Genomic DNA, 144,179 nt, shown 5'->3' on the forward strand with positions numbered 1-144,179 from the left:
GCTTAGCTGTGTGCTCCTGGGCAAGTCACTTAATTTCTCTGACTCTGAGTTTCCTTATCTATAAAACAGAAATCATCTTATCTGTAGTACCTACCATTTGAGATGACTGGGAGGATCAAATGCATATATAAGCAGTCATCTTACAGTCTTAAAACACTGTATAAATGCCAGCTACTGTTTTATTAATGAGAGACTGCAAAGTGTCACATAAAAGTAAGCTATTGTTATCAGCAAAATACTAGACTGTGGAGTGCTATATAACAGTGAGCTATTGTTATTATCATGAGCCTATCTTTTATTTTTTCGAGGTTTTCTCCTTTTATTGATGGCACTATTGAACTAAGATGTCTATTACGAAATGAGTAGCCAAGAGGAGAATGAAAGAAATTGCTATAAAAAGTACATTGGTGCTGGCAAGCGCGTATGCGCAGATTGGAGTCTTTTGTACTTGAAAATGATCCTGACAGGAACAGAGACGGCCTTAAGTGAAAGAGTCACAGGAGGAGCTCTTGTCCAGGTGTTGATTGGGCCAAATGACCTTCCAGTTTTGAGATTATATGATTTCCTCTTTGAAAATTACGTAAATATAAACTCAAATTGCTTTATAATTTACAAAATTCCTTCCTCAGGACAAACTCTGTGATGTCCAAGTGTGATTCTTCCCCATTTTAACAAATGAGAAAAATGAGGCAGTGGGAGAGTCAGGCACTTGCTGCAAGCTGCGTAGCTGATAAGTATTAGAACCAAGTTTCAAACTTTGGATGGGACTCTTATAGAGAGGCAAAGTGGCCCAGTACCAAAAGCCCCAGATTTGGAGTCATGAGGCCTGGGTTCAAATCACTGCTCTGCCATTTACTACTTGTGTGAACTGGAACAAATCATTTGAACCTCTTTACCCTTCAGTTGTTTTCAGTGGTGTCCGACTCTTTGTGACCCCATTTGGAGTTTTCTTGGCAGAGATACTGGAGTGGTTTGCCATTTCCTTCCCCAGCTCATTTTACAGATGAGGAAGCTGAGGCATACAGGGCTAAGTGACTTGCTCAGGGCCACACAGCTAGTAAGTCTGAGGCCAGATTTGAACTCAGAAAGATGAGTCTTCCTGACTCCAGGCCTGGCACTCCATGCACTATGGCGCCACCTAGCTGCCCCTCCTTTGTACTTCAGTGCTCTCTAAAATGGAGTCATTAGATGAGGGGACCGCTAAAGTCCCTTCAAGCTATAAGTCTTTGACTTGATCCCTGGATTATTGCTTTAGACGCTAATTCTATACCTTCTAGGAGGCGATCAGACATACTGATGTAGACAGTCTTAGACAATGTGTCCTCCCCCCCCCCCATTGCCAAGCCCGAGCATGCTGCACAGAAGCAGATCTCTACCAACAAGGCAGCATACAGCAAATGTGTACCTTCCCCTACCCCTTGCTCACCTCTATACGCTGCTACACAGTGCTAGAAGGCAGACATGAGTCACATCCTGAAGTCCTATCCTGGGCCTTGATTATTATTTCTGTGTATGTAACTGTGCCTGGAAAGATGGAATTCTCATTCACATTGTCCACACATAAAAACAAACAAACAAACAAACAAACAAACAAACAACAACAACCAAAAAAAAAAACATTCTCTGGTTTTCCCCCACAGGCATGAACTGTTTTTGACTCTACTTTTTTTCCCCTAACATTCTGGCCCCCACCTTTGCCCTAGTTTAAGTGCCATAAGAAATTTAAAATATATTCAAAAACTTCTCACCCTGAAAAATCAAATGACAATGTCTCTCTGGCTGTCACCAGGCTGGTTCATGTTGCTAAGAGAGAATCCTGAAATGCAGAACTGACATCCTCTCCAAAAAGCTTCTGACTCTCCTTCCTTATCACAATTGGGAAGGATTTTCCTAGAGCTATGATGCTCCTGTGTTTGATTTTTTTCCCTTCCCCATACTAAAACTATTGCTAAATCCTCCGCTCATTCTTCATTTTGCTTTTTAAAACTCTTCATGTCATGTTATCTTTCTAAAATGCAATTCTTTTTGTTCGGTTTGAATATTGTAACCTTGGCCTCTCTAACCTCATACCTTCTTGCCCCTCTCTTCTATTTTTATAGAAACATTTTTTTTAATCATCCTTAAATGCTTCCTAAAAGTCTTTGATTTATCATTAAAACTAATTTTTAATTTCAAAGGTCTCTACCTCCTGAACCTACCTATATCATTCCCAGTGTTTAACACGGTGCCTGGCACATAGTATGCACTATTGGGAGACATGGGAGACACTGGCACAGGACCACGCAGCATGGTGTGCTCGCATCAAAGAAAGTGCTGTGCTCTATGAACAAGACAGAATTTCAGTAGCTCCAAAGAAATGTGAGATGTGCAAATCTAGAGACATCTCCACTACAAATGTTCATATAGACTATTTGTGCCTGACTTGTGGTAGAGTCTTCCAAGCTCCAAGCTCAGTCATAGTTGGACACACTGTACCTTGACCCTGATATTGTGATGTCATTTTGGTCCCTCTGAGTATGAAGGACAACAGAAACAATAAATGTTTATTGATTATTGATTGATTATATTGTACTTCGAATTGACTATAATTTTACTTTAAATTGCCTGTATCTCTGTCTTTTTTCCCCTACAAGACTAGAAGCTCTTTGAGGCAAAGGCGATGTCTTATGTATGTCTGTTACTTCTTCCCAGCATTTAGTGCAGGGCATTGTACATAGTAGGTGCTTTATAAATATTTGTTGACATTGAATAAATGTTGAGTTTCTTTTCTTAAGGCATGCCTACCTAACTGCTACCTTTTTTCCTCTCACATTTCTATCATTCTTTTCTCTTGCTCCTTTGTACTCAAAACTTCTCTTAAACTTCTTATGATTTTTTACAAATGCACCATATCAGTAAGCATGCACAGCAAAGAGTTGGGGAGGGTCACAGAGGGAGTAGGCAATTGTCAGGGTAGGATACAGGCAATCATACTGCAGAGGATCATTTGGTTGCCAGAGTTCAGAGCAATATAGGTTTTAGGAAGCTAAGGAGTTCTGACCAAGACCTGGAAGAATTCAGTTTTCAATAGATAGGCACAAGTCTGGGGTTTGAAGCTAGGAAGTCAGTCAGACTAAGGAGAAAAAGGTTACCATAAATCTAGACTCCAGGTGGTCAGACAGTTTAAAAAGAGCTGGACCAATGGTCAGAATACAGAAGTTAATATGATCCTGAGAAAGGGAGAGTTTGCTCTGACAGAGGCAAGAATTCTCAGAGTTAGTCATATAGGCAAGGAAATGAACTGAGAAGAAATGGAGAGAGAGAAAACCGCTTATATGCATTCAGAAGCCTGGGGACCATAGAGATGTTTAGAAATTCATAGGAGACAAAAATCTAAGAAAGAAAGTAAAAATAAAACTGAGGGCCTCAGACACATACACAAAAAAAAAAATTGGGGCAGCCTGCAAGATAAACCAGAAATTCTAAAGCAAGAGAGCAAATATAGCCCATAAGTATCACTAAGACTTCGTGGAACAAGACTCATGTGTGAAATATAGATCTGGAAGAGGATCCTTTATTCAAGAGATGCAAGATTGGTAAAGGGAGTGGAAAGGAAATCGTATTGTATATTTAGAGCATATACTTATATGAGAAATTCCAGGAACCAGAGTGTAGAAGAAGAGTAGAAAGGTGTGGGTAAAGATCGTTTGAGGAAGAAAGACAAAATTTTGTCTTCAGACTATGCTATGGGCCACCAGGACAGAAAGAAGAAATAGGTGAGGTGTTTGGGGATCAGAATACAACCTTGGCACAGAGATATGACATAGTAATCCTAGAGGACTTTAATCAGAAATCTTTTTGGAACTCTCTGCCAAAAGTAGAGCAGTTAATAATTTAGACTTATCTTAATAATTATTTCAGCCTTCAAATGTCAAAGGAAGCATCTTCTGTCCTGGATCTCATTCTCACTAACAAAGAGGAACTGGATGCTGGGGTAGTAATGATGGTGACCTTATGAAAGTCAGACATAGTGTGAAATTCACTCACAACCTGGGGAAAACAGATTTCAAATGGGCTTAGGGAAAAGATAGGTAGGAGGACCCTGTAGCTTTAAAATTCTAAAGGAAAAGTCATCACAGGAGGAATGAGGGGAATCTCTCAAGAACGAAATTCTGAAGACACAGAAGCAATGCTAATGAGGATAAAAAAGAAAGAATTATCTAAAAACACCAGTGTGGATGCTGGAGGGACTCATCAAACTAATATTGTAAAAGGACAATAATAACTAACATTTATAGAGCACTTATTATATGTCAAGTACTGTGCTAAGTGTTTTATAATTATCTCATTTGACCCTCACAACAATCCTGGGAGGTAGATATGATTATTATCTCCATTTTACAGATGAGAAAACTGAGACACAGTTGCCTTAAGTTACTTGCCCAAGGTCACACAGCCAGTGAATATCTGAGCCTGCATCTTCATGATCAGTACTTAGAACTTCATGACTCCAGGACTGGAGCACTATCCACTACACCACCTCTACCAAACATGGGAACAAGGGCAGACAATAGAGGATGAATACAAAAGCATGGCAGACTCCTGTAAATAGGTGTCAGCTAATGCACACAGAAAAAACTGAGGCTGATGAAAAGCACTAAGGATAACAAGAACATGGCATTGAGGGGGTAGGAGAAGGCCTGGAGGAGGATCAAAGAGAGAGGCTTGTTGCTCACAAAGAAAAAGACAATGATAATGGAAACCACTGATAAGAAAAAGCTGCAAAATTTTTAGTTTGCTACTCTTTTCTCTTCAAAGAAAAATGATGTTTACATGGGAAAGAACAGAACAAAAATGTGTGAGAGTTGATATTCTCTGTTAGATAAGTAGGATGATAATAACAGAGTCCCTAACTGCCTTTGATGTTTTAAAGTCAACAGGATGAACTATACTGAGAGCTTTGGCAGATGTGATTACTCAGTCCTGCCAGGGATGTCTAAAAGATTAAAAGGGGCAAAAGGTACTACAGGATTGGAGAAGGACAAATACTGGAGAGAGAAGGAGAGAGAGAGAGAGAGAGAGGAAAGGAGAAGAAAGAAGGAGAGAAGGAGGGAAGGAAGGAGGGAGGGAGAGGAGGGAAGGAAGGAAAGGGGGAGGGAGGAAAGTAGGAAGGAAGGGAGGAAGAAAGAAAGAGGGAAGGAAGGAAGGGAGTGAGGGAGGAAAGGGAAAAAAAGGAAGGAAGGAAGAAGAGGAAGAAAGCAAAAAAGGGGAGGGAAAGAAAGAAGGAAGATATTCCCTGAAGATATGGTTAACTCAGAAAGAGATTAGCATTTGGTTCCACTAAAATTTGCTCTATTTCATAAAATGCAGGAAGGTCTTATTTACACCGCAATGCTGTAGAGGGAGATATTTCACATGATCAAATTTCCAAATAGCTTTTTATTTATGAGTTGGGTCATCATTATGCGCTAACAATGGTCAAAGATCTGACCATATCACTCCTTTACTCAAAAATTCTAGTGACTCCTTCTTGCCTCTAGGATAAAATACGGATGCTTCTATTTGGCATTGAAAGCCTATAAAAAAAAAAAATCTGGATCCGGCTCATTTTTCCAAGCTGATTGTGCATGATCTTCTTTCATTCGTTCTACATTCTAGTTAGACTGACTTCTGTTGCTGCTTCCTATATAGAACATTCCATCTTTTGCCTTTGCCTGGGCTGTCCCCCTTGCTGAATGAATTCCTTCCTCATCTCTAACTCTTAGAATCCCTGGCTTCCCAGTTTGGAACTATGCCCAGAAAGTTACCCAACTCTGCTACCCTTTGACCCAATGACACCATTAATAGGTTTAGACCCTAAATCAATCAATGATAGTAGGATAGGATCTATATGTAGAAGGGTGTTTCTAGTGGTTCTTTTCAAAATAGCCAAAAATTGGCCACAGGAGATATCCTCCTGTTGGGAAATGACTAAATACATTGTGGTATATGAATGTAATAGAACATTATTGTGCCATGGGAAATGATTAAACAGACACTTTCAGAGGAAACTGGTAAGATCTCTATGAACTAAGGCAAAGTAAAGTGAGGAAAACCATGAGAACAATTTATACAATGATAACATTTTAGGGATAAACAACTTGGAAATATTTTAGAATACTGATCAACTCAATGATAAACCATGAGATCAAAAGCGTCAAGGTGAACCATGGCACTCACCTCCTGAACAGAGATATGACAAACTTAAAATTCAGAAGGAGACATATTTTTAGAGGTGGCTAATTTGTTTTTCCTCTGCAATGATGTACTGACAGCTTTAATTTTCAGGGCTTTTTTTTTAAAAATTTGCTCATGGTGGGGGGAGGGTGGAGGTAGAGGGAGAAGTAGACAACACAGTTTAATTAAAATTTATTTTAATCAAAAAAATAAAAATATTAAACTTTCAAAAAAATAATTCTGAGCTTCCTTCAAGGCTCAGCTCAAGTATAGTCTCTTACACACTATTTTGATTTTCCCTTAATTGCTAAATACTCTCCAAAGGGTATATTGGCAAATGTTTAACAACCAGTTCTCTGAAGAAAAAAAAATTGTATCCAGCTTTAAAATGAGGATCATAACAGCACCTACCACCCAAGGTTGTTGCAAGGATTAAATGAGATAGTATTTGTCAAAAGTGCTTAGCACAGTGCCTGGCATGTAGTAAGCATTATATAAATGTTAGTTATAATTATTATTATTATGTAGGCAACTAGGTGGCATAGTGGATAGAGCACTGGGCTTGGGACCAGGAAGATTCATCTTCCTGAGTTCAGTTTGACCTCAGACACTAGCTATGTGACCCTGTCACTTAGTCACTTAATCCTGTTCGCCTCAGTTCCTTATCTGTAAAATGAGCTGGAGAAGAAAATGGCAAACTACTCCAGTATCTTTGTCAAGAAAACCCCAAATGGGGTCACAAAGAGTCTGAAACAACTCAACAACAACATTATTATTATTATAAGTGCTGATTCCCTTCCCTTCTCCCCTTGTTAAAACTACTCATTAGAAAAACAACTAACATTTATGAAGCTCTTTAAAGTGATAAAAGTATTTCCTCGCAGTAACCCTCTGAAGCAGACAATGTAAATATAATTACTCCTTCTCTACAGATGAAGAAACTGAGTATCAGAGAGGTTAATTGACTTGCCTGAAGTTGCACAGCTAGAATCAGTATTAGAAATCAAGCCCACATCTTCTGAATCCAAGTCTAGCAATCTTATTATTCAAAAGATGATAAGCAGTCCCTTGCCCATTTGAAACAGCTCTCATATCACTTACACTGTTTGCTATATGAAGGAGGAGAACCCATCCCTTGATATCTTAGTGATCTTTATAGGGTATTAAGGTCATAGATCCTTGTAGATGGAGGGGAGCTTACAGATCTTTTTATTCAAAACTCTTATCCTGCAGAAGAGGAAAGCAAACGACTAGTTAAACACCTATCATGTCACAAATCATGGAGAGCTAGTAGAAGGCCTGGGTCTAGAACCCAGGGCCAGCTGCTTCCCAGTCCCAAAGCTCTTTCCACTGCATCATACCAACAACCCATGACATGCTGCTACTTTGGGGAGAGTTTACTTTAGATAGGTCATTAGAAGAAGAGGATATTTCTGCAAACATAATAGCAAGATAAGTTGCCCCACCCTTCACCCACGTTTCCCCCCACGCTCCTCCCCCTGCTCTGATGAATATGGTAACACAAGCAGAATTCCAAGCCCAAGCAACATTAAGAATGGTCTATTTAAAGTTACGATGAGATAGAAAGTCTGGAGTACCTGTATAATGGTTTAACTTGTTCATGAAATAACTGGTCTACAATTTGTATCAATGAAGTAAACGATTACATTGACTGGTCTCTTAACAACCCTGGCCCAAGGACTGCTTTCTAGTTACAAACTACCTCCTATAAAAGCTTACAGGTCCAAGTATTTTAGCATACATGGAGAAGTCCTAGTTAAAGCAAGGGACTTAAAAAAATTGAACAAGGGGAAACCCAAGATTTAAAAACAATGCCACAAAGTAGTTTCAAGATATCTGTTTCTAATTATGTGGTATAGTACCACAAAGTGCTGGATTTGGAGTCAGGAAGACCTAAACTCAAATCCAGCCTTGGAGATTTACCAGCTGTGTGATCCCGGGCAAGTTGCTGAACAGTTCTGTGCCTCAGACTCCTCATCTGTTAAGTGAGGATAAATTATAGCACCAACCTCCCAGGGTTGTTGTTAGGAGCAAATGAGATAACATGTGTAAAATGCTTAGTAGATCTTAAAACACTATGAATGCAGGTTATTTTAATCATCAACATTTTCATTTGCCTTAGGACTTGTAGATGTCATCAGGCTTTGGGCATAGATCACATCCCTGTGTCTTGGGCATTTCACTCAAGAATTGTTACCTCACAGGAATACCCCTTGTCCCGCAGCAATTTGTTTCCTAGTTCAGCTCCAGAAAAAGAAGAAAGAAATGATGGAAAAGATGCCTGCTGAGTACAAGCTTAAAACCTAAACCCAAAAACCAAACAAACAAAACCCAACATCATCTGAGGTTCGTCAGTCTGTGACAACTCTCTGGTCCATAAAAGTTTTTTCTATGACAATGCCAAATTTTCCTCTCAGCAGAAGACCATTCAAGTACCCCCTGTCCACCATTTCCCCTCACCAAGTCACCATGGTATCCAGATGTTCCTTTTGCCAGATAGAAAAGTGCTTGCAAAAAAATGACTCCCTCTCTTTTTAATTTTCCTCCCTCTAAAATCCTCAGTTTGGGAATTTAGTAACCCCACCCCCAGTAGTTTATATCACATTATTCAAACTCTCTTTAGGATGGGAGTGGAGGAGAAATACAAAGAAAGCTATTCTCATTCAGCCCTACTCTATAAGGTTCAATCTGAGTTAAGGCTCACTCTAGATGACTACACAATGATATAGGTCAGTTCTAGAGGCTATCCACATCAATCTCTTCTTTGGAGACCTTGGAAAATCTGGACTACTACTAATTTGCTTTTATATATAGCACTGACATAAGCACATTATGAATATCTCGTCTGACCTTCACAGCAAACCTGCGAGGTAGGTACTATTATGCTCCCCATTTAGCAGTTGGAGAAACTGAGACAAACAGATGTTAAATGACTTGCCTAGGGTTACCCAGCTAGTAAGTGTGTGAGAGTAGATTTGAACTCTGAATTTCCAGACTCCAGGTCCAGCAGTGTATCCACTGCATTACTTAGCTACCTCCAGGTTTCTAAGAAGAGATAGAATTTAGAATATTGTCCTCTTCCCCACCAAAAACAAAAAAAGGAGCTGGACCCAGAAGGTCCCTACAACTGTACTACGAACCTATAATTCTATCCATTCAAGTATTCTGTGACCTAGGATTTAACCTGTGATAGACCCTCCGTTAGGGACCCAGGGGCACCACGCCCCGGGGCCTCTGGCTCAGCTTCCCCTAAAGGCTGTTGCAACATCCTGGGTGAGATCCTCAAGGGTGGGGTGCAACATCCTGTTCTGTAAATAACCTGATCTGTCTTCCCGGCACCCCACCGGACCCTGTTCTCTTCCCGGCACCCCACCGGACCCTGTTTTGTAACCGGACAGTATAAATATTTCAGATACAACCCTCGGTGGCGCGGCCCCTGGGATGCAAGCCTGGGGTCCGTCGCCGGCCGGCTCAAATAAACGCGCTCACAATTCATGTCAATCGGGTGCTGTGCTCTGATTTCTCTCGGTCGTCCAGTTCAAACCCAAAGCAGAAATAAACCATACTCACCCTTCACAAGATGACTCATAACATAATAGTTTCAGAAACTAGAAGAGAACCATTATTTAACCAGAAGCCCTTACTAGGATTACCAACCTTCACCACCCCCTAAAAATAATTATAACTCAATACATCAGTAAAACTGCTGCCACCACCTTTTTCTGCGATAAAATACTAACCAAGATAATCAAATAGCAGCTTGTTGGCAACCCTTCCTCTTGTATTCTACCAGCCAAAGCCCCCCCCCCCCCCCCCCAGCAGTAATAGGTGGGGAGAGAGGGGCATAAAATGTTTTGTCTTGCCTTCAAACTCAGGAGAAGCTTAACTAGATGTCCTCTAGGACACTAAGTAGAGCTAAAAACGTCCTTTTAGTGATAAAATCCAGGATGGCCTTTTACCAGGCAGCTCTAAGTGATAAATACATTAGAGGAGAATATAAATTAAACTGAGGCAATTGAAATTTTATGTCGCTTAATTTTACTAGGAAGGATACTACCCTGTAAATGACATTTTAAAATAGTTGGCATACACTGTTAAATGTGCACACATTCAGCATTGAGTTTGATATTGCTTCAACATCATTTAATCTGGTCCTGTTTAATGGATAGAGAAAAGGTTTTTTTTTTCTCCCCACCCCCAATGGCTACTAAAGCAGGCAGGGCTGGGAGCTCTAGAGATCTGAGAACAATTAGACCTCCATCCATATGATTCTGGGTGAATTCACGTGACTTCTTTGCCCAGACTTTTATAACTACAAACCACCTGGGATGGTGCAGTTGCCCATTGTTACGCTTCCATGATAATGGGAATGGAGATTAAAATCTAGTAATAAACCAAAGAAAGGCAGTGTGGTGCAGTGGATAGCTTACTAGGCTTACAGTCAAGAAAATCTGGTTTCAAGCCCTGCCTCTGACGCTAGTCAAGGGAGTCACTTAGCCTCTATTGGCTTATGCAATTCCCTACCACGTGTTGTTAACCTGAAGTCCATAAACTTTTAAAAATATATAAATTTGAGTACTTTTTAAAATTTTAACTGGTTTCCTTTGTAATCTTATGTATTTTATAACATGTATTTGGAAAAAAAAAAACACATGAGAAAGGGTCCAGAAGCTGTAACAGACTGCTAGAGGGATCCATGACTCAAAAAGAGCAGACCCCTAGCTCCCTTACATATGTGATTGAATTGGTTCAAGCTGCTGTTGGTGAAGGAAGGTCCCTATGCTGATGAAATACCAAATCTTTGGTTTGCCCAGGATCACACAGCTCGTAAGTATCGGAGACAGAATTTGAACTCAGGTCTTCCTAACTCCTGGTCCAGGGTTCTATATGCTGTGCTACCTGAAGGGGAAAAGACATTTTTTGTGTGTGTAAAGAGCTACTCAGTTCTTCACCCTGAAAGCTTTAGGACTCACCTGGGGACATTCTTGTCAGGTAACTCAGGAGAGGTACAAAGGATGGAAGAACTCTGGTTCTGGAGGACTTGAACGTGGACACGGTCATGTAAAAATTGACTTGGCTACTACAAATAGTAAAAGACAGAAGGAACACTAGTACATCAAATACAAGTGGTGGTTACCTAGGCAGAGTGTCGGGGATCCATGGGGGCTACAACGACATTTGTAGATGCATGGGTCATTATGGAAAACAAAACAAAACAAAAATTTCCTTTTTCTCTATTACTTTGACAAGATTTAAATGGGGTTTGGGAGCATTTTTATTAGGTCTAAGAGTTGAATATTGCCTAATTACCCCAAAGAGTGATTAGGAAAATGCTTCCAACAACAGAAATTAAGACCTAGAAGAACCATAGCTAATTATTTAGACCAGAGTGAATATTTGCTTTTCTGCAGTTTACCTTTTTATCTCATTAAAGATTGCTATTAAAATTCACATGGTAAAAAAATAATAAAAACAAACAAACAAACAAATAAACAACTCTGCTAGGCTGAGGCCGTTCAGGGAAAGGGACACTGCCTGCCAGGGTGTTCTGCTACCAAGCTTGTGGGAGAAGGGATGTCCTGACAGCTGAGGGCCTCCCACTCCTCTCTGAAGCTCAGTGCAGTTTCAAGCTGGCATTTCAAATCCCCACAGGCTACAGGGAAGGAGACATAGCTGGAGGCAATAGTCTCTTGTCAATCCACCCTGTGGTTTGCAATTGACTGATCTTTATCCACCAGCTGAAGAACCTGATTTAAGGAAAGAAAGATTAGAGGGTCAAGTAGCACAGCTCAGACAGGCCCAGCCTCCAGAGAGTTTCATTCCTTCCAATCTCTCATTCAAGGAAGGCGCAACCCACATCCTTTACCTCAGGCAGACGTAGCTTTTTAAATTTTTTAAATCTTTCATCATCATCATCAAAGAATGCATTTATGTAGAGTTCAAAAGTTTACCGAGTGTGATGGTGGAACACTGGAGAGACCCCTGGTTATGGAGTCACAGGGGTCCCATCTCCACTTTTTACTCCCTGTTTGGCTCTGGACAAGTCACTTCCCTTCTCTGAGACTCACTTTCCTCATACTGAACTAGAGGGCTTCTGAGTTCCCTTCTAACTCTAAAAATCTGTGATCTATTTTCCTTGAAATAACTCTTGTGAGGCAAGGCAAGTATTATTGCTCCCATTTTGCAGATGAGAAAACTGAGGTTCTGAGAAGTTGAGAGACGTTTTTATTATTATATGGCTAAGGTCAGAACCAGGACCATGTTCTCTGCTATAGTATACTCTCCACTATACCATATTATCTCAGAAGAAATAGTCATCTATCTCTCTGGCCAAGATATGCATTTTCTCTCAAACAATCCAGGGAACCCTTTGAATTAAAATGTAGTCTAAAATAACGTAAATGTCCAAAAGCAAATCGCAGAATGCATTAGTGGAGAGACCAGTCTCTCCCATCCCAACTTGCCCATTTACTCTATCCATCCTCCTCGCTCAAATCTTCTTTTCCTTAACCCCCAGACTTCTTTTCAAAGAAGTGTTTTTCAAATGGCCTGAAAGGGATTTTTAACTGTTCATCTTATACCGTACAAAAGGCTTAGGTTGTGTGAACAGTGCCTGCTCCTCTTTTATTCAAAGAATCAGTAGGAATCTTGAACACCCTGATTTTTCATCTGACTTCCTGTCCAAGCACAGCAGGAGAGCCAAAGACACAAGGAGATAATTTTCCAGGATATCGAACCAAAGCCACACTACAACTTCAAGTTGATAGCATGTAATGTTCTAGCTGACTATAAATTACCTTAAACATAGGTTTTTTTTTTTGTTGTTGTTATTATGAGCTGCAAGGCCAGCAGGGGGGAAATTTCTTCTGATTCAGTCGGAAGCTCTTCAAGAACATTATTACTACTCAGAGATGAAAAGAAAAAAAAAACCAGGATACACGCAGGATGCATTGGGGATTGGAAGAATATGAAGAAATAGTCACTATCCCCATTCATCCATCACCTGTTTTTGTGAGTGAGAATATCCACATGAATAAGACCCATCATTTGTACTTTCTTCCTTACTGTTGAATACCAAAGGTATGCAATAGTGTCTAAGTAGCAGTTAAGAGAATTATGGGTTGTTGTTTTTTTTTTTCCTAAACTTTTTGAAGGTGTGCAGAAGTTCTCTTGAAATTAACAAGTCTCTATTGGAAGATCTAACTTGGCAAAAATTAGCCCTTTCTCCCTACTGCTGTTTTAAAATGCAAATGATCCTGGGAGAGTCAATACCTGAAGTCATTCACTTCCTAGTGTGAATAAAAAGTATCAGCTCACTTTCTATCTGATGGTAGAAACCCAGGGAAAGAAAACATTGAGGGCTCAGAAAGTGGGGCAAACAGTGCAGAACAGGAAAATGGGGGAAGCTAGGGACATCCTCTGCCTAATTTGCAGATTTGTATGGGGCTTGCCCCGGCTCCAACCTGCCCCCATCCTGCTCCACATTCCTTTTGGGGCTAAACTTGCTTCCTTTTTAGACAGTTACTAGACTAGAATCAAGAAAACTCTGTAGACATATTTTATATACATTTTAGTAAAAATCATTTGACAAAGCGACTCATATTCTTCTTACAAACAAGATAGTGAGATGTGGCCTAGATAACAATACAGTTGGGAGGACTGGGAACTCACTGGCCAGACCCAAAGAGCAGTCATTAATTAATTACCTTTTGTCACTGGATAGAAATGGATTGTCCCAGGAATCTCTGTTTGGCTTTTTGCTGCTTTTTTAGCTTTGTTTTTTGTTTTATAAAAGACTTAAATAAAGGTATAAATTGTATATCAAATGTACAGCTAATAGAAACCTAGAAGGAATAGCTAACATAATAGATGTTTTAAAAAACATCACAAAAAAAAATTATGACAAAGTAGAACATTGGCCCATGTCTAATAAAATGAAATTCAATAAAAGTAAATGTAAAGTCCTGTGCTTGGATTCAAAAAGTCAACTTAATTACAAGATGATAAAGGCAGATCTATTAAATTCAACCCAGTTAAGATATTAGCGCATTTGTAAATGAGCTAAAGGTTTTATGGGGCTGAAATCTCAACATGAATCAAAAGTATGATGAGGCAAATAATAAAATTAAATGAGCAAGAGATATGAAAACTGACTTCAAATTTGGAGGGTTGTCAAGAGGAAGAAGGATCACATTTGTCCATCTTGGCCCCAAAAGGAATAACTAGACACAGAGTATAGAAGGTACAAAGAGGCAGACTTAGGCTTGATACAAGGAAAAACTTCCTAATAAATATAGAATCACAGAATTGTGAAGTTGCCAGGGATCCTAGCAGCCATCCAGTCTAATCCATAGCTGAAAAGAAATCTTTCCCTTTCTACATCTAAATAAGGCTTGTGTCACTCAGCCTCCACTCAAGGACATCAGTTGAAGGGGAGCCTACTGCCTCTGGAGGTAACCCAATCTGCTCCCTTCCCTACCCATCATTCCCCAGGATATGTCACCTCCTCTTATTGGAAGTTCCTTGAGGACAGGGACTGTCTTACTTATGTATTTATATCCCTAGCACTTAGCACATCTTAAATTATTGGGAAGTTTTCCCTAATAATTTAGTTTGCATCTTTCTGATGTCATGAATTTTTTTTTATTTTTTATTTCCTTTTATTAATTTCTATTATTTGGGGCTCAGGGTTAGTCTTTCTTCAACTTTTGGTTATCTGAAGGCCTGTCTTTTGTTAACATTAACCTCACCTGACCAAAACTTAGTCCATGGGATGTGGAAATTTCCTTAAGGCCTTAAACATTCCTTACATAAGAAGCCAGAGGAAGAATCTCAACTATCCCTGACTCCTTGGTGACATAAAAATCTCTTCCCTAAATCAGCCTATTTGTGAACCCTCTAAATTGTAGCTTAATTTGTAAGCTGACTTAATTTACCTATAGAGTCTGTTTTAACTAGGTTTGTTTCTTTAAGGGGTTATGATATTATGAGTTTGCTTAACAAAATGTGTGCAATTGTATGGCATTGGAGGAAACACGGGATCATGAATCTGTCTTTTATTTAACTCGGCCTAAGCAAAATGTAAAAAACTGCAATATGTAAAAGAATGATGTCCCTGTCATTCTGATGTAATTTTGTCTGTGAGAGGCCTTGTTAGAATGCTAATCAGCATTCCGGTTTATTTTTTTTGTCTGAGATCTGACCTTATACATAAGCATAACAATAAAACCTAGCTTTTTTCTTACCTCTATAATTTCTGCATTGTGATATATTTATTTCAGCAGCAGTTACCTCCCACATGAACTCAAAGAGGAGCTATTCCCCATAACACAGATTTCCATCCATTGCCATTGCTCCTGGTTTGGCTCTTTTTGATCAAGCAGAATAACTTTAATTAAAGAGATTCAAAAAGGGAATATTGCTGTATGGGACAGTAGTGACCATTCCCTCTTTGGAGGGGTCAGGAAGAGGTTGAATGGTCAGTTCTCAGGTTTGTTGTAGAGGGGATGCTCAGTCAGGCATGGATATTGGACAAGATGTCCTTCAAGGAACCATTGAACTCCAAGATTCTGTGATTCTACTCTTACTTGGGTATATGTGTAGAGATTGTAACTCCCTGAAGAACCCCTGTGCTTAAATATGGAGAAAGGAATCATCCTCTTACCCACCTTCATGCAGTCCCAGTACACATTTACTTTGGCCTATGTTTTCCATTCCCCCTCCCCCACCAGCCAACTCTCCTATGCACACAGAAAGGAGGAGAGGGATTACTTGTAAAAAAAAAAAAATCAAGCACTGATGTAATACATCTATTGGAATAGCATTGATTTCAAATATTCCATTTTTAGTTTTTAAATAGTTGGTTTCTGTCATTACTTTTTGGAAATTTATTCAGACTTCACCAAATAATCCCCTAAAACCCAGTCATTCATTCTCAGTATTATTTCCTTGATCTCATAATACCATCAGCAATTACATAGAGAGCCCTTGATGAATACGTGTACATCTTGCTATCCTCCGAGGGGAATACATGATGATATTTTCCACGCTCCAATGTGAATAGACATCTATAATAAGAAGTTGAGGGTATTTTGCACTCTAGAGAAATAAATCTTCTGTCTACTCAAGATTCTCTGCTGGAGGAATGAGCTCAGATAACAAATCACTTTTACAAAATGATTTAGTTCCAGGCCTGCTTATCAGATCATTAGAAGTCAGTTGTGTCATTTAGGAGTCATTAGAAATGTTTGATTACTTTCCTAAAACACTCAAATACTTTGTTTTCTTTCCTCAGAATACAAATTAGGGGCCATAAGATTCAACACTAGGGATAAGAATGACTCTTGTTACTTTACAGATGAAGCAGGGACTTCATAAAATCCCTGAGTAGTCTTAAAGTATTTCCCACTTGAACTTTAATGACAGACTGGGGAGATAGGCAATAGGAACTACATGTAAATGGCATTTAAAGGTAAATCATTGTCTTGTTACATCTGACTTAGACTTCAATTCCTTTGCCACAAGACATCACTTCTCCCCTTTTGAAGCCATTTATCGTACTATATCTAACTGCCCCTAGATGGGCCTCTTTCACCCAGTCATTTTCGGATCTTTGGCCACACTTGTGTGCCACCATCCCTTTTACCTCTTGTTCTGGGGATTGTAATTAATGGATGTCATCATTGATTCTAGAAAGGGAGTATCAGTTGACTGCCCTATTGATCCATTCACTATCCCAGAGACTTTCTAGTCCACGCTCTCTTCCGTGACTACTGTTCCTCTCGATACGTTGTCTCCATCTATTAGAATGTAAGCTCCTTGAGAGTGGGTACTACCTCACTTCTGCATTTGTATGCTTAGCCCAGCGCCTGGCAAATTGGAAACACGTAATAAATGCTCATTCCTTTGTTATGGGAGAAATATCTCCTTTTTGAGTTCATGCTGCAGGTAATTGCTGCTGAAAGGGGTCTACCCCAACACAGAAATTATAGAGGTAAAAACCTAGGATTTATTATAATTAAGCACAAGTTCACAGGGGTAGAAAAACAACCCCAGACCAACAATTAAAATTCTAGTAAAGCTTCTGATAGGCAAAATTACATCAGAGTAACAGAGAACTAATTCTTTTACATATTACAATCTCATACATTCTCTAAGGTCATAAAAGATTTTTTTTTTTTTGTAAAAAAGAGAGATGCATAGTTCCATGCTTTCTTCAATGTCATAAAAGTTGAACATAGTTAAAAAGTTAATATAGTTAAAAAGAATCATAGCTAAAAACATAGTTAAAAAGAATCATAATCTCATATGTCCCCTAAGGAAACAAGCCTAGTTAAACAGACTCTGTAGGTAAACTGAGTTAGGTAATACACTGAGTGTATAAAATCCTATACTTACAAAACTACAAGGATACATTTTTTGTTTTGTTTTGTTTTTTGGTTAGGCAATGGAGTTAAGTGACTTGTCCAGGGTCACACAGCTAGTAAGTGTTATATGTCTGAGTCCAGATTTGAACTCAAGGTCCTCCTGAATCCAGGGCCAGTGCTCTATCCACTGCGCCACCTACCTGCCCCAAAGATACATTTTTTTGAAGTCACCATGAGAAGAAGAGATTTACATGTCACAAAGATGACATCAGGAAAATTCTTCCACAAATAAAGCATTTGTGGGAGGTTTTAAAGATGTATAGTCCCTTTTTCCTCCCATTTGGTTTCTTATCTCAGGAATGTCAAAAGCCTTCCCTTAACACTATTATTCCATGAGTCAGGTTTTGGTCAGGTTAATGGAAGTTTTGTTAAATTTGGAGATTAGTATTAACAGAAGATAGGCTTTTAGTTAACCAAAAACCACAGGAGAATTGGCCCTGAGTCACAAACAGTAACAATTAATAAAATGAAATCAAAGAAAAGAAATTATCACATCTTCATTTCAAAGCAGAATGAAAAAGAATTTAATACATATAACTTTGCCATGTAATTGGTGCTAAATTCTAAGAACTGTACTTTGAAATATAGGCTAGGCAGTTAGGTGGTACAGTGGATAGAGCACTGAGCCTAGATCAGCAATGCGGAACTTGTGGTCTCAAAGCCACATGTGGTGAAGTTTGGATTCAGTCAAAGGGCCGAACTTGAGGACCTAGAGGGCCACATGTGGCCTCAAGGCCACAGGTTCCCCACCCCTAGCTAGGCTGAGGTAGACCCAAGTTCAAATACAGCCTCAGATGCTTACTAGCTGTGGGACCCTGGACAAGTCACTTAACCTCTGTTTGCAGCAATTTCTTCACCTATAAAATGAGGATAGTAATAGTAACTAATCCCCAAAGTTGTTATGAACTTCAAGCGGGTTAATTATTGTAATGCACTTAGTATAGAACCTGGCATACAGTAAGGGCTGTATAAATGCTAGCTATTATTATCACATATAGAACCTAAGTTAGAGTTTAAGGGGATTCAAGAGTTTTGTGAACATCTGATATAAAAACAGATTTATATTATAGTAACCATAACAATATAAAACTACTAACATCAATGAAAAACTAAGTCAATTATGAAAAACAAACTAGATCCTTTTGATTAAATTAAACTGAAAAACTATTGCATGAATAAAATTAAAGTAACTAAGACAGGAGGGAAAGTAGTCAATGGAGAAAAAAAATCTTTGTATCAAATATCTCTGATAAGGTTTTGTTATCCAAGATATACAGACAACTAATAGAAATGTACAAGACCAAGATCTATTCCCCAATGGATTAGTGGTCAAAAGATATAAGCAATAATAATGGTAACAGCTAGCATTGCTTGAAGATTTAGAAAGTGCTATACAAATATTATCTCTTTTTATCCTTCTAATTAGCCTTAGAGGTACGCAGTATTATTATTGCCTCTTTTACTGATGAGGAAACTGAGATAGATAGAAGTTAAGTGACTTGCTTAGGGTTACACAGAGGGGAGGGAAAAAGAACAGGCATTTATTAAGTGCTTACTATATTCTGGGTACCATGCTAAGTGCTTTAAAATACCTCACTTGATCATTATCACCCTATGAAGTAAGTGTTACTATTATCCCCATTGTACAGTTGAGGGAATTGAGGTAGATAGAGTTTTAAGCTCCTGGCCCAAGATCACAGGGCTAGTGGGAGTCTGAAGTGGATTTGAACTCAGGTCTTTCTAACTTTAAGTCCAACACTCTAGGCACTATACCACTTAGCTACCTCAAAAATGTCTCAAAATAATTGCAAACTATTAGCAACCATATGAAGAAAACCTTCCAGATCACTAGTAGCAAGCAAAATGAAAGTGAAAAACAAATCTGAGGTTTTCCCAGAAAGTTGGCAAAGATGACAAAAGAAGGGAAATCAATGCTGGAGGTATTGTTGAAAGAGGGCAACAGTAATGCATTGTTGTTGGAACCATAAATTGACCCAATTGGCCCAGAGAGCAACTGGGAGTTATAGAAAGAAAGTGACTAAAAATGTCCATATTCCTTGACCCAAAGATTTCACTGCAATGCATCTACTCCCGAGGGGATCAGCAGCAAAAAGAAAAGCTCCATATACACCACGATGTTTTTATCAGCACTTTTTGAGAGAGCAAACAACTGGTAACAGAATAGATGCCTATCCGCTGGGGAATTGCTAAATGACATAATGAATATGAAGAGGCATTGAAAGATTTGCATGGAGTGATACACAATGAAATAAACCCAGGAAAGCAATACACCTAATGATTGCAATTGTGTAAATGAATAGAACAATTATAACAACAAAATAATAACCAAAAAATAAATGCTGCAAAATTATATTGACCAAGCTCGGGCCCCAAAGACATATAAGAAGATAAAACCTCTCACTTCTTAGATGTGGGAACTGCATGTAACCTCAGATTTTTTTGACATGATTAGTTTTGTAGAACTTTTTCTTCCTTTTTATGCTTTATTATAAAGAGTGGCTTTCTGAGAGGGAATGGCAGAGGACTGTCATAAAAATAAGTAATATAAAATATATCCACACAAATTTATATTTAATTTTTTAAATTTAAAATGAGCTTTATTTATTCTGTTGGTGGGGATGGCAAGCACAGGTCCTGCTTATATGAGAGGAAAGGTAGGTAGCTTCTAAGCTATCCTACCAGATTAATCATAGCAAGTAGAGAAGCATCATGGAAGAGAGGAAGATAGAGCACTAGACTTGGGAGTCTAAAAGATCTGAGTTCTAATCCATTTCCAAACAATTTATATGGGTGCTGGATGGTAAGCAGGAGCTGAATGACCATGGGTCTTGATTTCCTTACCTGTAAAATGGAGGTGATCATATTTGACTTCAGAGAATCATAGTTAGGCCCTAATGGGATTATGGATGTATAACACTGTGCAAACTTTAAAGTGATACATGCATGTCAGTTATTATCATCCCTTCTTTAAAAAAAAAATCAATGGTTCCCCCTTTGAAGAATAAATTCAATAGCCTAGTACCCTTAAAGCCCTCTACAATTTGACTTCTACCTATTTTTCCAGTAATAACCTCCATTATCCCTCAACACAGGGTGTCCCAAAAGTCTTAGTGCAGCTCTAAGCTTTAATGGCAATTGTAAGCCATTAAAGCTTAAAACTGCCCTAAGATTTTTGGACACCCTATATAGTCAGTCAGTCGTCTTTAACCTAACTGGTGTTCTCACTGATTTTTAAACATATCATTCCCTTAAACTGGGATGCCTTCTTTCCTCCTCTCCATCTATCCAAATCCTACCTAGACGTCTGGATTAAGGTCAAGTGCCACTTCAGGGAATCTTTCCCTAAATTTCAACCTAGAGTGACCTCTCCCTCCCTTTGATCTTTTCTAGAATTTAGTGTTTGTTTCATTTATTTGACCTTATTCCTCAGTTAGCTAAAGTAACTAGTAGTAACTGGGAGAATGTGGTACCTTAGGCTAAGTGGATTGAGAGCTGGACTCAGAACAAGGCCAGTAGAGCCTATTTATCAATTTGTCTTTGAACCTGCTTACCTTCGTTTGATCAGAAACAATACATTTGTTCCAAAACTCTATTAACTTAAAGTCAGGGAGCAGCTAAGTGATGCTGTGGATAGAGCACCATCCCTGGAGTCAGAAGGACCTGAGTTCAAATTTGGCCTCAGACAAAGTAACAGTCTGGTATAATGGGGAAAATGCTGAGTTTGGAGTCAGAAGAGCAAGATCCCAGGCCTGTTTTTGATGCTCGATAGCTGTGTGACCCAAAGCAAAGTATTGTGTGCCCCAATTTTCTCATCCATAAAACAAAAATAATATTTTCTCCACCTAACTCATAAGAAGATTATGAGGAAAGCACTTTGTAAATCTTAATGAACTGTATATGTGGGTTTAACAGGCTTCTTTCGGGCAGTATCTACACAAATAAGACAGGAAATTTTGAACAAAAGATTGAGATTGAGGCATTGCTTCCCCATGGCTCTACCTGGGGCTATGTTCTTGTTCTGGCCTTCTCTGCTTCCCTTTCATTTTCATGGGAGATCAGGAAATCTTGCTATGTGGGGAAAGAGGAAGTTTGAGAAAATATCAGGATCTTAGATCTGGATGGTTTCTTTCAAGGCAGCCACTGCAAATCATTTTAAATGGGTGCTGGATGGCAATCTGGAGTTGGTAGCAGTTGAAGAGAACTTTCCAACTTGAAGAGATTTTTTTCCCTCTGCTTTGGAGGCGATCGAGGTTAAGTGACTTGTCCAGGGTCGCACAACTAGTAAGTGTCTGAGGCCAAATTTGAACTCATGTCCTTCTGACTCCAGGGATGGTGCTCTATCCATAGCATCACTTAGCTGCCCCCTGACTTTAAGTTAATAGAGGTTTGGAACGGATATTTTGTTTCTGGTTAACAAAGGTAAACAAGTTTAAAGATAAATTGATAAATAGGCCCTATTAGGGGCAGCTAGGTGGTGCAGTAGATAGAGCACCGGCCCTGAAGTCAGGAGGACCTGAGTTCAAATGTGGCCTCAGACCAAGTACTTGCCACTTACTAGCTATGTGATCCTGGGCAAGTCACTTAACCCCAACTGCCTAAAAAAAAAAAAAAAAAAGGCTCTATTGGCCTCATTCTGAGTCCAAGTCTCAATCCCATTACCGTAAGGTACCACATTCTCCCACCATGCTACTTTTCTTACTATCCTATTTTATTTAGTGCCTTTGTTTTTAAATAACTAAGTCCTCTGGCTGACTAGTAAATATAAACACACTGTTTTGTAAAAGAATTTGAGCCCTACAGGCAAGACTTTCCACCTGGACAGAAAAGCCACATGCATACGTATATATAACTCTAGGGAAACTGGCAGATTCCTTTCCTTATAGACAAAAAGGTTTCTTCTAGTCTAATGATGGAACATAGAAAAGCCTGGCTCTTACTAAAAGAGCTAAATCTTAAGTCTCTGGGCACCAAGCTAAAAGAGAAATGGCAGAATCCAGTCCTCCTCTTAAGGGGAAGAGAAAGCATTTCAGCAGAAGACTCAGCTGAATCCACAAGCTAGTAGCAGAGAAAAGATTGACAAGCGTGTGCCCAACAGAACAACCCCTAGCAGCAGCCATGAGACCCTTGGAGCCATGTATAGCAACGACTGTACTACCCTCCAGTAACTACAGATGAGGCAAGACCAGCAAACAGCAGGCCACGGGGGGAGCAGTGCAATGATCTCAGCAGAAGACATCAGGGCCCCTGCAGCACCAGAGAGGCAATTTGTCCTTCCACATTTGTGCTCTGGCCACATGTTATTTATGTACATACCGTACCACAAATGTTTCCCAGCTATGGCTGCTCTTTGGGACTGTCTGCCTTTCTTTGTTTCTCCATGTTTAGCACTGCCTCTAGCACATAGCTTAATAAATATTTATTGACTGGCTAATTTACATATTTGTGGGACAGTATGTTCCAGGTTCATGAAGGAATATTCTATCGCTACTTTTGTTTCTTGGACAATCCGTACAATTTTATTGATAGAGGAAATTTCTTCTACTAAAGCAGGTCTTCTCTGAAACTTTGTAGTCTTAGAAAATTACCTAAATTGCTAAAAGGATGAGTGACTTTTCTGAGGGTCACATAATCAGTATGGATCAGAGGTGGGATATGGACCCGGGTCTTCCTTATTCTGAGTCCAGCTCTCAATTCACTTACCCTAAGGTACCACATTCTTCCACCATGCTATTTTTCTTACTATTCTATTTTATTAAGTGCCTTTGTTTTTAAATAACTAAGTCCTCTGGCTGATTAGTAAATATAATCATTCTGATGTGGGCCTGTGAGCTATAGTGATGTTTGAGAGAATAATGACCCATATAGTACCTCAAATTTGGAATATCCTTTCTAGGGGCCTCTTTTCAAGAAGAGAATGGCCCATATACTACATATAAATGTGAACTATTATTATGAAAGAGGTACCATGGTAAGGTGGAACCCATCTATATTTGGGGTCAGGAGACCTGGATTTACATCACAGTTTTGACATTTATTAGCTATATGACCTTGGGCAATCAATCAATCAAAAAGCATTCATTAAGTGGCAAGGTATGAGATATTAAGGGTAAGATATGAAGTTCTTTGAACCTCAGTTTCTTTATCTGGAGAAGTAGAGATGTTAATTAAAATACCTGCCTCATAGGGTTGTTGTAGATAAAACACTTTGCAAAACTTAAAGAGCAATACATATAAATTATACTAGCTCTTCTGTTAGATTGTAAAGCAGTGACCATGCCGTTTACTTCTTGGTATTTTCCAATAAGTAGTAGTACAGTTTGTAAATGTTTGTTGAATGACTACATGAGTTTTTTTTTCAGGTTTTACATGTGTAGTTATGCAAAACCCTTCCATAGTAGTCATGTTGTAAAAAACTATGTTTCTCTTAATCCTATCCCACCCCCATTTGTTCTATTCTCTCTTTTGACCCTGTTCCTCCTCAGAGGTGTTTGCTTTTGATTACCCCCTCCCCCAAACTGCCCTCTCCTCTATCATCCTCCTGCTCTCTTGTCCGTTTTCCCCCTATTTCTCTGTAGGGTAAGATAGATTTCCATACTCAATTGAGTGTGTATGTTATGCCCTCCTTAAGCCAAATCCTATGAGAATAAGATTCACTCATTCCCTCTCACCTCCCCCCACTTCCCCTCCACTGTAAAAGCCTTTTCTAGTCTGTTTCATGTGAGATAATTAACCCATTCTACCTCTCCCTTTCTCCTTCTCCCAGTATAATCCTCTCTCACCCCTTAATATTATTCTCCAGATTATCACCCCTTCATCTTCAACTCACCCTGTGCCCTCTATCTGTCTATCTTTCTACATACATATAATTTTTTCCCTCCAACTACCCCAACATTGACAAAGATCTCATGAGTTACAAATATTATCTTTCCATGCAGGAATGTAAACAGTTCAACCTTAATAAGTCTCTTATGATTTCTCTTTCCTGTGGACTTCTTCATGTTTCACTTGAATCTTGTATTTGAAAGTCAAATTTTCTATTCAGCTCTGATCTTTTCTTCAAGAATGCTTGAAAGTCCTCTATTTCACTGAATGTCCATTTTTTTCCCATGAAGGATTATACTCAGTTTTGCTGGGTAGGTGATTCGTGGTTGTAATCCTATCTCCTTTGCCCTCTGGAATATCATACTCCATGCTCTGTGGTCCCTTAATGTAGAAGCTGCTAAATCTTGTGTTATCCTGATTATGTTTCCACAATACTTGAATTGTTTCTTTCTGGCTGCTTGCAATATTTTCTTCTTGACCTGGGAACTCTGGAATTTGGCTACAATATTCCTAGGAGTTTTCCTTTGGGGATCTCTTTCAGGAGGTGATTGGTGGCTTTTTTCAATTCTATTTTACCCTGTAGTTCTAGAATATCAGGGCAGCTTTCCTTGATAATTTCTTGAAAGATGGTGTCTACGCTATTTTTTTGATCATGGCTTTCAGATAGTCCAATAGTTTTTAAATTCTCTCTCCTGGATCTATTTTCCAGGTCAGTAGTTTTTCCAATGAGATATTTCACATTGTTTTCTATTTTTTCATTCTTTTGGATTTGTTTTACAGTGTCTTGATTTCTTATGAAGTCACTAGCTTCCAATTGCTCCATTCTAATTTTTAATGAAATATTTTCTTCAGTAAGCTTTTGGACTTCCTTTTCCATTTGGCCAATTTTGCTTTTTAAGGCATTCTTCTCCTCATTGGCTTTTTGGACCTCTTTTGCCATTTGGGTTAGGCTACTTTTTAAGGTGTTATTTTCTTCAGTATTTTTTTGGGTCTCCTTTAGCAAGCTGTTGACTTGTTTTTCATGATTTTCTTGCACTACTCTCATTTCTCTTCCCAGTTTTTCCTCTACTTCTCTTACTTGCTTCTCAAAATCCTTTTTGAGCTCTGAATTCCCAGGTCAAGGAGAAAATATTGCAAAGCAGCCAGAAAGAAAGAATTCAAGTATTGTGGAAACACAATCAGGATAACACAAGATTTAGCAGCTTCTACATTAAGGGACCACAGGGCATGGAGTGTGATATTCCAGAGGGCAAAGGAGATAGGATTACAACCAAGAATCACCTACAAAGCAAAACTGAATATAATCCTTCAGTGTAAAAAATGGTCATTCAACGAAATAGGGGACTTTCAAACATTCCTGAGGAAAAGACCAGAGCTGAATAGAAAATGTGACCTTTAAATACAAGACTCAAGTGAAACATGGAAGAGATAAACAGGAAAGAGAAATCATAAGAAACTTATTAAGGTTGAACTGTTTACATTCTTGCATGGAAAGATGATATTTGTAACTCATGAGTCCTTTGTCACTATTAGGGTAGTGGGAGGGGAAAATTACATGTATGTATGTATGTATGTATGTATGGATAGATAGAAAGCACAGGGTGAGTTGAAGATGAAGGGGTGATATCTGGAGAATAAAATTAAGGGGTGAGACAAGATTGTACTGGGAGAAGGAGAAAGGGAGAAGTAGAATGGGGTAAATTATCTCACATGAAATGGACAAGAAAAGGCTTTTACAGTGAAGGGGGAAATGGGGAAAAGTGAGAGGGAATGAGTGAACCTTTTTCTCATAGGATTTGACTTAAGGAGGGAATAACATACACATTGGGGTATGGAAATCTATCTTACCCTACAGGAAAATAAGGGAGAAAGGGGACAAGAGAGCAGGGAGTTGATAGAGGGGAGGGCAGATTTGGGGAGGGGATAATCAGAAGCAAACACTTCTGAGGAGAACCAGGGTCAAAAGAGAGAATAGAATAAATGGGGGGTAGGATAGGATGAAGGGAAATACATTTAGTTTTTCACAACGGGACTACTATGGAAGTATTTTGCATGACTGAACATCTATAACCTGTGTCGAGATGCTTGCCTTTTCAATGAGGGTGGGTGGGGAGGTAGGAAGGGAGAAAATTTGTAAACCAAAGTTTTAAAAACACATGTTAAAAAAAATTAAATAAAATGAAGAATTTTAAAAAAAGTAGAATTTACTCTAAAGATAATTTAGTCCAATGGTCTCATCTTAGAAGTGAAGCAATTAAGGTATAAGCATAAGGTAAAGTGACTGTTCAAAGTCACATAGATAGTAACAAAACCAGGGTGAGAGCTGATTCTCAGAAAATCAAAGTATCCTAGATTATTGGACCTAGAAGAGAACATAGGGGTTATCTAGTCTCATTTTACAAAGACGGAAACAGGGCTAGGAATATTAAGTGACTTTCTACAGTCACACAGATGTTAAGTTGGATTCCAAAACAGGTTTTTTGAGTCTTTTGACGCCAAAAGAATACTCAACACCAGACATATTTCCAATGCTCTTTCAACTAGATAACATTTAATGTTTGGGACAAGTATTTAGTATTCAATCCTACACCGTGGAGTTAGTTAGGAAATAAAAAATGGAGACAAAATCTATTTTTTTTTTTTTTTTTTGCAATTAACAAATGATATTAGCTTACATCCATGCAAAGCACTTTTCTCACAACAATCCTAAGAGATAATAATACACCGTTAATATCCTCCACTTTATAGATGAGGAAACTAAGTCCTAAAGTGATTATAATTGGTCCACAGTAACATGGCTTGAGGTAAATGATAAAACCAAATGCTTGAACCCAGATTTCTTCATACCATGCTGCTGAAGGGCCCTTTTCTTGGTGGTCCCAAATTTAAACTTTTATCGCTACCAAAAAAAGCCATGTTCAAATTAATAAATCTTTGTGGAAAAGTGTGGAATCTTGTACAATACCAATGCATTTTAAAGAACATCAGCATACCATTGATTATAAGGAAGCACTCTTATTAATATCTTATTGGGTTGGAAATAATTAGGATGTTATGAATGTTAATATTATGACAAAAAGTCCAGGTTGGCAATTCTTACTACTAATATTCACATTAGTAGGTGTATAATTAGAATTAAAAGCACGTGTGTCCCTTAAAGCACCTTGCCTCATTATTGCAATGAAATTAATTATTTCCATAAAAGATATTCGTAAGATTCTACTTGAAGCTAATCAAATCGGATAAATCCAGAATGAGATGGTGTGATAATGCAAATTATATCTGTCTCCTTAGAAGACTGTCTAAAGCGAGGCTCTCCAACTTGTGACTGATGAGGAGATATTTAGGGCTTGACAGAGAAGAGGACACTATTTATTTCCTTTCTTGATATGAGGAACTCCATTTTAGAATGCCTCCATTTCAGGATAATTGTATTCCCTTATCCTAGTTATTGTGCAAAAATAAGACATAACCTTTCTTTTTCAGCTTCCTCAATGGGGGAAGAGCATCTTAAACCTTAAAGTGTTATGCAAATATGAGTTTTTCTTATCTGATAATTATTATGCTTTCTTTTATTCCAACTGTTTTGTACTTAATTAAACAAGCCCTAGAAAAGAGAAATTCATATTTAGATAACTGTTGTACAAATAAATTTGGGATATAAATGTAAAACATGCAATTTGGGTTTGAGACTAATCATACAAGCTAAAGGCAGGTTTCCAATTCAAAAGAGACTGTCCCTGCAAGTACCAAATCTCTCAAGTGAGTAGTTACATATGTTAGAAAAAAGCTTTATTCAGAATATGTCTACATGAAAGAATTAGAAAATAATAGTTTATCAGTCTATGTCTTATAACATTTTACATCAAATTCTCACCTTGATGGTATGGCACAAGATCTTGACTTTTTTGTTGTTCTGTTGCTTTCAGTGGTATCTGATTCTTCAAGACCCCATTTGGGGTTTTGTTGGCAAAGATACTGGAGTGGTTTGCCACTTCCTTCTCCAGCTCATTTTATAAATGAAGAAACTGAGGCAACCAGGGTTAAGTGACTTGCCCAGGATCACACAGCTAGTAAATGCCTCAGGCCAGATTTGAACTTGGGAAGAGGAGTCTTCCTGACTCTATTCCCAGTGTTCTCTCCACTGTGCCACCTGACTCCCAAGCTCTTGTCTAGACTACATGAATAAAATGCAGAACTATTTTAATTGTATGCACTACAACAAGAATATTTGGCAGAATATAGTTGCTCAGGAAATGTCAAGACCCCAGTTTCTAACCATCCATGAATGGAGGAAGAGAAAGGAAAGAGTGACAAGTGTCTAAAAGTTTTTATTTCTTCAGAAGGCTACCTTCTCATAGATAATAGCTGAGCAAAACTTTGACTTGCAGTAGGGTGTTAACAGGGAGCTAATAAATGAATATCAAACCTACCTGAGCAAGCAATCCTAGATAATGAGAGACAAGGCTGGAAAGCCCTAGACTATGAGTCTCAAGGAAGAGCAATTCTGCATAGTCATTCATTCCATCAATAAACATTTATTAAGCACCTACTATGTGCTGGGCACAGTGCTAAGTAGAAATGCAAATCCAAAGAAGAAAGAGTCCCTACCCACAAGGAGATTACAATAGTAGTCACATAGTAGGCACTTAATAAATATTTATTGAACAAACTAAAAAAAAAAGGAAGACAATGCACAAAAGGAAGCCGACGAAGGGGAGAGGGGGAAAGGTACCTTACACAGGGCATGATGGAAAAGCCAGAGCAGGCTCAAGGTAGTTTACCCAGTTGGGAAGTGAAGAGGTGTCTGGATTGAGGCTCCTCCTTAAATAAAGGTTTGGGAATTCACACCTCCACCATCAGAGGAGTAGAGGGTAGTGCTGAGGTAGAAGTACCAGGGCTTTTTCAATCTTGCAGGATGATGAGGCTTAAAGGTTCCTGGAGCATGATGGAGAAATCAGAGAAGTCTCGAAGTAGTTCAACCAGGTGGGAAATCAGGAGATGGAGTGAGGGTAAAAGAGCTATTTGAAGCTACCAGCTGTTACTCAGGTTCTTTTCGATTGCAACAAGGCATATCCTCAATGCCTTGGGGATTTGATGCAATGGTATTTGTTTCTACTCTTGCCTTCACCTCCCCATCCCCCAACCACTGTGACCCTGCCTCAACCCTCTTCCTACTTCCTCTGATATGCACTCCAGGGCCCACTCCCTAGCCCAGTCTGGAAGAGTGGAACTTCACCCTCTGCCTGGAAGCCACAGAGATTAGTAAATTGAAAGATTTTAGTACTTTTATCCCATCTCTCTGCCATGTTCTCTCTTAGTCAATAGGAAGAAGGCCTTGGCCAGCTTCTCAATCATCTCATTCTCCATCTTCCATTGGAAGTCTCAGGACCTATGGATCTTTGAGGCTTATGTTGGGGGAGGACAAGACCTAGATCAGAATCTTTGCTTTTGCTTTCATTCTTCATCTCTTGCTTCTTATCATTGCCTACCAGCTCAGTTTCCTCATCTGTAAAATGAGGATAATAATAGCACTGACCTCTCAGGGTTCTTGTGAGGACCGAATTAGATAACATGTAAAATGCTTTGCAAATCTTGAAGTGTTATATAAATTCTAGTGATTGTTATCATTATGACTGTTATGATTCTGGGTAGCTGGTGTTTCTGAGACCTAAGAACTTGGTTACCCTTCAGGAGTTTCTTCCACCAGAGACAGGAGATCCATTCTCCTTTCAGGAGCCAGCAGAATGGACCCCAGGGCATGGGACTGCTTCTACTCACTAGTACCTTTCTCTACAAGGTCTGCAACCTTGTCTTTAGCTTGCTCTGTCTTTAACTCTCCTCCTCTGGTTGACCAAAGAAGTTGCTCATGGACAATTTAGTGGCAACTGGGTCCACTAAGAGTCTTCTTCTCCACATCAGTCTAGTAGTTTTGAGAATTATGTAGACTTTCATGAAAGACATCAACCCTGTCTCCAACAGGTTTCAGCCCCTGGACAATGTAGGATCCACAAATCAAGTTTGTCTGCCAGAACTTCTCACCCTGAAACATCCCCCTGCCATCCCAGCTTCCTTCTTCCACTGGTGAGTTCCTTCCAAGGACCTCCATTTTGTGGAGTGGCCCAGAACAGCTATGCTTCATTCCCCTCCTGGTTATGCTTCTGACTCTCTGGACTTTATCACCATGCCCCTCTGAAGGTACTTTTCTCCCTTTTCAATTGCCTTTTCTATGCTGTCTTCCCTCATTAAAATGTAGGCTCCTCAAGGACAAGGCCTGCATTTTTTCCTTTCTTTTATCTTCACCACTTAACACATTCCCTGGAACACAGTCAGCATTTGATAAATGGTGTATCAGTCTCCCTGCCTGTATCAGAGGGTCCCAGCCCCTCTTCCACATCTCCCACTGTTGGAGTACTTCCAGCTCTGCCACACCCATACCCAACCACCAAGCCGAGTGAGCTCGCCCTCCGTTGTTCACACTCTTCTCTTAATCAGGGTCAGCTGGGGCTTGGAAACTGTTTCTAACTAGCTGAAGAATTTGCTCAATTAGCAGTTATCTCCTTCCTGATTTTCTTCCTAGCCTAAAGACCCCAAGGGATATCCTCACTGGTAAAGCCTGATAGCCCCAGAGAGTGGTTTTTCCTGGCCATGCTGGATGAGAGTGGGCAGAAGGTCACCTTACAGGATTTAGGCTGCCCTCATTGCTGCTGCACATCCCATGTCTTATCCTTATGCTTCAGGTAACAGAATAAATCCTTCATGCTCTCTAAGCAATCTGACCCCATGAGGAAAGGGTCTCTTTCAAAGTACCCAAAGGGGACACATATGGAGAAAAGTTCACAGTTCATTATATAAAAGTCCATGAATTGTGAGGTCAGCAAGTAGAGAGATGAGGCTGGCTAACAAAGAACCAAAAGAGATAAGGGGGTCCCATCACTGCAAGTTTTCCTGCCCCCAGGAAGCTGGCTTCCTCAACCTCTCTCTGCTCTACCCTGCCACTGCAATAAGAGGGTTTTAAATTGGAAATAGAGAAGAAGGAAGAAAAGTGCCTGTATACAAACATTAAGCCAGATTCCACATGATGCAGCAGGTTGTAACGCAGCGAACAATAACAGTGAGTGTAGCTGCACAGAGAAACGTGGGAGACAATGTTTTAGAAATTCAGATACTCAAATGGGTTTCTGATGCCTTTCAATGATGTGGATTACAGCCCTCCATGCCCACCTTTCCTCTTCAACTGTTGTCCATGACCTCCCATACATTTGACCCATGACCCAACATGCCAGGAAAGCAGTGGATCCCACAAGCAGTCTAGGGATTATCCCTTGATCTTACCACACAATCAATCCATCTTTTTTGTTGCTCATAAATCTCCTAGATGATCTTCCTTATTCTGCTGCTGCTTCATAATTGTTTGTATGTAAAATATCATCTACTTAAACTACCATATGCCTCTCAATTGCCCATTAGGTAATTTTCAATTTCAGTTCTTTGGAGACTATACGGTTCTATGACTTATAGCCATATAGCACCAGTATGATATTATTTTTTAAAAGATAAGCTATAAATGTTGGAGAGGATGTGGGAAAATTGGGACACTAATGCACTGTTGGTAGAGTTGTGAACTGTTCCAACCATTCTGAAGAGCAATTTGAAACTATGCCCAAAGGGCAACCAAATTGTGCATACTCTTTGATCTAGCAAAACCATTACTATGTCTGTTTCCCAAAGACATCATAAAAAAGGGGAAAGGACCTATATGTGCAAAAATATTTATAGCAGCCCTTTTCATGGTGGCAAAATATTAGAAATTGAGGGGATGCCCGTCAACTGGAGAATGGCTGAACAAGCTGTGGTATACAAATATAATGGAAGACTATCATGCAATAAGAAATGGGTGAACAGGCACATTTCAGAAAAACCTGGAAAGACTTGTATAAAGTAAAATGACAGAACCAGGAAAACATTGCACACAATATCAGCAACATTGTCCAATGATCAGCTATGAATGACTGAGTTCTTCTCAGCAACACAATGATCCAAGACAAATACAAAGGACTCATGAAGGAAAATGCTATCCATATCCAGATAAAGGACTGATGGACTCTGAATGCAGACCAAGGCATATTTTTTTTTCATTTACTTTATTCTTTCTCATTTTTTTTCTTGTGATTTTTCTTTCACAACTGTGGCTAATATGAAAATATTTTTACACGATAACATATGTATAAACTATAACAAACTACCTACCATTTTCAGAAGTGGGGGGGAGGGAGGGAGAAAAAAAGGGAACTCAAAATCTTGTAAAAATGAATGCTAAAACTTTTCTTGACCTGTAACTGGGGGAAAAATAAAATACTATTAAAAATGAAAAAAAAAAGAGCTATTATTTCAGGGAGGGCGGAGAGCTTCAAATTTACTTTCCAGTTTCCCAAAGGCAATCCAGCCCTCTCCCTTACTCTTGTTGGGACATTACCCTCTCCTGGTTCTCCTCCTACCAATCTGACCACCCCTCTGTCTCTTTTGCTGGATCCTCCTCCAGATCCCACTCTCTAATCATAGGTGTCCCATGGGTTTCTGTTCTGGGCCCTCTTCTCTTCACTTGTTGATCTCATCAGTTCCCGTTGATTGAATTACCATCTCAATGCTGATAATTCTCAACTCTACCTACCTTACCCCACTCTCTCTGCTGACTTCCAATCTTACATCTCCAACTGCCTTTCAGACCTGCCAAGGCCTTCTTAATTTCATGTTTGCAATATTTCTTGAATATGCCCCCTTCTTTCCTCTGACACTGCCACCATCACCTCACGCCTGTACTATTGCAATAGCCTATTGATGGATCTGTTTGCCTCAAACCTCTCCCAGCTCCAATTCATCCTCTATTCAGTCAACAAAGTGATTTGCCTAAAGTGACTATGTCCAACTCTGTCATCCCCCTACTCAATAAACTCCAGTGTCTCCCTATCTTCTCCAGGATCAAATAATAATAGTTATTAATAGTTAACATTTATATAGCTTACTGTGTGCCAGGCACTATGCTAAGCACTTTACAATTATTATCTCATTTTATTCTCACAACAACCCTGGGAGTCAGGTACTATTATTATCTAAAATTTACAGTTAAGGAAACTGAGACAGGCAGAATTTAAGTGACTTGCCCTGGGTCATTCAGCTAGGAAGAATCAGAGGGCAGATTTGAACTCAGCTTTCTGACTCCCGTCCCAGCTCATCACCTAGCTGTTAATTGACAAATACAAAAATGCAAAATTCTCTGGCATTCAAATGGCATTCAAAGCCTTTCATAATCTAGCAGCCTCCTCTTACCCCTTCAATTTTTTTACATCTTGCTCACCTCTGCATACTCTTGAATCCAAGGCATTGGCCCCCTTGATGTTCCATCAACAAGACACGCCACATCTTGGCTTCAAGTATTTTTTCTGGTTCTTTCCCATGCCAGAATGTTCTCTTTCCTCATCTCCACCTGCTTTCTTCCTTGGTTTTTTTTAAGTCCCAACTAATATCTCACCTTGTACAGGAAGCTTTCCCAATCTCTCTTAATTCTACTGACTTCCCCCTTTTAATTATTCCCTATTTATCCTGTATATACCTTGCTTTGTATGTAATTTTTGTCTCCTCTATTAGATTGCAAGCTCCCATAGGGCAGGAACTGTTTTTTGCCTAACTTTGTATCTCCATCACTCAGCACAGTGCCTCGCACGTAGTGGTCACTTAATAAATATTTCTGACTTACTGATTCTTCATTCTAGGCCCAAATCAATGTCCTTTGGGAATGTTTGTCCAAGATCTATATTACAGTAACAGATGATATTGGGGCATTTGTGGGGATAGCAGGTCTCAGTGCCTGAAACTCTGTTGAAGACCCAGTTAGCTTCACAATGTAAGGAGGCCAGGGATCTTAGAAACAGACAACAAGGCTTTTTTGTGATGCTTGTACACAGGAGAAGCTAAGTAGTATATAGAAGGCTGCTGGTGCTAGTCAGGAGGTGTGGGTATAAATCTTGGCTCTGAGTGTGACCTTTAATAGATAAATGGGTCAGTATTATTGATGTCCTCTAAGTCAATTTTCTTTTTTAAATATGGTATAACTTAGGAATCAATCTCTCAGTGCTCTCAAAATTGAGTCACCTCTAGCATAAATTTTCCCCTGCATAGACTTAGTCTAGTCCAGCTAATTTTCTCATATTTATTCTATTCAGTTCTTCTGTGATCCTATCTGGAACTGTTTCATTAAAATCTAAGTGATGTTCTCACTGCCCTGGGTGGGGAAAAGAATTTGTCATAAAAATATTTTCAGATCTTTTCCACATTTAATGTGTTTATCCATCCATTTTCATCCTCAAATACTTTCCCAAATACATTGATTTTATAAGAATAATTTATAAACACATCAATGGAATCTGTGATAAAGATATTAGAAGGGAGCTGAAAAGCTTTTACAAATAATATTCTACAATAGACCACATTTTTACCATTGCACAACTGACTGAAATAGGTAGGAAATACAAGATTCAACCATGCATATTGTTTGCTGACTTTTAAAAATCAATTGATTCAGAAAAGGGAAATGCAAACTTAAAAGATTTTCTTCCAATATGATGTCTTCCATGAATATGCAAAATTATATATTTTGCTTGAATATATATCATTCCTTGAAAGACACACTAATAGATAAAATCTTGTTCAATGACCCTGTAACCATTAATATCAGTCAAGGCATAGAAGAGGAATATGTATGCTCACCAAAAGTGTTCACTATTGTCATGGTAGAGGTACAGTTTACAATCCAAGTTGAAAAGAAATTCTCTAAGGATGGTGATGTCTTCCAGATACTCTTGTCTGCAGATGTCATTGTATTGATTGTATTAATTCTTGAAACACTATAGTCTCCTATATGAGCTCCCTAATCATTCAAAAGAGTTTGGCCTAACCATTCAAATAGGAAAAGTCAAGTGGATGAAGAATGCCTATTATTCCCAGATTATGGTATACAATGTCAGAAGCAATATTTGAACCCAGGTCTTCCTAATTCCAAATCCAGCACTGTAGTCTATATTACATGTTACCATAATATCATCAATTAGCTTATTTTAACCAGCATAGTGATTAATTTAGATCCAAATGTGCAGCAATAAACCATTAATTTGACTGAAAAAGGACCAAATTGACCATTGAACAGTCAATTCAGTGGCCTTATATATGGTAACTTCCTTATGATTAATTTATGACATAATTTTACCAATAAATGAAATAAACTACTTAAAAATTCTATTCTAAAAATTCTTTAAAAATAGAATAGCAAATAAATGTGGCTTCCCATAGCACATTTAACTTAAATTACTTAAATAACTTAAATTAAATTACACAATTGCCTTAAATAACACTGGGTTTAAGAGTTCTCGACTCAGTTCCATTCAGCCATTTATTAACTGTGTGATATTAGGCAAGAAATTTCCCATCTCTTAGCCTCAGTGTCCTCACATAAAATAAAAAGTTTGGATTGGGTAGTCCAAAGTTCTCCTATTCTATGAATAACATTAATTTTCACCTAGGAGAATGGCTTACCATTTATACTTGATATTTACCTATTACCTATTATGCCTGATATAACACAGAAATTTTGCATATCATTATATACTGGTAAGGCTCTCTCTGCCAATATTTCCACCTGAAGAGATACTGTAGGTGAAAAGGATAAAAGCAAAAACTTGGCTATGATTCACCTGCAGTCCTTTGGGTTGTCAAATTGCTGAACCAGTCCGTATCTCAAAAGGTTTATGAAGCTTACCAAAGTTACCAATACAAGAGTGACAGGACAAGATACGTGATGAAAAGGCAATAAACATTATTTAGGGTGTAGTAAATCATTTCTTACAGTTTCATAGTGGGAGGCAGTGAATAAATCAAGAGCACAATAATTAAGATAGCCATTTTTAAAACCACATTCCTGGGGATGATGCCAAGTACTAGAGTCAAAGAAAACTGGATGCATCTGAAAGGAGAGAGCAATAATTTGAAATCCATTTTTCTGCCAAGTTATAAACACTGTCATCCCTCTACATTGTTGGGGGGTTAGGGGCAAATGTGAAAAATCATAAATAACTCTAAGCTCCAGACCAAACCTTTATTTCTTAATAATTCTGATCATATTTATTTAATAAACAAAACAAGTAAAATAACACACTGCATCCATAAAAAAGCTGTGGTTTCTACAGAAGAGAGATTTGTATTTAGTACACTATGCAGAGCCTTCCCAGCCACCTGTGTAGTTGCAACAACTGCTTCATGATTTCCTTCTCCTATGAAAAGTGCAAGGTACAACCCTGCGGGAGAAAATGAAGTGACTGAGTATGGATGGTAGAGAGACAGAGAAGAGGCATTCTCAAAGAGAGAACATAGCCTGTAGTTCTTTAGCACACTTAAACTTTTAACAAAATTTAACTCTTTATAATAAATATATGTATGTAAACTTATGATAGTAAATGATAAAATTAATAATATGCAACATTTGTGCATTTATGAATTACTTATTTTTTAAAGTTTTCTTTACATACACACTGTCTGTGATTTTCTGCAGTATGTCCCAAATGCCCCCAAATTCCCATTTAATTATCAATGGCCAACCCATGAATAACCAAAACCCAAATGTGAAACCTGAATGTTGAGGGATGACTAGAGTATTTTGAGTAAGGGCGTGGGGGAATGAATGGAAGTGGACAACATACATACCTTTGCCTCACAGAATTCCAAAAAATTAGACTTACTTAGAATATCAACTTAATAAAATAAGAACTTATTAACAATTCAGAGTTGTTCAAAAATGGAATGGACTTCCTTGGGGCAAGTGAATTTCCCGTCCCTAGAGGTCTTCAAAAGGGCATTCATTGAGAGTGTGGTAGAAGGGCTCCATGATTTGGGAGAGGTTGGAGCAGATAACCTCTCTGGTCCCTTTTCAAGTATGGGGCTCTAGAAAAAAACTATGAGAGAATTGAGCTTAAGTTATTCTGGGGAATAAGATGATTTTATGTTGTTTGTAATAGATAAGTTCCAGCCTGATCCCATTTCTCTGAGCTCCATTTCATGGTAGCTGCCACTAATGGAAGCTTATGCCATAGCTTCAGCTCTCATATATCACATCCTATATGTCTAATCAGGTTTGTAGGAACTCACCCAAAAACACAGGAGCAAGAATTACAAAGGTTAAGACACAGAGAACAATAGAAGTAAAGAGAAAGGAATGGTTGCTGTGGCCAGAGTATTTTGTAAGCTTCATTGCTAGCCAAGGTCTTATAGTTGTTGATATTTTCCCATTTCTGCTAAAACAATAGATTAGCCAATGAGAGAATTCCATTTCATCTCTGATGCTCCTTCATCAGATGGTGGGGCAGGAAAGAATAGATACAAAAGAGACAGATGCAACAGCAAGGCTATGTGCCCATGGCTTTATGTTTACCCAAAGAGAGTGAATAGGCTACTAGCACTTACTACCTTTTCTTCCTGCCCAAAAGGTTTACAGCAGTTATTCCCTCTCTCACCAATAATAGGAGAGTGGGCACGTAGACCCTATAGGAATCTTTTGCACATCCACTCAGTTCTAGTTTAGCAGCCAAGCAAAAGGTTAAACACAGGAAAGAATTACAGAACACCTGCATAAGCTCCCAAATGAAGAGCCAGGTGTCTCCATTCCATGTTATCAGGCACTTCTAAAAGCAGGCTTGAATGTGCCTCTTCTCCAGACTGAGTCTTTATTTACCAGTCCCTCATGACATTCCCAAAGATAGAAAGAAGGACATATTGGTGAGGCTTTTCTCATTTCTACCACTTCTGGACCTGAGGACTCAATGCTGTTATGTAGCAGTTGAGACCCTCAACCTTCATGTGGGATACATCAAATTGCAGGATCTTAGGTGACTTACTTGTCCAGTGGCAAGTAACACTGCCAGCCCAGGCATCACACCTACACCATTCAGTCCATAGACTAAAAATGGCTCTAATATAGCCAGCCATTGGACTGGAACGCCATAAATCATAGGCTTAGTAACCTGAAGGTTGGGAACAGGGGGCGTGGAAGAATACAGTTGGTGATGATAATTGTATTTGCTGTGTTTTTTGCTTCCTTGATATCAATGCTTTCTATTTTAAGTAAATTATTCTTGTTCTCACCATTTCCAGATCCTCTATCTACCACCATTATTCAGCAAACTGTCTTCCTTTGAGGTTCATAATATTCAAATTTATCAACCAATCCAAATTTTGGTAGCCATGATCTATTGACCCCTAGAACATTTTCCGTCTTTCCTCCATGAGTTAAGTGGCTGGATAATAGTCTTTTTTTCTCCTTCCCAACTCCTGCCCTCATATTGGGAGACTTCAACATACACATTGATACTCCCTCAAATATCCTAATTTCCTAATTCCTACATCTACTCAGTTCTCATGATGTATGCCTCTATTCTATCTCTGCTACAAACAGAAATAGTCATATCCTTGATCTTACTATCATCCAGGTATGTTCCATGTCTATGTTCATGAATTTTGAAATTCCTTTATGTGATCCTAAACTTTTGTCATTCCTCCTTCTCTATGACATGACCATTAGCCCCGTTCTTTTAGCCTCACCATGAGCTCTAATCCCTCTGTCCCTCAGTTCTTTCCCAGGTCATCTCCCCACATTGACTGAACTCTCCTCCCTCTCTATTTCAATAGGTTGGTGAATCGATTGACTTCTACACTATCCTCTACACCTGAATTCCTTGTCCCCTTGTCATGCTTTTCCAAACCCCAACTGTGAATTATTCCCATTATTTCCTCTTTGCTCCTATTCATGTTCTACTGAACAGAGCTGGAGAAAGTCATTAAATTATGCCAACTATAAATTTATATTACATAATTTCAACTGGGCTGTCACTTCAGTGTCAATATTTTAAAGAGGAAGCCAAAACATAAAGGAGTTACTGCAAAGGGGGAAGGGTGGAGCTATATGGCAATGGCATGGTTGGGAACTGGTAGGACAGAGTCTAAGATTATTTGGAGATGTTATCTGGGAAAAGAGGTAGAGACCTGGTTCTGGGAAAGATAATGAATTTATTACAAGTATTAGTTTGGCCAAAGAAGTGAGATCATTTCAAAAAATAGAGAAATTAAGGTTGATCAAAGGCAGCTAGGTGGCACAGTAGATAGAGAGCCAGATCTGGAGTCAAGAAGACTCCTCTTCCTGAATTCAAATCTGGCCTCAGACAGTAGCTGTGTGACCCTGGGCAATTCATTTAACCCTGTTTGCCTCAGTTTCCTCATCTGTAAAATGAGCTAGAAAAGGAAATGGCAAATCACTGAAGTATCTTTGTCAAGAAAACCCCAAAATGGGGTAATGAAGAGTCAGATACAACTAAAAAATGACTGAACAACAAGGTTGATGAAAGGAGGCCTTTTTTCTTTTGAGATTGGGTTATTCTATTTCACTTGGACCAGAAGTGGAATGGTCACTCATGGACTCCATCCCAATGCTGATCAGTAAAGAAACTTTAACCTGCTCTGTTTTTCTGGCCTGGTCCAGAGGGCAAGAGGCCCTCTATTCCCAGGGGTTCACAGTTCACCATATTGGTGCTGTAAATCCATTTATTTTAGCCCACCTGCAGCTCAGAATCCCCAAATCCAAGTAATCCATCAGCCTCAGCCTCTTTTATTAGCAGAGATCATAGGTATATCCCAACACCTAGACAGGAATGCCATTTTGTGATAAGCCACAAGTTTAGAGAACTAGTAGGGAAATGTCAAAGCTCTGTAGCAGCAAATAAGGAGGATAAACAAAGACTATACTGGACTATAGTGCCTGTAGGAAGTTGATGTGGGTACAGTCTGCCAATTCATGGGTGGGTCCAGTAAAAGATGTATAGACCCAGAAGGAGGTGAGATACTGAGAGATCCAGCACAAGTGGTCCAGAGGAGTCAGGAAATTTAGAGAAGCAGATATGACTGGGTGGAAAAAGGGAATAGGAAAAATAGGTGGAAAAGCCAGGAATTAAAAGCCACAGAGAATCTAGAAATGAATTTTTAGTTGTACTGGGAAAAAAAGTGCCTTGATGAAGAAGTGGAAAGGTCCGAGAGACAGCTAGATGGTACAGTAGATAGAGCAATGATCCTGGAGTCTCAGAAACCTGAGTTCAAATTTGACCTTAGACACTTAATAGCCAGGTAAGTCTAGGTGCTTAACACAGTGGCAGGCACTTAATGAATGCTTATTTCTTCCAAAGAGTTCATTGCAATGGTGGTCCCACCTGACAAGTATGCCTGACTGATTCCTCAAGGACGCACCACCATTTCACATGTGGAATGGGCTCCTGCTTCACAGTCACATCTTAGAATTACTAGTTTCCTTCAAAACTAGGTTTGTTCAAGCACCATTTTCTTCATGAAATCTCTTGAAAACTTTCAGCCAAAATGGGAGAAGGGAAGGGTTAGAAGAGAGTGAGGAGAGGAGAAAAAGAGGAGGTACTCAGTGCAGCTTTTTCAAGGACTTTATCTAGGAAGGGGAGGAGAGACTTCAGCTGACATCTAACAGGGGATGGTAGAATCAAGAGAAACAGCAGCAGTGAGAAGGGGAGAAGTTAGAGGGAAGTCAGCATTCTATGAATAGTCATTGAAGCAATTAGAGAGAATCAGCTTTTGGAGAAGAAAGAGCAAAGTAAAAGGCCCAAGGAAAGAAATTCCAGTGAAGACAGAAGGAGAACAATGATTATGGTGTCAACTCTGTGGGTCCCCAGTGCCTGCCAAGTCAGGTAAAAACTCTTTATCCTGGCATTCAAGGTCTTCACCACTGGCTGTAACCAGGCTAGAGATGGCCTTGCCATCCTTATCTCATACTCTTTCCCTTTACATACTCCAAGTTCTAGCCTAATTAGACTCCTCTCTATCCACACAATCTTTTCCTGACCTCTCCTATCTCTGTACCTTTTGCTGCTGTGCCAACCTCCCTTCCAGAAATAGTCTCCATTCTTCTTCTCCTCCTTATCCCCATTTATTTAAGTTTCATACCTTCAGAAGTGTTGGTGCTACTACCTAGGAGCAGCTAGGTGGCACAATGGATAGAGTGGTGGACCTGGACTCAGGAAGATCTGAGTTCCAATTTAGCCTCAGACACTTACAAGATGGGTGAACCTGAGCAAATCACTTTAAAAAAAAAACAAACAAAAACAAACTTCTGTTTGCCTCAGTTTCCCCAGCTGTAAAATGGGGGTTAATAATAGCGTCCACCTCCCAGGATTGGTGTGAGAATCAAATGAGATACATTTGTAAAGTGCTTAGCACAATGCCTGGCATATACTAAGGGCTTTATAAATATTAGCAATACAAAGTTACACAAAGACAAGGTAAAATCCAATTTGATTCAACAAGTATTTATTAAGCACAGGGTTAGGCACTGTGCTCACTATTGGAGATAGAAACAACACAGTCCCTGCTTTCAAGTAGCATGCATTCTTTTGGAGAAAAACAACAAGTACATAAGAATTAAATACAAAATGTATACAAAGTAACTGCAGGAGGGTGCTAGCAACTGAAAGAGAGAGTAGGATTGGGTCAGGATAGCTGTCCCGAAAAAGATAGCACTTAACCTGAAGGAACCTAGGGATTCTATGAGGCTGAAGAAAAAAGTGGGACCTCAGGGGCAGCTGGGTGGCACAGTAGATAGAGCACCTATCAGGAGGACCTGAGTTCAAATTGGGCCTCAGACATTTGACACTTACTAGCTGTGTGACCCTGGGCAAGTCACTTAACCCCATTTCCTAGCTGAAAAAAGAAAAGTGGGACCTCTTTTATTTCCAGGCATAGGGAGAAGCCTGTGCAAAGACATAGAGGGAAGAGATAGAATGTCAGGGATACAGTTTGGTAAATACACATGTGAATATGTGTAATATGCAATAAACTTGAAAGGGAGACTGGAGCAGAACGGTTTTGGAAGACTGAAAGGAGGAATGTGTTTTGTCAGACAGGCAAGAACTTCTCAGGCAGGGGATTGGCATGGTCAGACCTTTGTTTTAGAAATAGGAATTTGAGAAGCTGCCTGGAGAATAGGTTGGAGTGAGAAGAGACTGGAGGCAGAAGATAACTTGCAGGTGAGGTGGCTGGTGGAAGAAGTGCTGGGCCTGGAGGGACGAAGAGCTAATTCAGCCTCTGACATTTACTAGCTAAGTGACCCTAGGCAAGTCACTTAGTTTCAGTTTCCTCAACTGTAAAATAGAGATAATAACAGTACCTACTATATGAATGCTTATCTCTACCTGTTGGGTTTATTTTTCTCTCTATTGCAGTAGATCTGGTGATAAAGTCTGGAACTAGATATGTGACCTGTCTTGCTTCCCCCCATCCCTTGCATCCAAGTTCTGTGTTCTTGACTCCAAGATGTTGGGCTTTTTTTTTTTGCAAGTTACCTTCTGTTCAGAGAGCTACACACAGTGTAGCAGAGAGGCAGGCGTATTGAAGCAGATGGTTATCGGGCACTTAACTGTCTATATAGTAATTTTTTTTAAAAAAAGAATGACAATAAATAAAATAGAGTCGTGCTATTTTAGTGCCTAAGAGATTGGATATTTGGCTAGCTGCTCAAGAGAGTTTTGCATCAACACTGTAACTGACTCCCATTGGGAAACCCAGCACATAGGAGCACTTAAAAAAGGCAATTTAATGATGGTAATGATGATTCTCATACCACGATCACCTAATCCAGCTAGCCAAAGGACACGGGGGAAATCCTAATAAAAGGGCAACATGACCAAGGTCAATACTAAATAGTTATTTGTACATTTTGCTGTTGGGGAAATCGCATTCCTCACCCTCCCCATCCTTGCCGAAATGGTCTTTCTGCAGCAATTTGGGGAAAGGAATGGGTACCCAGATTCACTTGGAACTAGGATTCTTCATCCAGGCAACATGAACCTTCAGTTCCAGAGCGACCAGAATATGAGCAGCTTTCTTCTCTCATCCTGATTGTTGGGAGTAGGGGGGCTGAAGGGGGGGAACCAGGCTCAACTCCATGGTATGACACTGTAAATCTCTGACACCGGCGAAGGTCAGTGTGGGTCAGGAAGCTGAGCATTTCAGCAGGAGTCTGCTACCCTAGGGCTGTGCGGTCGGAGAGAGTGTGGGAGTTGGGGAGCGATCTAGGTCCTAGCGGCGCGTCCCCGCCGAGCTCTCAGCCCACAAAGCCCAGGGATATGTGTTAACTGGTTGGCGATTGCCGCTCCCCGCCGCATCCTCAACCTCCACCACCACCACCCCCATCTGTGAGCCAAGGGCGGGCGTGAAAGAGGGAGGGCAAGTGGGGGGTGCGCACGTGTGTGCGTGGTGCACGCCTGTGTGTGTGTGTAGGGGGGGAGGATTGTGTGTCCATGACAGGCGCACGCAGCGGATCCTTTACCAAACCTCAAGACGCCGGAGTGTAGCACAAGCGCAGAATATTTTTTTTTACCTGCTGCAGTCAGTGTCTCTGCTGTTGCCACTGCTGCTGCTGCCGCTACTGCCTCCTCCTCTTCTTCCTCCTCCTCCTCCTTCTCCCTCCCTCCCCCTTCCTTTCTTCCGCCCCCTCCTTCTGCACTCCCAGCAAACTCCAGAGCCGGAAAACAGATTTCTATCCGTCTTGCATTCGGGGAGAAGAACATGCCAGAGGAAACCTGCTCTATTTAGGAAGAAGCCGAGGACTCTCCATCAGGAGAAGTCAAGGTGACTACCTTGCTATCCCTCCTCCCCTAACCTCCTCCCCCCCCAACCACTGCTCAATGTCTGCTGTGTGGTGCTCTCTGTATATGTGATCCCACTGTCTGTATCCTATCACTGGGCTGAGGTTGGGAAAGGGGCCACTCAATGCATGAGCATCTCTATATTTTCACACTTTCGTTCTGCCTTTTGTTGCCATCCTAGGATTTAGGAATAGCTGCTACCCCGCGTTTCCTGTTGAATGAAGATTTGGGGTTGCCCCCAATCTGTGGATGAGGGGGGACGTTTTGGGGAAAGAGGCAAGGGTTGAATAGAAAAGCCCTATTTTTGAAGGCTATGTAGGAAAAATGGCATGACACTCTTTGCTTACATGACTTGTAGGCTGTCCTGCGGGACTCTGCATCAGCCCCAGAATTCAAACAGTTGTTCATTTTCAGAATGTAAGATGTGCTTTTGAATATTTGCATTCCCAACAGCTCTGTAATGATTGCAGATCGTTCCATGTGCAAATCCATCATTCTCACTGTTTTCATTCCCATATGCTCGCCTGTATTTTTCCCACCGATGGATGGAATTTAAGGGGGAGAGAGAGAGAGAGAGAGAGAGAGAGAAGTATCTTTTGACTTTTTCTTTGGCATTATTTTAAGATTTGTAGCCCCTGATATGTGTGATAAATACCTGCAGAGTCAGAACTATAGTGTTTGGCTTGGAGAGGTTTTGTTTGTTTGTTTGGGGGGAGCAATTACCAGGTGGGGTTTTTTGGTGGTTGTTTCTTGCATGATCTTAAATTTCCATCTTGCTATACTTGAACATTAAAAACCATGTCTTTTTATTGAAGAAGACAGGGGTTAAAATGAATGAAGACCTGAAGGTTAATTTAAGCTGGCTGCCTCAGAATCATTTAGATGCCAGTTCTCCGGAGAATGTCTCAGCTGCAGTTTCCTCCCAGATTCCCGTCATAGAACCAGAGCCAGAGCTCATAGTAAACCCCTGGGACATTGTTTTATGTACTTCAGGAACCCTCATCTCCTGTGAAAATGCCATTGTGGTCCTTATAATTTTCCATAATCCCAGCCTGCGTGCACCCATGTTTCTCCTGATAGGCAGCCTGGCACTCGCAGACCTATTGGCAGGGATTGGATTGATCATCAATTTTATTTTTGCCTACCTGCTTCAGTCAGAAGCCACCAAGCTGGTCACGATAGGACTGATTGTCGCCTCTTTCTCAGCCTCTGTCTGCAGCTTGCTGGCTATCACTGTTGATCGTTACCTCTCGCTGTATTATGCTTTGACTTACAATTCCGAAAGGACTGTCACATTTACCTATATCATGCTTATAATGCTCTGGGGAGCTTCTATCTGTCTCGGACTGCTGCCTGTCATGGGCTGGAACTGCCTCAAAGATGAATCCACTTGCAGTGTGATCAGACCTCTCACTAAGAATAATGCCGCTATCCTCTCTGTCTCCTTCCTGCTCATGTTTGCTCTCATGCTCCAGCTATACATCCAGATCTGTAAGATTGTAATGAGGCACGCCCATCAGATTGCCTTGCAGCACCATTTCCTGGCCACATCGCATTATGTGACCACCCGGAAAGGAGTCTCTACTCTGGCTATCATTTTGGGGACCTTTGCTGCTTGCTGGATGCCTTTCACCCTCTATTCTTTGATAGCTGATTACACCTATCCCTCTATATACACTTATGCTACCCTTCTTCCAGCTACCTACAATTCCATCATCAACCCTGTGATATATGCCTTCCGAAATCAAGAAATACAGAAAGCTCTCTGGCTTATTTGCTGCGGCTGCATCCCTTCCAACCTCTCCCAGAGAGCCAGGTCGCCCAGTGATGTGTGATGATACACAGCTTAGGAGAATGCTGGCTGCTTAACGCTGTCTAGCTCACCCTCTAGCTGTTGGTTAGATGCTCTTATTAAATTCTGTATGTTGGATTCAGCTTAGCCCACAGGAAGCACTTAACATTTGTCAAAAAAAAAAAAAAAAACCTCATTAATCTAGAGCAGTTAAGTGACTGGAGAAAGTGGGTTTCAAAATAATCAGTGTTTTTATTCACCTTTCTTGTCATGTTCAGGATTTTGTACTTTGCTCAGGATTTTTGTTTGGTTTCTGTGAAGGGAGTGGAAAAGGAAGGGTAGATACCATGATCTACTCTAAGCTAATGTAAACTAATATCTCAGTTTTCACCTCATCTTTAAATGACCTTTATCAAAAGAGAAAAGGAGAAAAAGAGAGACTTAAAGATCTTTTCTAGAATTGTTTATATGATCAAAATAAATTCTCAATCCTGTATGAGTGAAAAGGGGAAAAATCTTTTAAACCAACAAGAGGAGGAAAGAGAAGTATATATCATTGTGACCTGATTTCATTATCATAAACCCAATTATAAACTACCAGACTACATTTTAAAACCATGGACCAGTTTTAAAAAAATCTTAATCTTGGTATCTACCATCCACTGAGAATTAACTTTAAATTAATGTATTACAGAAACATCGGCATGGTTGTCATTGTTAGACCCCTCTATCCAGATATTACCACTTAAGTATAGATGATAATCCAGAACAGAGTATAGTTTGACAATTTTCTTCTAAAATTAAATGTGAGTACACTTTGGGCTTGTAGTTGATACAAGATTGATTTGATCCAGCTATTTTAGTAGTCAGATTTTTCCCCTTGTGGTTTGGAAATGACAATGTGAGAAAATCAACTAATGGAAATAGAAAAAAATTATCATATGAAGATAAGGACATTGATGTGAAAGGCATTGTGAGACATATCTATAGTAATTTTCTTTTCTGTATACAGCTATAAATGTACCAACAGTCATTTCCAGTTTTAAAATTTTTGTTAGAATTTTGAATACTCTAGATTGAATGTTTCTGGTTCATAGTTCCATGCAAAAATGCATTTGAACTGTGGTCTTCTGTCTTAATGGTTGATTCAATTTATGAATGCATATACAAATCAGGTTGTGTGTTCCATAGGATGGGAATTTCCAAACCATTATGTGACCCTTCATAAAAGGTAAAGTGTAAATAGTTTTCTATCCATATACTAAAAAGAACATTAAAAATGCAATAAAACTAGGATATTTATTTTCAGAGAACAAGATTTTTATCAGAGTAATTTGATGAGGAAAGCAATATGAATTGTATCATGACTTAGTGGTGGGTTTGTGAGCATCATTTCCATGAATGTTGACAAATATCAAGTGAAGAAATCCCCAGGCAGAGCAGTGAAATTTTGGCTCTGTCTATACCCACAACAGCAGAACTTTGAGACAACCAATTGGGTCAGGCCATCTATATGGTGGCCTGATTGGAAGAGCCAATCCTTTGAGGTCTCTGCTGATTGCATGGCCCTGAAGCTGGATCTGTTTAACTACAAGTCACACTCAACATGGTTCTCACAACCCTGCTGCAATTCTATAGAATACTGTAGAAGTAGTCAATATAGCTAGTGCCAGTGCTATTTGCTTTGGGCAAACCAGTATTAATAACCTGGCTACTTGAATCAATATCTGTTGTCATGGGCCAATTATGGAATCCAGTAACAGTTAAGTTCTTTGTACCGCACATCACTGTGTGACTTTCAACACCATTTGGTGGTGGAGCTGGGGACTGTCCCATGCATGGAAAAAACTAAATGTTTGTATGAGTTGGTAATTTGAATGTGATGGATGTCTTTTCAATTAAGTAGCATTCATTATAATCTGAATAAGTGAATGATGAAAGTGAGATGCCTTTATAGATAGCCTAGGATGAATCCTTCTGGACCAAGTTTTAATGGCAACAATGTGTGCTTTGATGGAAAACTCCACCACTTAAATACTTCATCTGTGTACTTTAAATGACATTTCAAGGATCTTGGTTGTATGGTATGAATGCACCCTCCACAGATACATATGGCAACTCCTCCATGCTTCATGAGTTGCTTTGACTAAAACCAAAACCAAAACAAATCAAAACAAAAAACTTCTCATCCCTTGGTGGCCAACCTGATGATCATAGTTTTCTCTGAAACTAATTGGTCTGGTCCTGTAATGACAGAGACCTATAATCAATTCATGGCTTGTACCCAAAGCTTTTCTAGCTTGGTAAAACCTTTCAGGGCTTCTGCTTCCCATAGATTTCAAGGAACCAGGTCACCACAAACCATGATGAGGTAGGATTTCAGTGCAGATTGCATTTATTAGTTGCTTAAATTTGGGTGTAGAGTGATAAAATCATCTGACTTTTTCAGAATTTTCACCTAAGATATTATAAGTGATATTAGTTGTAAATTTTAAAAGTGCTTAAAAAAATCACAATTTTCCATTTACCTATCTAAATATCCTCTTGTGTCACATCCTATTCTGAGAATATGTAGAAACTGTTTTTTTGTCCACCAATTGCAAACTAGCATAAGGAAAGACATGTTTCATAAAAAAATTCTGTAACTAAAAATGTCAGCATTCCTTTTTGAAATTATATAGTGCAGAAACGCTGAAATGGGCATTATTTGATACTTGACCCACTCTTTCCTCTTAGCCCCAAGCATATCTGTATGAATACTGTTACAGTTTAATATCAGTTTTGACTGAGTGAAAATACTTTTGTACCTGCAGCTTTCCCTTCATCTGTTTATTTAACTTCATGTTAATGTAGACTCAGCAGTATTCAGTGGTTGTCATATTGTTTATTTGGACCCATTTTAACAGTAGCAGTAGTAGTAGCGGTAGTAGCAGTAGTAGTAGTAATAGTAGTAATAGTCATACTAGTAGTAGTAGTAGTAGTAGACTGGTTTTAGATATCCAGATCCTGTTTTTCAAATCAAACACATTAACTGTGATGTTTATTTTAATCATTGATGATTTCAAAGTGCTGAGTATATGTAATTTCTTTATATGTATGTGAATGTGTGTGTGTCAACAGTTTGCCCAATAGTTCTAACTATCCATCATGACTAAATACATCATAGAAGATAAATTATACTACAATGTCTCCGAAAGTAAAAGATCATTTTTGTCTGCTATGCCATCCCAATTTCTAACTATTAAGTAAGGACCTTATATGTGTTTCTAATACTAACAGTCCACCCCACCAGCGATTACTATTACCTTAGCCCAATCTTTATTTAATTGCCTGCTGATTACTTCTCTTTTTCTTTTGGCTCCTGGTTTTATTTGTTTGTATGGTTTTTTAATCATTTATTTTCATACTTTCAGCAGTACTATGGGCCAGGGAAACAAATGAAAATGAAAATCAACCCAGCAAATTGAAGTCTTGTGAACAGCTTCAGTAAAATACTGTGGGAAAGGAAAAATTATGTGCTGAGAGAGAGAGAGAGAGAGAGAGAGAGGGAGAGAGGGATTGAATTTATCCATAGTCTGCCCTTTTGACCCCAATGAAGTGTGCTTCTGTTTTGTGGTGGGGGTTTTTAAAGCAAATATGAAAATATGGACATTTATAGTACTTGGTATTCTAGTAGCTGTGTGGTCTATTGCAAGCAACTTATCTACACAACAAACTATATTGAATTCAGTATTTTAATACATCTAGCCTTAAAGTTCCTTTAGATTAAATTTTCCTAACATTTAAAGTGTTAAGATCCACACAAAATACTCCTTTTGTAAAAGCAATACAATCCCATCTAGTGGAAACTGCACAGTAGAATTAGAACAATAGAGAGAGAGCACAATAATAGACTTGAGAAAACATTCATGTGGGAATTCAAGGTGTATATAAAGGATTTTGACAGATCTGTCTTTCTTTGATGTTAGGCATGAGTGACATTACAAACTGTAAATGAACTGAAACAACTTTCTAGTATCCTTGTTATTTTGAACATTTATTGAAACATAAATACTGTGTGTGTGTATACACATGAGGAATTCAAAACTCCTCCCTCCAAAATGCAGGCAGTTGGTCTAGAGATTCTATTAGCACAAAACTGATTAAAGAGGAACTTTCCATTAATATTCATGATTCCTATATTGAACTCAGAGCTTGTTTCTGTAAAATGTTTTGATTAGGCATATGATTATACATAGATGGAATTTAGCTGTTTGGGGCTGGTATAAAACACTTCCTGAAACCTCCGCACAATGCAGCACCACAGTCAGCAGTCTGAATTAAGTATGCACCTCTGAGAAATGTTCATGGAGGTCAGAAGTGGAGCTGCGGGGAGCTTCAGCGATAGGACTGATACTGCTCTTGGCTCTATCTGATGAGAATCAGAATCATTTCACTTTTCTCAGGACCACATATTTAAATGGGAGAAAAAAGGAAAGGAGTAATTGAAAACCAGAGGTATTTAAAAAAAAAAACACTTTAATTTATGTCCTCAAAGGCAACACGAAAAGGTAGATTGAAGCAGTTATCTGGAGTCTAGCCCCCCAAACCTGCTATTGTTTGTTGTTTGTTTAATGAGCTTTTGTCCAAAGATATTCAGACTATCTACATTGGTATGGTACTTACTGAACCTGGTTCTCCTGGTTTCTTTCCCCAGGGAGAAAAACAGTACTCTTTTGGCAGTAGGGGCTTGGGATGGGGAAAGGATATCTTCTTCAGGATCTCCTCATGTGTACAAGTAGCACAGGGACAGTACCACCAAGTTTGTCTCTTGGACAGATCTCCTGGCCTTCCCTGGAGAGAGCCTGTCCACATATTATAAATCATCACGTGGGGAAGGCATTTCTTGGCCACCATGCTCTTAGAGCAAAGCAGTAACTGAGAGATTTTCCAGGAGTGACTGGGCTCCCATCCAGATATCCCAGAAAAGCTTAGAAAGTAGAAAGCATGGTTTGTCATCTTTCTGAGATAGTGGCTTCTTTTGGAGAACTGAGCTTTCCACCTTAATTTGCATACAGATATGCAACTTTTAGATTTTCCCAGAATTATCTTTCAGACACCTAATTTGGAAACATGAAGTTTAAGAGACTTCTTAATGCAAAGAAATGTAGCATGCCAAACAAAGCTTTGCAACATTTGGAGGGTTTTTTTTTTTTAATTTGAAGTGCTGACCCTTTTTATTTATTTATTTTTTTTAGGCAATTGGGGTTAAGTGACTTGCCCAGGGTCACACAGCTTGTAAATGTTAAGTGTTTGGTCTGAGGCTGGATTTGGACTCAGGTCCTCCTGACTTCAGGGCTGGTGCTCTATCCACTACTGCCCCCTCCCCCCCACCCCGATCCATTTTTAAAACAGTGAATTAATATATTCCATGAGAACCCTTAGGACAAGAGAGGCAATACGGGAGAGTTGGTTTTGAATTCAAGAAGACCTTAATTCACATTTTGCCACTGACATGTACTAGCTGCTGTGTGACCATGGCTCTAGGCAACTTTCAAAGACTCTGCCTTAGTTATCAATCTGAACTGGTGAAGGCAGTTTCCACACTGGGAATTTCCTACAGGTGACATCCTGAGTCTAGACCAAAACAAAAGCACCTCCCCCCCCAAAAAAACCCTTTATATCATAGAAGAGGACAATGAATTTACCACTAAAATTTTTAAATTATTTAATTTAATATTTAAATTGCTGAACGATTAGTTTGGTTTTGTTTAGAGAGTTTTAAATGTAGCACCTTTGACCTTAGTGTTTGATGTCGAAATCCAACAACTTGAATTGGCCCAGCCCTAGCTCCTGAAAACTCACACACACACACACACACACACACACACACACACAACCCCACCACCACCACCACCACCATCATCACTACCACCACAGCAACAACACAATTTTCATGTCTGTTTGCTATGCTTGGGCCCTCTAAAATTATCAAATTTCTAGGCCAGACTTAACCAGGAGGGCTAATTCAGGATTTGAACTACCAAAAGTCCTTCTGTTGTTTGAAGCTACCTGGCAAACAGCCTTTGATGGAAAATTAATCATAATTTACTTGGTCAAGCCCTTAGGCTTCCTTCAGGCATAATTTACAATCTAGCACAAAAGTGTTTACTTTTGTCAGAAAGTCAATAAACAAATATTCTGCACTTGAAGAATATGATGATCATGTACTGTAGGCTTCCCGAGAGTAAAATGTGGAGCTCAAGGGACTAAGTGACGTTGGGCTGTTTCTATTAATATATTACCTGATTTTTTTTTTATATGACTTTGGAGCTCTACTATTTCCAATGTGACTAAATTAAGCACACTTAGGCTAAAAAGGTTAGTAAGTCCTGAACTTACACATGTATTTCTCTTGACAGGCCAGTGATTTCTATTTCACATGGTAAAATTTCAAAGTAAGTGATCTTAAGGAAAGAAAGTTTGGAATTTTTTTTTTATTTTGGAGCAAAATATCTCTGGCTAGTATCACCTTTATCATATTCTATTAGCCTCAATGATTGTAGAAAATACTCTATGAATGAAAGCTATACAAGAAAGCCTCAGACTTTATTTCAGAAGATTTTATTTGCTTCCCTCCTACCCTGAAAATCTCAGCATCAATTGTAAAGCAATGATCTAAAGGGTTTATTTTCTCATTTAAATTTAATTAAAACTACGATTATCTTAAAGTTCTCTGAAATTTTGAAATGTATATATATATGTATGTATACACATGTGTGTGTGTATATACATATATCAATATGTGTGTGTGTGTGTGTGTGTGTCGGCAAAGCAATGGATGTAGACTCAGAGGACCTAGGTTTAAGGCCTAGCTTAACTATTTTCTACCTGTGTAACCTTGGGCAAATCACTTAATCTCTCTGGGTCTCAATTTCCTTCTTTGTGAAAATGGATCTCTCAATCCAACTCTAAATTGAGCATGCTAATCCATGTATTTACTGGACAAATGTAAATGTTCTTGAGCAAACTGTGACTTGGCTTTTTCCTTTGCATTCGTGGTTGGACTGGATAGCCTAAATCAACCATTTACTTCTGTCCATAGTTACACGAGATGGCAGATAGGCTTGGCAGTGAATAGAGAATTGGCCTAGAGTCAGGAAGACTCATCTTCCAGAGTTCAAATCTGTTATCAGACATTTACCAGCTGTGGGACCCTGGGCAAGTCACTTAACCCTGTTTGCCTCAGTTTCCTCATCTGTAAAATGAGCTGAAAAATGAAATGGTATCTTTGCCAAGAAAACCCAAGATAGAGTTATAAAGAGTTAGATATGACTGACAAATGACTGAACAACAATAGTTACATAAATCTATTAACTACTTTTTGATCATCCTTGGCTTGCCCATCTAACTCTTAGAAATTGTGAAAAAAAGTTTGCCTCTGTTTTGAATTGTTGCAATAACACCTTATGGAAGGAATGCACACATCTGCCTAGGGTGGTACTATCTAGCCCCTAAGGGCCATTCCATCTTCGAGTTTCTATAATTCTATGTATTTCCTTCCTCCTCACCTCTCCATACAATAATATTAATCATGACAACTCTGATGCTGATAATTTGGGGGGGGGGGCGGTGAAAGAATGAGCAGGAAAGGGTTGTTCTTGAATGAGGACAGGAGAAGAGCCTGCTGCATGAAGAGAGGCAGTGAGCATTGTTAAGAGAGCACTGAACCTGGGTGTAAGTCCCATCAATGAAGTTCATTACCTGTGTGATCTTAGGCAAGTCATTTAACTTCTCTGAGCCTCAATTTTCTTCATCCATAAAATCTGCATAATAATATTTGTGTTACCTTGGAATTTAAGCACTATATAAAATATGAGTTTTATTACAAAATAAAATTCATCAGGTCATTGATTTATAATGCAAAGTAAGGCTTTGAGATATTAGTAGAGAAACATTTAAAAGTGTTATTTATTACTTATTTTGGAGTAATGACTTCTATAACTGTGTTAATTGGTTGAAACAAACATCTTCACAAGAGATTTGAGCCCATGCAATTTAAGTAACATCCTTCAAGGCTGGTGAGTCCTGGTTTCCTCTACCATTGTCCTTGTACCTATTTACTGAAATTTGTGTAGGTCAAATGTTTATAACTCCATTATTTAGTTGTTAAGCAGAGAGATGAGGGAATTATACAGATGACTTAGAGAAAAAAAAGCCATAAATAAAAAGTAATTCAAGCTTAAATGGAGCTTAAATGCCTAATTACAAGCAGTATGTTATATAGAAAAGGGACCTGAACCCAGAGTGGAAGAACTAAGTTCTGGTCCTGATTTTGTCAATAATGAGCTAGATAAATCACACTTCTCCAGGCCTTAGTTCCCTCATCTATAAAATGAGAGAATTGGAGGAGAGGGTCAATCCTTAAGGTTGACTCAATGTCTCCATCATGAGTTATTTTTTTCCCAAAAACAAATAGTCTTCAAACTATATTTTTTTCCTAATCCTAAGAAATAAAAACATCAGCTAAGATCAGTGGACATACCCCAGTGGTAAACTAGCTTTCTTGTGCAGTGAAGAGAAAATGTGTCCCTTAGAAGCAGATTTTCCTGTGAATTAATTGTTTGAATGAGCCATCACAAGTAGAATATTTTAAAAAAATAGAAATGGACTTTAATGTAATTCTTTAAAGGGCATAATTTTGTTGTCCTTACAAAGATTTCATAGATCAGGAGATTTTGACTTGGTTCTGTAAAAAGACTAATAGCCACAGGCTGGAAACCCATTAGAACAGATAGAATCGGAGAGCTGGAATGGATTTTTTACAGTCATTTGCACTAAACCTACCTCGCTGAAGACTTATGGTTCTCTAACCAAATATCTCTGACAACCAAGATTCCACACATACCATCGATGTCAAGAAATATTTCTTATACCTAGTCCAAATATCTCTTGTTACAGTGGAATTCTGGAGTCAGGAGACTCATCTTCCTGAGTTCAAATCAGGCCTCAGACATTTTCTAGCTATCTGACTTAAGTGACTTGATCTTGGGCAAGTCATTTAATCTTGTTTGCCTCAGTTTCCTCATCTGTAACATGAACTGGAGAAGGAAATGGCAAACCACTTCAGAGTCAGACATGACCCAAAACAACTGAACACCAATAACCTCCTTAAATATGGAGCAGAATTGGCTCACTTTTTCCCCATAGCAATTATTAATATACTTGAATATTTTTTTAAAATTGTACCTTATTTTTCCCTTCTTCAGACTAAATAATCCCAACTGCTTCAATCTTTTTCTGATGGGTTCCACCTTTATATTTTTTTCATCACTTTTCAGATCTTCTACAAACCTATGATTTCCCCCCTTCAAATATGGACAGGAAAGCTAAGTATAGTAATCCAGTAAATGCAATGCAGTAAGGTCATTTCTTATATTCTACATCTTTCTTTTGATAGATCCTATATATCTCTAACCATACACTGGACCACGATACATCTCTCTGCCCAGACACATCCCAGTACAGAGGCCTCCCCTATTTATCAGACTCATATTGAAGATGGACATTCTATTGTTACCTTCGCCATCCTTCTTTCTTCTCTCCAGAGACACTATCGCCTTGATCTGTTGGCCCAGGTCAAAGAATAGCAGACAAGGATAAGGACACCCAAGACTGTAGAACACAACAAGATGTTCTCATGACACATTAGTGTTATTGGGGACAGGCTGGTAGAAAAATAAGTGTTTTACACACACGCATACACACGCACATAAACCTAGATTATTGTATTTTCCATTTTTCATCTGGTTGTTGTGGGCTTATAGAAGCAGAGTCTTAGTGAGTATATTACTACTCTTTAATAGAAAATTAATAAAAATATTAAAATTATTTCAGATTTGAGATTATTCCTGGGAAATAGAAGTGAATAGATCACTCTGGTCTGACATAGTTATAGCATTATCATATTAATTATTATGCTTTAATACTTCCTTGATTACATTAGCAGACAGTTTTCATGCGTTGTGTTGACTATGGCAGGCATCATTGCCTGCTGGCTCATCTCCAAACTGGTGATGAGTCTTTCCATACTTAGCCAGCCTGATTCTTAGATGAGAGATAGTCAATCATGGGACCTGCACCTAATACGTTCCTATTTGGTAGGAGGATCCTACCAAATCATAGATTTAGAGATAGAAGGCACTTGAGAGGACATAAAGCCCGACCTCCATGTTTTATAAGTGAAGCGACTGAGGCCCAAAAAGGATAAAGGGCTGGACTAGGAGTTAGGAAAATCCGAGTTCAAATCTTGCCTCATTCACTTGCTGAGTGACCTTGAGCAAGTCACTTAACTTTTCTCAATCTGAGTTTCCTCCTTTATAAATTAGTGATAAATAATAGCACCTTTCTCACAGATAACTTGCGTGAAGTGCTCTGCAAACTTTAGACTGCTATACAAATGAAAGCTATTGTCCAAGGTCATACAGCTGATGGAGGCAAGTTTTGAATTCAGGTCCTATGACTTCCTTTGTGCCACTCATTCTATTAGACCTTCCCTGGCATAGATTTTGAGAATCTAGTCACCTCCATGTAATTGTGAGACATAAGTATAGGATAATAGTAGAAGGAAACTAAGTATGAACTTATGTAGTTTATCATCTGATGGATGGGGTAGGGGAAAAGTGGAAATTATCAACAAGTTACTCATTAGACTTATTGATCAGGCAGTGTGGTATGGTGGAAAGAAGATCAAATGTGGTGGTCCAAATCTGGGTCCCGTTATTAGACTACCTGTGCACCCTAGAGATGACCAATTTCTATTCTCTGTGTGTCACTTTTCTCAGCTGCCAAGTGAAAGGATTGAATTAGATTATCACTAAGATCCCTTCCAATGGTGACTCTGATTCTATGTTTCTCTTGTGGCCCTCAGGCCCCAAGAATTCTGCTGAGAACAGTCACATAAATGATGCTTAACAAGATTTCTTTTTCAGAAGAGCTTTTATCCTCCCAAGTGGCCTGGTTGATTTGGATAATTTAAAATTAAAGTATTATCCTAAACCAAGATTTAAAAACACAAACAAATATTTCTTCCTTTCTTAACTTGAGGGCAGGGACTCTCTTGCTCTTTTTATTCCCAGCACTTAGCACAGTGCCTGGCACATTGTAAGTGATTAATAAATGCTTTTCCACTAATCTTTCCCTCCTTCCTTCCTTCTTTCCTTCCTTTCTTTTTCTTTCTTTCTTTCTTTCTTTCTTCTTTCTTTCTTTCTTTCTTTCTTCTTTCTTTCTCTTCCTTTCTTCCTTCCTCTATATCTTTCCCTTTTTTTCTTTCACTTGAAAAGACATCCTACTTTTAAGAAAAGAATCCTATTTTTAAGGGGGCAAACCTAGACATATAGGAAGTATTTATGGATATGATTAAAATGGAAGTCAGGGAATAGAAACTAAATCCAAAGCTCCTTTGGAATTATCACAATATTTTGCCTCCACAATAGACTTTGAGGCAAGTGTAGCCAGTACAATGAGTCAAGTGAATGGGTATGCTTCCATCAGATGTAGATGCAGAGTCCTTTGAAATATTGTGATGTTATTTTCAAGAGGGAAAAACTGTTTTTCCTGAGATGTCTCAATCCATAGGCCACATCTACATAGACTGAAAAGGGGGAGAAAAAGATTAAGATGTAGCCTATGCTTTATAGATGTCTTAGGAGCTAAATCTAATTAATGGCCATTGGGTCAGACTGGCCAGCTGCCACAAAAATGATTGTACAAGCAGACAGAGATGCCAAATGGAAACCTGCCTAGCCAATTTAAAATTTTGTCCTATGAATGTGACCACAATGAAGATGAAGCAGAATAATTTGAATTATTTGTACTGTTAGGATCTGTCCTTTTTAACTAGCAGGCTTAGTTTACACAAACCATCCACTTGTTGTCAAAGAGAAATTTTCTTTAAGGATTTGTAGGCATGGACTTTTTAAAGAGGATTCTGCTTTAAAAAAAAAAACTTCATCAAGCTGAAGGAAATTGTTTTCTTTTCTATGAACAATTAGCTGTCAATTATGTAAACAATTATTTATCATATTCACGTTTCTAAACATAACAGTTGATAGGGATGATTATATTAAGAAATTTGAATGTACCTGAGCAGCTATGTGTCTGGTCTGAGAAAAAAACTTTATTTTTTGTCTTAAAAGCATTTTTGTAAAGCTTACTAGGTAGCTCTTCCTGGCATGCTCCAGAACATGGGGAACGTTTAGGGACACAAAAACCACAAGTAGGACCCTGAGGGAATGATATGTAGTAGCTTCAGGTCCAGCTTCTTCCCAAAGAGGGCCAAACCACTCTTACAATAAGGCACCACATAGCCAACCAGTTGCCTCCCCTACTAGGCAGATAAACTCTGTCTAGAATTCTGAGAAAATAAAAGTACCATTATTGATCAATGAATTTATGTGCAAAGAAAGAAAATATTTTCTTCTATTGTAAAGGAAAGAAAATTAAGTGAAAAATGTTATAGCATCATCCCTCAATTCTAATGGCAAATGGTCTAGTTGGGGAAGTAGCTAGTTGAGTCACATCGCATATTAGAAAGAACCTTGGGTTCGAATGCGCTCTGCCACTTACAACTGGTGAGAACTTAGATGATTCACTTAGACCCTCAGTATCTTTATCTATGAAATGAGAACATTGGATGTCCAGGTTGCTTCCAGCTCTAGAGCCATAATAACTACAAAGATAAATACAAGGTATTATACATTAAGTGCTAAATGCTTGGATGGTAGAGAAAATAAATGCTGTAGGTCAAAGCACTGGGTCATGACTATGGGCTGGGACTGTCAGGGAAGACTTTATTCAAAGACCTTCTTTAAAATGAGCCTTGGAGGGAAGGGTGACTTGGATAAGGGGAAGGGAAGAAAATCTAGGAATAAGAAAGGGAATATGGAGAGGCATAAAGATATGAATGTGTATTGTGTGTTCAGAAACAAAGAGGAAACTAGTTACACTCCTGTAAGTGGGGCTGAAATAATTTACTTTTTATTTAAATAGATGTTTTAGAGCAGTGGTGTCAAAGTCAAATAGAAACAGGGCCTCTAATCCATACCTAAGAATCCCTGATGGCTACATATTGACAGTTTAAAAGTGTAATGTTCTCTATGTTTCATTTTATTTTTGTGTATTTTGTTAAATATTTCCCAATTGCATTTTAATCTAGTTGGGGCAGCACTCCGCTGCTGTGGACTGCATGTGGGTCATGTGTTTGACACCTCTGTCTTAGAGAACTTATTTAAGAAAAAAAATCCTGAAAACTGTATTTTAATGAACTCCTTAGTAAACTCAAAAATCAACTTTTTCCTAGACATTTTTCCACATTTGTTCAAATCTACCTATATATTATCTAAGAAATGAACATTAAAAAAAATATGATTTTGCATGGACAAAATATGTTTATTCTTTAGAAATTTCCAGTAAAAATATAGCTAAATAGACATACACCTATGCATAGACTTTTCCAAGCAACATATACTGCTGCTCTTAAAGTAATAGTAATAATTATTGCGTCTTCTGTCTTTGTCTTAATAGTTGGTGATTTTTTTGAGTATAATTTAAATATAATGTCATAAAGAGAAGTTTATTTTTCTCACTCTTACTAATCCTTCTGATTGAACCCTGGAGCTCCAGGTAACAAACAGACAGGGGAAATAGATCCTTGCCAATTTGATGAACTTTAAATCAAAGGGAAAAGGAAATCAATGAAGATATTCTCTTTTCAGTAGAATGTAATTTCCTTGAGAACAGAGACTTCTACAGTTTGTCTTCGTATCCACCTAAGCAAAGAGTAGTCATAGGATCATAGATTTAAAGCTGGTAGGGTTCACTAAGTCTAGTCAACTTGTTTTACAGATGAAGAAACAGAGTAAATTATTTGCCCAGGGTCATACAACTAGTAAATATCTCGTTTGAACTTTGATCTTGTGGATTCCAAACACAGCTCTTTATCCACTATAGCATGCTTTTCCAGGCAGTATGAAAAGACTCAGAGGAAGAAAACTAATGCCCAGCCTCTCTCTACTTTCCCCCCTAAAAAAACCCTCCAAAACCCTCAAAAAAACAAAAAACCACCTTTGTAACAAAAGAATATTTTTACAGGCAGACTATTGACTTCCTCAATGCTATTGAATGGAGATAAAGCATAGACCACCTATTTCCCTTTGGCCAAATTTTTACCTATTTTTTTTTAGAAATGATATGTACTCTATATTTGATATCAATATCAATTGATCTTTTTATTTGCTTAATTTTTAAATTCTTTTATTTGCTTAACTCATTTTAGCAAAGTTCAGGTTGAAAAACTCACCTAATGAGTAAAGCCTGGCAGGATTTCTTTGTTTGTTCTTTACCTTACTTATAAGGAGATTTCTGGACTTTGCTGCAGACAAGGTCAGGTAAAATGAACTTTTAGTCAATATACTCCAGTCGTCTGTATATTTATGTGTGTGTACATGTGTGTGTGTGTGAATTTACTGTATTTGCACTTTGTTTTAGGGTTGTACACAAAAATCTGTCTTAGGGACATTATAAAATTAGTAATGATGCATATTTGTTTCTCCCTGCATGAGAGGGGATCTGTAATCTTAAACTTGGAAATAAAATGATGGGAGAGTTTTATATATAAATAATTTTTATGGTCAATAATGTGGGAGGGAGGGAAATTGATCTAACTGAGGAAACATTCTCAGATTTCCTATTAAATTGTTTTTTAAGTCAACAGGCCGAGTCAATTGAACAGGCCTTTATTAAATGATTACTCTGCTAGGTACTATACTAAGTACTGGGTATACAAAGAAAGGACAAAATGAATCCCTACCCTCAAGAAGCTTACATTCTAATACAGAAAACAACATGTAAATAATTAGGCACAAATAAGATATATACAGAGTAGATGGAAGGTAATATGGGAGAAGACATAAACACATATTAAATAATCCCACAATAAACGTTTCTATTTTTTAAATAGCGTTCTTACATGAGTTTAGAAATGTACATTTTGAGTTGGTAATTGTAGTTGAATATAACATAAAAAAAAACTATTGTTTTTTTCTAACTTTTAAAAACTCATCTTTTGGAAGATCCTACCCATAACATTTAAGTAGCTAAGTAGCTCAGAAAAGCAAAAATAAATCATTTTTGAAAGTTATATAAGTTCAAATTTTATTTTTAGAATAAAAGGAACAAGTCACCATCAATATTCTTCCTGCCTTTTGAGACTCTCTACTGCACAACCAACTTTAACTTATTAGGGAATGCCTTTCTTTAAGAAAATTTGATGTATGGAAATCCGAATTTAAAAGACATACGGACAAGGAATATTTATTTATTTTTCAAAAAGACTCTTCCCCCAAAGAAAATTCTAATGAATCCTTTTTGTGAATGATGAGCTCCCTTCAACCACTTAAAATTCTCAGTTTACAAAAAAACAATTAGCACAACTTTGTAGGAATGTAGATCTGCTGTATAAAACAACGGAGAGACGTCAGCTTCCTCTGTGGAAAGTTGCAGTCTCAGCAGAGCGCAGATTGGAGGATGAGGTGTGGGGAAGATGGGAGTGTCGGGGAGATGTACCCAGCCCCACATTGCCTGCCAGCTGGATGGCACAAGTATTTCTGTCAGCAGATTTGAAGCACAACGCAGTGTCCATCTCACATGGGGTCACCTCATTCCTCCCAGCCTCAGAGAGCCAGAAGGAATGGGAATAATGGACTGACTTAATCTCTGGTCATGCTTCAGGAGGCCAAACCACAAGACTGAGGCAGCTCATCCTTCTGGCTTGGTCCCTTGAGATAGATACCCTAGATCTTTTCTCTACTCTATTCCTTTCATTCTTCATCATGTCAAACAGGAAAAGCTCACACAAATCGTCCATATGTTCATCCTTGACTACATTCCTAAATCTGGTTCTGCCTTCACAAATGGAATGAGGCTTTTGCTTCATGGCTTCCTGAGGCCAAATCAGAACAAAACAAGAACTTGGACTAGCAGCCTTGTTTTCCTGTCTAAAACTAGCTTCTGGCAAGAGTAACTTCAAACCACCAATGGACCATCAGCAATCGTTACCACTTCAAGTGTTTGGGGATTTTTTTGCCCTTAAAGTGGCAGTGATTTTCCTAAGAGTTGGGAGGGAGGGTAGGGATCTGTCTTGGTTTACACTAATCTTTTTAGCGTGACAAGTAGACAAGTTTCCATGAAGCTGGTTTAGAAGTGAAAAACTGTGGCTCTAACCTCAAAGCTTCTGTTTTATTGCAGGCTTGCCAAGAAGATCTAGTCTAAGACAAAAACAAAAAAATCCAAGCCAGATTTGGGGCATCAACATAGCAGATGAACAAAGCATTGTTTTTAAAACCTAAGTCCAGGTCAGCCTAGAATTCATTGACATTAAGTAAAAATACAAGTGTGTGAATTTATTTTGCAGTGGAATAACTTTATCCTTGGGAATTTGCGATGGCATACTCCCTCCTCCCACTTCTAAAATGAACTGGGGAGAAGGAGACATAAATCTTAATATTATTTACTGGTGCTCATTAGAGGACCTTAATGCACAGTAGGTGAATTCAGCCTACCTTAAGCACAGTAGGTCAATTCAGTGAGGCTTACATATTCTGCAGTGGTTAAGCAAGCACAGCTTCATGGAGAGCTTTTCTAACCATACATCTTTGTAAAAATGACATTGTTTTAGTCCTTTAATTTGCTTTTCTATATGTACCTACTATAAGATACTGCTGCTCACATACACAAAAATCAGCCTTTGATTTATTTTTGTGAAGACCTTTTTATATCAACTCCATTTAAAAAAAAGTAATTATTATGCTTTGAACCAAACCTGAAAGTGGGGTGAGATTAAAAAAAAATTTAATGCTAAGTGATAATATTTGCCTCAGATTGAAAAGTTAAAGATATGACTGGAAAACAACTGGGCTTCTTGTAATAGACAAGATAACTAATTAATGCACTTTATTTTAATTTTTAAAAGGCACAAGAAATCCTCTGCTAATAACACTGTCTAACTTGCACTACACTGTTGGGATCTGTTGTTGAATTGATCATGTACAGATTTGTAAATCAGTCTTGTAACTGCTTAGTCATAAACTATTGAAATAGTTGCCTGTTGTGGCTTGTGAAGATTTTATATGTGCTATGTGTAACAACAAATAAATCTGGCTTGGTAAAACAGCTGTGAATTTCTTGGTTTTTAATAGGCTCAGTTTTGTATCTTGAGGGGAGTTCAGAGCTTTGTCTTTTAAAACTGGTTGAGAGGTAATCCAACTCTGCAGATATTTAGAACCCAGATCCTGACTCTCAGGACTTGGATTTCAGAAATCAGATGCTCAAGGAATCTTCCAAAGTTTTCATCAATTAGGTGGTTTCAAGACCCCCAATTCCCTCATGCACTTCGTTTTATGTAATTTAAGCAATTAAAAAAGTTTAAAATCTTAGTTGGCAGCCAGGAATGGTATGGATAGAGCCAAGAGGGTAAACCAGCATAGGCAATCACTATGTCAAACAAGTCAATGATATATGAAATATATAAACATCCCTAGCCAGATTTTAAGGAAATGGGAATATTTCAAATGCGGAGGCACATTTATGCTTTTAGCATCAAGATGGTTTCCTTTTGTTTTTTTTGTCCTAAACAAAGACTTTAAGAATGAGAACATTTTAAGTGTCATCTCAAAACACAAAGCACGCATTTGGAACTGGGATGAAAATGTCTCTGATGCAAAGGGTGACAAGGTGTTGGCAGCAGAAGAACCCTAGTGGACCCTAGTGGACTGCTTAGGTCTGTATGAGGCTACCTAAGTGAGAGGGACACACTCTTCCCTGTAAACACTCCTTAGGATCAAGTTTGGGGCATCATCAGAAGCAGGAAAAAGGGGAAGACATTGCTGTGAAAATGTTACTAACCTACAAATAACCCCTATGTTCCTTCCCCAACAGGACCCATGAGGGATATATTAAAATTTTAAATATTTGTGCCTGTGTCTGTGTCTGTGTGTATTTTACTAGAACTGTGAGTTCATCAGTGTAGGGAGCTCCTTTGAGGGAACTTTCTCTCCCAATACAAATGGGCACATTCTCTGCAATAAAAGTCTGTTAATAGAAAAAAGAAAAGAAAAATGCCCAGGAGCCTAAACAGGCAGATCTTTATTCAGAGCCACTCTTAAGAATTCATCACTGAGCTCTGAACTCAAAAGGACCGTCTCTCGTATTTCCTCTCTCATATTCTCTTATCCCCACACATAAAGTTGGGGAGCCCAGATTTCTTTTGAGGGGAGGAGGGGAGGTAGAGTACCCCCATCTTAAGTTTCACAATGAAAATTTGTAAATGTAATGCAAAGAATGCAGAATAAGTCAGCAGGAGACCTAAATTCTAATCCTAGTTCCAGGGTTACAGTGTTACTAGCTCTGTGACCACGGGCAAGTTATTAGGACAGGGGTGGGGAACCTGCAGCCTGGAGGCCACATGTGGCCTCGAGGCTGTAGGTTCCCTACCCCTGCAGACTTAGAAGGTTGCCTGAAGAACTGAGAAGTTAAAGAATGTGCCCAGGGTCACACAACCAATATCTATGTATATGGGAGATTTTGAAACCAAATCTTCCTGACTCAAAAGTTAGCTCTGTGTTCAACATACTACATACTGCCTCTCTGTCCTCTCCATTTCTTTCCCCTTCACTTCTCTGTCTTTCTCAATCTCTGTCTCTGTTTCTTCCTCTCACTGTCTATTTCCTCTCCACTTCTCTTTCCCCATCATTTCTTTGTCTTTACCTCTATGTCTGTCTCTGGCTCTCTTTCTCCACACACACACACACACACACACACACACACACACACACACACACCACATAAGATAGAGACAGAGAGACAAAGAGAAAGACAGACACACACACACACACACACACCACATAAGATAGAGACAGAGAGACAAAGAGAAAGACAGACACACACACACACACACACAGACAAGGAGAGGCAGAGAGACAGAGAGAGAACAGGGTCAAGGTTGGGGTCCCCTTGCTTTCCTAGAATAGGAGTAAGATGAACTAAAAAAATCCAGCCATGGAGTTCTGACCTAAGATGTGAATACATACTAATAATTAAGATTTGTGAGTTAGAATCATGACATTTTAGCTTTAGAAGGAACCTGAAAAATCATTTCATCTAGATCCCAACCTGAAGTACAAATTCACTCTATGTTATCCCTGACAATTGACTGAGAATTCAGCCACTGCATGAGAAAGACTTCTAATAACAGACAACTCACTACCTTCTGAGGAAGCCCATTCCTGTTTTGGACAGATATAATTGTTGGGAAGTTTTTCTTTGCACTGAACTGAAATTTGAAGCTCTGTCATAGCCATACTGGTGATCATAGTAGTAGTAATAGTAGTGCTGATACGAGTAATAGTAGTAATAGTCAAGGTAACAAGCATTTATTAAGCACCTGCTGAGTGCCAGGCACTATGCTAATCACTGGCTATGTATACAAAGAAAAGCAAAAAATAAAAAGCAGTCCCTGACCTCAAGAAACTCACAGTCTAATGGGCAAGACAACATGCAAGCAACTATATACAAACACAATTAAAAACAATGCATGCTTACTGCTTTATGCACAACAACACTGAAATTAATAGTGTAAGGATTTCTCTCTTCATTTTATAGATGGGAGAAAATGACGCTCAGGGTGAATAACTTGCCCGTGGTCACACAGCTAGTAACACTGCAACCATGGAACTAGGATTAGAATTTAGGTCTCCTGCTGACTTATCCTGCATTCTTTGCATTACATTTACAAATTTTCATTGTGAAACTTCAGATGGGGGTACTCTACCTACCCTCCTCCCCTCAAAAGAAATCTGGGCTCCCCAACTTTATGTGTGGGGATAGGAGAATACTGTAACTATGAGAGAGGGTCTCAAAAATAAGTATGTTTCATTCTGTACCCTGAATCTGGCCTTTCTATGGAAAATGGAGCTCTCAATAATAATGTGATAAGTATGCATATGTTTGTCACAGGGAGAGCCCCATGTCTCTACTATCTCCCTATAGGTATATTATTCATACAAGGTACGAAATTTTCTATCATGTTCAACCCTTTGAAAAGATATGAATTTGCCTCATCCTGGGTACTTGTTGCTTCATAAATATCTCATAGATGATGATGATCATGCTAGGTCATAATCTGAGATACACTTTTGGGTTTGACCTTTAAAATGGAGGCAACAAATGTTGAAGATTGAGAGAGAGAAAGGGTAAAGGCTGGAAAGCTGAGTGGATAGACATGAAGACACATTCAATTTCCTGGAGGAAAGCTTAGACAACCATATGAAATCATATGACTTCAGGGATGATAGCAGATAAAGATTGGGGGAAATTGGGGGAAATTCCTGGGCCTAACTGGGAGCAGCAGAAATTTAAGCCATCAGCTATAGAATGGCAGCGGCAAAATGCTACAGAAATCCTTAGCCAGGGTCACAGGGTCAGACCTGGAGCTTCAAGAGCTAGATCTAAAAAGCAACAAGGCACAGAGCCAGAAGGGGAAGACAAAACCCAAACATTTCTCTTTACTGGCACTGTGAGTCAAATGGACTATACAAGTCTCTCAAGTTGTTTCCTCTTTTAAAAATAGTTCATATTTTGCCAAGGAGATATAATCTATGTCATCATATAGTGACCAAATATAGCTGCTAGGGCAGCTAGGTGGCACAGTGGATAAAGCACTAAGCTTGGAATCAGGAAGACTCATGTTCATGAGTTCAAATTTGACCTCAGACACTTAATAGCTGTGTAATCCTGGGTAAGTCACTTAATTCCACTTGCCTCAATTTCTTCATCTGTAAAAAGAGTTGGTGAAGGAAACGTCAAACCACTCCAATTTCTTTGCCAAAACAAGCAAACAAACAAACAAACCCAAATGAGGTCACAAAGAGGCTGAGCAACAACAAATCAAAATAGCATTAAGTGCCCAGAATAAGGGTAGTTCTCAGTGTGCACACTTTATTTGGGAAGCCTGAGAATGAAAGGCATAGCCACTATTCTGCCACTATTCCTCCCCTATTTAAGATAATAACGGGGGACATTGAAATAATCATTTTGGGGATTGCAAAGTGCTTTATGTAAGTGATCTCATATGAGCCTCTCAGTAATCTAGTGTAAGGTTCATGAGGATGGGACTTTCTTCTTTTGTCTTGGTATCTCCGTTATATAACAGAGTATCTGGCGCATAGTAGATACTAAATAAGCACTTTCTTTTTAAATAAATGAATAAATCCTATAAGGTAAGTACTGTATTGCTATCCACATTTTGCAGATGAGAAAATGGAGGCTCTGAAATTAGAGCCCCACAGTTAGTAAAATGACAGAGTGAGTCAAATGTCTCCTGACTCCAAGCCCATTACACTGCCACTCATCACTAAGGCTCCATGGTGAGGATGTTTAAAAGATGGAGTCAGTGTCCTTGTAAATACTAGAGGGAAAACTGGGTCAATCAGAGCCTACCTGAGTCTAATAGTTGCAAATTTTAAAGTCAGCCATAATTTGGATAGCTTTGATCTTCGTAGGTACTTACAGAATGTGTAGATGCCATTGTAGCATTTCCAATTAAGTATCAAGAAAGAGACTAAGAGTCTCTGAGGACAGAGAAGAGATAAATATATCTGGCTTTATATAAGATTACATTAGAAATTAATGACCAAGAAAACAAGTTGAAAGGGAAGAGGGAAATTTTACTTGCCTACTTAACTTAGAGGGGAAAAAAAGAGGAGAACAATTAAATAACTAACTTTAAAAGTAAGCTTGGGAAAGAGATTAATGAAGTAAGCTGAACTCCAAAACTGGGGAAAGTGGTCATAAACAACGAGAAGGTAGTGATGGTAACAGGAAGAGAGTCAGTGGAGATAGGACTGCTTTGAAATAGGTTAAGCTAAAGTAACTGAAGAGACATAGTACTGCTTTTACAGAGGAAGAGGGGGAAAAAAATCCTCATTTGGGAAATTAAAGACCATCACACTTGACACTGATACCTTAGAAGATACTAGAACAACTGATGAGGCAATTTGCAATCACTTAAGAAAGGACAAGAAGCTGCATAGACCCTACCATGGCTTTGTGAACAGCCAGTTGTGCCAGACCAATTCAGTTTCCTCCTATGATATAACAAACCACACGATCATTCCATTCAACTTAACAAACATTTATTAAGTATCTACCCTATGCGCCAGTCATTGTACTAAGTACTGGGGGTACAAAAAAAATATGAAACTGTCTGCGACCTTGAGGAACTTCCATTCTGTTAGCGGTCTTTGAGCAAAGGGTATATGACCATGGGCCAAGTTTGCTGAAAAGGAGACTTTTAAAGGTATGAGTTGGATTAGCTGACTATTGAGGTCACTTCTGACTCTGAAATTCTGATTTTGAGACTTTTCCTCAGTATAAACATGGCTCTGATACAATGGAGACCTGTGGGCATGTCATTCTGTTTTTGCTGATTTAAATCAATCTCCTCAGCTATTTCTGGATAAAAATAAGACCTAATAGGACTTCTTTCACATCAATGGGCCTAAATTCCTAAATCAATTGTTGTTGTTGTTGTTCAGTTGTTTACAACTCTTTATGACCCCATTTGGGGTTTTCTGGGCAAAGATATTGGAGTGATTTGCCATTTCCTTCTCCAGCTCATTTTACAGATGAGAAACTAAAGCAAATAGGGTTAAGTGACTTGCCCAGGTTCACACAGTTAGTAAGTGCCTGAGGTAAATTTGAACTCATGAAGATGAATATTCCTGATTTCCAAATCCAGTGCTCTATCCACTGTGCCACCTTGATGCCCGCCTACTATGTAAATACTACCATGTAAATTTGAACAATGCTTTCTTCTTTTGTGTAATTTTTGAACTTTTAAGTTCTATATACATTTTAGAAGGAAGATATTATATTCAACTGTTGATATGAATAGAATAACCATTTTCAACACCTAAGAATAGAAGCAGTCATTTTTGGTGAGAGATATGGTTTGGCTGAAATTCAGCTGGAAAATTCTCTTCAGAATTTTTGTAGGCAGAAGTGTGTACATTTAATCTTGCAAATACAGCATCCCTTCTAAAATCTGTCTGAGTCAAAGTACAATAACATATGCCTACTATATGTGGTTGCATATGCTTCTGAGATAGCCTCTCTCCTGCAAAATTTTATATAGCAACAAAGGTCTTTGTGATTTTGTGATTTTTATGATTTTATGTTGATATAAATCTAGCCTTCATAAATTTCTTCATTTCTTCCAAGTCAAATAACACTTTTTTGAACAACTATTTAAAGTTCCACAAGAAGGCCTATGTATTATCTAAATTTTTTTAGTCTTCTCCCAGAATACAACAGAATGATCTGTACAATTAGGTACTTAATAAATATTAAATGAGCAAATTAATATGAATGGATGGATGGACACTCTACTAAGTGTTGGGAGTCAGGGGGGATACAAAAGAAATAGAAGCTGATAGGATTTTCAGAATGACATCCATATACAGCATTGCAATAATTAGAATGCAATATAAAATATAATAAAAAAGGTGGAAAGTATAATGTATGCTCAACAGTGTAAGTAAGCCCAATTTGGACTTGGATGACCAAGCTACTCTTCCAAAATGGCGCTTCATCTATTTCTATAGACTGTAAGCTGGTTTGAGGTGGTAGTCATAAACAGTAAGACCCTGAGACTTCAAGATGATGTCTGCATTAGAAGTTCACTGTTTGGTCAGCTGTGCCCACATAATAAGGCCTACCACACCCTTTCAGCTTACTGGTTTTCTCCTAATTAGTACCCACAAGCCAAGGAGAATCATTGCCCCATTTCTGTTTCTGTGGCAGTAGAGTCTACTTTCTAACATTTTCCAGGATAGCAGACAAGATAAAAAAAATTGAACCACAATGCTTTCTTGATTACCTACTACATTCTAGACACTGTACTAAGCTTTGTGGAAGATACAAAGAAATATATGACACAGTTCTCACCCTCATGGAGTTTACAATCTAGTTAAGAAGATGACTGTTCAGATAATAGCTCACATTTATATCACACTTTGAGTTTTACAAAATGCATCATATACTTTATCTAATTTAATTCAGATGAAAAATTAGCCAACAATACAAATTTGCGTGTATTGTAACTAAAGAGAGTACAATCTATATGTGCTATAAGAGTTTAGAGGATAGATAGGTTCTCTTATGGCAGGAAAGGCTTCTCACAGAGAGGACAATTGAATCTGAAAAAGAAAGAGGAAGATACAACAGCCATCACCTGTACACAAGTCTATTGCCATCCATTAGATATTTCCATTTATTCTTCTTGGTTTAGGCTACAGTATTGTGATCTGATTATACATACAGTAGGCCACCCAGGCAATCACCTTTTTGCCCATGTATCTACTCTCCAGGTGCCACACAGTTGGAAATTTCACCGTTAGAAATTCATTCCTTGGGTACCCATTCTTACAGTTCTCTTTAAAATGAAAATATTCCTGAGCTTGGGTAGTTAGAGCTCTAGGCCTGGAGTTTCAAATCTGTCCTCAGATACTTACTAGCTGTGTGACTTTGGGCAAGTCACTTAAACTTTGTTTGCCTCAGTTTCCTCAAATGAAGATAATAATAGTATCTATCTCCCAGAGTAATTGGAAGAATCAAATGAGATAATATTTGTAAGGTATTCAGAACAGTGTTCAGAACATCTTCCTTCCTTCCTTATTTCCTTCCTTCCTTCCTTCCTTCCTGTCTGGGAGGAGTAACCTAAGATATGGGTGACTGATCAGATCTTTCCATCCTGACAGCCTCTAATAGTCTCCACGGTGGGGACAAAGGTTGTGGTGGAGATGAGAGCAATGTATTTTTCTTTAAAGCTGAAACCAAAGTGTAGAATTAGGAAGCAGAGAGTTTCCTTCCTGGCATTTCCTCATGTGCATCAGCCAAAGGAAGCAGTTGATAATTTAAAGTGTACTAGGAAGTAGAAAGGGTCTATGAGTGATTATGGAGCAAACACCAGCCATTATTTGGGATGGAGTAAGTTTGCAGGAAAAGAGCATTTGGTCTGAGACAGAGAAGAAATGAGGGTTGAGCAAGAGACCAGATATCAGGCAGTCACAGTATCCACACTGTGAGTCTTGGACATCCTCCCTTGTGTCACCTTTTGGGAGGCATTCACGGGTATGGTGCCAATTGAGGCCATGCTTCATGTTGTCCACAAGCAGGTATGCCAGGAAGGGACACAGGCAGGGAGCAAACTACTATTTCTGATCTGAATTTTGCCAACTGACCTTGTTCTTTGGTCCAGTCTCTGGAACCAGATGCCAAGCTGCTGGCACTGGCATTCAAAACCTGGGCAGCTTTACAGGGAATTCCTATCATGGCATTTTGGTACGTTCTCTAAACTGCGAGTGGCTTTATCAGGCATAAAGTCTCCTTGACTTGTTCCTCTCCGTTCCATGGAAAACCACTCACCCACATGGTGCTTTCCTGCTCCCATGAATGTGGCCCCTGCTCTTCCACGCTGAATGTAAGAGGCTCTTGCTAGATCCCATGTTGTAACTTTGGAACTCTATGACATTTACAATTAAATCTTGGGCTCTGTATCCAGGTTTGGTTTTTCTTTCTTTCTTTTTAAATAATGTAGTATGCCTAAACACATCGTCGTTCTTCCTAACCCTTGGATTTGTTTAAATGAGACTTTTAAATGTTTGCACTGTTGCAAATTAATTCACAATGTCAACCATCAAAGGACTGGAAACAAAAGTTGATTTTATCACATGCAATAAGTGAGTAATTCTTCTTTTCATTCATGAACTATAACATGGAGATGAATTTAGCAAAAGAAAATTTCAAAATAGCAACTCTTGGGGCAGCCAAGTGGCGCAATGTATGGAGCACCGGCCCTGAAGTCAGAAGGACCTGAGTTCAAATCTGGCCTCAGACCAAACACTTCATACTTACTAGCTGTGTGACCCTGGGCAAGTCACTTAACCCCAATTGCCCCAATAGATAAATAAAATCGTTCAAAAAAATGTAACAAAGTAGCAACTCTTTGGAGGGGTTTATTTACATACATTAGAGTGGAAACTTCTGTGTGTTTTTACTATTGCTGGACTGGACAATGAGAATATTCATTCATTGCAAAATTTTGAGTTTTTTTCCCCCAGTACTTAACTATGCATAAGATGATACTGGATGCTATATGAGATATAAAGATAAAAAAGACCCAGAACCTGCCCTCAGGGAGCTTACAGTCTATCTGGAGAGGAAAGACAGGAATATAAATGACTAACAAAGAACTGACATTTATACTGCTTTAAGGTTTCCCAACTGCTTTATATAGATTATCTCATTTGACCCTAACAACTACCCTCTGAATTGTGTTATGGGTATTAATTGTCTCCATTTAACAGATGAGGAAACTGAGAATCAGTCTAAGTAAATTGCCCATGGTCACACAGACCAAAAGAAGATTTAAATACAGGTAGGGGTATGCTGGTAAATGTTTAACAAGTAGCTCTCCAGCTAGGAAATATACACAGGACATACTTTTAAATTTATCTGCATTAACATTTTCTGCATTAACATCACTTTCTAAAGCCTAGACAGTAAGCAAAACCTTAAATCAAACCCTGATTTGTGATGTTTATCAATGTCTAAGGTGGAAATGCTCACACTGAACCTGCTCAGTTCTCAGAAAAGCTAGTTTGAGCTGGCTCCAGCACATCCTTGAATCCAGATCTTAGAACTGCAAATAGATGGAATGGTGTCTATCCCTTACAAGCTAGAACTTGAAAGTGCAACTAGAGGTTAAAAAGAAGTGCTATAGAGCTTAAGAGGAGGGAGAGAGATCACTTCTGCCTGGGAAAGTAATTCTCACTATTGATCCAGGCTTGGTGCTCCAGGTTATATAGGGAGACTAGGGCATTGCCAAGGCCAGTAGGTGGAAGCAGAAGAGGGCAAAGGGCCTTGTACCATGCCTGGAGGATAACAACGATGAGGATGGCTCATGTTTTAATTCAGTTCAATTCAACAAGCTTATATTGAGTCAGGTACACTGCCAAGAGCCAGGGACACAAAGAAAAAACAAGAACAAGTCCCTGCTGTTGCATTCTACATGGGAGGGGATGGAGGGGAGGGATAAGCAGGGAGCATGTACACAGATCTGTGTATGTGTGTGTGTGTGTGTGTGTGTGTGTGTGTGTGTGTGTATGTCTATGAGACAGAGGATAGATACTGCTCTTATCTGCACCACAACCTTTACCCCAGCTCCCACCCCCAGAAGAGGTGGTTAAAGGCTGTCAGGAAAAAAAGGTCTGATAAGTCACTGATATTTTAGGTTACTCCTCTCAGGAAGAAAGGAAACAAGCATTTATTAATAGAGGGAAGGGAGGGGATGGGGAGAATGAGAGAAAAGGAGAGAGGGGGGAAGAGAGAAAGAGGAAGAGTGTGGGGAGAAAAAAAAGTGGGGGAGAGAAGGGGGAGAGGAGAGAGAGGGGATAGGAGAAAGAGACAGACACATGGGAGGAGGGATAGAGAAGGAGAGGGAGAAGGAAGGAGGGAAAGAGGTGGGAATAGGAGACAGAGAGAAATAAGACAGAGAGAGAGAGAGAGAGAGAGAGAGAGAGAGAGAGAGAGAGAGAGAGGGAGAGAGAATTTCCATATCTTCAATACAGCTTCCACACAGCTGACAGAATAATATTCATCAAACCTAGGTCTGACTGTGTCCCTTCTCTGCTCAGTAAACTCCAGGGGGTCCCTCTTACCTGTAGAATCAAATGTAGACCCTTCTGTTTGACATTTCAAGTGCTTTACAACCAGACTACAACCCACCTCCCCAGTCTTATTATACATTATTCCCGTTCACACAATTAAGCTAAATTTGCCTTCTTGTGACTTTTCTTCCCCACTTCTGTCTTCGTGCCTTTTCATAGGCTGACCTCTATGCCCAAAATGGGCTCCCTTCTCATTGTCACCATTTAGAAGTCTTTCAGCATTCAGCATCAGCCAAACGTCCAACATGGTACCTTTTCTGATGACCTGTTAGTGCCCTCCCTCCATTTTATTTTGTGTTGATTTTGTCTGTATTCACCTGTGTACATGTAATCTTGTTCAATAGAATATAAAATCTTTAAGGGAGCTCCCTGTTTCCTGTTTGTCTAGGTCTCCCCAGCACTTGGCGTGGGGACCTAGTGAAATAAATTAAAACCATGTGATAGAACAGGATGATGAAATACACGCTGTCCCTGTCATCCTGGACACTACTGGACTTGTCCCAAAGATGCCTTCTGGGAGACTACAGAAGATGAGTTTATACTGCAATACTCTTACTCAATTACAAAAACAGTCATTTTATCAATCCACACTGTGATCCACAGAATATCATAACATATAAGAATAAGAGCAAGAAAGCAACTTGTCTTTGAACCATTTCTATCCACACCCTATTGGAGACAATGGAAGGACAAAATAACGGTGATAATAATAATAATGATGATATGGTTATATGTATAATATGACTTCATATATGATACATATACTTATAAAATAAATGTGATATTATACATATAACACATATATTCTATAGTATGCAATAGACAATTATATATTATATAATACACATATACACATTACATAGTGTTTAATATACATATAATATGATACACATATTGTTATATTATACATATAATATAAAACATACATAATTACATATTTGTTGTTGTTGTTCTGTCAACTCTTGATGACCCCATTCGGGGTCTTCTTGGCAAAGATACTGGAGTGGTTTGCTTCTCCATTTCCTTCTCCAACTTATTTTACAGATGAAGAAACTGAGGCAAACAGGTTTAAGTGACTTGCCTAGGGTCACATAGCTAGCAAGTGTCTAAGATTTGAATCTGAAGATGAGTCTTCTGGACTTCAGGTCCAGCACTCTATTCACTGCACCATCTAGCTGCCTCTAATTACACATGAGCTCCTAAGCTTACTGTAGATAGGGATTTGGTGCAGTGGAGAGAGCCCTGGCCTAGAATCAGGAAGACCTCAGTTACTTAAGGCAAGTTATTTAACTTCTCCTTGCCTCAGTTTCCTCAACTGTACAATGAAGATAATAAAAGCACCTACCTAGAATGGTTGTTGTGAGGAACAAATTAGATAATATTTATAAAAAGCACTTAGGACAGTGCCTAGCACATAGTAGGCACTATGTAAATGCTTGTTTCTCTCCCTACATACAGAAAAAGTGAATTTTTTCATCATGTAGAGAAACAAATTGGTAGAATGGAAAGTATACTAGACTTGGAGGCAGAGAACTTGGGTTCTGGTCCTGCACCTGCTTCTTATTAGCTATGTGATCTCAGGCAAATCATTTAACTTAATTGAACTTCAGTTTTCTCATCTGTAAAACGGGGATAATAATAGTACATTAACATCCAATGTGATCACTGTATAGTAGGGTTGAATCATATGATGTATGTGAAAAGACTTTGTAAACATTATGGGCTTTATAAATGTATAAAATGCTATTATTATATAGTAAAGGGATGTACTTGAAACTTTCTTTTAAAATGGTACCCGAAGAGGCAAAGTCTTCTCTCTGCTCAACACACCAGATGTTCATCTCTCCCAGCAATAGCAGTCCGCAAACGGAAAGGCTTCCATTGTTTAATCCTAACTCCTACAACGAACAGTTGTTAGCCGACCAACTGTGTTTAAAAACCTCATTAAGATAGTTAGAATATGGTCTGTTGTGTTTCTGAAAACATACAAGTAGGCAAGGGAGAACGGAGTGTTCGATCCCAGAGTCTAAGCGGAGATGGTGTGTGGGGTGGGGGGAGAGGGGGGAGGAGCAGAATATCCTCCTAGCCTTCACTAATGCACATTCCTACTCCCAGGGAAAGGCAAACGTGGAACAGGGTCTGAGCAAAACCTACCTCTGCTATTTGTTGTGGCTGTTTTCCCCTGCAGGGACTGCTTTGAATGTTTATTTTTATGAAACAGCAAGAGGTCACTGCCTCTCCCCGTTCTGTATTCTGGAGTAGTGATACCGTGGTTGAGTTAAATTAAGCATTATTCACACCCTGGCGGCTGTGGGCATGGAGCAAGGAGGGAGAACATGCTCTCTAATGGGTGCCTCTATAAAGGACAGATGCTGGGGTGACCTACTGCTGTACTTGAGGCCCCACTGGGCATGTACCATTAGAGTGTGAATGTGGGCTGATGTACCCACCCGCAGGAGCAATTCCTGAGTGAAACAGTCTTTAGAGCCTGGATAAGGAATAAAAAAGAGCCCTTTCAGAAGTCTCAGTCACCTGGCTAGTTGTGATGACACTTGCAGTAATCCTGGCTATGGGGTAGGCTGAAGTTGGTGGTAGTTCTGAGTTGTAGTAAATTGGGTGTTCTCATTGAGTCCAGCACCACACAGTGAGTCAGGATTTGGGTACTCAGACTGCCTTAGGAGGGATGAACCAGCTGTGGTCAGAAATGGAGCAGATTAAAGCTTCCATGCCATTCAGGAGAGGGGTCTGGTCCCTGAGGAGCTGCTGTAGTCTTAGCCTAGGCAAGATAGGAAGAGCCCATCTCAAAAAAAAAAAAAAAAAAAAAAAGTCTGGCCCCCCCCCCACCTCTTACACAACATCTAACATCTCACCTTATGTATTGTTTCCACATTTGAGAGTTAGAGTGGATTTCTTAAAAACATTCCTCCAAGCTTAAGATTTAGAGCTATAAAGGGACTTTAAAGTCATCATCAACTCTGGCCCCCTCACTTTAAAGATAAAGAAACAAAGATGCATACAGAGGTTAAGTGAATTACCCAATGTGGAATGGATACTAAGTGAGCCATCATAAGTGAGCCAAAGTAGAGCTATAACTAGCAATTTTGGCACCCTAGGCAAGCTATATGAAAGACGCTCTCAATTCAACTTGGTAATGCATGGCGTTAGAATAATGTAAGATGTACTTAATACAAATTCAGTTCACTAGGAGGAGAAATTATTCACTGCAGTGGCTCAATAATAGTGGGTGTTATCAATAATCCTGCTGGTGATTTTCTATTTTAACTAATTATTCTTGCTATCTGAGTGCCTACCTCAGTTGTTTCTACATTACTGAAGAAATTCATGCATTAAATTATGGTGTCTTCAAACTTTTTGGTGCCTTGGAACAAAGTTTCATTGTCCTCACCCAAGTTAGGGCTCTGAATCTTGGGTTTATTTTCAGTGTGGTTTTCTTTCCACTATACCATACTGTACATTTTAATGCCAATGTGTGATAGTTTTGGGGGGGCAACTAGGTGATGCAGTGGAGAGAGTGCTAGCCCTGGAGTCAGGAAGACTCATCTTCTTGAGTTCAAATCCAGCTTCAGACACTTACAAGCTGTGTGACCCTGACCAAGTCACTTAACCCTGTTTGCCTCAGTTTCCTCGTCTGTAAAATAAGCTAGAGAAGCAAATAGCAAACCACTCCAGTATCTTTGCCAAGAAAATCCCAAATGGAGTCATGAAGACTCACACATAACTGAAAGGATTCAACAGCCACAAAGCTATAGGTTTTGGTTTAAACTTTGATTAACATTGCCTAATTTATTTCAGGGATGGCCTGTTTTGAGTTCCTCCTAAGTCTTTGCATTGAAGAAAAATGAGATAATAGCTCAGGTTTAAGAAATACACATATGGAATATTTCATCATGTAGATACAAAGAGATTAATTCAAAATACCAAGCATCAGTACCTGGCCCCACAGGCACAGCAGAGTTTAGAGCATGTATCACCCCAACTTGTTGACTACCAAGTATCCAATGGAGGCATTTAATCCAAGTCACAAGTAGTTCCTCTCTGGCCACTTTCTGGGCATTTTTACTGTGCAAAAATGGGAATTTCCTCTGTCTCAAAAGCTCTCATTATACCAGGATTGCTGCTGTTCCTGTAAAGCAGATTTCAAGATGAAATAATGGTTATTCAAGGACTCTTTTCTGCTAAGTCATCCCTCCCCCAACCTTGTCACCACTGTTCTCATCATCTAATTATGAGAAGTCTGGAATTTTTTGTACATCTTTTGAGATACCTCAAAGCCTTCTGAAATGCCAAATCATTTCACTCTCAGCTGTAAATTAAAAAAGAAAAAGAAGACTGTCATCCTAAACCCTTGTGCTAGAAAGATAAATAACCAGAGACTGTGAAAATTATCCTCCTGGGGAAAAGGAGTGGAAAGGGAAGAGAGATATTTTAAGTTTTATTAGCAGCTAGGATAGGCAGTGCCTTTTAATGACAGGTCAAGACAAGAGATGCTTGCTAAATTTCATGGCAATCTATGGACTCTAAGAAAAGCACAATTCCCATTTTATTATCAGTATAGCAGCCCCTCTGGGATTCACACTCTATTTAAACTCATACTCACAGATTGAGTCCCCAGAGGGTATCTACTAACTTGGGTGCTAGGGGTATCCTTGTGGGTCTGCACTCTCAACACTTAACATTTGGACAGTATACACAATTAGCTCTCAGCAAAAGCGTATATTGAGATGGCATAGTGAGAAGAGTAGTGTCAACTCTGGTAACAAATGACCAAAGAGTCACCGAGGTTTTGCAGCCACTGTTAACTCCAAAAATACCAAAGACCTCATACAGGTTAAAAGCAAAAAGCTTTCTTTATTCTGTTGGGGGAGAGAAATTAGACCCATGTGTTGGGGCCTCCTCTAGTAGGAGACCAGAGGCAATGGGGCTAAACCTTGATATATTGGTGACTAGACAAAGAATCAAACAATATAGTGTAGCAATACTGGTGAGGCACAACAGCAACAGTGAGGCAAGGTTGTCTAGTGACAAAAAGTCCATTCACAGCAGGGATTCACGTCTGGGCCTGTTGGTGCTTGCCCAAGCTCAGGGATCATCAGTCCTGTGAATTAGTTGCAGCAGAATTCATCCAGAGGGTGAGAGCAAAGGATTGTTGTTATACCAAGCTCGGGGCACAACTTGCTTGCCAGGCCTTAGCTCTGGAAAACAGGGTGTCTAAAAAGAGAGGGGTAGTCTTGGATCCTGATAGTAGATATAAAACATTCCCTCCATAAACCTGGAGTGTATTCGCCTACAAATAGCTTGCTGAAGGGATAGATCACCAGCCCTGGAGTCAGGAAGACCTGAGTTCAGATATAGCCTCAGACACTTACCAGCTGTGTAACCCTGGGCAAGTCACTTAACCCTATTTGCTTCAGTTTTCACATCTGGAAAATGAATTGGAGAAGGAAATGGTAAACCACACCACTTCAATATCTTTGCCAAGAAAACCCCAAATGGGATCATGAAGAGTTGGGCACAAGTGAAATGACTAAACAACAACAATGCCCAGGAAGTGTGGGATTGAACATAGCATACAATGGTAGTGGTAGCCTAGAATAACCTAGTTGCATATAAAGACTCAAGTAAGACAATAAATGGTGTTCTAGGGCAGACTGCATTCACACAGTTGTCCCTAGCCACTCATCTACATAAGATTCCCAAAGGACTATGGAAGGTAAACAACAGATGGATCACCCTAAGGGAATGTGGAGTGTTTTATGGTTTTTATGGAAGGGGCTTTTGAGCAGGGAAAAACATCGACAAAAGGACAAGTATACTGTCCTCTCCTGCTCAGAGGTGACAAATTACCTGACTGAAAGCACTTTATAGCATTACAGTTCAAAGGAGCTTTGTACTTCATAGTCTAGTCAGCTAAAGTGGGGAAAAGACTTCAGCTTTGATAGAAGAGTGAGCCCAGGAGTCCTGTGGATTGACCCATCTAGCAGAGATGCTGCACTCTGAGAAAAGAGTAACCCGCCCTGCCCAGTGTCAATGTGACCTGCTCAAAGAAGCAGCCTTCCTACCCAGAAGCTGCTCAATCTAGCTCAGCAGCAAAGAAGTATACAGCCACCAAGTGCCAAGCAGATTGACCCATCCAGTCAGGATATCACACCATAGGAGAAGCAAGCCCAAATAAGTCACCAGTCCAGTTGGAAAACTGTGTCCTAGGAAGAACCAATCTAGATGAACTTCTAGCAGACTCTCTGGTGAGGGAAAAGACATTGAGTCACTATAGAAAAGACATTGAGTCCCTGCAATTCCAAAGTTGTGAGCTGATTTGGCCATGCATGTCCCCTATGCATAGTCTCACTACTATTGTACTTTGTTTATGATCATTCTTCTGCCATTCTGGATTCTGAGTGTATTTGTAGGAAAGTATATCCCTGGTGTTAACAAGAAAGTTTCATAACTGTGATTTTTGCTATTCCATTGGAATAAGCTATCCTTGAGATCAGAGAATGGACCTACTTTTCACATATCCTAAGTTCCTAGCTCTCAGTGCTTTGTACATCATAGGTGCTTAACAAATGCTACATTCATTCATTCAATTTGAGTAAATGTCTTTGTTAAAGAATCAACTGGATCTACTAGCTAATTGTTAAGGAGAAGTATACCAGTGGGGGCTCATGACCTGGTTTTAGGAGGAGAGCCACCCGCAAGATTATCCTTAGAACTCTGGGAGTAGCGACAACTCTAGGAATCCTAGGCACCCAACTGCCTACTGCTGGTGAGAGTTGTGTGAGTGAGCCCCAGGGGGGCATTATAGCAGTGTGAGGTGAAATTATCAGGGAGCTTATTTTTAAAAAAGCATGTTGTTATGGAAAGAATGAAAAACTTGATGGTCATGGATCTAGAGTGGGAAGGATCTTTAGAGGCCATCTAGTACAATCTCTTATTTTACACAAGGGCATAGAGACTCAGTGATGTATGTAACTTACCCAAGTACCCACTGGTAGTAAACATCCAAGGTGGAATTGAATGAAGGTTCTAACTCTGTAGTCAGTGCTTTTTCCACAGTACCAGATTAGCCCCTATACTCACTAGCTATGTAATTTCTCAGAGGTCATTTGCTTCTCTGTAAAATGGAGATAACAATCCTCGTTACCTTCTTTATAAAATGTTGCGACAAAAACACTTGGGGAATTTCTTATCATTTTGCAAATGGAAATTATTATTGTTAACTACATTATTAAGAACTGCCTTGTGAACATTTAAATGCTTATAAAAATGTGAATTATAATTATAAAGTGGCCTCAGTCATTATGAAAAGATAGCCAAGAAATGGAGAGAAAGAATTTTCAAATATCCTGTTCCAAGGTCTTGATAGCCGGAGTCTGAGCAGGAGCCTCTCTTAGCTGACTTGCAGACTAGAGTTTATAGCAATTTTCTTATACCCAAGCAAAGAGCCTGAGGGAGAAGTGAGTCAATAGTCCATCTTGGTTGTAGCATTCCAAGATTCTGTTTGTCTAGGAGTCATGGCAAATAGCAAGATCAAACAGGCAGCGTGTTGGGGCAGTTAATGTTTTAAGAGGAACCACATAAAACCAGCATCTTCATTTGAGAGTTAGTAGGTATAAAAAGTGTAGAAACTGTTCAAGTGAGCTCCAGGGTCTGTTCTGTGTTTATCCTCCTGCCAGAGGCCCTCATCAACTTTGTGTGGGCTAAATACAAGCTGATCTCCCTGTTTGAAAAGAGGGTGAAAGGGCTTGAGGAATGTCTCTCTATGTTGTCCCTCTTTAGTGTCAGTAGAGTAGGGGGAGTTAGAGACTCATAGAACTCAGAGGTGGAAGAAGAAAAGATGCAGGTGATGGATGGATGGCCTGAGGTTCAGGGGATTCCTGGAGGGTGTTGCCACCACAGAAACACTCTAGAGAACCACTGAGTCAAATTGGAAGCCTGGTGTAGTGCTGCACACCATGATTATTTAGTAAATATTTATTGTATTGTATTATATGCCACCATATTGTAGTCAGTCAGCCAGTCAACAAGCATTTAAGTACTACCTATATACAAAGCACAGCATCTTCCCAACGTCATTTATCTCCAATTTATCTTGTCTATCTCTTATTTGTGGCAGCCAGGCCAGGCAGTGGATAGAATGCTAGCCCTGGAGTTATATGGGTTCAAATCTGACCTCAGATACTTACTAGCTGTGTGACCTTGGGCAAGTCACTTAACCCTCCTTGCCTTAGTTTCCTCATCTGTAAAATGAGCTAGAGAAGGAAATGGCAAACTACTGCAGCATCTTTACCAAGAACACCCCAAATGGGGTAAATGAAGAGTCAGATGTGATTGAAAACGACTGAACAACAACTCATCTTGTTTATATGTAGTTGTTTTCATGTTGTCCCTCCCTTTCCCCCATTAGACCTCGAGCTCTTTGAGAGAAGGGATTGTCTTTTGCCTTTCTTGGTCTCACCAGTGCTTAGCACAGTGCCTGGCACCTAGTGGGTACCTAATTAATGCTTATTGATGGTACTTAGTGTTGTATTGTACTATGGTCTGGTTTATTTGTTTTTTGGGGGGTTTTTTTGTTTTTTTGTTTTTTTAGGCGACTGGGGTTAAGTGACTTTTTCAGGGTCACACAGCTAGTAAGTGTCAAGTGTTTGGTCGGAGATCAGACTTGAACTCAGATCCTCCTGACTTCAGGGCCAGTGCTCTATCCACTGCACCACCTCGATGTCCCGTTATGGTCTGGTTTGGTATGGTATAGCATTACACATTGATTGTACCAGTACTTCAGACAGGGACTTCTTTCAATAAGCAAAGTATTGAGGGGAGACAGACAGAACAAATGAAATCAACTGATATATTGTTGGTCAGATTAGGCTAGGGGTGGTTGGAAATGGAAGGTGTGTGGTAGCATTGGAGGAGCAGCCAGCAGCCATGCCTGTTATTGGGGTCTCTAGATTTTTCTTCCCTCATATCTTTATTGTGGCAGGTGTGGGGATGTTCATGGATGTCTGTATTGGTATGCAGTTCTGATTTTTGCTGCATCAGCAGCCAGACACAACATAAACCAGAGAAGTGGGAGTTGATCAAGAAAGAAAATGTCTTCCAGATTCAGGCTAGACCAGCCTATTTGATGGTCCTTGATTCTCCAACTCTTCCCTATGCCAAAGGAGGGGGTGGTCAGCAGTGGACACAAGGAGCTGACAGTTCTGTGAAGTCAGGTCCCGCCACATAGAGAATTTGGTAGGGGTGGTTCAAAGATTGCCCTAATAATTTAAGATTACAAATCCTGCTTGGCAGAATACAGCCCAGTGAGAACACCTGGTAGAAATCATGCTGGTATCCTCAAGGTCCATCTTTGCCTTCATGCACGTTCTCCTGGGACAGGTGAGATAGACAGTGGCCTTGCTTGAGCAGCATAAACTGTCCTTTCATATTCAGCCACATATTCTATCATCTTATCACATACAAATGAGTTATCTATTATTGGGAGAGTGGGAGGTGCCCTTGATGGTAGAAGGAAGTCCTTAGCTGGGACATTACTATTGCTCTGAGGTAGAGTTTTGTATTACTTTGGAGTACTCTTGGAGAAAATGAAGTATTGAAGTTTCTGTGTTAAGAATAAATCAGAGAACAGAGAATTGTTTATATAAATTTATTCTTTCTTGTTCCAGACCTGCAATTTCATCTGTGTAAAGATACTCTCAACCAATATGGATCAGCAACTCTTCTGCAGCATATAAGCTTGGGGTTGCCTAGGACACAAAGAGGTTAATGACCTGGCCAGGGTCACATAACCAGCATGTATAGAGGGGAAACTTGAAACCAGGTTATCTTGATTCTAAGGCTGACCATCATAAATTAATTAGTTGACCAAATGAGATCAATTTGAGAGCTAGGAGGAGACAGGGTTTGGGAGACTTTTAAGAAGGCAGGACCCATCTCCAGATAGCTTAGCAGGTTTGATGAACAGTCTTATCTAGGTAACAGACTGCCTGAAATACTAGCAGAAAGAATAATCTCAGGACTGAGAGGAGTGGGGGATAAGGATACCGATAGATAGACAAGAAGGTGGTAGATTATTGTACACTGGAACCAGATAGCAATAGCAGGAAAATGACCTAAATTTCCACTGTAGTATCCCTGATCACCTGTTAATGAGCATCAATGAGTATGGAATTTGGACTAGAGATGGAAGCCCATAAGAAAAACAGTGATTTCTTCTTTCAGGTTAGTAGAAGTAAGATGGCAATCTCAGGCATCCACGGCATGATTATCCTGGGCCTACCATGGCCCTTACTTTGAGTGCAATAGTCTCAGGCATCTGGTCTGATGGTACAAGCTGCACTGAATTTGTCCTGATGGTAGATCAGGTAGATCTGGATTTGGCTCACACACACACACACACTTCATCATAACAGCATAAGCCAAATGCCAGGGGGTCCTGGAGGAAGAAACCACAACATGCCAAGGTGAGGTCTAGGATGCAAGTTAATTCATTGCTGGCCTTTTCCCTGGTGATAACTCTGCTCAAGCCTTTATTTTGACTTTCCCATAGCCTTGGAGAGATATACTTAGTAGACCTCCAGAGCTTAAACTCCTAAAGATGCACAGATACCAGACACACCCCCAGGTATCTGATCCAGCCTATTGAACTCTCAAAAGAGTCACAAAATACCGACGCAATAACACTGTGGCTCCACCAACATACATACTTTGAGTAAGAGCAAACACTACCATCTGGGTGACTTGGGCAAAACACTTAACCTTCCTAGGTCTCAGTTTTCTCAACTGTAAAATGAGGGGGTTGGACAAGATGGGATCTTAGGTAGGCTTCCATTCTAGTTCTAAGCTCCAATGAGTCCCCATTCTCTCTCTCAGTCTGCTCTTCCCTTATTTCTTTTTTTAAAACTTTTTTAAAAATGATTTTATTTATTTATTTGACTAGGCAATGGGGTTAAGTGACTTGAACTCAGGTCTTCCTGAATCCAGGGCCGGGGCTCCATCCACTATGCCACCTAGCTGCCCCTCTTCCCTGATTTCTATTCCACCTCTGGAGAATGACCATGAACTAATTTCAAACCACTAAGAGCCTCCTGTTACTGGGGCCCATGTTTAATATTCTGTGAATAATTATTATCCCCTTTGGGGTGGAATTCCCTGCAAGCTTCCCTTGCCAACTACTCACACCTACACACTTCTCCCTCCTTTTCCATCACTGTGTCAAGATGTTATGCTATCAAGCCTATGGAGGCTCCTTTGAAGTATTAGATGAACATAAACAATTCCTTACATCTTTGCCTTTTCTCAAACTGTCCCCTACCCCCATTTCCATTTTTTTACTCCCATCCATCTTCCAGAATCCAGGTTACATGCTGCCTTCAGCACAAAGCTTTCTTGATCCCCTTCCTGATGGAAATAATTATATTCCCTACTCTGGTTTCTCATAATGCTATATGCTTTTCCTATGTACTTATTGTTTGCTGAATTGAATTGAAGTGTATTTTGAGGGGGTGGATCCTGTGTGTGCCTCACAGGGAGGCAAGGATAGACATTTCCAGCATCTCTCCCCACCTCTCCCCAGCCTGACCCTACTTCTCCAAGGGAGACTTTAATTCTTTCTAGGAAGGTAAGTAAGAGGTTGGAGCCAGAGGGCACCACTTGGCTATTCTCAGAGAGAGGAAGTATTGGGCTAGAATTATATCTATCTGTTCTTTCAAAGAGTGTTGGTCTAGACCAGGAGTGGGGAACCTGTGGCCTCGATGCCACATGTGGCCCTCTAGGTCTTCATGTGCAGCCTTTGACTGAATCCAAGCTTCACAGAACAAAACCCCTTAATAAAAGGATTTGTTCTACAAAACGTGGACTCAGTCAAAATGCTGCACCCAAGGACTTAGAGGGCCACATGTGGCCTCGAGGCTTCAGGTTCCCCACCCCTGGTCAAGACTTTAGAGGAAGTAACTCTAAGGTTCAAGTTAAACTCCTGATCACTCTTTCATTAATGGGAAAATGGGGATTCTAAGTTTTATAGCCAAGGCTTGACTCCTTTCCCACAAATACCAGTTCCACAATGAACACACATTGCAAATAGCAAGGAAATCCATTTATCCAAGTCAATAACAAAACAGAAATCATAAAAAGTATACATTTGAGGACAGAATTGAAGGAGCTCTCCCACTAAGAGTGAAATATCTTAGCTCAACCAAAAGAGAGAACAAGAGTTCCAGGTCTCACCCAAAGGGAAATTTCCCTAAAATCTCTAACGCAGCAAGGTGAGAATAAGGACATGATGGAGATTTCCAGCTCCTCTCATGTGAGCTCCTTCCCCAGGCCTTTCTCTTTGTCAACCTGAAGAGAAGTTGGCATTGTGCATCTGCCCTCTTGAAGGTAGAAGGTAGAAGAACCAGGATCTCTCTTTTTTTTTTCCATCAGCAAATGCCCCTCATATAGGCACAGGATGTTGATCTCCACTAATGAGGAGACAGTTCCACACTAATGGGCTTTGGAGTTCAGGTTACAGATGTACCAAGAAAGGGTGGTGTCATGACAAGCAGAGTTCAGAGTACTTGAGAAGATCAAGCTTCGGAAGGTGCAGTAGAGAAGAAGGGAATTGAGCAGTAAGGTTTGTATAGCTGATATACAAGGAACCAGACCAGAAAAATTAGCTAGATGTTTTGGGGGGGGGCAGGGGGAGAATAAACTTTGCTTGTCTGCTTACACAGTGTGCAAACCCAGCTTTTATGCTCTAGCCTTGTCCCTGTGAACATCACTGATGGACCAGGTGTGAGGACTGCTGTACTTATTACATTATTTTTATATGTGTACATGTCTTACTCCACTATTAGATTTTAAGCTTCTTGTGAGCATGGATCATGTCTTGCTTATTTTTAAATCTCTCCCAATGCCTAGTGTATTACTTTGTTTTAGACTTCTAATTTAGATTTAGTTTTTAATAAAGTTTCTAAACCTAGATTTTAATATTAAATTAATGCATAATTCAAGACACCAAGGAGTATAACACAGTGCTTTTCACATAGCAGACAATGAATAGATGTTTGTTGAATTGTTCAGTGGAATGAGGATAGAAGCGGCATGCTAATTCATTTTCCAGATGAGACAAAACTAGGAGCAAACATTAATGTAGTGGATGACAGAATCAGAATCCAAAAAGAACCTGGCAGGCTGGAGCAATTTAACAAGATGAAATATAACAGGGACAAGGAAAATCCACACTTAGGCTTAAAACATCAACAGTAGAAAAACAGGACCAGAGAGACATGGCAAAATAACTATTCGAGTGAAAAAGACAGCAGGTTCAATTGACTTCAGGCTCAACATGAGTCAATGCTGATGTTATTACAAAACAAAACAAAAAAAGCTAAAGCAATTTTACTCTACATTAATAAAAATATAGTGTCCAAAACAATGGAGGAAAGAGTTTGAACGTGCCCAAGACTGGTTGTCAGCCACAGAGGGCAGTCATAGACGATGTCTGTCTGCAGCTCCTCCATATAAAAGCTCCAGAGATGTAGCGCTCAGGGTCACACAGGGGCAATAGCCCTCAAGGGGTACATCTTTAGCCATAACTACAGATTAGTTGCTACCTTACCCAGAAGCAAAAAGGCTCACATTATATAAACCAGGACTGGGAATTTTCCAGTGTTAGTGATTCATAATGGACCCTTCCCGCTCTTGCTTAAGAGTTGTTACAGACACATATTCATAGATATGTGCAGATTAAAGGAGCATATAGGTAGGACCTATTTCTCCAGGGAATTTGGACCATGCAGTGTCAGTGGTTGGCCCCATTAGGTCCATGTGTAGGTAGGATTGCATGTAATTCCCCTCTGGGTTAGTATCTTTGTTGTTATTCTAGGGAAGGAGGTTCTTGTTTTCTCAGTTTCTGGAAGAATGTGGAACCCTAATAGAGGGGTCAGCTGGTTTGATTTGGGCAGGTAAGCCCAGTAATGAACCATATTGAGAAGTTGCCTCAGACTCAAAGACCCTTTGCTACTTGCCTTCTGACCACTCCACTAACTGAAATTCCTCTTTCCAGAAGATGGCAGAGGGAAAGCAGTGACTGCCTTGAGCTCTCTCCCAAAGCCCTCTAAAAAAAATGGCTCTAAACAAATTCTAAAGCAGTAGAACCCACAAAAAGACAGAGTGAAACAAATTTCCAGCCCAAGACAGCCTGGATGGTTGATCAGAAAGGTATATTGTGTCAGGTGGGGAGAGAAGCACAGTTCAGCGTGGGCACGCAGGCCGCAGCGACCCTGGAGCAGGCCTCAGAGGACTGAATTGCGGGCAGCTGTGGCAGTTTCCAGACTTCTCAACCCACAAATGCCAAAGACAACTTAGGTCAGTGGGAAAAGTCTGTGACTGAGGTGAGAGAGGAGCTAGGTCTCAGCTGCAAGTCTCCAGTGGGCGGCGGTTTTTTCCTAAGCTTCCGGCCCACAGACTGAGGGGGAATCGGGTGGCTGATCAGAGGGGCATTGCAGGGATCTCTCTGCCAGTGCTGAGTCAGGAATCTCTTGCTTTGCCCGTGCTTGGATCTGGGTCACAGTTCTGAGGGGTGGTCCTGGGGCGAGGAGGAGTGCTGGCATGGTGGAGCTTGTTGTGGCTGTGGAGAGGAAACACCTCCCCCCTTATCATAGCACCTTGGAAGAACTGAAAATTTACAGGTCCCTAGAATTACCTCTGAAAACAGCTGTACAAACCCCCGAAGCTTGGAACAGTACATTCTCCACATTGGAAGCAGACTCTTACCTTAACAAAGAGTTTAAAACTCAAGTAATTGGCCGGGATCATGAGGAAGCAGTGCAAAAAGAGTCAGACTATGTTATCTTACTTTGGTGACAAAGAAGATCAAAACATACAACCAGAAGAAGACAACAAAGTCAAAGCTCCTGCATCCAAACCCTCCAAGAAAAACATGAATCAGTCTCAGGCCTTGGAAGAGCTCAAAATGGATTTTGAGAAGCAAGTAAGAGAAGTAGAGGAAAAACTGAGAGTGATGCAAGAAAATCATGAAAAGCAAGTCAACAGCTTGCTAAAGGAGACCCAAAAAAATACTGAAGAAAATAACACCTTAAAAAATAGCCTAACTCAAATGGCAAAAGAGGTCCAAAAAACCAATAAGGAGAAGAATGCCTTAAAAAGCAAAATTGGCTGAATGGAAAAGGAAGTCCATAAGATTACTGAAGAAAACACTTCCTTAAAAATTAGAATAGAGCAATTGGAAGCTAGTGACTTTATGAGAAATCAAGACACTGTAAAACAAAACCAAAAGAATGAAAAATTAGAAAACAATGTGAAATATCTCATTGGAAAAACAACTGACCTGGAAAATAGATCCAGGAGAGAGAATTTAAAAACTATTGGACTATCTGAAAGCCAAGATCAAAAAAAGAGCCTAGACACCATCTTTCAAGAAATTATCAAGGAAAGCTGCCCTGATATTCTAGAACCAGAGGATAAAATAGAATTGAAAGAATCCACCAATTACCTCCTGAAAGAGATCCCCAAAGGAAAACTCCTAGGAATATTGTAGCCAAATTCCAGAGTTCCCAGGTCAAGGAGAAAATATTGCAAGCAGCCAGAAAGAAACAATTCAAGTGTTGTGGAAACACAATCAGGATAACACAAGATTTAGCTGCTTCTACATTAAGGAACTGCAGGGCATGGAATATAATATTCTGGAGGGCAAAGGTGATAGGATTACAACCAAGAATCACCTACCCAGCAAAACTGAGTATAATCCTGCATGGGAAAAAATGGTCATTCAGTGAATTAGAGGACTTTCAAGTATTCTTGATGAAAAGACCAGAGTTGAATAGAAAATTTGACTTTCAAATATAAGACTCGGGTGGAACATGAAGAGGTAAACAGGAAAGAGAAAATCATAAGAGACTTATTAAGGTTGAACTGTTTGCATTCTGCATGGAAAGATGATATTTGTAACTCATGAGACCTTTGTCAGTATTAGGGTAATTGGAGGGGGAAAATTATATGTACGTATATATAGATATAGATAGATAGATAGAGAGCACAGGGTGAGTTGAAAATGAAGGGGTCATATTTGGAGAATAAAATTAAGGGGTGAAAGAGGAATATACTAGGAGAAGGAGAAAGGGAGAGGTAGAATGGGGTAAATTATTCCACAAAAAAAAAAAACCAGAAAAGAAAAGGCTCTTACAGTGGAGGGGAAATGGGGGAAGGTGAGAGGGAATGAGTGAATCTTATTCTCATAGGATTTGACTTAAGGAGGGAATAACATACACACTCATTTGGGTGCGGAAATCTGTCTTACCCTACAGGAAAATAGGGGGGGAAGGGGACAAGAGAGTAGGGGAATGATAGAGAGGAGGGCAGATTGGGAAAGGGAGTAATCAGAAGCAAATACTTCTGAGGTGGGACAGGGTCAAAAGAAAGAATAGAATAAATGGATGGGCAGGATAAGATTAAGGGAAATAGAGTTAGTTTTTCACAACATGTCTACTATGGAAGTGTTTTGCATAACTGCACATATATAACCTATATTTAGTTGCTTGTCTTATCAATGAGGGTGGGTGGGGAGGGAGGAAGGGAGAAAATTTGGAACCCAAAGTTTTAAAAACATGTTTAAAAAAAATGTTTTCACATGCAACTGGTAAATAAGAACTACAGGAAATGGGGTACAGAAATCCATCCTGCCCTACAGGAAAATTGAAGGGGAAGGGGATAAGAGAAGGGGGGGAGAGATAGAAGGGAAGGCAGACTAGGAGAAGGGGTATTTAGAATGCATGCCATCTTGGGGTGGGGGGAGGGGCAAGATGGGGTGAAAATTTGGAACTCAAAATCTTGTGGAAGAAAATGTTGAAAACAAAAAAATAAATAAAAATTACCATTAGGAAAAAAAAAAGAAATTCCTCTCTCCAAAGATAACAATGGTCTCTTTTTTTGTTGTTGCTACTTTTGAAAATAGATTTTTATTGTTACCAATTTTTTTATATCACCATAATTCTCCCTAGTATACTCCCCTCTCCTTCCCAGAGAGCTATTCCATATAACAAATATTTTTAAAGAACAAAAAAAAGAACAAGGGAAAAATAAGCGTAACTATTAATTCACAAAAGTCTGAAAATATGTGCAATGTATCTCACTTGTGAACTTCACCTCTGCGAAGAAGTGGGGTGGGGGTGTCTTCTCATATCTCTTCTTTTGAGTTATATTTGTTCTTTGTAATTTTAAAACATTCACTTTTGAATTTTTGTTATTGTTCTTTCCATTTACATTGTTGTAGTTACTGTGTATTGTTTTCTTGGTTCTACGTACTTCACTCTGCGTCAGTTCATGTAGACTTTTCCATACTTCTCTGTACTCATTACATACTTACACAGTGTATTCCATTCCATTTGTGTACCACATTTTGTTTAGCCATTCCCCAATCAATAGGTATTGACTGTTTCCAACTCTTTGCTATTTCAAAAAGTGTTGCTTTAATTATTTTAGTGTATATGGGCACTTTCTTTTTATCTATGACATTCTTGGGATATAAGCCCAGTAATGGAATTTCTGAATCAAAGGGTATGTAAATCTTAGCCACTTTATTTGCATAATTCCAAAATGCTTTCCAAAATAGTTATACTGACCAGGTGGCTATCATCTCACTATACCCCTGCCCCAAGCCCCAACAATAACTCTCCCCATTTTTTTTTACCTTTGCCAATTTGCAGAATGTAAAGTGAAACTTCAGGGCTATTTTGATTTGCATTTCTTTTATTATTAGGGGCTTAGAACATTCTTTCACATAATTGTTAATAGTCTTCAATTCTTCTTTTGAGAACTGTTTGTTTATATCCTTTGGTATCTATTGGGAAATGGCTTTTGATCATATATGTAATATGTGCATATAATGTATAAATATATATATATAAATATATAAGATGTGTGTTATGCACATATATATTTGTTAATTGTTTACAACAACTACATACCAATTAGCAATTATATATCAGCAATTATATACTAAGTCCTTATCGGAACAATTTGAGACAAAGATTTTTTTCCCCATCTGACCCTTTCCCTTTGTGTCCTAGGTCCATTTAAGTTGTTTATGCAGAAGCTTTTCAGTTTCATGTAATCAGAGTTATCTATCTTTTTCTTTTGTAATCATTCTTATCTCTTTTTTGGTTACAAACACATTTCCTACTCATAGCTGTGAGAATTATATGATCTGCTTATCTTTTTTTTTTTTTTTAGTACAATCTTTAATACTAAAGTCACATTTCTATTTAGAAGGTATTATGGAATATTGTGTAAAGTGTTAGTTGAAGTCTCATTTCTGCCTGACTACTTTCTAGTTCTCCCAACAATTTTTATCAAATAGGGTGTTCTTTCCTAACTAATTTATATTTTTTTGGTTTATTGGGTTCCATTTTTATGATTCTCCTTATTTTGCCTGTTCCATTGATCTACCTTTCTATTTTTTGACAAATACCAGATGGTTTTGATGACTAGTGCTTTGTAAAACAGTTTTAGGTCAGTAAGTGCTACTCCTCCCTTCAACCTTAACTCTTTTCATTATTTCCCTTGATATTCTAGAATGATTTTTTTTCCAAATGAATTTTGATATTATTTAATTGAGTTCTGTAAAGTATTCCTTTGGTAACTTGATTGCATTAAAAGTATGAATTAACTTTGCTAGGTTGTCATTTTTATCATATTGACATAGCCTAACCATGAGTACTGAATATTCCTCTAGCTATTCAAGTTCTCATTTATTTGTTTAAGCAGCTCTTTGTAATTGATCTATGCAAGACTTTTGCATGCTTTGGTAAATTAATTCTCAAAAATTTTATACATTTTATAGTTGTTTGAAATGAAATTTCACTTTCCATTTTTGTCTCTCATATTTTGTTATTCTATAGAAATGCTATTAATTTTATTTATTTTGTATCTTGAAACTTTATGGAAGCTATGAATTGTCTCAATTCATATCTGTGCTGATTTCTTAGGAGTTTCTATGTAAACCACCATGTCATCATCAGATAGGGGTAGTCTTATATCTTCTTTACCAACAAGTCTTTAATTTCTTTCTCTTTGCTTATTGTTATTGCCAGTACTTCTAGAACTATATCACAAAATAGTGGGAAGAGTGGACATCGCTGCTTTTCTCTTGTATTTATTGGGGAAAGTGGTATATCTCCATTGCATATAATGTTTGTTTTGATGCTTTTTATATTTTTTTTTTAAAAAAAAAGGTTCCATCCATGTCTATCCTGCACTTTGTGGGATTTTTAACATAAATTGGTATAGTGCTTTGTCCAGATCAATTGAGATAATTGTGTAGTTTTGAATGCTTTTATTCTTAATATTATTAATCATGTCATTTTTCTAATGTTGAACCATCCCTATATCCCTAGTATAACTCTAATTTGGTTGTAATGAATGATGAATCACTGTAATCTGTGTGACAGGATTTTATTTTAAATTTTTAAATCAATATTCATTAATGATATTGGCCTATAGTGCTTCTTCTTTGCTTTATCCTTCCCTGGTTTAGGAATTAGGACTTTATTTTTCTCTAAAAGGAATCTGGTAGGGTTCTTTCTTTCCTAATATTTGAGAATAATTTGTGTAGTATTATGTAGCACTAATACTTATCTAAAACTTGATAAAATTCTCAACTGAATTTATTAAGATAAGAAGTAATTCCCTTCCCCTCCCCCAGCTCACCTTTGGTAGGTCTTTTAGAGCTAGCTTTATTTCTTTTTCTAAGATTGGATTACTTAAAATCTCTATTTGTTCTTCTGTTAATTTGTATATTTTATATTTTTAAGTATTCCTTTATTTCTTTCATGTTCTTAGTCTTGTTAGCATATAATTGTGTACAGTAGGTTCTGACAACTTTTTTTATTTCTTTAATTTCATTTCAACTTGTTTATATGCTATTTTGTTGATTTGATCTTCTTTTCTCTTTAATCAGATTGGTTAAATATTTATCATTTTATTAGTCTGTTCAAGAACTAGCTTTTAATTTTAGTTATCATTTCTATAGTTTTTTGGGGGGGGATGGTTTTCAGTTTATCTAGTTCTCTAATTTTTAACATCTCTTGTGCTTATTTTAGGTTTGTTTAGTTGTTGGCTTTCCGATTTTTGAGAATGCATATTCTGTTCATTAATTCTCTTTTTCTATTTTGTTAGTGTATATTTATGAGTGATATAATCCCCCCCCAGGAGTGCTTTAGCTGCATTTCAAATTTTTTAGTATGTTGTTTCATAATTATCATCTTCTTTCACATGGTTATTAATTGTTTCTTTGATTTCTTCTTTGACAATCATTATTTTGGGTTTCATTTTTAAGTTTCAGTTTGGGTGTGTTTCTTTTTTTTCATACTCCTGAAACTGTTATCTTTTTTGAGTGTGTTATGGTTTGTAAATGATGTGTTTACTATTTCTGTCTTTTTATGTTTGGTTGCAACAACCTGTGCCCTAATATATGGTCAATTTTTATAAAAGTTCTATGTGCTATTGAAAAATGAGTTGTTCTTTGGCAGCTCAATTTAAAAGGTGCCATAAGTATTTTAGCTCTGTTTCTTTCATCAGTTTGTTCAATTTTATGTCTCCCTGTTGTTTTTCTTTCTGTTAGACTTATCCAAACCTGAGAGAGGGACATTGAAATCTCCTGCCACTGTTGTATTACTGTCTGTGTATTCTTGTAGTTCAGTTAATTTTTTTCTTTAAGAATTTAGATACTAAGGTTCTTGGAGTTTATAAGTTTAGTATTGATATTGGTTTGTCTGGTTTTTTTTTCAGCATAATGTAGTTTATTTATCCATTTTTATGTTGTCAATCTTTTTACTTTGTCTAATAGCATGATTGCAACTTCTTTTTTGGATTTACCTATGCATGGTAAATTTTGTTCTAGCTTCTCATTTTTATTCTGTGTATGTCTTGTACAGATTGTGGGGTTTGTTTTCCTATTCAGTCTGTCATTGTTTTTCATTTTACTGGATTGTTTAATTCATTCCCATTTAAAGTTTTAAGAGTTAGATTTATATTTTCTTCCATTTGTCTCAGATTTTTTCCCCCTCAAATTAGAATTTTTCCTTTTTCCTCTGAAAAGACAGTATTTTACATATTTTCAGTTATTTTAGCTTAATGTACTTTAAGGCAACCCTTCTCAGCGAGTGGGGCAAAGGAGGAGGGAGGGAAAGAATTCAGAACTGAAAATAAGTTAAAATTTAATTTAAATTTGTTTTTAATTTTATTTATTTTATTTTTAATTGATGAAATAAAACAAGCATTTACATAACAGTAGAACTAAAAAAAGATAATTGCATATGAAATTGCAAATTTATTATGTGCAGCTTGCTATTCCTTTTAAATATGTAATAAAGTTATCATGTAACTTTCTTTCTTTCTCTTTCCTCCCCATCCACCCTAGACAAGGCTACCATTACACGCACACACACACACACACACACACAAATGTGTGTGTGTATAAAATTATTTAAAAAATAAAAGTATTTCCAGCCCTTTTAAAAAAGAGAGGTAACTTAGGCATTATCTTATGCATGAAGCCTTTCTTAATTCTTCCAACTTCTAGTGACATCCCTTTAAAACTACCTTATATTTCATTATTTTGCATATTTTTACATTTATGAACTTTATATTTATGCTGCACATATTTATATATAATAGTTATTTAGTTTCCCCCATTATACTTAAGTTTTTTATGGGGCTTCATTCTTTGTACTTTTATTCTCAGCACCTAATACAGTGATTGGCACATAATAAGCATATAGAATGTACTTGACTGATTAATTGATAGGTCTGGTAAGGTCTCACCTATCTCTGACGCCTACTTAGAGCTACTGGGAAGAGAGTGCTTTCTCTCACTGATCAGATCACATCTTCAGTTCTGAGTGCTGCACTTTAATAGAGAAACTGACGAACTGCAGCAATTGTTTGTCCGGTTAAGAAGACAAAGCAAATGCTTAAGCTGTGGTAGAGGTAGAGATAGTGTTGCAAAAGGACCACTGAAAGGCAGAGGGAAATGCTGAATGGCTAAACAAGACAGTTGTTGTAGTGAAGGACCCCTGGACCTAGGAAAGGTTCAGCTACAGTTACAGTTTCTAAGCCACTGGCAGGGAACACAGGAGCGATCCAGAGGGAAACAGCCGAGTCAACAGTTATGGAGAGCATCCCAATGGGAAGGAGCAATGCAAATAAGGTGGAAGCAGCTGAGGTTACCTGAGGACTTGCAGGAGTCTTCAGTCAGGATGTCAGAGACACCAGGAATGAATACATCCTCTTCCCTTGTTGGTACCCTGGGATGCCTTTTGTCAGTCGATCAGTCAACAAGCATTTGTGAAATATTTGTACACACCTCTGCTTCTCTGCTCCTCTCAGATCCCTCCCCAAACATTTGTGTACCCACTACCATAGATCTGATTAGGGACCTTTGAAGACGAACACACTAATTAGCCTACATTACTCTCAGTGCAATAAGGGCTCTCTAAAGACATTTAGGTAAAATTCCACTCTGAGAGCAATGCTGAGAGCTATTCCATCTTGAGCTAGCCTTACTAAGAGGATGCAGAGCAGACATCAGAGAGAGGATGAGCTGGCTTTGCTACAGAAAAAAAAAATAAAAAGATGAAAAACACAACACACTTGCGTACACACACACACACACACACACACACACACACTCCACCAAACACTAACCCTGAGGATGGCTAAAAGCAGAGTTTTCTGCCTGATGATCACTCCATATTCCCCTGTCTTCATTTTCAAAAGCAGTGGCTCTGGAGACCTGGGTTTAGAGTGATCTATCTCATGACTGTGTTCATTTCATTTCATAAATTCTTCCCCTTCCCCCTCTTCTCCAAATGAATTCTCAGACTGTTCTCTGCCATGTGGGTTACCTGGGAGCTGTAGTCCCCTTTTCCAGCTTAGCAGCTGGTCAGGAGGCCAGCTGAGGAATGCCCAGCCCTAAAACAACCAGCAGCAAGATACATAGCCAACAGCCTCCACGCCTTAAGTGGGTTTTCTAAATTCAATCAGCCCAATCTTGCCCCCCTCCTGTTGGGCAAAACCAGTCATTTTTCTTGGTGAAAAAGCAGTTTTGGATGCACAAATGATTCTTTGGCACTGAAAAAAAATACCTTCATTTTCAAATGGAAATGTTTAAAATGAAAAAAAAAAATTACCATTTTCTCCTGGGGCTTGTGTTCTTGTTAGAATTGAGGAATAACTCATAAAAACACCATACAAACTCCCTAAACTGCTTACACAAAAAATCATATCCATTTGAGTGTATGAAAAAGCATGAGAATAGAAGCAGAGGATCTAAGCAGGATTTGGGACACAAGCAAGGATACTTTAGATAGAACGATTATTGGTATTAGACAGGGGAGTTAATGTGGGAAGCAATTATTTAATTGAGGGAGAGGGAGATAGTGTACTGGAAAGAATTTTGGACTCAAGATTCAGAAGACCTAGTTAAGTTCAAGATCATCACGTACTAGCTAGTTCACGTTATGCAAGTCACTTAACCTCTCAGACATTTCTTAGTGTTTACTAACAGGGGGAAGGAGGAGAATGTTTGCGGGGGGGGGGGGGGGGGGGTTGGTCTTTGGAAAATCAATTAACCTCTTGGTCTTGTTTCCTGAAAATTGCAGATGACCCTCTAACATATAGACAGTATTATTATATTATATTATACATTATGCAATCTATATTATATATAATATAATTATTATATAATGCACAATGTTATATAGTATATAATGTAATAATAACTCTACATGCCTCAGAGGCTTGTTGTGAAGAAAGTGCTTTATTAATACCAAAGTACTATATAGATGTGGGTTTTTATTGTGATTTTGTCCAACTCTCTGATTTCATTTATGTAGAAATTCCTCTACCAATATAGATGAGAATTATTGTCTAACATTGCTTGGAGTCCCAAAACCAAAATGCATCAGAGGCAGGGTTTAAACCCAGGTTGTCCTTGTGGTTCTAAGTCTCGTGCAATGGCTCACTCAAAACCAGAGGATTCAGATAAATAATTTAATTCTTTCAATAAGAGCATTTCTGATAACCCTTAACAAAAAGCAATTCCCAAGGTGGTTTAAAACAAAAAGCCTGGGAAAGAAAACTAGGTAAAAATCATTGGCAAGGAAATGAAAACAGTTGGCAAGAAAATTCCCTAGGGTCTCAGGCACACCTCCAACAAAATCCTAAAGTTATTCTTAATTTCTCCCTGCCTAAAAGGCCGACAGCTGGATTCCGGATCATCCCATTCCAGGGCACCCCATTCCGGGGTAAAGTTAACTTAAATTGCCCAATTGCTTCTTGGCTCACAACAGCTGCAATTGGTCAAGTGGAAATGAGAGGAAGCTTCGCCATTTCCACCACTGGCCTGGCCTACAGCACAGGCCTTTCTGACTGTCCTCCACACCATGCTGCTTATATCATTATTTACTTGCTTATGTCATTATTGTTTAGGGCAGATTCTCCAAACCCTCTTCAAGATGTCATAACAGGCCTAATCACAACCATTTGACCCCTTATCTAGAGTTGGTAATAAAGTGAGTTAAATTTACCTCTTTAATTTCTACCTTATCCTTTGTAACCCATAGTCCAGAACCATAGTTTTAGATTTGCATGGATTGTCAGGTTTGGACACTTCACTCTTAAAAATATTTCTTTAACTCATGCTAGCCTTAGGAGAGTATTAAATGTTGAAGGCTATTCCTGGGGGAAAATATACTGTATTTCACTGGAAAGAAGGGATCCACATGTATAGACAATTTAGTCAAGTCCATCTCTTCATGGACCTATTTGGGGTTTTCTTGGCAAAGATACTGGAGTGGTTTGCCTTTTCCTTCTCTAGTTCATTTTACGGATGAGGAAACTGAGACAAACAGAATTAAATGACTTGCCCAAGGTCACACAGCAAGTAAGTGTCTAAGGCTGGATTTGAACTCAGAAAGATGAGTCTTCCTGACTCCAGGCCCAGCATTCTATCCACTGTGCCACTTAGCTTCCCTGTGTAGAACATATGGATTTTTAAAAATCAGTAATACAAAAACTTTTTTATCAACTTTATTCATATAAAATACAGAATTATATAACTTATTACTAGTTTTTGGGCAATAATGATTTAGTCAATGAGGAAAGTGATATTCAACAGGACGAATTGATCTCTAGAATAACAGGGTGTGTCCATCAGGGCACATTGTTACTCCAGGTTTTCATCCTTAGTGATGGCTTTCAGCTTCCATTTCAGCTGATTCATGAAAAAAAAAAAAGTATTTTCACAGAGCTCCCTGGACATTGCCACATAGCGAGGCACTTCAGGTAGTTAGGGTAGTTCATTCCGCATGGCTCAGCAACAAGGCTAGAACCCAGGTCTTCCTGACTCCAAGACTACCTCTCTACTACATTGGGCCTTAGCTTGACGGTGAGACCCAGGACAAGTCAGCAAGCTTCGCACTGCCCAGAGAAAACACTCTAAGACTTTAAGCTGCGGAGAATGGTTGCCAATCTGTATTGATAGAGGGAGTTTCTTCACAAGGAGTTTCCTAAGTTAATAAAATTACAAATTGGAACACCTCTCCTATTTGCCCTTAAAACCTGCTCCCCCACCCCCACTCCCGCTAAAAGTAAGTTAGTGTATAGGTCAAATCAAAGAGCATTTATTAAGTACCTACTCTATACTGGAACTGTGTGCTAAGTACTGTGGATACAAAGAAAGGCCAAAATAAAAAAAGCAAACTAGTCCCTCCTCTCTAGGAAAAAGGGATAACAAGGGATTTGACATGCAAACAATTATGCATGAAAAATATACAGATAATAAAAATGGGAGATATTCTCAGAGGGAGGGCACTTGCTTTAAGGAGGAATCAGAAAAGGCTTCTTGCAGGTGGGGTTTTGGTGGGGACCTGAAGGAAGTCAGGGAAGCCAGGAGAGGAGACGAACAAAGAAAGAATTCCAGAGGGCAGCTGGGAAAGCAGTGGACAGAGCACCAGCCCTAGAGTCAGGAGGACCTGGGTTCAAATCCAACTTCAGACACTTGACACTTACTAGTTATGTGACCCTGGGCAAGTCACTGAAACCCAATTGCCCGGGGGGGGGGGGGGGGATGGGTGTGGAATTCTGGGCGTGGGAGACAGCCAAGGAAAATGCAGTCAGGAGATGGAATGTTGACTATAAAGAACAGTGAGGAGGTCAGTGTCACAGGATGGCATTACGCGTGGAGGAGAGTAAAGAGTAAGAAGATTGAAACATAGGAAGGGACCAGGCTGTGAAGGACTTTAAAAGCCAAACAGGATTTTAGATTTTATCCTGAAAGTAACAGGGAGCCCAATAAAGTAAACAGAAAATGTTTAGGTAATTTTTTTTTCTAAAAATTTTAATCAATAAGCATTTATTAAGTACCTACCATGTGCCAGGCACTATACTAGGTGCTGGGGATAAAAAAAAAAAAATGAGCGTCCCAGTCCTCTACATTCTATCCAAGGAGACAACCTATGCATATATGAGTATTTTCAGAATAAATGCTAAATAAGCATAAGACATTTCTCTCAGATGGGCCATATCCTGTAGTCAGGATGCATTTGATCTACAGATTGGACACCATGAAATTAGGTTATCTCTAAGGTCCCTTCCAGATTTAATCATTTCCCAGGATGGAAATTAGACTGACTTCTATAGACCTCTGTCAGCCATCCCACAATGGGTGTGTCTAAGTTGTTCAAAATTCCACGTCATTTTTTGTTATATCACACTCTTCTAGTAGAATGAAGAAATCTCTTTCCCAAATTGATTGCATTTTCATTACCAAAAGGCCCCTTACAAAGGGGAAACTGACAGCTGACTTTCCCTGGCTATTTCTCAACTTAAGGGCGATCAACCCCTGACTTTGTAACCCAAGAGTGAACCATGCCCATCTTGACATGCTGCTTCTGTATTCCTAGGACCCACTTCCTCAGAGTGTAAGAAGATATAGATGTGGTTGTCCACAGGATTCAGAAATCCTTGTTGATGTTCGAGCACATCCTGAGAACCCTAAACCTTGACTGTGTATGGGCTGGGCCCTGGACTGATGGGATATATAATAATGGAGCAACCGGGGGGGGGGGGGCAATATTTGGAACCATATCCTCTTCACATGTTGTATGGTCTATTTTTTTCACCTTTTCCTTCAAATTTCCTCATTTCTAGCCTCCCCATTTATCCTCCTTACCTTAGATACAATGAAAGAACCAGACAATTTGAATAATGTCTTCCCTCTGTCCTCTGGGACATTTCCTGCCAAATTGGGAAAGAACTGGCTAAAAGTTAAGTGGAATTTTGAACAGCTTAGACACACCCATTGTGGGATCGCTGATAGAGGTCTATAGGAGCCAGAACCAGGAGTACTCCCCTCTGCAAGATTCAGATGGTGGCCCCAACAAAGAAGTGTTTTGTTTTGTTTTTTTTCTCTAGCCGAGGACTAGCAACTCTTGAGAATCTACACATGCTACAAAAAACTGCTTACAGAGGAATGGCAGGAAAGGACACCAATGCTATCTGCTGAGGGAGATGGAAGACAACAGGAGCAACAATGAACTGAGGAAGTAAGAAAGGAAACACCCATGGGGAGCCCAGCCATGTGCTCAGCTCAAAGCGGACTGAAGCTATACTGCCTCAGAAGCTGGGGTGCTCATTGCGAGGGTGTCATTGTTTTCCATGAGCTTTGCCATGAATTATGTTTTCTTTGTCCTATAATTACATACAGCTCTTCTTTGGGTTTCTTTTATGACCTATGGGCTTCTGGGAAAACACATTGACCAATGTTATAGAATGAGATTCTCATATCTGAGGGAAGAAAGATAAGGGAAAAAACATCTTTTCATCTGCAAGATCAAATCAGCCCTGAAAGTCACACTTCATTAGTACCTTATGCTTCTGGGGCCCTTCCTTCCCTTTGATTGCAGGGTGGAGAATTCTCTTCTTAGAACCTCCATTTAAGGAGGGAGACCAGGTCAGCCATCTTTTCATTTCCCACCCAGTTGCCCTCCCTACTTCTCTATCATGGTTCCTCTCCAGGTCCTTTTTTTTTTTTTTTTTTTAGTGAGGCAATTGGGGTCAAGTGACTTGCCCAGGGTCACACAACTAGTAAGTGTTATGTGTCTGAGGCCAGATTTGAACTTATGTCCTCCTAACTCCAGGGCTGGTGATCTATCCACCTACTACACCTTCCAGGTACTTTCTTTATGTACTCACCCACCCGTCTGTTTACTCTTCTATGTTGCCTTCCCCAATTAGATTGTAAACTCCTTGAGGGCAGGGACAGTCTTTTGCCTTTCTTTGTGTGCTTAGAACAGTGCCTGGCACATTGTTCAGACTTCTCAGTTGGGTCTGACTCTTCATTACTCCATTTGGGGTTTTCTTGGCAAAGATACTCAGGTGGTTTGCCATTTCCTTCTCCAGCTCATTTTATAGATGAGGAACTGAGGCTAACAAGGTTAAGTGACTTGTCCAGGACCATATAGCTACTGTTTGAGGCCAGATTTGAAATCAGCAAGGTCCTGTCTCTACACCTGGCACTCTATCCACTGCACTACCTAGCTGCCTTGAAATGCTTCCCCAGAAATGTAGCTAAGTCAGTCACATGGGAGTCTTAAAGATTATATACATATGAATAATGTCTTCATTCTAGCTTTTATACAAATAACAGAAACATTTCTATTTTAAGCCCAGGGAATAAGGTACCACATTTAATCCTGTCCTTCATACAGAGCCTATTTTTCGTAGCTGTTCTATATTTATTCCTAGCTATAGCAGCAGTATAAAATCTGTGCTTCTTTAAAAGTTCAATCATGTAATTTTTTGTTTGTTTTCTTAAATTCATTTATTTTTAGTTTTCAGCATTCACTTTTACAAGATTTTGAGTTCTAAATTTTCCCCCTTCCCTCCCATCCCCCCTCCCCAAGAAGGCATATAATCTGATATAAGCCACATAATCATGTAATTTTTTTAAAAACTAGAAATCAAGGAGGCCTTGAAGTAACAGCTCTCAAACTATAATATAAAATGCTAATCATCAGAATGATTTGACACTAGTCAAAGAATGAAAAAATAAATCAGTAATACATATAGGGTTAGATAAGCAAGACAAAAAAAACAAAAATCAGAAAAGACTTGGGTAAGGACTCCCTGTATGACAAGAACTACCAGAGAAAAAAGAAAATCCCTTTAATAGTTAGTAGTTTTGTAACAGCAACTAATACCATATGTCAAAAATAAACTCCAAATTGATATGTGCTCAAAAGTCCAATTATGTATTCCTAGTACTGATGGAATTCAATGATGCCAATAGGTAAACGCCATGTGCCTGATAGCCCACAGAATCACCATTCCGTGAAGATGCCACTAGTTCCTTTTCTGCTGTCTACAAATAAACTCAAGTCTACTCCATTCTTGAAGAGCCATTGATCCTGTCATCCCCTCAAGTGCTTATCTTTTCACTTGCATAGTAAATTCCCCAAAAGCCCATATCTCCTCACTCTTTAGCCTTTACAATCAGGCTTCCCACCCTACCACTCCACTGAAGTAACTCTCCGAGGTTACTAAGGGACAGCTAGGTGGTACAGTGGATTCAGTGTAGGAACTGGAGTCAGGAAGACCTGAGTTCAAAACTAACTTCAAATCAGACACTAGTTGTATGACCCTGGACAAGTCACTTACCCCTTTTTGCCTCAGTTTCCTCATCTATAAAATGAACTGGAGAAGGAAATGGCAAATCACTCCAGTATCTTTACCAAGAAAACCCCAAATGGGATACAGAGTCAGACACAACTGAACAACAATGATAAAAAGATTACTAATGAATTTTTAAAAAAGAAAATAATTTTATTGTATATGGAGGGAATTGTTACTGTCATTTTCTTGCTAAACATTTCATTAAATGCATTTTACTTATTGCTAATGTGGTCTCTCACTGGTAAAATAAACATAGATGATGTGCTGTAGTTCTGAGTGGATACTGACTCACACACACCTCTGTAATCTGGGGTAACATTGATGGAAGCTTATGTGTCTTTGGGGAGGCGGGATGGGCACATACTACACAGATGACTTCCAAACCCATACACTTCACAAACATCACATGTTCAAAATGGGAATCATTATATTCCCTATACCTCCCAAAACCTATCTCTCCTCCAAACTTCACTGGTTTCTTGGAGGAAACCACGAGTTCACACAAGTACACAAAATCAGAGTCACTCTTTATTCTTGTCTCTTCTACTTACCCATAACCAATCATTTGCTGACTCTTTTTGAATCTACACAATCTTTTTTAAATTAATACCCCCTTCTCCATTCTTAAAACTTCTACTCTAGTTCAGATTTTCCTCATTTCTCAAGTGGATGGTTACAAAAGCCTTTGAATTTATCTCCATGTTCCTAGTATCACCGCTATCCAACTCATTCTCTACACAATTGCCAAATTGATGTTCCACAAATACAAATCTCATCATATCTCCTCCCATTCAAGAATCTTCAGTGGACCACAATTTCCTTTAGAATGAAACGTAGAGCCCTTTTCAGTTCCTTTTTTGCTGTATATGTGATCCAGTTGATGAATGGGATGTTGTGCATCTATATGTATATATAAGTATACTATATACTTACACTTATGTATATATAAGTATACGATATGCTTAGATTTTAGTAAGGTTTTTGGTGAGATGTGGATTAGGTGATAATGTAATTAGGTAAATGCAGAATTGGTTGGATAGGTGGACTCGAGTCAAGTTAACAAGCATTTATTAAATGCTTACTATGTGCCAGGTGAACACCAAAGGTAGAAGAATGAGCAGTACTGAAAAGGGCTAAGCAACCCTCATATCAGAGGGACTAGCCTTCCCCATAAGTTCTGCTCAGCTCTCACCTGTGACTCCAAGAAACTGCAGCATGCACAGTGGCCACCCCCTGGCAAATCATCTCAGCAGATGGGCTGAACCAGGGTGACGGTAACCAACAGGCCTCAAACCTGTGGGTGAATTAGGGGGAGGTATACCCCAAGCATGTGAAGACTTCCCCCTATGAAATGGGTGGATGAGAATGATTTGTTCCAACAGAAGAAGGCAACTGAAACAGGCACTGTGGAGCACTTAGAGCTTGGTCAGGTATCAAAGGCTTCAAGGTCATCCACTACATCCTGGGCCACATCAATGACTCTGGAAGAGAGGGTAAAGCTGATCACTTTATGCAACTCTGCCTCACTTAAATCCAATTCATACAGGAGTCAAGATGTCACCTGTGATATCATTGGTCCTCTTCAAAAACGAAGGTCAAATAACAACTATATGCCAGGTAATGTGCTAAGTACTGGGAATACAAAGCAAGCAGAAATAAAGGAGAAGTTTACATTCTAATGGGAGAAGACATCACATCAAAGAAAGCTGAAAGCAGGAGAGAGGTGGGTGCCCCAGTAGGGCATGGGAGAGAAAGTCTGGAGAGTCATTGAGCCTGAAGAGGAATGAGCCTGGCCTAGGATTTTCCTTAAAATGGAGGTTTTGATTCTGAGCTACCACCCCACAACTATCAGCTTGGCTAATATGACGGAAAAGGAAAATGATAAATGTATATCCTTTGACCAAGCAATAACACTACTAGGTCTGTTTCCCAAAGAAATTTAAAAAAAAAATAAAGAAAAAGGAAAAGGACCTACATGTTTAAAGCTATTTATAGCAGCTCTTTTGGTGGTAACAAAGAATTGGACATTAAGGGGATGTCCATCAATTGGGGAATGGCTGAACAAGTCATTGTATATGATTGTGATGGAATTCTATTATGCTATAAGAAATGACAAGCAGGATGCTCTCAGAAAAGCCTGGAAAGACTTAGATGAATTGATGCAATGTGAAATGAGCAGAACCAGGAGGACAGGGATACAGTAACAGTAATATTGTATGGTGATCAACTGTGAATAACTTAGCTATTCACAGCAATACAATGATCCAAGACAATTCTGAAGGACTTATGATAAAAAAAAATACTATTCATCCTCAAAGAAAGAACTGATGGAGTCTGAATGTAGATCAAAGATACTTTTTCTTTACTTTATTTTTCTTGGGTTTGTCTGTGCTTTCTTTCACAGCATGACTTACATGGAAATGTGTTTTGCCTGACTACACGTATATAACCTATGTCAAATTGCTTGCCTTCTCAATTTGGAGGGGAGGGCAGGGAGGGAGGGAGAGAATTTGAAAATCAAAATTTGAAAATAAAGAATATTAAAATTGTTTTTAACAGGTATTGGAAAGAATTAGCCAATCAGAGGAAGGGATTGGAGTGGAGGGGTGGAGAGTATTTCTCCACCTTCATTAAACTTCATCTAGGGTATTTTGTGCAGTTCTGGGCACCACAGCTTAAAATGGTATAACAGAGCACATCATAGAGAGAATCCAGAGAAGAGCAACCATGCTGGTGAAGGTCCTCATCCTCAAGACCATGTCATATGAGAATCAGTAGAAGGAGCTGGGGATATTTAGCTTGAAAAAAAAAGGAAGACTTTAGGGCACCATGATAGCCAACTTGAAGTATGTGAAGATCTGTCATCAAAAGTAGAAGAGAATAAATTAGCTCTGTCTGGCCCCTGAGGCAGACATCAGGAGCAATGAGTGGTTGTTTCAAAGAGTATAATTTAGGCTCATAAAAAGTAGTATTGTCCAAAAGTGGAAAGGGAAGTCTTGAGCGGTGGTGAGTGACCCATTCTTGGAGCTCTTAAAGTTGGAGGCTGGATGGCTATTTGTTGGATAGGTCGCAGTGCTGGATCCTTTCATGTATGGGTAGGAGTAGATGGCCATTACTATCTCTTCCAGCTCTCAAATTCCCTGACTCTGTGACGATTTAACTGCCACCTATTTTTTTACTCTTATTACAGGATTACATATTTAGAGTTATAAGGCACCTTGGAAGGTTACCCAGGCTAATACCCTCATTTTACAGATTTGCAAAGTAAGGCAGACTTATAAAGTGATTTCCTTAGGGTAACACTGGTAGTAAGTGACAGATATGGAATTCTAGCCTAGCTCTTCTCACCCCCAATCTAGACTTCTAATTGTTACACCACTTCATATTATTCCCCTTTACACGTTCTCTGTTTCTGTCAAACTGACCTATAGGTTATTCTCCCTAAAATGGTCAAGATCTGTGCTAAACACTGAAGAGGAGGAGGAGAAAGAGGAAAAGGAGGAGGAAGAGCAGGAGGAGGAGGAGGAAAAAGAGACAAAAAAGAAATAGGAGGAAGAAGGAGAAAGGTAGAAGGAGAAAGAGGAGGAAAATAAGGAGAAAGAGGAGAAGGAAGAAAAGAAAAGGAGGAGAAAAGAGGAGAAGGAAGAGAAAGAGGAAGAGGAACAGAAGAGCTGAAAAAGGAGGAGAAGGAAAAGGAGGAAAAGGAGGAGGCAAAGAAAAATGAAGAGAAAAGAAGATAAAGAGAAGGAGAAGAAAGAGGAGGAGGAAATTAGGTAGAGGCAGCAGAAGATGAAGACTAAGACTTCTGCAATGAAAAAGATGAAGTTGAAGAAGAAACAAAAGCCAACTTAGAAGGACAGAAAGTCAAACCTTCTAAATAAATCTCTAAAGGTATTCTAGAACCATTCCACAGTTAAAGAACCAAGGCTCAGATAGGTGATATGACTTGTCCAAGTTCATTCATCTAGTTCAGAGGTTCACAAACTTATTTGGCCTACCACTCCCTTTTAAAAAAAATAACAGCGCACCTTGGAAATCTACTTTCACCCTTTAGCAATTTTTTTTAAATTTACATCATTTCAAAAAAATCCAAAATATGTATTTTTTTTAAAAATGAAGCATCTTAAATTTAAGAGTTTATTGTAAATTTGTGGGGGGTTTTCCTGCATTGAAATTTTGATGATGCAATATTGCATCATTTAACCATATAGTATTATATTGTAAACAAGTCATTATATGCACATGGTAGATACATACTGGACTTCGCAACATGCTTGTTAACATGCTTGTTAAGACTTGTTGGAGGACTTGACCACTGATCAGTTATAACTTGCATTTTGTGTGTTTATTTGGAAAATGATGTAATCACTACAACTTTAACTCTGTTACACAACAGATAAAACATCTACATACAATTTTTCAAAATTTTCTTCTTTTCTTTCCTTATGCTTCCACCACCTCCTTATTTTTATTCAATGCCCCCCCATTGCACCTGAGGCTAATACCACACCCCCATTGTTCCAGTGCCCCCCAGTGGGCAGTATCGCCCACTTTCTAGTTAATGGTAAAATCAGGACTGGAAACCATGTGTCTTTACTCAGCCTGATGATGCTCTTTCTTTTACATGAAATTCTTTTTTTATTTTTTCATCATCTAACCATGTATCTTTGGAACCTTCTTACCTGAACTTCTTCTACTACCTCTCCTCACATATGGCTCCAATCTATACAGCAATTTCCAACATCAATATACTGCCATGGCAGTAGCCCATCCCCGGGAACTCACCTATACAAGGTGCTCTATAAATGTGAGATTTGTATATTTATTTTTGTCTGGACATCATCAGCACAGAAAACTCTTTTGTGCCCAATTTCTCTCCACCAATGGAAACAAGCAACTTATCTTTAATTTATTATCCTGAAAAGTAGTCTGGGGGCACAGAGATATTAGGTGACACCAGAGTCAGCTGGTATGTGTCAGAGGGAAAACAAACCCAGGTCTTGCTGATTCCAAAGCAGATTCTCTATTTTTTTTTTTTGAGGCAATTGGGGTTAAATGACTTGCCCAGTGTCATACAGCCAGTAAGTGCCTGAAGTCAGATTTGAATACAGGTCCTCATGAATCCAGGGCTGGTGCTCTATTCACTTTGCCACTAAGCTACCCCTTAAATAGTAACTTAATAAATCTTTCTAGGCTACTTAGATAAGGGAAGCTTATGGGTTAATATGTTTCCCATCTAGGTAACATCCTTGCATTTCTCCAGATAATACCTTGGCTCCTCTGGTTAGAATTTCTAGCACCATGGCAGGTCAGGAAGGAGAGATGTTTCCCAACAGGGTCCTTTTCTAAGTTCTAAAACCCATACCATTTAAGACTCCTCTGAATGAGGCCAAGCTTGAAGAAGGAATAGCATTGTTGCTAAAGAAATCCATTTTGGAAGTTCCCAGTTTGGAGTGTTTTTCAAGTGTCATTAGCAACACATAAAGGAGCCCTGGGGAATCTTTGATCAACTGAGGTCAAGATGAAAATCTAGACACACCCAAAGCTAATGCCTGCATCCTTTCCCACCGGTCATGTCCCCTGAAACCCCTAATGACTACAGTGAGGTCATCCTCCAATTCACACCTCTTGGTTTCAAAACAAGAAGGAAAAACCAATATCAAGAGAAGCAATGAAATGTGTCTTATCAATACGTTCAGGGTCATGGTGGGTTCTCAGAAAGACAGATTATACCCTGCGTCCTATCTGAAAAAAAAAAAAAGATGGGAAATTGTTATGGCTTTGCTTTCAGGAGATTTCGTAGGTGATAAATGTATTTTTTACTCACTCAAGCATTTTATATTCCTGCCATTTACTGGGCAAGGGGCTGAGTTCTTCTTCCTCCATAATTCCCCCTGACAATGTAACAAAGATATAGAAACTGAACAGATCTGTCCCCAATCTGTTTTCAGAGAAAACAAACCAGGAACTCTTTTCAGGAATGGAAGGAGTATTTTTCTGCAATCTCTTAAGTAATTTATAAATAAAGATAAATCTTGGTGAGTTCCTTCTTAGTGTCTAAGGATAGTTACAAGAGTTATATATATATATATATATATACATACATACATATAAAGCAATTTGTAAACTTTAAAACACTACATAAGTCCTGCCTAATAATAATATTAATAAATAATAATATTAATATAATAGCAACAACAGTAGATCTAAAAGACTTGGTTCTAGCTACAATGGATGTGAAAGATAAGACACAAGCTATAGGTTGGGCCTAGGTTGTGGAGTGGCTGGATTGTGAAGCTAAAGAATTTGTATTTTATTTTTTAGGACACATCCTATCTCATATGCAGTCATAGTCTCATGGAAGATCAGAGCTAGAGAATCCCTCTGAGGACCACTAGTTTAACTCATACCCTGTGAGGCAGATAAGTGGCGCTGTGGATGGAACTTGGCACTTGGAGTCAGGACAACCTGAGTTCAAAATCTGGTCAGACACTTAGTAGCTGTATGGCTTTGGAAAAGTCATTAACCTCTTTCTGTTTCATTTGCTTCCTCTAAAATGGGAATGATGATAGCACCTAACTTGTAGGGTTGTTGTGAGGATCAAATGAGTTGCTATCTGTAAAATGGTCACAGGGGTTATTATGCTAACTGTCAACTCTGAACAAAGAGCTACAGAAGTTATACCAAAACTTTATACCAACTCTCAACTCTGAAAAATAAAATAAGATAAAACCAAAGAATTCACAGAGTGTATAAGCAAAAAGTTTTCTTTATTTCATTGGAGGAGGGAAACTAGACACGTGTGATGGGGTCTCCTTTTGGAAGAGACCCCAGGCAGCAAGGCTAAGCCTTGATATATATAGTTGTGGCTAGACAAAGAATCAATCAGTGAGGTATAGCTGTGGCAATGAGGGGTAGCAGCGGCAGTGAGACAAGGTTGATTCGTAGCAGGGTTTCGTGATTGGAATATGGTTCCTGCAGCTTGTCCAAGCTCAGGGACCATATGAAGCTGGTGTGAGTGAATTCTGTGATTTAACTGCAGCAGAGCTCATCCAGAGGGTGAGCTCAAAGGATTGTTGTTATGTAAAGCTCAGGGCACAGCCTGCTTGCTGAGCTCTTGGAAAACAGAGTGTCTCCTAACAGTAAAAAGAGAGGAGTGAAAAGAGAGGGGTGGTCTTGGCATGGGGATCCTGGCAGAGATCTATATGAATGCTAGTCATTATTACTATCTATCATGCCTGAAGATGAATCCTTTCTATAATGTCCTTATCAAATTGTCAGGTAGCTTGTGCTTGAAGTCCTCTGAGTGAGGTAGCTCTTTCTCACCAATGGACTGTTCTCATTGCTTGGAATTTTTTTCCTTATGTTAGGCTGGAATCTGCCCCTTCTACCCATTATTCCTACTGTAATTCTGCCCTGCTCTCCACAGGAACTCTGCCAGCCCCCTACACTCGTTATTTCTATTCCTGTTGAAGGACCATTCCTCATCTTTCTCTCCTTTCCCTCCCCCTCACTCTCCATTTCTACTGCCCAAGAGAGAGACATTGCCAAGAAATATTCATAACCATCTATGGTAGAGAAGGGTTAAAGCAACAAAGAGAAAAAACAACAGTAGGTCAGTACAGAAAAGACATGAGATGTTATGATCACAGAGATGGGAAACAAAGTGTGAAGGGGAGAGACTAGAAAATGTGTGGGAGAGAAAGTGGTTAGGTTGGTATTGTGACCTTGCCTGGAATGCTCTCACTCCTCATTTCTACCTTTTAGACCCCCTGCCCCCAACAAGGCCTTGAGGTCCTCCTCATCAGAGCTCCTGATTGGATCACTCAGGACTAAAATTCCATGAGTTGTACTTGGGCCTGGGAGATTTTATCATGGGCCTAGAAGACAAGGAGGATAAGGGAGTCAACGCTACAAGAAGAAGCCTTGGAACATAGTATGGGAGAGTCACAGCTTGTTCCTGAGCTGTCAAGGACAGAGAGCCAAACTAGAGCAGCCTCATGTCATTAGATACAGTATTCTGAGCAGAAATGACTGTTTTGCAAAACACTTCTGAGAATGGACAGGATGAAAGGAGACAGTAGGATAAACAGGAGGAAAATAGAATGGAGGGAAATACATAGTGATCATTATGGTGAAAAAAAATTTATAGCAAGTTTCTCTAATAAAGACCTCATTTCTCAAATATATAGAAAACTGAGTCAAATTTATAGAAAAAAAGCAATTCTTCAATTGCTAAATGGTTAAAAGATATGAACAGGTGGTTTTCAGACAAAGCAATCAAAGTTATCTGTGGTCATATGAAAAAATGCTCTAAAACACTATTGACTAGAGAAATGCACATTGAAACATCTCTGAGCTACCACCACACACTTATCAGACTGGCTAATGTGACAGAAAAGGAAAATGACAAATGTTGGAAAGGATATGGGAAAATTAAAACACTAATGCACTGTTGGTGAAGTTGTATACTGATTCAACTCTTGAGAGCAATTTGGAATTATGCCCCAAAGGCTATAAAACCATGCATACTCTGACCAAGCAATACCACTACTAGGTTGGTATGCCAAAGAGATTTAAAAAAAAAAAAGAAAAAAGAAAATAAAAGGACCTATATGTACAAAACTATTTATAGCAGCTCTTTTGGTTGGGGAATGGTTGAACAAGTTGCTGTATATGATTTTGATGGAATGCTATTGTGCTATAGGAAATGATGAGCAGTATGATCTCAGAAAAACCTGGAAAGACTTACATGAATTGATGCTATGTGAAATGAGCAGAACTAGGAGAACATAATACACAGTAACAGCAATATTGTATGAGGATCAGCTGTGAATAACAGCTATTCTCAAGATACAATGATCCAAGACAATTCTGAAGGATTTATGATGAAAGGCACTTTCAATCTCCAGAGAAAGAACTGGTGAAGCCTGAATTCAGATTGAAAATACATTTTCTTTATTTTTCTTGGGGGAGGGTTTGTCTGTTTTCTTTCGTAGCATGACTTACACAGAAATGTGTTTTGCATGACTACACATATATAACCTATGTCAAATTGCTTGCTTCCTCAATTTAGAGGGGAGGAGAGGAAGGGAGGGAGAGAATTTGGAACTCAAAATTGAAAAAAAAAGAATGTTAAAATTGTTTTTACATGTAATTGGGGGAAAATAAAATATTACATTAAAAATAAAATAAATAAAATATTGATGGGGGAAAAAAGAAATGTCAACTTTGTAGGCTACCCTGTCCATATTTCAGAGACTAGAGAGGAAGGCAACCCCGGAGCCCCACTGTACAGACAGGAAGCAAGCAGTGCCTCTAGCAGAGTGAGGCCCTTTGTGCTGTGGCTTTCTTGCTGGCTAGTAAAACCAAACTGGGGAAACAGAAAGGGATCATTACTTGCTTGAATGAGATGGTGAAAAGTGGCAGATGCTTCAGGACTGAAATCTTTCTAGCATTCCACCCAACCTCACAGAAGAGGCTTAGTGACGTTTTCTTCATCCTGTAGCATCAATTTTCATTGGATTCTTTTCCCCTTTCTGTTTTCTAGGGGGCAAGACCCCAATTGCCTGAATAGCATGTGAGATTTCTTTGCTAATTGTATTCATCCAAATTAAATGCTTTATTTTTAAAATGTGCTGTCCTTGAAGTGACCAATAATGTACTAAGGCTCAGTATATAGATGATCTTAGAGATTCCCAATATGTGTGAGATGGAAGCTTGAACTTGTTGAGGTACACATGTCATCCCAAATTACCCCTACACTGAACCCAGTAATCTTTGGCAAATCCAGAGTGAGTAGAAAACAGACTGCATCTATCCCATGATTGGTCAGTGAAGCAAGCAACCAGGGGATGCTTAGAAACATTTTTATGGTAGCCAAGTCATATTACACTATAAAACTCTATTTATATAATTTTGCTTACTGGAATCATCATAAAAGTTAATTGAATGGCATAATTTGGTATAGTAGCAAGAATTTCTCTTTTAGCCTTAATTAGACTCTCTGTTATATAAATCCTTTATTAAAATCTCCTCATCTATGATGCTTCCTAGGCCAGAAATACTTGGGTACACTAAAACAAGGAAGAATAACAGGAGAGCACATGTGGTTGCTTTTCAAATATGACAAGAACAATTCTTAGCAGAGGCCAGAATCACAGACACGAAGCTATTCCAAGCTCATTTGGCTGAAGAGTGGGATGTGATTTGCAGATAAAAGAGGAAAGCTCAGCCAGCAGCATCACCCTCTGTGCTAAGGAATATTTTTTAGGACAAGGAATCCCAAATTATAAGCCCAACTCAGCTGTTGCCATATGTCCTTGCTATAAAAAAATAGTAACTGACATTTATCTCATGCTTTGGGGTTTGGTTTGCAAAAATATATTCTTTGTAATTGCCTGGTGAAGAAGGTAATGCAAGTTTTATTATTCACATTTTTATAGATGAGGGGAAATGGAACAAGCATTTATATAGCACTCACTATGTGCTGCGTGCTTTTTACAATTATTATCTCATTTTATCCTCAAAAGAATCTTGGGACATAGGTGCTATTATGATCCCCCTATTACAGATAAGGAAGCTGAGACAAAGGTTGAGTGACTTGCCCAGGATCACTCAGCTGGTAAAAATTTGAGGCCAGATTTGAGCTCAGGTTTTCTTGATTTAAGGAGGTACTTAGATTGCTCATTGGATAGAGCACTGGGCCTAAAGTCAGGAAGACCCAAGTTCAAATGTGACCTCAGACACTTACTACCTGTGTGACCCTGGACAAGTCATTTAACTTCTGTTTGCCTAAGCTACTGGAGAAGGAAATGGTAAACCACTCCAATATCTTTGCCAAGAAAACCCCATGGACTATATAGTTCATGTGGTCATGAAGAGTTGAACACAACTAAACAACTTCTTGATTTCAGGCTTGGAATGGCACTCCCTAAGTCGCCTACCTGTCTTCTTAATTATCTCAAATTGAATAACTAAGGCTCTAGAAGACTGTGATTTGTCCATTTTTATATAGCCAGGAAGTATCTAAGGCAGGATTTGAACCCAGGACATTATACCTAATCGGCTACAACACAGGAATCATAATTCTGACTGATTTTATAAGTGTGTTTGGGAGAACACACTTATATGCCTGCCATACAGTAGGCACTTAATAAATGTTGACTGGCTGACATAGTAGGTGCTTAATAAACACCTCCTGGTTGGTTGGTTCTTCATCAATGCCTCCTGGCTTCCCTGGTTTCCTTCAAGTCCCAGATGAAATTCTATCTTCTACAGAAAGCATTTTCCACTCTCCCTCAATTCTATTACTTCCCCTCTGTTGATTATTTTCAATTTGTTTTGTATATGAAATATTTGTACATAGTTGTTTGCATGTTGTCATCCTCTTTAGACTGTGAGATCCTTGAAGGCAATGACTATCTTTTGCTTTTCTTTGTAGCCCTAGCACTTAGCACAGTGCTTTGCACACAGTAGGCACTTAATAAATGTTTATTGACTGACTGGTTGTTTGAGTCATTAAATAACTGAATATCTGAATAGCCTAATTTTTACAGATTTCCTGAATGAAGAAGGACTATTGTTAGGTTGAAGAGAGGTGAGCATTTTACTTTAAATAAAACTTCACAGCAAATAAAATATAAACCAATCCATCTTTGCATTCATGTTGCCTTGTCTCTGAAGGAGAGATGACTGAATCTTTCCTCCTATATTTTCTCTATGGGCCTCTTAACATTATTATTACCCCCACCACCACCCCCACCACCACCACTACTACTACTACTACTAGTCCAGACCTGTGAATTCATCAGTATGAGAAACTCCCTGTGTGGAATGTCTCTTCACCAGTATATATCAGCAACTCACCATTTTAGACAGTTGCCCAGGGAGCCATGAGAGTTTAAATGACTTGTCTAAAGGGAAACAGTATGTTTCAAGCTTGTGACTTGAACCCATGTCTTTCTGAATCAAGGCTGATCCTCAATCCATCGTGCCATGTTACTTGTCATTCCTGGATTTTAACAGGTATAAAAAACCCAAAACTACCACATCTCCTTCTCCATGATTTGGCAGCCAAGAATCACATGTCTTCTGGCCACCTTTCTGAAAGATGGTATGCCAAGATCCTGTGGAGCTGACTGGTTAAATCTTGGAACAAGCAAAGTCAGATTTCTTTTCTTTAAAACACAAGCCCAGTGCTGGCCACAGTGTAAAGGGCTGGATGAACAGTGACTGATTTGGCTTTGCCTACATAAGCAGGTCTCTAGAAAATGGGAGCTTGGAGTGGAGGAAAAGGAGGCAGCTTCTAAGTGATCGGTGTTTACAGAAGCTCATTATAGGCTCCTTGTCCACACTGGAGCTCAGAGCAGGGCCCTGGGGACCAGTCAATCACTGTATAGTATAACAAAAGGATAAAATTTAATTCTGGAGGCTGAAGACCAAGCCATTTTAATTTGCCGAGAAAGCAGCTCTGGGACAAAAGCTGTTATGGATTCCCCAAATTGGCTCAGAGCACACAGGGTTCACTATGTAATTGTCATTCAGTCATTTCAGTGATGTCTGATTCTTCATGACCCCATTTGGGGTTTTCTTACTGGAGTGGCTTGCCATTTTCTTCTTCAACTCATTTTACAGATGAGGAAACTGAGTCAAACAGAGTTAAATGACTTGCCCAGCTAGTAAGTGTCCAAAGCTGGATTTGAACTCAGGAACCTGAGTCTTCCTGACTCCAATCCCAGCATTTGATCCACTAGCTGCTCAGAGATCACTGCATTCAATTCAAAAATAGGGCCTTGCTTTAGATCTGGCAAGAACCTCAGAGATCATGAAGCCCAATTTTTAATAGTTTAGGAAACTGAGGTCCAGAGATATAGAATGGTTTGCCCAAAATTACTCAAGGAATAAGCAACAAAGCTGGTATTCAAATTCAGGTCCTCTGACCCAGTGCTCATTCCAGACCATCATACCACTGCACCTTTGCCTATGCAAATGATTCTCATAGCTATCATTCCACTTTAACCTCACATGTACCCAGCGAGTCAGAAATCACTATTTCTACTTTATAGTAGAAAGGAGCAGAGGAAATTGAGCCATGGAAGGTGAAGAGCCAAGACTAAAACCCAGATCTCTTGAGAATTCTTTTCACTCTGTCACATTCCTCCTTTAGAGAGAAATGTCTCTCTTCAATCACAGATCAGGCAAAAGCAGGATTGGCACTCTTTCTGTAAAGGCCAACTGGGGCAGGTAGAAGGGATGGCAGAATAGGGTATCAAGAAGTAGGATAGATAATCTTAGTTATCTCATAAGTGGTAACTTTTGAACTTCTTATCTCAGGATATTGTCAAGCTTGGCTGGACGTTAAAAAAAAAAAGACTTCTTGACCATTTGTGTGATTAGCATTGTCATGAACTCTTTGGGAACCAAAGGTGGTCAGAGTAATTCTAAAGATTGTCCAGAGAAGAAAAAAATAGAGCCATAGCTTTAGAGCTGGAAAGGAACTTAGAGGCTTTCAAATACAACCTCTCATTTTTTTCTGAGGTAATAGTATTTTATCTTTTTCCAATTACACGTAAAGACAATTTTAGCATTCATTTTTACAAGCTTTTGAGTTCCAAATTTTTCTCTCTCCCTCCCTCCCCTCCCCTTTTCTTAAAATGGTAAGCAATTTGATATAGGTTATATGTATGCAATTATGTAAAATGTATTTCCATATTAGTCATAGTTATGAAAGAAGAAACAGACCAAAATGGAAAAAAAAGAAAACGAAAATAGTATGCTTTGATCTGCATTTAGAGTCCATCAGTTCTTTCTCTGAATGTGGATAGCATTTTCCATCATGACTCTTTTGCAATTGTTCTTATATCACTGTACTGCTGAGAAGAGTAAAGTCATTCATAGTTGATCATCACACAATGTTGCTGTTACTGTGCACAATATTTTCTTGATTCTGCTCATTTCACTTTATATCAATTCATAGAAGTATTTCCAGGTTTTTCTGAAATCTTTCTGCTCATCATTTCTTATTGCACAATAGTATTCCATTACATTCATATATCATAACTTTTCAGCCATGCCCTAGTTAATGGGCATCCCGTAAATTTCCAATTTTTTTGCCACCACAAAAAGAGCTGCTATAAATATTTTTGTACTTGTAGGTCCCTTGCCCTTTTTTATGATCTCTTTGGGTTACAGACCTAGTAGTGGTATTGCTGGATCAAATGATATGCACAATTTGGTTACCATTTGGGCATAGCTACTAATTGCTCTCTAGAATGGTCCAACCCCTCATTTTACAGATGAAAAAACTGAGACATGGAGAGATTAAGTGACTTGCCCAGGGTCATATAGTTACTAGATATTTGAGGTGAGGCTTGAGGCATCCTGGGTAGTCTGGTCATTCTTCTACCTGGAATTTTATTGCTGGACTCAGCTATCTGTCTTGATCTCATTCAGCTCTAAGAGTGTGATTTTTCAAGACTGGATTTTCTGTCCAAAGGAGCCACACAAACCAATATTGATCCTCTGCCCTCCACAGCAATCTATAGTTGGTTTTATTTCTATGCAAATGGAAGGTTTCCTGTTCCACATATGGATTAGTTGTCATTCAAGTGCTCAGAAGTTATGGAAAGACTGATCAATTGTCCTCCTGGATTTGCTGGAATAAGTCTGATGCTAGTAGAAAGGAGAATAGGTAATAACAATAATAATAATAATAATAATAATAGATGTTCATTTAGGACTATAAGGCTTACAAAATATTTCCTTCACAACTTTCAGTGATAAATAATGAAAGTCTTATTATCCTCCTGTTTTAGGGCTAAATTTAGAGAAGGTTAAGCAATTTGCCCAAAGCCACAAAACTAATAAGTGTCAGAGCTGAGATTAAAACATTTCAAGTTTGGTGCTCTTTCCATTGTACCATCCTGCCCTAAGAGAGGTAAGAATACGGTTGCAATGACTATAATTTCCAAAATGAAATGGGAATAAATAGTCTAACAAAGATATTCCTTTTTGCAGCACTTTTACAAAAGTGGCTAGGTGGTTAAAATGTTTTAACATGTAATTGGGGAAAAAGATAAAATATTATATATCAAAAAGTAGCTAGTTGGTTCAGTGGATACGAGTGTTGAAGTCAGGAAGATATGAATTCAAATCCCACCTGAAACACTAGATGTATGGGCCTGGGCAAGTCACTTAATGACTCTCTATCTCAGTTTCCTTATCTGTAAAAGAGGGATAATAATACCATCTACCCCCCAGGATTATTGTGAGAATAAAATTAGATGATATTTGTAAAGCACTTTGCAAATCTTAAAGTGATATGGAAATGTTAGCTGGTATTATTAAATGCACACTTTCTTCTCTGGTAATTGGGATAGTCCCAGAAATTTCCATATTGCTTCCTCCTCGTTGTTGTTGTTGTTGTTGTTGTTGTTTGTTTGTTTGTCCTTCCTTTTGGAAGACCACTATGACGTCAGGGAGGTGATGCCATGGCATGCAAATGAATTGGATTTAAGTAAGGGAAGGCTGTACAAAGTCATCAGCCTCACTTTCTCCTCCAGAGCCACCCAGGTCCAGTGGCCAGATGCACATCAGTATGACTGGAGATGGCCCACATGCAGTGGAAGACCTTGGCCATTTAAAGCTAAGGCCTTTAGAAGGTCTCAGTTTGATTGAGGCAATGCCCATTCAGTGATTAAGGCTAGGTTAAAAAAAAAAAAAGAGTCAAAGAATGGCCTCTTTAACCTAGTCCAGAAAAAAAAAATCAAACTGGTAGGGGAAGATCCTCAGAGTTCCTGGACAAAACAGAAACAATTCCTATTTACATTCACTCTAAGTCGATCAGGACCCCAAAAGTGACCAAGTGGGTTTTTGCCTGGGACCTGTTGTTGGCCAATCAGTGAGAGCCAGAGTGATTTGGGTTTGAAGTATGGTCCTTAAGAAATCTAGTCTGTAAAATTACAAGATATCTTGTGACATTTATGAAGGGAAAGAGAGGAGAGAAAGAGAGAGAGAGAGAGAGAGAGAGAGAGAAGAGAAGAAAAAAGAGAAGAAAGGAAGGAAATAGAGAAAGAAAGGAAGAAAGGAAGGAAGGAAGGAAGGAAGGAAAGAAGGAAGAAAGAAAGAGAAGAAAGGAAGGAAGGAGAGAGAGAGAGAGGAAGAAAGAAAGAAGAGAAGAAAAAAGAGAAGAAAGGAAGGAAATAGAGAAAGAAAGGAAGAAAGGAAGGAAGGAAGGAAAGAAGGAAGAAAGAAAGAAGAGAAGAAAAAGAAAGAGAAGAAAGGAAGGAAGGAAGGAGAGAGAGAGAGAGGAAGAAAGAAAGAAGAAAGAAAGAAAGAGCTGTATTGCCCAACTGGCCAGTTCCAGTTGGGTCCCCAGTGGGCAGCTCCTGCTATTCAGAAGGTTGTTGTTTGTCCTTTGTTCTCCTGAAAACATGAGAGCACCCAACTGAAGGAATAAGAATTTGGCATATGTATATTTTTGGAGCAGGGAGCAATTTAGAGAAGGATAGAACCTAAAAGAGGTGGAGTACTGGGGGAGCTTTGCACAGCCAGGAGGGGTCCATGGGGTACTTGGGGAGCTACCAGGAAGGGGAGAAGAGGATAGGAAAGGAAATGGGATGGCACCTGTCAACTGTACCTAGCTGGCCTCTCACTTGTGGATGGCCAGAACCAAACAGAGCAGGCTAGAGACAGGAGAGTCAGGAATCAAACAGAAATTTAATTTCTTTTCTTTTCTTTTTTTTTAAATGAAATTTAATTTCAAAGTGAGGTAAATAGTTTGCAAGTGGAGTCTTCCTAAGAAGGGAAGCTCACCTGCTTACGGCAGGGGCAGGGTTTTTAAGTGTGAAAACCACAAAAGGACCACAACACAGGCATTCTTGGGTCTTGGGTAGTCTCCCAGTCCATGGTTGGACCACAACAAACAGTCTCCAAGTCGTTCACTGAGTCTTGTGGTTGTTCAGCAGCACACAGAACCAGGGTTAGCACGGCCAGGAGCAGCAGCAGGACATCTGGTTCAGCTCTCCTGGTGGTTATAAGTGTGGGGGATCATTGGTAGTCACAAGCACAGGGGATTGTTGTTATGCCAAGCTCAGGGCACAGCTTGTGTGCTGGGCCTTAGCTCTGGAAAACGAGTGTCTCCTAACAATATCTTGACACGACCCCTTTCGGCCAAAGGGAGGGGGTCTGAAAGAACCTCCTACTGTGCCAGCCGCGCCGTGCGCTCTCCTCCTATAAGGAGCAGGCTGCCAGAGTCATACTTACCAGTCTTTGGAGCCTACCTGGATAAACACACAGAGACGAGCCCGACCAGGAGGTGCCAACACCCGAGCTTTATTCAGAGGCCATCACAGCAAGGCCAAGCAGGAAGGCCATAGCAAGAGAGCAGGAGCAAAGAGAGAGCGAGCTCTGACCACACCGTTCCTTAAGTACCTACTTAGCCCCTCCTCCTCAGCCCTCCTACTAGTCAATGATTGTAGGGTCAGATACCGGAAGGGGATGTCTGAGTTTAGCACACCAAGGGAGAGGAAGTGAAGCAGGAGGCTAGGACCGGATACAGGAAGGAGGCGTATGGGATTAGTGCATAGACAAAGGGAGAGTACGTGACCCAGGAAGTCAGGCCCAGATACCGGGAGGAGGCGTCTGGGGTCAGTGCTACACAAAGGGAAAGTACGTGACCCAGGAAGTCAGGAAGGACACAGGAAGGAGGCATCTGGGGTTAGCGTTGTACCTAGGGAGGGGGCTAGACAAAGGAACTTGTTCTCTGCCATCCCACTCCCACGTGGCACAGCCCCTGCCTCGGGAGCATGAGCTCTGGTCACTTCCTAATATCTTGTTCCTACCCCATCTTGCCACAATCCCCACTTGGCAGTAGTCTACATCAGACAGTCCCTCACACCCTACCCTGCTGGCCAATGAAGGAGAGGCAAGTATAAGACAAGATGCTATGAGAGGCCAGTTAGGCCAGGATGAGATGTTGCCCAGCGGGTTAGTTCTTTGGGGACCTATCAGGGAAGTGTGTCCCAGGTAGGAGGGCCAAGAATGTAGAGGGAGAAAATGCCAACATAAGTTTGAATCATATGTTGATTCAATCAGGACCTTGGTGGTTGGGCACATAGCAAAAGGGAAGAGGAGGAAAAAAACTAGGACAGTACACTTAGCCCTCATCCAGAACCTTGGGACAGCTGTCTTGTCTGGATGTTGGCTGCTTCTGAGTCCATACTAGATGAACCTTGAGGTTCTTAAAGTGTTCTTCCATCCACTCAGGAGCAGGGGCTTTCTTCAGATGATCCAGGAGTCCACATTCACAAGTTTAGCACCTGTGGGAGTAGTCAGAAGGACCTGGTAGGGGTCCTTAGAAACAATGATTGATTGATCAGTACAGGGCAGTTTTCAGATAAGAAAACTCCTTGCGTTAATCTTTGGATCTGAGTTTCTGATCTGCATGACATGAGTCCTTAATTAAAGGTCTCTAAACAGCACAGAGATGATCCAGTTTCCCAGCCACACAAGGCTAGGTTCAAACAATGGAATAAAGTTTTTCATAAATTCATTATTATAGTTACATCAAGTCAAGTCACATCAGTGTCAGGATAAAAATAAAACTTTTTAGGGGGCTCACAGTGAACTAGTTTTGAGAAGGGAGATTTACATGTCACCAAGGCAACCTAGAAAATTTAAACTTAAACATCTTGAAACAAAAGACCAAAGCTATTCAATAGTTATCATAAATATTAACTAACATCAAGTCTCCCTGTATCCTAGTAACCTATTCTCAATATTCATTTAATCAGCACATTTTGAGTCCCAGATGGCTCATGTAGATACCTGGTTCTTAGATATCTTTTCTTGGACAATAGGCTTTATTCTCAGCATAGCTCTGAAGAGGGCTCTGCTTCTGTGGCTCCAAATCTAGAGGTTCCTAGATAATTCTGACTTAATATAATTTAGTACAATCACTTACATTTGGTTCTCCAACTTTTAAACTTTAGAGAATTTCAGTTTATATGCCATTTGCTATTTCTATCCTTACCTAAATACCTGATATAAGAATCTTCTAAAAATTTATGAGGGTCCAACTGCAAAATGATCTCTTTCACCTTTTACCATTATCAATACAATTTATGTGTAAAATCCTTAATCCAATTTTTAGAACTTATTACTAAAATATACTCAAAGCCTGAATATCCATGACAGATAAATTTGGAAGCCAATCATACACATCTGTATATAGTTTTTAGAGGAAACCACTCTAATCTTGTTGCTTTCTCAAAATTTACTATTCTATCTATTTAGAAAACTTTTATATTACATCTTTGTCTTATTGCTTTGCCTAATAATTTTCCCCTTAGGAGAATATCATCCTTATGTTATAATTTGACCACAAATACAAATTAAAACTGTAAAATGTTCATACTTGCATCTTATTGAAGTAACTCTTAGGTATTCCAGTATTAATCTACAATTTAATAGATTTAGTATTGTACTTACAAAGCTTCTTGATTATAGAAATTTGCTATAAAATGAAAAAGAGGGATATAGTTATGACAATGTCATGTAACAGAAAAAAAACTCCCTTAGCTCTGTTTGATTCCAGGCATGAGTCATATCTGACAGCCAATCATATAGTCACAGTGTTTTAAAAAGCAAGGCTCAGGATTAACAAGGTGGGGAAATTTCCTTTTCAGAATGGAAATAGCATAATAGGGAAATAAAGTCATGAGGATTCTTCCTTAGACCATACCAAAGTTGTCCCCAAAACCTTTCCCAGGCACAAACATCCATCTTTAGCAATTCCCAGACTGCAACACATGCCATTATCTACTATTGGCTTCATGACAATTGAGACAATTATTACTGTAATCAAAGCTCAAAACAATAATCAATTACAGTGCCAGGAATTTTTACCTTAAATAGCAAAATTTCACTAACCACAACTTAGGGCTTGAATATTTTCCCTGGTATTTCCCTAACAGTTAACATTTCATTATCCTTTACTTATAAATTAAAACTACTCATAATGTTCTGGGGCTTCAGACATACAGCAAATATCTGTTAGTTGACTCTTCATTAATATGTTGAAACTACATCTTTAAATGACCCTATACTTTCATAATAGTCAATAGTTTTCAAATGAAAATTTGCTATTATATTTTATTATTATCTGCTTTATAACAAAATATGCCTCATTAAATATTTAACAGTTTTCAAATATCTATTTTTTCCATCACATCCTTTAAAAAGCCCAATTCATGTGTAATAGAATCCAGATTAAAAAGTTGTTTTGTCTAATGGCATTTCTATTACAATAGTCTCTCAATTTCTACAATATAAGAGAATTTAGAAATACAATAACAACATAAATGATATTATGTGTTTAAAACATGAAACAAAACTTCAGATGACATCAATTGCATTTCTAAATTATCCTATATAAAAATCATTAATCTTAATACCTTTGACATTTTAAAGTTATGTGGTATGGAACAATTAGATTCAGTTAAAGAAATAATAATAATATAGTGCTTAACATATGCCAATGTTAAGCACTTTGCAATCATTTTATTATTTTGATCTCACAACAACCTTGGGAGGTAGGTACCATTATTATCTTTCTCTTTACATATCAGGAAACTGGGGCAAACAAAGATAAGAAAACTTGCCTAAGATTACATAGCTAATAAATTTCTGCAACCAGAACATAATTCAAGTTTCCCTACATTTTTACAGCATTTTTTCAACACCTGTATTTGGGAATCTGATCTGAGATGGTTGAGGAAGGGTTAACAACAGGTGGCTATAAGTTAGAAACCATTTACTTATTTATTTTTTTGCTCTGAGATTACTTCCAAACTAGCTGCCTCCCTTCATTTCCCTGGAACAATGAGACTATTAATCTTGCCATTTACTTTTAAAATTTTTTGAATTTAATTCTTACTTTTCCTTAAAACAAATTCTATGGAGTGGTACCCTAGAACTTACTAAGATATTTTAGAATGGAATTATCCCAAATTCCAGGAGTTCTCCCCTGCAATCTTAAAATTATAAACCTTCAAACTACTTTATTTCTGTGATTCCAACATAACCAAAGCTAAAAATTTTTTTAAAATATACATTTGCAGATTTTTTTCTTTATTTCTTTTCTTCTAACCTAATCTCCTGTGGAAAGCCTAAAGTGAGGGTTACTCCTGTTTACTGGGACAATTATTTCAAGTATGAAAGCTCATTCATCTTTCCCAGTGTTCTAAACTCTTTGGCTATAGCCCTTAGAAGTTTTTCTGGCTGGCTGTATTCCAATCTTTCGATGTAACAGAATCTACAAGCAACACAGACACAACATAGACATTTTATATTTTATAAAGACACAAACACAAGCGAAATGACAAAACAGATACAAACGGACACAAATAATTCTAACAAAGTGCACAGTTACAGTCCATAGCTAGTCATTCATTTACCTGTCTAACAGAGGCACACAGCTAACTGAACACTATCTTAGCCTTTGGGAGGGCCAAAGCCAGAACAGAGCATGTAAGAGCCTCCAAGCATGAAGAGGCCAGAGCCAAAAACAGATCAGGCAGGAACAGTTGGTTAGGGGAACAGAGTGTGCAGAAAGGACATTCTTGCCAGAAAGACCAGAGACAAATTGGGTCACCAGAGGGCCCTAGAATTTTCATCACAAAGAATGGAGAGCTAGACCAAGGCAGGAGCTCAAAGATTGGAGCAGAGGACTCATAAGAAAAGGGGGGCTCAGACTTTGGAAACATAAATCTTCAGTGGTGCCTAGTCTGTTTCTGCTGGTACTGGGGAGTCCAATGGCACAGTTCTGTGTATAATCCCACTCCTGACACCAATTAATGTCAACTGGACCAAACTGGCCTCTAACCTGTGAATGGGTGGAGCCAAACAAAGCATGCTAGAGATAGAAAAGTCAGAAATCAAATAGAAGTTTAATTTCAAAGTGAGGGAAACAGCTTGCAAGCAAGGAGGCAAATTAGACACGTGTGCTGGGCCACACCCCTAGTGGGGGGACTCACTTTAGTGCGGCTGAACCTTGATTTATATACTTGTGGCTAGACAAGGAGTCAAACAGTGTAGTGTAGCAACAGTGGTGAGGCCCAGCAGTAACAGTGAGGCAAGGTTGTCTAGTGACAAAAAGTCCAGTCAAAGCAGGAATTCACGTCTGGGCCTGTCGGTGCTCTCCTGAGCTTAGGGACCACCAGTTCCAAAAGGTGAGTGCAAAAGATTATTACTTACTGGGCCTCAGCTCTGTAAAACAAGGTGTCTCACAATAGTATCTTGACATTTCCCCCTTTTGGCCAAAAAGAAGGGTCTGAAGGAACCTTTACCCTTCTGGCCAATAAAGTGAGGCAAGTATAAGCCAAGATGACATGAGTGACCAGTTGGGCCAGGACAAAATGTTGAGTTGAATAAGTGATTGGTTACAAGCGTGGAGGATTATTAGCGGTTATAAGCATATGGGATTGTTGTTATGCCAAGCTCAGGGCACAGCTTGCTTGCTGGGCCTTAGCTCTGGAAAACAGGGTGGCTCCTAATAGTATCTTGACACACCTAAAATGAACTTTACTAACTTTGTAGTTTTTTCTGCAGTAGACTGTAAGCTCCAGGAGGGCAGAGATTTTGCCTTATTTAAACTTTGTACTGATGCATTGGTGGCACAGTGGATAGAGCTCTGGGCCTAGAGTCAGGAAAACCTTAGTTCAAATCCAGCCTCAGACACTTCCTAGCTGTGTGACCTTGGGCAAGTCACTTAATCCTGTTTGTCTCAGTTTCCTCCTCTGTAAAATGAGCTGGAGAAGGAAATGGTAAACCACTCCAGTATCTTCACCAGGAAAACCCCAAAAGGGGTCACAAAGAGTCAGATACAATGAAATGAATACAACGATATGACTGGGTGACCGGAAAACAACAACAACATTTGAAGCAGATAGGTGGCACAATGTTTAAAAGTGCTAGACTTGGAGACAGTTAGCCTGGAGTAACACAAACAGTTCTGTAATTAGCTGTGTGACTCTGGGTAAGTCACTTAACCTTTCTCAGCCTCAGTTTCCTCATCTATAAAATGGAATAAAAATAGCATGTAGGGTTGTGAGGACCAAATGAGATAGCATAGGTACAGTGCTTTGCAAATGTTAAAGTGCTATATAAATGCAAGTCATTATTATTGTTGTTGTTGTTATAATTATTATTAATCTCCCCTAGAGCCTACCTAACACAGCATTCTCTGTGCTTGGTAGACAATTAACACGTGTTTATTGAGACGAATCACTGAGTCCTGATATTCAGCAACCACTCTCTGACAGTTCAGAAAATCATCTCATTTCAGAATTGGCAGAAGCTGACACCCAATCCTAAAACTTTGTCTCTCAGAACAAGGACACTCAGAAAAGAAGAGAGGAGCCAGTGAAAAGAGTCCTGAATCTGGGAACCAGAAGACCTGGGTTTGAATCCCAGCTCTGGCTGCGTGAACTTACTTTTCTGGCCCTCAGTTTCTTCCTATGTAAAATGAGGGGGTTGGGACTAAATGCTCTAAGGCCCTTCCAGCTCTAAATTCTCAGATCTTCCTGTGATTTATGATCTATGGAGAATTGTCAATACCCAGCTACCATTATTAGTCAGGCCATATAGAACTATCTGGGCCACTCAGAGGTATGTTGCTGCCACCCTGTGGAAGTCTAGCAACTTCCATTTTAGTAAGCTCCCAACAAACCATCTTAATAATAACTACAAAAAGAATAATTATAATTAGCATTTATATAGAGCTTTAAGGTTTACAAAACCCTTTACGAATATTCACTCATTTTATCCTTGCAGCCACCTGGGAAGTAGGTGTTAATATCGTCACTATTGTTGTTGTTGTTGTTGTTCAGTTGTGTCCCCATTTGGGGGATTTTCTTGGCAGAGACACTAGAGTGGTTTGCCATGTTTTTCTGCAGTTCATTTTATAGATGAGGAACTGAGGTAAACAGTGTTAAGTGACTTTCCCAACGTCACAGAGCTGGGAAGTGTCTTGGGCCAGATTTGAACTCATGAAGATGAGTCTTCCGGATTCCAAGCCCTGTGCTCCAGCTGCTCATCCCCATTTTACAGATGAGGAAATAGTACTGGATAGACCTGGATAGAGCAGCTAGGTGGTGCTATACAGTACATGGAACACCAGTCCTGGAGTCAGGAAGACCTGAGTTCAGATATAGCCTCAGACACTTACTAGCTGTGCAACCCTGGGCTAGTCACTTAACCCTGTTTGCTTCAGTTTTCACATGTGGAAAATGAGTTGGAGAAGGAAATGGCAAACCACTCCAGTTTCTTTGCCAAGAAAACCCCAAATGGGGTCACAAAGGGTAGGCTGTAATTCAACAACAACAACAAAAGGACCTTAGAGGTAATCTAGGGTATCCTTCTCATTTTACAGATGAGAAAACTGAGGCCCAGAGATATTAAGGGACTTGTCCAGGGATACTTAGGAAGGATGTGGCAGAGCTGATATCTGAAACAAAATGGTCTGAGTACAAAGACATTGTTTGTTTTCCTGTGTTGTACTGCTTGCATATCTCTAAAAGAAAGAAGTTGACATAAATCCTTTATAGAAGTTTACAACCATAAAAAGTGTTATTTCTCTTTGCTTTAATTAAAAAAAACATTTTGAACTTAAACACTAATAAAAGACATTTTCACACACAAAAGAACAAGATGATTGACTGTATATGAAATCATGAATGTCCATTTCATACCACTTGCTTTTAATATATACGTATGTAATATATGTATTTTTAATATGTCTGTATTTTTTCTGATCCTTTTTTTGGTTCTTTTCTGTGCATAAAATGTTTTAATTGCCCCCTTTTTTTTGCATTACCATTGCTAACCACCCCCAATTAAAAATCAAGAAGAAGAAAAAGGTGGGGGTGGGGGGACAACATGTGACAGATTTAGCATAGTCAAAAGAAACTTCTCCACACAGTGGCTATGTCCAAATATGTATCTCTCTTTCCACACCTTGCATTCATCATTCCTTTGTCATGGGGTGGGTAACAGACTTCTTGTAGATCCTCTAAAAACACAGTTGGTCATTTCATTGATCAGAGTTCCTAAATTGTTTGAAATTCAAGTCAATTCAATTAGTATTTGTTAAGTGCCAAGCACTTTGGGATACAAAAAGAGGGAAAAGATAGTCCCTGCCTACAAGGAGCTTACAATCTAATGGGGGAGACAACATGCAAACAAATATATACAAAACAAGGTATATACAAGATAAATAGGAAATAATTAACAAAGGGAAAGCACTGGGATTAAGAGAGGTTGGGGCAGGCTTCCTGTAGAAGGTAGAATTTTAGTTGGGACTTAAAGGAAGCCAGGGAGGTCAGTAGTTGGAGCAGAGGAAGGGGAACATTCCAGGCATGAGGGACAGCCAGGGAAAGTGCCCAGAGCCAAGAGATGGAGGGTCTTGCTTGTGGAACAGCCAGGAAGTCAGTGTCACTGGATCAAAGAATATATATTAGGGAGTAAGGTGTAAGAAGACTGGAAAGGTAGAAGGGTTATCAAGGACTCTGAATGCCAAACTGAACATTTTGTTTTTGATCTTGTAAGCAACAGGGAGACTAGAGTTTATTGAATGGTGTGGGGTGTGTGTGTGTATGTGTGTGTGTGTGTGTGTGTGATGTATGATCAGACTTGTGTTTTAGAAAAATCATGTTGGAGGTTAAATGAAGAATGGATTGGAATAGGGAGAGATTGAGGCAGGCAGACCCACTAGCAGGCTATTGCAATGATCCAGGCATGAGGTGATAGAGGCCTGCACTAATGTGGTGGCAGTGTCAGAGGAGAGAAGGGGACATATTTAAGAGATGTACAAAGGTAAAATCAATAGGCCTTGGCAACAGCTTGGATATGGAGGTGGTGAGAGATAGTGAGGAATCCAGGATGACTCATAGATTTCAAGCCTGAGGATGGTGTTGTCTTCTACAGTAACAGGGAAGGTAAGGGATGGAAAGGTAAGAAAGTTTAGGGGGAAAGGTAAATTCTGTTTTGGATATGTTGAGTTTAAGACAGCTACTGATGTCCGCTTCAAGATGTCTGAAAGGCAGTTGGAGATGTGATAATGGAGGTCAATGAAGAGATTGGAGCAGGAAAGGTAGATTTGAGAATTATCAGCGCAGAGATGGTAATTAAGTTTATGGGAACTGATTAGATCACCAAGTGAAGTAGTATAGAGGGAAAAGAGAAGAGGGACTAGGATAGAACCCTGAGAGATACCTACACTTAGAAGGCATGATCTGGAAGAGGATCCAGCAAAGGAGACAAAGGAGGAGTGGTCAGATAGGTGGGAGGAGAACCAGGAGAAAATGGTGTCCTAAAAACCTAGAGAGAAGAGGGTGTCAAGGAGGAGAGAGTGATCAACAGTATTAAAGACTGAAGAGAGATCAAGGGGGATAAATGTTGAGAAAAGGCCATTGAATTTAGCAAGATCATTTATAACTTTGGAGAGGGCAGTTTGAGTGGACCAATGTCAGAAGCCAGATTGTAAAGAGTTAAGAAGAGAATAACAGGGGAGAAAGTGGAGACACCTATTGTAGGTGATCTTTTTAAGGAGTTTAGCTAAAAAAAGGCAGAAGAGAAATAGGATGATAGCAGCAATGAAAGAATCAAGTGAGAATTTTTTCAGGATGAGACATGAGCATGTTTGTAGGCAGTAGGGAATGAGTTGTCAGAGAGAGAGAGTTTGAAAATAAGTGAAAGGCATGTGTCATTGATTTCACATTTCTTATTTTCTCTATGGGTATGGGAGGGACAGGAGGAAGAAAATTCAGAACTCAAAAAAATTTTAAATGAATGTTAAAAATAAATAATAATTAAAAGAAAAGAAAGTGAGTGGGGATGACAAAAGAGGAAGTCTATTGGAGGAGGCAGGATGGGATGGAATCACCTGAACACAAAGAGGAATTAGCCTTGGTAAAGAATAAGGTCACTTAGTCACGTGAAACAGAGATAAAGGAGGAAAAAGTAGAAATCATATGTGTTACAGGAGATAGGGAAAGGGGAAAAAAAGAGAATTCATGGCCTCAATTTTTTTCTATAAAAGAGGAGGCAAGGTTCTCAGCTGAGAGAGTAGGGGAAGGGGGAGTCATGGGAGCTTTGTGGAAGAAAGAAAAGATTTGGAAGTGCCTTTCCTGAGAGTGAGATAGTGAGTTGATAAGGGAGGTAGGTAGAGAGTAGAATTGCCTAGCAGTTGTGTGGGCCCCATTGAGATCATGTAACATAAATTTGTAGTGTATCAGTCAGAACAGTCAAATTATTTTCTCCACCTTTGTTCAGCAATTGTTTTTCTTTGGTGTATTATTGTACTTATATATAAACTTTTCTCTTGGTTCTGCTCATTTCACTCTACCAGTTCATACTACCCAGAATTTTCTGAAATCATCTCTTTAGACATTTCTTTCCAGTATTTTTTTTTTGGACTCATGTTTGAATTTCAAAGTTTCTACTCATCTCTGGTCTTTCTTTTTTGTCAGAAATGACTGAAAGTCCTATATTTTACTAAATGTTCATTTTTTTCCTTATAGGGTTATATTTAGTTTTACAGGATAAGTTATTCTTAGTTGTAAAGAATATGGTTGCTTTTTGAAATATTGTATTCCAAGACCTCTTCTTGTTTATAATAGAAGCTGCTGGTTTTTTTTGTGATACTCACTGGGATCCCTTGGTACCTGAACTGCTTATTTATGAATGCCTGCAATTTTTTTTTCTTTGACATGAGACCTCTGGATTTTGGTTTTGATGATCCCTTCATGAGGTGATCAATGGATTCTTTTTATCTTCACTTTGCCCTTTTGTCTAATAGAGCTGGAAATTTTTCACTTATGACCTTGAATTTTATGTCCAGGTTTTTAAAAAATTATGGATTTCAGAGAATCCAGTGATTCTTAAATTATCTCTTCATGACATATTTTCTAGGTCAGTTATTTTTTATATCAATTACCTTACAACTTCTCTTTTTTTCCCCAATCTTTTAAATATTTTCTTCTATTCTTTCTTTCTTTCTCTCAGAGTCATTAATTTCTATTAAGTCTATTCTACTTTTCAGGGTGTTCATTAATGGGGTAAGATTTTCTCATTCCTCTTCCAATTGATTTATTCTCTTTCCAGTTCTTTTCCCTAAAGCTTTTGTTTCATTTTTAAAATTGCTTGCTTCATTTCATTCATATATTGATATAATCCTTGGGGAAAATCATTTTCCCCCTTACAGTCATTGCTTAGAGTTGCTATAGAATTACTCTTTCCTTTTTTGGGGGGACCTCTAGATGTACAATAATTTTTTATTGTTTCTTTTTTATTGTTAATTTATTTATTTTTAGTTTTCAACATTCACTTCCACAAGATTTTGAGTTCCAAATTTTCTCCCCATCTCATCCCTCCTTCCACCCCAAGATGGCATGCATTCTGAATACCTCTAATCTGCCCTCCCTTCTATCTCTCTCCCCCTTCCCTTATCCCCTTCCTCTTCAATTTTCTTGTAGGGCAGGATAGATTTCTGTACCCCATTTCCTGTATATCTTATTTCCCAGTTGCATGTGAAAACAATTTTTTTTAACTTTTGTTTTTAAAATTTTGGGTTCCAAATTTTCTCCCTTCCTCCCTCCCCACCCACCCTCATTGAGAAGGCAAGCAACTCAATATAGGTTATACATGTGTAGTCATGCAAAACACTTCCATAGTACTAAGTATATTTCCCTTCATCCTATCCCACCCCCCATTTATTCTATTCTCTCTTTTGACCCTGTCCCTCCTTAGAATTGTTTGCTTCTGATTACCCCCTCCCCTATTGTGCTCTCCCCTCTATCATCCTCCTGTGCTCTTGTCCCCTTCCCCCTTGTTTTCTGTAGGGTAAGATAGATTTCCATACCCAAATGAGTGTGTATGTTATTCTCTCCTTAAGCCAAATCTGATGAGAATAAGATTCATTCATTCCCTCTCACCTTCCCCTCATTTCCCCTCCACTGTAAAATACTTTTCTTGTCTGTTTTATGTTAGATAATTTACCCCATTCTACCTCTCCCTTTCTCCTTCTTCCAGTATAATCCTCTCTCACCCCTTAATTTTATTCTCCAGATATGACCCCTTCATCTTCAACTCACCCTGTGCCCTCTATTTATCTGTCTGTCTCTCTCTCTCTATATATATATGTATATATAAATGTATATATATATATATGTATATATTACATATAATTTTTCCCTCCAACTACTCTAATACTGACAAAGGACTCATGAGTTACAAATATCATCTTTCCATGCAGAATGTAAACAGTTCAACCTTAAGAAGTCTCTTATGATTTCTCTTCCCTGTTTACCTCTTCATGTTTCTCTTGAGTCTTGTATTTGAAAGTCAGATTTTCTATTCAGCTCTGGTCTTTTCATCAAGAATTCTTGAAAGTCCTCTATTTCACTGAATGACCATTTTTCCCCTAAAGGATTATGCTCAGTTTTGCTGGGTAGGTGATTCTTGGTTGTAATCCTATCTCCTTTGCCCTCCGGAATATTATATTCCAAGCCCTGCAGTGCCTTAATGTAGAAGCTGCTAAATCTTGTGTTATCCTGATTGTATTTCCACAATACTTGAATTGTTTCTTTCTGGCTGCTTGCAATATTTTCTCCTTGACCTGGGAACTCTGGAATTTGGCTACAATATTCCTAGGAGTTTTCCTTTGGGGATCTCTTTCAGGAGGTAATTGGTGGATTCTTCCAATTTCTATTTTGCCCACTGGTTCTAAAATATCAGGGCATTTTTCCTTGATAATTTCTTGAAAGATAATGTCTAGGATCTTTTTGATCATGGCTTCCAGACAGTCCAAAAAATTTTAAATTCTCTCTCCTGGTTATATTTACTAGGTCAGTTGTTTTTCCAATGAGATATTTCACATTGTTTTCTATTTTTTCATTCTTTTGAATTTGTTTTACAGTGTCTTGATTTCTCATAAAGTCACTAGCTTCCAATTGCTCCATTCTAATTTTTAAGGAAGTATTTTCTTCAGTAAACTTTTAGACGTCCTTTTCCATTTGGCCAATTTTGCTCTTTAGGGCATTCTTCTTCTCATTGACTTTTTGGACCTCTTTTGCCATTTGGGTTAGGCTATTTTTTTAAGGTGTTTTATTTTCTTCAGTATTTTTTTGGGTCTCCTTTAGAAAGCTGCTGACTTGTTTTTCATGATTTTCTTGCATCACTCTCAGTTTTTCCTCTACTTCTCTTACTTGCTTCTCAAAATCCTTTTTGAGCTCTTCCATGGCCTGGGACCAATTCATATTTTTCTTGGAAGTTTTGGATGTAGGAACTTTGACTGTGTTGTCTTCTTCTGGTTGTATGTTTTATCTTCTTTGTTACCAAAGATTCTATGGTCTGATTCTTTTTGTGCTGCTTGCTCATGATCCTAGCCAATTACTTGAGTTATAAACTCTTTGTTAAGGTAGGAGTCTGCTTGCAGTGTGAAGAATGTACTGTCCCAAGCTTCGGGGGTTTGTACAGCTGTTTTCAGAGCTACTTCTAGGGACCTGAAAATTTTCATTTCTTCCAAGGTGCTATGATCAAGGGCAAGGTGTTTACTCCTTTCCTGGCCTTGAGTACTCTTTTCTGCCTTGGAACTGTGAGGAGGGTTTCCTCTCCACAGCCACTACAAGCTCCACCACGCCAGCGCTCCTCCTTGCCCCAGGACCACCACCCAGAACTGTGACCCAGATCCAAGCATGAGCAAAGCAAGAGAATCCTGCACCAGCAGATAGATCCCTAAAATCCCCCTCTGATCAGCCACTCAATTCCCCCTCAGTCTGTGGGCGTGAAGCTCCAGAGGCAGCTGCAGCCCCAGGCAGTGCTCAGGCACTGGGGCTGGAACCCTACTGTGCTTCTCTCTCACTGTAGACACAGACTTTTCCTACTGTCCTAAGTTGTCTTTAGCATTCGTGGGTTGAGAAGTCTGGAATCCGCCACAGCTGCCTATGATTCAGTCCTCTGAGGCCTGCTCCAAGTTTGCCGAGGCCTGCACACCCACGCCGAACTGTGTTCCTCTCCCATCCCAGCACAATAATACCTTTCCGATCAACCATCCAGGTTATCTTGGGCTTAAAATTTGTTTCCCTTTGTCTTTTTGTGGGTTCTACTGCTTCAGAATTTGTTTAGAGCCATTTTTTAAAGGTATTTGGAGGGGTTTGGGGGACAGCTCAAGCAAGTCACTGCTTTTACTCCGCCATCTTGGCTCTGCCCCCCTACAATAATTTTTAAACTGGTAGTTGAATTCTTTGATTTCCTCATCCCTCTGGCTTTAGTTCCTAAATTAAGAATTTGTAAGAAGGCCAAGATCTGCCTCCTGCTATGCTTTTGGGTGGAATGGTAGGTCCTGCTTGGTCTCCTCCTGGGTCTCCTAGGTTTCAAACCTGACCACCACCTCCGAGGGTTAAGTTCTCCTGGATCTTTGAGGTTCAGAGCATTTTGTTTTCAGAATCTATTTTATGGCATCTCAGGAAAGAATACTAAATAACCTGGAGTTCCTGGTGCTTTAGCTGTGCCAGTCTGAGGACTGCCATGCCATTTTGGTTACTGCCACTCCCTAGGACTTCCAAGGAAACCCACTCTGGGACTTTCTGACCTTCTTGGAGATTTCTTGGGGATTCTCAACTCTTGCTGCCTCCTGACACAAAGATTTCTCTGGCCAGTTGCTACTTGTGCTAGTTGATTAGAATAGTTTGCTAGTTAGTACAGTTATCCCTTCCACGTCATGGTGGTTAGGGGCATACCCCCCACCCCATCCCAATCTGGAAAATCCACATAAAATTTTTTGGCTCTCCTTTCATGCCAGAGAAGAAGTCTGATTTTTTTTCCTTTTTTTTAATGGGATGTTTACAGTACCTTATTGTAAAATTTGGGTTGATATCACGCAATATTATGCATATATTTTATTCATTTCTGAGTTTCTAAACTTCTTCTGTGTTGTCTTCCTGTATTGTATGTGGCTTCTGCAAACCTCCACCCCCAAATTCCCATGTAATTTCTTATGTCCACCCTCCATATACTGAAACTGTGATGGAGGAAGTTGTGGTATGGAAGGGATATCTGTACAATTTTGCTGACAATCTTCTTATGTATTTCCCATTGGCTTCTAACTAAATCATTGTTCAGTTCTGAGGTAGAAAAAAAATTACTTACTGTAGTTTCTCATCATAATTATTGATCACTATTTATTTGAGTATATGTTTCAATTTTTTTCCTATTAAACATGTTTTCACATTAGTCATGTTGTAAGGAAGAATTAGAACCAATAGGAGGAACCACAAGAAAGAGGAAACAAAATAAATGTGTTTCAAATTTTTACTGGAGTAAGTACATGAGCACGGGGCACCTTGGTTCCATTTAGGCAGGCATCTTGGCCAGAAGCTTTCTCTTTTCTCTTTGAAAGCCGTGTTATTGACCCATCATCCCTATGATGGAAACTTTGCTTTGTCTTTCTAGTAGTGGTGATGGGTTTCTGCCTATGCTCCCTCTACTCCATTTTGATCTATAAATAAACCCACAAATGAAATTCCAAATCTTTAAAAATGACAAACGAAAGAGTGAATATCAGCCCCTTGGCCTAGTGGCTATTGAGCTGATATCAAAGCCAGGAAGACCTCGGTTCAAATCATACTTCTTACACATACTGGTTGTGTGATCCAGGTCAAGTCCCTTAATCTCTCAGGGCTCTACACAACTTCCTAAGACTTTAAATTTCAGAAAAGGTGCCAACCTGCATTAGTAAAAGGAGCTTCCTGACTTAAAAGCTTCCTATATCAGTGAAATCATAGATCCAGACGCTATGGCTATCCACACTGACATTAGAAAGGTTTCACTAGTGTTCCTTATCAATGTTGACTTGAAGTCTTTTCACAAGGAAGTAGGAGCTCTCCTCATATTTTCATATCCCTAGTGCCTAAATGTAAAACTCTGCCCAAAGAATATGCTAAATAAAATCAAAATATCATAACTTTAGAGTCAGAAGAGATCTTAGAAGTCATCAAGACCCACTAAACTATTTTTGTTGTTTTTGTATGGTGCTTTAAAGTTTGCAAAGCATTTTTATAAAAGTTATCTCATTCAATCCTCATAAAAATCCTGTGTGGTAAATACTATTATTATTCCCATTTTACAGATAAAGAAACTGAGGCTGATTTGTCCAGGATCACACAGAGTGTCTAGGACTGAATTTGGATTTAGGGCTTCTTGACTACAGGTTCTCTTTTGGGAGGGAAAGCACTAGCAGTTGAGACCCAGAAAAACTTCATGTAGATGGTGGTGATTAAACTGTGGCTTTAAGGAAGTTAAGGATTCTCTGAGGCAGAGGGAAGAAGGAGGTACACTTCAGGAATGGGGAATAGCTTGTGCAAAATGTAGAGATGTGAGTTGAGGTGCTTTCTGGGAGGAAAAGAGCTTGGCTGGACCCTTGAGTACAGGAAGGGAAGAACGGAAGGACAGATTGGGGCCAAGTTTTGAAGGGTGATAAAAGTCAAACAGAAGAATTTACAGTTTATCCTAAAGGCAATAAGGAGCTTATTGAGTAGGATCTGATCTGACCTTAGGGAATATCATTTTTAGTAGCTAAGTGGAGGATTGTTTGGAACAGAGAGACTTGAAGCAAAGAGACGAATTAGGTCATAGCAATAATAGGTGAGAGATGATGAGAGCCTTAACTAAGGTGGTGGCTGTGTGAATAGGGAGAATTTAATTGATTTGAGAGGTATTATAGAGGTAGATACAGTAAAATTTGACAACTTACTGAATACGTGGGCTGACTGATAGTGAATAATCCAGGATGATGCCAATGTTACAAAGCTGTGAGTTGGGAGGAATTGTGGAGTATACAATAAAGATGGGGGAGATCTGAGAATGTCTGAAGGCATGTGAGAAGAAGTAAGTCAACATGTAGAAGTTAAAGATTAAAGAGAGAAGAAATAGCTGAAGAGGCAATCTGTTGAAGGAGACTGGAAGACAAAAGGGGAGAGGATCAAGGACATATGTAGAAGAGTTGACCTTGGCAGGAAAGGCCACTTCATTATCAAAAACTAGAGGAAAGGAAGAAAAATCAGGGAATGACGATAAGGAGTGTGGGGATGAAGGGAAGGGAAGAAGAATGGAGTCATGGCAAATGGTTTCAGTTTTCTCAGTTTCTAGTGATGACTTGTACTTGAGAAGTCATACAAAAGACATCAAGGATATGTATGTCAGAAAAGTGTACAGATAGTGAGAAATCAGAGATGGACAGCCCAAGCCATCTTGTCTATGAGACATTCAAAGAACCATAGGTACTGGTGGCTCTTGTATGGAGATTTACAGAAAGATGAATTTAAATATCTCCCAGGATGAGAGGGCAAAGATGGATTGCATCTTAGGCCAGTAGAAGTACCATAGTATTTCAGAGTTGGAAGGGTCTTTAGCATCCACCTGGTCCAACTTTTACCTGAACAAGGATTACATCTGCGGCATCCTAGCTAAGTGCTCATCCAGCTTTTGTGTGTAGACCTACAGTGACGGGGAACCCCCACGGCAGCCCATTTTACATTAAGAGTGCTCTAATTGTTAGGCAGCAAGGTGGCTCAGTGGATAGAATGCCAGGACTGAAATCAGGAACATCCATCTTCTTGAGTTCAAATCTGACCTCAGATACTTACTAGCTATGTGACCCTGGGCAAGTCACTTAACCATGTTTGCCTCAGTTTCCTCACCTGTAAAATGAGTTGGAGGAAGAAATGGCAAACCACTTCAGTATCTTTGCCAAGAAAATTCCACAAACGGTCAGGAGTCAGATTCAACTGAAATGACTGAACAACAATTGTTAGGAAGTGTTTCCTTATATCAACTGTAAATCTGCTTCTTTTCAGCTTCTGCCTACTGCTCCTAGTTCTACCTTTTGGGGCCAAGCAATATATCTAATCTCTCTTCCACATAATAGCCCTTTGAAGGCTGCTATTATATTCCCCCTGAGTCTTTCTTTTCCAGGCTAAACATACTCAGTCCCTTCAACTGATTGTCACACAGCATGAAGGTCAGGCCCTGGTTGATCTTCTTTGAATACTCTGCAGCTTATCCACGCCCTTCCTCAAATGTGGTGCTCAGAACTGAACACAGTATTTCCAGACATCCACTGAAGTAAGGCTCAAAGCAGTGAAGCAAGGTACCTCTTGACCCAGCAAAGACATTTATTAATCTGACCACTAGAGGTCAGTATTTTCCAAGAGAAAAGCAGGCAGACACTGCGTATTAACACTATTTTTACCTGCATTAGGACCAGGGTCAGATTCTTTCCACCCTTTCTGCTTTTCTTAAAAACCATAGCCCTCGGAAGGCTTTACAAGACTGGCAAATGTCGCCTTCCACTTTTCTTCCATTTTACCTTTTACTGGCTTCTCTGTTACTGTTATTTGGCACATCTGCCTCTGTTCCTCCTCTGCACACACACACACAGACACAGACACACACACACACAGACACACACACACACAGACACACACACACACACACACACACACACACATACACACACCCCTCTGTCATTGCCCATTGCCCCCACAGGGTTCTGGATAGGAGTTCTGCTAAGGCAGCTGCCCAGGCTATTTCATTTTTATGTTTACAAATGCTGGCCCTGGACAGAGCCCCGTCAGAATGCAAGATTTTGCCCTGGGGAAGGGTTCCTGAAATGGATTTCTCCTCCCAGAGTGGCCTGTTTTCCATGAGCTCCTCCTTGGGTATTTCCATTCCAATACCACTGCCCTAATTCCCTCTGCTGAGCCTCCCGGATTTCCCCTTCTTTATTATACTTGGTTCATTTCCTAGGATTAGCTCTAAAGCAGCTTGCTGCCAGATTGCTTGGCTTTACAATTCCCCCAAATGTCCGGTGTACAAGCAAGTTCCTTTATTCGTTGTTAAGGCAATCAAATCAGCCCCCTCTTAGCAGCATCAGACCCTGCAGCAACTCCCCAAGAGCCAGCCATTCTGCCTTCTCCCAAGGGCTCCAGGCTCCCACTAGACATTTAAAAATTGAAAACAACTTGGAAAACTGTGGTAGGATCAACCATGCCAATTGCCCTGCAGAGCTTTTCCCCTCCCAAACCCTTGTCTTTTGTTAGATTGCCCCCAACTCTGTCAGTTGGCTTGTCCCTTGGGTGAACTTTGTATCTGGAAGTCCCCACCACATACTCCAGGCTCCATACAAATGAAATTACTTTCCATCTCCCAACAAACCTTGTCCTCTCCCTCCTCTGTCTCTTGGCTCCCACTGTTCCTTAATGACTGGAATGTCCTCCCTGCTCTCTCTTTGGCTGGATTCCCAATCATCCTTTAAAGCTCATCTCAAGTGTTGGGGACCTCTTCCAGAAAACCCTGATCTTGATAAAAATCTTTTCCTTCTAGACCTCTCATATCTCTTCAAATGCATTTCTACATTATTGTGCATTGGGGTTATGTGTACTCTCAGTCAGCAAGTTAATAGGCTTGGGGTTTTTTTTGTTTTTTGGGGGGGGTTTTGGCAATTGGGGTTAAGTGACTTGCCCAGGGTCACACAGCTGGTAAGCGTCAAGTGTTTGGTCTGAATAGAACTCCAGGGGTGGTCACCTAGCTGCCCCTTAAAAAGCATTTATTAACAGCCTACTATGGGTCAGGCACTCTATGACACACTAGGGATGCAAAGAAAGTCTAAAGACACCCTTGAGGAGCTCCCAATCTAATCATTATAATAATGGATAACATTTAGATAGCACTTGCTATGTGCTAGGCACTGTGCTAAGTGTTTTACAATTACCTCATTTGATTCTTTCAATAATGCTGGGAGGTAGGTGCTGTTATTATCCCCAATTTACAATCGAGGAAGTAAAGTCACATAACTAGAAAGTTTCTGAGGTCGTATTTAAACTCAGGTCTTCCCCACTGCACCACCTAGCCAATGTCATAATGACCCTTCTAGTCCTTAAATTTACATAAGAGCAGGAAGCTGGATTATTCTTTCTCATCTAAACTTTGTACTTCTTCCAAGGCCTAGCATAGGCCTTTGCTTATAGTAGGCACTTAATACACTTAATAATATAAGTATTTGTTCATGAATTGGACTAGATGACCACCAAGGTCCCTTCCAACCCTGAAATTCTGTGATACTCTTAAATTGATTTAAATTTAATACTCTAGATTAGTCTTGGGTCAGTAGATTTGGGGAATCCCTACCTAACTTGTCTACAGACTCCTTGATCACACATGTCCTCATTTCTCACCTGGCTGCACTCTCTCTAACTGACTTGTTTATGTCCCAGGAAGCTCATTATTGGTATAACCTCATTATCCTGTAAGATCTCATCAGCCTTGGCACTCTACCTCATCACCACCCTCTGCCCCTCTCAATGGAAGATGGGACAATAAACTTCAAACCTCCATTTAAAGAGAAAGCTCAACTCAGCTCCTCATTTCTCACCTAACTACAACTTCTTTATCAAGACCCCTTCTCCTCTTTCCTTTCCCTTGCCCCTCACCACTCTTTAGTTTTATTTTGTGTTTTGTCTCCCCTTCCATTAGATTTTAAACTACTTGAAGGCAGACACTCTTTCTTTTTTCATTTTGCATCCTAATCGCTTAGCACAGTGCCCGGCACATAGGTGCTTAATAAATGTATATTTACTCTTGAAAATATGCACTTCTGGAATTATCCATCAAAAGCATCTCAGCTCCAGAAATGCTCTCTCTCTCCTCTCCCTTCTCCTGGGCATCTTCTGTGGAGTTAATGCATTTCTAGCAAGTGACAGTAACACTAGATTCAGAGAGAGAGAGGCTTTTCCTGTATTGATGCACCTGAGCAGCGACGAGTCATAGAATTGAGAGCTGAAAGTAGTCTTGGAGATCACCTTGCCCTCATTTCACAGATGAGAAAACTGAGGCCTAAAACCACCAAGATAGTAAGGAACAGAGTTGGCATCTGAATCCAGGTTTTCTGACCGAATCCAGGAATCTTTCTTTGCCATCAACCATTCCCCAGACTGAATGTTTGTAATTCAGCCCATCGCTCTCGATTCTACAATTTCATTTTCAAAGCCTTCAGAGCAGAGCAGCAAGTGGATGATAAATGAACAGCCCTGAGCCCTGTCCAGGGTGCCTCCAATCTGCATGAGCCCACACCCACTTCCAAACACACCCCTCACAGAAGAAATTCCAGGGGTTAGATAGCCAATCTGTGAAACTCCAACATGGACAATCACAGAAATGCTCTAATGCGGGCCTGGCCATGTGGAGTACTTGATTAAAAGCAATCATTCTTAACCCCAGCCTCCATAAAGCAGAGCCCAGTGAGTATACAGCTGCCCTAAAAGGCCAGCAGAAACTTGGGCATAAGAAGAATAATTCCCATTTATGCAGTGTACTCTCAATTTACAAGCTCTGTGAAGTCAGCGTATGATATTTATCTTTTAGCTTCTGCCTAGAGGACAAATGTATGCTTCCCCTTATCTGTAGATGGTGGTTTGGGGTATGAAAGGAAGGGAAAATAGCTACAGAATCAGAGATCTAGGGCTGGAAGAGCTCTTAGAAGTCAACTAATCCAACCCCATCTTTCTACAGATGAGGAAACTGAGGTCCATTGAGGTTACACCAGGTCGTGGAAAAATATTTATTAAGCACCTACTTACAATGCACTAGGAACTATGCAAAAAGCTGAGAATGGAAAGGGGAGTGTGTGAAGGAAAGGGAATAAGCATTTATATATTGAATACTTACTGTGTGCCGAGCACTGTGATAAGTGCTTTACAAATATTATCTCATTCAAAAGGCAAAGAAAGGCAATAGATAGTCCCTCCTTTCAAGGAACTCAGAGTCTAATAGGGAAAAAGGTGAACAACTATGTACAAACAAGATAGAGGATAAATTGGGGATAATCAACAGAAAGAAGGCACTAGAATTCAGGGAGATAGAGAAAGGCTTCTCTTACTATAAGCAACTTGGTCATGATCACTCAGGTAGAAGGTGGCTGATCTTGAAACTGAACCAACATCTTCTGATTCCTCTGACTTCAAGCACAGCATTTTTTTTTTGCGTGGTGCCAGAATGACTCATAATCATAACCTAGCAGGGGCAGCTAGGTGGCATAGTGGATGGACCTCTGCCCCTAGAGTCTGGAAAACCCGAATTCAAATCTAGCCTTAGATGCTCCCTAGCTGTGTGACCCTGAACAAATTACTCAACCCCTGCCTCAGTTCCACCGACTATGAAACGGGGTATACAGCACCTACCTCCCAGGGTTGTCATGAGGCTCAATTGAGATAATATTTGTAATACACTTAACATAGTGCCTGGCACATAGTAAGTGCTATATGAATTTAGCTGTTGTTTTATTATTATTATTATTATCATTATTATTATAGCAGTACCTGAAGATTATTTGGGCAGCCATGTGAAGGATGGATGAGAGGCAGGAAGACTGGTTAGAGGTCTATTACAATAGTTGAAGCAGGTGGCAGTAGGAATGCAAAAGAGAGAGAGATCAGCAATAACAGTAGATATGATAGGAAAGTCACAACCTGCAAGAATGTAATGGTGGCTTCTGAGGTTTGGGTAATTTTCAGGCATTTTCATGTCCCCAAAAGCTACAGTGGCAATCGCTGCACCTGCTGAAATTGCCGGGGGGCCTATTCACTGTACTGTAGTTAACATTTACAAAGAGCTTTGAACAAGGAATACTCCACAGATGCTCGCTCTCCTTATTACAGCGAGAAAGACATTTATGTTAACCTACTTTAAAAATCTCTTTCTTCCTGGAAATAACCAGGAAAAAACCTGCAAGAATAACCAGTGACTCCCGCCCTCCTTAAGAGAAACTGACTGCAAACCCATGGAGCATCTGGTTCGGGGATCAGCAGGGCCTCAGCTCTAAGCTGGGCTCAGAAAGTCCCACTGGCTTACCCTAAGCACGTCTTTAACCTCCCTGGGCCTCCATGTGGAAAATGGAAACTGTGCTCTCTATCTTACAGAGAGATTCTGAGAACACACTAAGCTCTAAATCTGCCATCTCAGATCTGCCATTTCTAAAAAGAAAGAAAAAATTGAGAAAAACACATTTCATTAATAGAAGGGGGACCCAGGAGGGGTGAGGTAAGGAAAAGAAACATTGCTTTTATTTTGATTTATATTCTAACCTTAATATTTATTATAGGAAAATAAGTGAGGGCCTAGAACCCCATGTAAGCATTTCCCTGGAATGACCTGCTCCAAGCTGCCCCCAAAGGGAAACCCCATTTAGGGGTTTCCATAGGAAAATTTGACTTCTTTCTCTAATTATTCAGATTTAGGTTTTGTAAAAAAGTAAGTAATACTTCTTCTATTCACATAATACACTAAGTGGGAGAGAGGTCACAAACTGAAAGCATTTTTAAAAATTGTTTTAAATTCTGGAGTCAAATAAAAAGTATTTTTTAAGATGTCATCTCTTAAACTGCCTGTGCTAGGGAAAAATGAAAGCAGGATTTCCACCATTGTTCTCCACCATTGTTCTCCATTCACGGACATCTTTCAACTGACT

The 144,179-nt window shown here is 39.3% G+C and overlaps 2 protein-coding genes across 2 annotated transcripts; both read left to right on the top strand.

Annotated features, from left to right (window-relative positions):
- Window positions 1-30,828: 30,828 nt before the first annotated feature.
- Window positions 30,829-101,938, top strand: LOC114054421. Its single transcript, XM_027877605.1, has 4 exons — window positions 30,829-30,981; window positions 43,665-43,783; window positions 43,869-44,219; window positions 101,342-101,938. The coding sequence occupies exons 1-4, from the start codon at window positions 30,829-30,831 to the stop codon at window positions 101,430-101,432; spliced, it is 714 nt and encodes a 237-aa protein (XP_027733406.1). The 3' UTR covers window positions 101,433-101,938.
- GPR12 (G protein-coupled receptor 12) lies at window positions 45,067-46,071 on the top strand. Its single transcript, XM_027877557.1, has one exon. The coding sequence runs from the start codon at window positions 45,067-45,069 to the stop codon at window positions 46,069-46,071; it is 1,005 nt and encodes a 334-aa protein (XP_027733358.1).
- Window positions 101,939-144,179: the final 42,241 nt, after the last annotated feature.

This window comes from Vombatus ursinus, unplaced genomic scaffold (genome assembly GCF_900497805.2).
Source record: "Vombatus ursinus unplaced genomic scaffold, bare-nosed wombat genome assembly UNPS02014813.1, whole genome shotgun sequence".
In the NCBI taxonomy this organism is placed as follows: Eukaryota; Metazoa; Chordata; class Mammalia; order Diprotodontia; family Vombatidae; genus Vombatus; species Vombatus ursinus.

Excerpts from the sequence above, each read along its gene's own strand:
- LOC114054421 (XM_027877605.1), top strand. The coding sequence starts at position 30,829 with ATGGTGTATCAGTCTCCCTGCCTGTATCAGAGGGTCCCAGCCCCTCTT. Across the intron at positions 30,982-43,664 it reads ACACTCTTCTCTTAATCAGG|GTCCTAGCGGCGCGTCCCCG; the intron begins GTCAGCTGGGGC and ends GGAGCGATCTAG. Across the intron at positions 44,220-101,341 it reads CTCCATCAGGAGAAGTCAAG|CCGAGGACTAGCAACTCTTG; the intron begins GTGACTACCTTG and ends TTTTTTCTCTAG.
- GPR12 (XM_027877557.1), top strand. The coding sequence starts at position 45,067 with ATGAATGAAGACCTGAAGGTTAATTTAAGCTGGCTGCCTCAGAATCAT.